Source organism: Zootoca vivipara, chromosome 11 (genome assembly GCF_963506605.1).
Source record: "Zootoca vivipara chromosome 11, rZooViv1.1, whole genome shotgun sequence".
NCBI classification, from domain to species: domain Eukaryota; kingdom Metazoa; phylum Chordata; class Lepidosauria; order Squamata; family Lacertidae; genus Zootoca; species Zootoca vivipara.
The window spans coordinates 45092709-45235851 of NC_083286.1; the positions used below are offsets into that span (position 1 = coordinate 45092709).

Genomic DNA, 143143 nt, shown 5'->3' on the forward strand with positions numbered 1-143143 from the left:
GATGTTAATGTGTTTTCTGTCCCACACATTTCTTTTCTAATATTGCCCCTGGGCTCTTGCTACCTGGGTGGCTGGGGCAAAAATATGATGATGATGATGATGATGATGATGACACAGCTTGGGTGGGCACACGCCATTTCCCCTGTATTGTTCACACAGTGCATTTGTTACTGTAGCTGATACTTCTTGCACTTGATTATATGTAACTCAGGCCCAGATGAGACTGTTTATTTACGATTTCTTTTCAGTGACAGTATGAATCACGAGAGCTATATACAGTGCGGTGGGTGTTTCTCTCTCTGAAACATGAAGTACACTTGGCAAGTATTTTCTTTTCTTTCATATTTGATGCTGTTAATTCAAATGGGGGGATTGAAGGTTTTATGGTCATATTTGCAGGGGGTTGAACTAGATGACCTATGGGGGTACCTTCCAACCCCACAATTCTATGGTTCTATGATATTTGGGGGAGGGGAGGTAATCCTGGCATTTCTTTTGCTCTTGGGAGCTTAGTTAGTTTCAGAATTGAGGATAAACTTCCAGAGTAAATCCAAAATGAGCATTCATACTTTACATTGTGGGTGCCCTTTGCGGGATCCCAGGGAGCTTAAACAGGGGGTGGAGCAGACAATAGCCAGGCAGTCAGTTCTGGAGCTTCACCATCCCTTTGTTTAATGTTTCTTGTTTGCAAGTTGACTTTTCCTTCCTGTTTAGCGGGTGCTGCTACGGTCTTTTGGCTGGTTGCTGTTGAAGGACCGGGAAGAAATTTTCCTGCATTGGCATGTTTTGTCTTCCCCATAGCAATTCGTCACAACTTTGGCGGTTATGGCCTTGGGTGGAATCCTTTAGTCTTTTCTTCCCTATATGGGGTGTGTGTGTATGAAGTGGTGATTCACACACCCACACCCCCGCGCGTCAGCGATTCCAGGGTCTCCCTATTAAAGGGCTATATTTTGGGTGTCACTGGCCATACACCGAAAGGTCGTCGGTGAACTACCCTGCGTGCAGGGATATGGGCTTGGCTGCCTGCTACAGTTATGTCTCGCAGAGCACCCCCATATCTCATTTACCCTGATGAGCCCTAGTTCTCCCCATCGGGGGGGGGGGGCTGGGAGGGTTACATGCCCAAGGCCTAAGCCAAGGTCTTTCTACATTCAGAAGTTTAATAAAGTTGTGGCCTAATTTTAATTCCATAAATGTTGTCAGTCTTTATTCTTTCCTTATGATCCCTGGGGGCTGGGGCTCTCGCCGCATGGTCACGCAATACATTTTGTTAAATGAGCCACCATAGCTGCTAGAGGGCCGTGAAATTTTGAGTGCCAGGCTTTTTAGACTCGTCTACACATGTACTATCTGAAACCAAAGTGGCACATTGGTTGCTAGATTTGAAAATTTCGGCATTATTTCCAGCTCTCCCACCCTACTATAGTATGTTGGATAGGCAGCAGGGCTTAAACTTCAGCCTCAAGCATTTGAAATGCATAGGAACTAAAATCAACACCAAAACATCTGCCTATTATATGTAGGAGGTTTATTACACACCAGTGAAGATGCAGTCTACATTAGGACGCGGGTGGGGCTGTGGGTTAAACCACAGAGCCTAGGGCTTGCTGGTCAGAAGGTCGGCGGTTCGAATCCCCTTGACAGGGTGAGCTCTCGTTGCTTGGTCCCTGCTTCTGTCAACCTAGCAGTTCGAAAGCACGTCAAAGTGCAAGTAGATAAATAGGTACCGCTCCGGCGGGAAGGTAAACGGCGTTTCCGTGCGCTACTCTGGTTCGCCAGAAGCGGCTTTGTCATGCTGGCCACATGACCTGGAAACTGTATGCCGGCTCCCTCGGTCAATAACGCAAGATGAGCACCACAACCACAGAGTCGGTCACGGCTGGACCTAATGGTCAGGGGTCCCTTTACCTTTACCTTTACACTAGGGCAATGGATTGCAGGAAGCATGTAACTTGCTGACATTCTAATTTACCAACAGATTTTACAACACAAATAAGCTTGGGAAAACCTCTTGCGAGGCAACATTTATTTAGTTGTGCAGATTTTGTCTGGCCAGAATTGTAACACTTTCCTCTGAACCAAATTCAACCCTTTAAGTTCTGCATGGTCCTAGTCTGCTGTACAATGTATGCATGTTTACTTGACAGCTAATCACACCAAATTCCAGGCAACATAGAATGAAATCCAATACAGGTCTACTTAAAAGTTTCTGATTTGATCCTGGAGTGTCCCACTTTTCCTTAGGACATCCCTATTTTCATCAGAGAAATGTTGGAGGGTGTAGAGTTATGCGAACCCCCCCCCCCGAACCAAGGAGATAAGTAACTATACAACCATTAAAGACATATGAAGGCCCTTGAAAGGCCATCTAACTCCAAGTAACTGACATCACCACAGTTTTGGAGAAGGCAAGAATAGGTACTTGCAATTCCATGTAATGCTTAGTGGCATTTGGTAGGCAACTAGTAAAACATTTATCTAGTGAGTTGTCGCTATAGCAATACAAAAATATTACTTTTGGACAGTTCCGTTCAATTTGGATTAAGCACACTAATAACAAAAGGAAGTGGATTCCACCCCCATCAATACTCCTGAGCAATTACATCTCTGCTTTTATTGAACATCAACCTTCTGTTTCTCATGCTGAGCGAAGGTAAACAAACCACTTCATTTTATTTTGTTCTTCCCAGTTAAATGAAAATGTGTTTACTTCCAAAAGGCTGAATTTAAGTAATTTGTGACTCCAGAACATTTTATTCCGAGTGTGATGGTGTCAAGCAGTTTCAGCACTCTAGACATTCTACCGCCCCCCCCCACGCAAAAAAAACACCCACACACCACTGAGTAAATAAATCATATATATGGACTAATCCAATCCCAGCAATTTTTTTCCTCTCTCTCTCTCTCTCCTTCCTCCAAACAAATACACTTTCTTACATATCAAAGACAAATGTCGCACTGCTAAAGTTCAGGATTATTTCTCTGTGGAGGACCAAAAAGGTCATAGCAAGCCTCGAAAGAATTAAACAAAAGGGAATTAACACAGCACTAGTTTACAAGAAAGTTTAAACAAGAGCAATACACAGAAGGTTATCGTGCCCCAAAGCCCACTCCACCACAATTGAAAAAGGATGAAAAACACAGCAGCAGCAAATCTAAATGAAAGCATCATTTAGCATGATTTTTTTTTGTGTGTGTGCCACCGCCTAGAGGGCTGTGGGGTTCCCCCCCCCACAAAGTTGATGTGCATTGCCATTCAAATGTTGTGCGTACAGTGCATCCTGTGATTGATTATGTGGGGCGGGACTTACCTAGGCCCTCACCAACAATTTGTATTTCAGTTGGTACCCAGGTCTGCTTGCGAGACAGATGCTCTACTGCTGAGCTATGTCCCTTCCAACCATTTTATGCAGGTCTCTCTGTGCTGAGGAAATGCTTTGCCTGCTGAATTTCTGCTGTTGAAGGCACAGGAGCTGTGCCCAAGAAAAATATCAAGCTGCTGCTTATGTTCCCCTCAATTTCAGAAGCAGGTGGCAGATGGTGTGTGTGTGGCCACTTAAGAATGGGGACAAAATAGACACTGGATGTTTTCAGAAGCTCTGAAAAGAAGCTAACTACAAGTTATTTTAATGACAAGATTAGCAACCACATGAGTTGCTAACTACAAAATGCCAGGTGTGCAGGGGGCGAGGGGGGAACTGCAGCACAGAGGGATGGTTTTAGTCTTCTATCAGCAACCACAATCTTGGTAAGAAACAAAAAACACCCCCCGTATGCTTTCCTTGGACATAAATCTGACATCAGGAATAAATCTGACATCAGGAATCATAAGACAGAGAAACCAGTAGGAGAACACTTCAGTCTCCCAGGACATTCTATACAAGATCTCAAAGTAGTTGTCTTATTACAGAAAAATTTCAGAAACAGACTGGAAAGAGAAGTTGCTGAATTGCAACTCATTATCAAGCTTAAAACCACGGAGAGACCTGGTCTGAATAAGGACACTGGATTCATGATAGAGCTTTCTTTAGCCATCTCACCCCTTGCTCTTTCCTGCAAGACCAATTGCAGTCGTTAACAGTCGTCAACAGGTTTACCACTCCTGTCAGCCAATCACCCATTCCCACCACCCTTCTGAGTAATACCCCTCCCCACCCTCTGACTATACATAAGGGTCTGGTGACTTCTGTTTCAGTGTATCTGAAGAAGTGTGCATACACACAAAAGCTCATACCTATGACAAACTTAGTTGGTCTCTAAGGTGCTACTGGAAGGAATTTTGTTTGTTTGTTTGTTTCGACTACGTCAGACCAACCCAGCTACTTACCTGCTTTCCTTGCTGTTATGGATTAGGGTGATGGCTCTGTTGCCCTTCCCTCCAGCCAGGGGGCTATCAATCAGCCCAGGAATATGGGGAAGAGGCAGAGCAAAGATGCATATGTTCTATTATTGGGGGGGCTTGTGGTCTGTGGCCATCCAGGTGTTGTTGAGCTTCAACTACCATCATCTCAAGCCAGCATGGCCAATGGTTGGGGATGTCCAACCTCATTTGGCTATATGCTGATCACACTTGCAGGTTAAACAGTATAGCACAGGCATAGGCAAACTCGGCCCTCAAGATGTTCCGGGACTACAACTCCCATCATCCCTAACTAACAGGACCAGTGGTCAGGGATGATGGGAGTTATAGTCCCAAAACCCCTGGAGCTTGCCTGTGCCTGGTATAGCAGATCCCTCCATGGAAGCCAGCGATGGGTGGCTCAAATGCAAAGATCTGAAGGGATTACAGTGGAACCTCGGTTTACGAACACCTCGGTTTATGAATTTTCGGTTACAAACGCCGCGGACCCATCTGGAACGGATTAATTCACTTTCCATTACTTTCAATGGGAAAGTTTGCTTCAGTTTATGAACGCTTCAGTTTATGAACAGACTTCTGGAACCAATTGTGTTCATAAACCAATTACACCCATGCTTCGGGTTAAGTACGCTTCAGGTTGAGTACTCTGCGGACCCGTCTGGAACAGATTAATCCACTTTCCATTACTTTCAATGGGAAAGCTCGCTTCAGTTTATGAACGCTTCAGTTTAAGTACTCCGCGGACCGTCTGGAACAGATTAATCCACTTTCCATTACTTTCAATGGGAAAGTTCGCTTCAGTTTATGAACGCTTCAGTTTATGAACAGACGTCCAGAACCAATTGTGTTCATAAACCGAGGTACCACTGTACTGGTCGTCCTGCAATTTCATTTTCAATTTCCACTGTTGATGAGGCATGCCATGGACTACGGGTATGAAATCTGTGACAATGGCTAGAGCACACCTTCCTGGTTTCTAGCTTTCGTTGTGCAGAGAAGGTTTTTATATGGACGAATTTTCAGCCCCGGGAGACCCTCGACTGCTGTCTGAAGAGAAACTGCTAAGGCAGTTCAGGAACAAAGAAGTACTGGGGTGGGCCGAATCCAAATGTTTCTGTCTGCCTGAGAATTGTACATTGAGTTTATTCATTTAGACAAGGCTGCGGCTTAATTTCGTATGAGAGGTTCAAGAACACTCTTCGTTGGTAACAGAGAAACTCCTCAAGGTCTTGACTAGTCTAATATGTAAGCAGTACAGTTCCTGAAGCATTTTACACAACTGCTGATCCCCCAATGCCTGCATGTTGATGCTTTCCATTATAATAATAGTGAGGTTGCTTTTTTTAAAAAAGGTGCTCCTATCCATTTACATTTTATTTTTTATAATAATACTGGCTTCTATTCACTTGGATCAGGGGTACCCAAACTAAGGCCCGGGGGCCGGATGCGGCCCAATCAATCAACTTCTAAATCCGGCCCACGGACGGTCCAGGAATCAGCATATTTTTACATGAGTAGAATGTGATCTTTAATTTAAAATGCATTTCTGGGTTATTTGTGGGGCCTGCCTGGTGTTTTTACATGAGTAGAATGTGTCCTTTTATTTAAAATGCATCTCTGGGTTATTTGTGGGGCATATGAATTCATTCATACTTTTTTTCAAAATATAGTCTGGCCCCCCACAAGGTCTGAGGGACAGTGGACCGGCCCCCTGCTGAAAAAGTTTGCTGACCCCTGACTTGGATGATTGTGCTTTGTTTGAATGCCTCACTAATTCTTTATCTTTGTCTTTCAAAAGTACATATATTGACCTTGCTCTAGAGATAATTGTGCAGCACAGATTTTTACTGCTAGATCTCTTCATCTTCCCCAGCTCCTCACCCCAGATCCTGCTGCCGCATTGGGAGTTTGGGTTCCCCAGATTCTGAATAGATCATAACCCCATGTTAGTGTTTCAGCCTCACCCACTTTTGACAATAGCCCCACCCACCATTGGTAAAGAGCCTGTCCCCACAATATATTACCCCACGGAAGGATTTCAATAGGTGCTGAAAAGGCAAAAGAGACAGTGTCTATCCAGTATTTAAGGGTAGGTGCCACAAGACTAAATATCCAATTCCTATATTGTGTGGAATAGACCTCTTGGTAAGATGGTTTCTGCAGGAGGTCCTCACCTGCAGGACAGGTGTGCATAATAGGTAAGGTGATCTTTCAGGTACCCTGTTCCAAAGATGTATAGGGCTTTATATAACCAAACTAGCACCTGGTACCTAAATGGCAGTCAGTACAGTTTTTTCAACAGCTGGATAACATGTTGGTACTATCCTACCCCAATGTGCCATCACATTTTGCACAAGTTGCAGCTTCCAGACCAATCTCTATGGCAGACTGCATTGCAGCAATCCAGCTTGGAAGTTACCCAGGATATCCTGGTTCAGAAACAGCTGTAGCTGTTGACCCAGCTGATGCTGGTAGAAGGCACTCCACTCCTAGTTCCTGAGGTTGCCTAGGCCAGTGTTTCCCAACCTTGTGCCTCCAGCTGTTTTCGGACTACAATTCCCATCATTCCTGACCACTGGTCTTGCTAGCTAGGGATGATGGGAGTTGTAGTCCCAAAACATCTGGAGGCACAAGGTTGGGAAATACTGGCCTAGGCATCTACCAACAAAGATGGATCCCAGATCACCCCCTGCAACTACAAACCTTTGGATGGGTGCATGGGTGCAGACTTGGGGACCATCCACCCACAGTGCCCCATCTCGCCAGGACTGAGTTTGTTGACTCTCATCCAGTCCGCCATGAAGTCCAGGCACTAGCCCAGGGCTTGCACAACCTCTCCTGGTTCAGACGTTACAGAGAAACAGAGCACTGATGACACCTCGCCACATCTCCTAATGACTGCTCCCAGAAACTTCAGATAGCTGTTAAACAGTATTTGGGGACAAGATGGAACCCTTAAGCACCTCACAGGTTAGCACAGCCAGAGGGCTGAAAGACAAGAGCCCAATGCTATTCCCTGAAACCAACCTTGGAGACAGGCTTAGAGGAACTGTAGAACAGTACTTCCAATACATTTTCTGTTTTACAGTTTAAAGTACTCATTTATACATCCTTAAGATAAAAATGACTTCCCTTCTTCTCTTCCCAAGGTTCGTTTTACGTATCATAAATCCCTGCATACAGTACTTTACAGAAACTATACCATTCAGTATTCCATTATTACATCCATCATAACTTATTTACACCGTTGAATTTATCTTAATGCTGCCAGCATTTTCAGCTGTACGCAGTTATTTCCCTTATATTCAATAAACGTTTTCCAATCTCCTCTAAACATATGTTCTTCTTGTTCTCTTGTTCTATATGTTAAACCATCCCACTAATTTGGCTCAGAAGGTTGCCATGGTCATTACTGTCCACAGAGAGATCAAATAAGAATAACAGAGTTGTACTTCTACTGACAAAAGCATTTATCATGAACATACAGTGGTACCTCTGGTTAAGAACTTAATTCGTTCCGGAGGTCCGTTCTTAACCTGAAACTGTTCTTAACCTGAAGCACCACTTTAGCTAATGGGGCCTCCTGCTGCCGCCGCGCCACCAGAGCATGAATTCTGTTCTCATCCTGAAGCAAAGTTCTTAACCTGAGGTACTATTTCTGGGTTAGCGGAGTTTGCAACCTGAAGCGTTTGTAACCCAAGGTACCACTGCGCTCTCTCTGTGTGTGTGTGTGTGTGTGTGTGTGTGCGTGCGTACGCGCGCGCGCACACACACACACACACACACACACACACACCATCTAAAAGGGCCCTGTGTCTCACACTCATTCTCTAACACTCCAGTATTCAAAGACACACACACACCCTCCACTCTTAGCTTCTCCCTCTCCTCCACTCCAGTGACTCAATTTCCCTCCCCCAAGTCTCTGATATAACTCAATTTTTCCAGAACTTTTGATTTTACTTCTGTGAAGCAGGAAGGAGCCATGCTGTAGGGCAGTGTTTCCCAACCAGTGTGCCTCCAGATGTTTTGGGACTACAACTCCCATCATTCCTGACCACTGGTCTTGTTAGCTAGGGATGATGGGAGTTGTAGTCCCAAAACATCTGGAGGCACACTGGTTGGGAAACACTGCTGTAGGGGACCCAGCGAGACACAAGTAAAGTGCTAAAAGCCCCACCAGCTTGTGCATAGCTATGACCACCCACATACCTATAGCACTGTGTGTAAATCTGCTTAATTCCTGGTTCTCTGCAGACTTCGGAGAAATATCATCTTGTTTACTTCACACTAGTCCCTGCTATATATTAGGTTTCTACATTTGTCTGTGCATACGCACGCAGACATACATTCCCTGGAAATTATCACTTCCTGAAATGAGATGAGAGAATCACACCAACCATCAACCATAATTACAGAAACCAAGTAATGTGTTTCCAATGCAATTTGCCATTTGCATTTGGTATGACTTTGTGTAGAGGCTGGAGCATGCCAGGTACGTTACGTGAGTGCTCTTACTGTCATTATGCACCTGGGTAATGATTTCCATGAACACAATTACCCTGCAGCTCGCTCAGGAATAGTTGTGTTTTTTATTTATTTAATTACATCTTTCCCTCTTCTATCTCATATAGGCAATACATTGTTTAACCAGAAGAACTCAAGGGCCAGGGTGGTAATATGGCACAAAATCTGGTGCCCTCCCAACAAATATTTCTTGTTGTCATAATAATTCCTTTTGGTGCAGTTGCATTTTTAATGGTTCTTCCCAGTAGGTACCCAAATAAATATAAATTTTAAAAATTACTATTATAACTTTGCACCCCCTCAGCTTAATGCCCTAAATCTAGTGTTGCTGAAGGGCCTACTTACTCCTCAAAACATAAATATGATTTACTAGTTCTATGATAAATTATTTGGCCTAAATCTTGTAGCCTCACACGCCAAATACAGTAGGTGGTGTTAACATTTAGCATTGTGTTTATGCTGATATAGGAGCCCTCTTCACATGCACACCTAGTAAACTTCTCTCTGTGTGAATTGGGAAACTGAGAGGAAGCTTCTTCGTCTGCCATGTTTGTTTGTTTTTTAATACTTAGACCACATTCACACCATACATTTAAACAGTGCTTTTCCCCTCTGGGGGTAAGCTGGGGTACGCATACCCCTAAACATTTTGTGAATCTAAGTTTATCCTCATTGAGGGGCAGTATTTCAATATGAGTAGGAAAATGAGAGTACGCCTAAACACTTTTTTAAGGAAAACAAGCACTGTGTTTAAAGCTCTATGAAACCAATTTAAATAGTCATGGCTTCCCCCAAAGAATTCTGGGGGCTGTAGTTTCTTACGGGTACTGAGTATTGTTAGGAATTCCCTGTTCCCCTGGCAGAGCTACAATTTCCATAGTACCCTGTGAAGTAGAATCGGTTGTTAAACCACTCTGCGAATGGTTAATTCTGTGGTTGTCTGTATAGGATAGGCATGGCCAATCCTATACTAGATGTTGTTGGCCTACAACTCCCATCATCCCTAGCTAACAGGACCAGTGGTCAGGGATGGTGGGAACTGTAGTCCCAAAACAGCTGGAGGGCCAAGTTTGCCATCACTGGCCTAGGGTGTGGTTGGTTGTCTTTGATTGGCTGTAGTGAAATTTGTTTTAATGTGTGAGTGGAGTGTGTATGTGTGAGTGTTTGGATCAGGTTAGCCAGATTGATTCAAATGATGTTGGTGGGTCCTTGTTGTTGTCTTGTTGGGCTATATATGTGAAAAAGGGGAACCATACCGGGGTGAAGAACATGCCCCTATGTCAGTTTCTTTTTCTAATAAGGCCATTCCCCATACTATTTGATACCATCGGTCTATGCTTACTCCTGACAGGTCTCTCCAGTGTCTGGCTATGATGCTTCTAGCTGCGGAGAGTACATATTCCAAACCCTTCCAGTCTGGATTCCCCTAGCCCTACTTTGCAAATGAGCCAGCAGACTTTTAAACAGGAACATCTCCAAGCTGCTATTCTCCCATGGGAAAATTCATCTTTGGGTTTGTTCCTCTAAACGGCTTCAATTTAGTTTGATGTTAGCACTCGTCAAGTAATATGCAAGCCCTTCCTTCCAGAGTTTCCAAACCTAATAGCACTTGTTTTGGTTCAGTTACCTCATATGCTAATTCAACTTTCAGCAAAAAAAAGCCCGCAGGAATAAACATTGGCAGTTTGATGCTGCTTCACAGACTTGCTAATGGTGCTTATTTAGAATATCGGTGTTACATTTGTTTGGTACGCTGATCCTTTAGGAGACTAAGTTGCGAGCAGAGGGAATCATCTGCTAGCAAAACAGCACATTGGAAGGTCTATTATTATTATTACAGCCTCTCTGGTAGGTTTGGTCTATGAGAGGGATAGTCATTCCCAGGGGTGCCAAATCTGGAAATAACAGATTCTGGTCCCTGGGCAGACCCATGGCCTAGTATGGGTCATGGGGCAAAGTCAACCCTGAAGAGATCTTGCAATGCTTTCAGAGAAGGGTTTATTGTGGGGTGGGTGCTCAGACAAGCGTTTCATCTTTTTTTTGGAGCATCCACATAAGTTAATGCAGAGTTATCTTTCTGGGGTAGGGTAGTGGTGGGAGGAATCCTGTAAGTTTTTTGTAAAAAAAAATAGACTGTTGCCAATGCCCCATTTTAAGATCTGAACGACACCTTACAATATGAAGCTCCCTTAGGATGGAGGCAGTCAGGACCTGACATTTTTTGGTTGGCCCAGAGGATGGAATCATAGAATCGTAGAGTTGGAAGAGACCACGAGGGCCATCCAGTCCAACCCCCTGCTGAGCAGGAAACACCATCAAAGCATTATTGACATATGCCTGTCAAGCCTCTGCTTAAAGACCTCCAAAGAAGGTCTTTTACTAAACAAGCCTGCTCAACTCCCTCTACTCTGCCCCTATTCTGAGTGCACTTTCCGTTTCTTCTTGGTTGCCGTTTCCTCAATCTTTCTTCTTTGTAGGGAATTCCACATGTTACATTCAGTGAGGGAACAATCTGCGTACCTATGTACACAGCTGAGCAGTACAGTCGTACCTTGGTTTTTGAACAGCTTAGTTCTCAAACGTTTTGGCTCCCGAACGCCGCAAACCTGGAAGTGATTGTTCTGGTTTGCGAACTATTTTTGGAAGCCGAATGTTCTGATGGGGCTTCCGCTTCCGCGGCTTTCTGCACCCAACCAGAAGCCGCACTTTGGTTTCCGAACGCTTTGGAAGTCGAACTCATAGTTATGCACAAGGTCAATGAGTCTACAGCAGGCATGTCAAACCTGCGGCCCTCCAGATGTTTTGGACTACAATTCCCATCTTCCCCAACCACTGGTCCTGCTAGCTAGCGATCATGGGAGTTGTAGGCCAAAACATCTGGAGGGCCGCAGGTTTGACATGCCTGGTCTACAGTATCCCCATACGCACACACACAACAGCTGAGCTACACTAGGGCTGCCAAATGTCCTGGACGTATACAGGATTTGGCCCCTCGAATTCGGCAAAACATATGGGAAAACCCGGACAAATGGCAACTCATTCCGAAATTGTTGGTTTTGCACAGGCATGCCCAACCTTCGGCCCTCCAGATGTTTTGGACTACAATTCCCATCATCCCTGACCACTGGTCTTGTTAGCTAGCGATCATGGGAGTTGTAGGCCAAAACATCTGGAGGGCCGCAGGTTGGGCATGCCTGTTTTTGCAGAAAAAGTGCTTTAAAACTTCAAATGTTTGCCCCACCCCCCAAAAAGCTCAACAACTCTTTCACAGAAACATAATCACACACACCTGAATGCAAAATGCAGATAGATAAGAAGGAACTAGATTCCCCCCCACCTCAAATTCTGTTCTTCACTCCTGTGTAACATAGGTGACATCTGGTGGCTGGGAAGGAGATACAATATGTAGTTTGAACACTTGCTTGCAGGTAAAGCCTGAACTGCATAGTAAACATACCTTCTGAGTAAACATAGAACTCCACAACAACTTAAGAGCAGGGCTTTCCGTGTGGCAGGGCTGGTTCCAGGGGGGAAGCATCCCTCCTGAGACACAGTAGGTGCCCACAGTTTGTACTTTTGAGACACAACTGAAGACATATTTGTTTCGACAGGTTTTTCCAGCTGGCCCAAAAGGTGTTCATTCTGTATGGTTTAAAAACCTAGCTTTATTTATCTCTCTCTTTGGTACTGTTTCATCGGGTTTTTTTTTTTACGTAAGACACCTTAGTCTTGAGGGGAAGGCGATCCATAAATTTTTATTTATTTATTTAACAAAACAGAATACTATAATTTGACCGTAGCAAAACCTTCAGGCAGTTTAAAAGTATTAGAATGATCAATTTAAAATCATTTAAAGACAATGAACAGTAAATTAAAACACGTCTGTATCTACAACTGTTACAAATGCCCCCCCCCCTTTCCTGTGTCCTGCTTTGTCTATTGCCCTCCACTAGTTGGGACAGTGAAGTCTACATTTTCGTTTTATGTAAATTTATTTTTTTTACATTTATACCACACGTTTCCGCTAAGATGCTCAAGAGTGGTGTCCATGCCTCCGCCAATCTCACTAGTCTTACACGGTAGGTTAAGGCGAGAGGCAGCCACTGGCCTAAGTGAGCCTCATGGCCGAGTCGGGATTCGAACTCTCATCTCCCAGGTCCTAATCCAGCATGCCAACCACTATTCCACACTGGCTCCAACTTCTGCAGGAAGACTTCCTACTTCAGGGGAATGGGCATAGCAATGCAAGGCGGTGGTAGAGCTTAGCTATATATATATATATATATATATATATATATATATATATATATATATGCATTAGGCTATAGATTATACTGTAGGCACGTACTCAAAAGAGTGGGGGAAGAAAGTGGATGGAGAAAGGTTGTTCTTTCATAATACTAACCAATGAAGCTGAATGCAGGCACATTTAGGACAAAAGAAAGCACTTATAATAATAAAAAATTATTTATACCCCGCCCATCTGGCTGGGTTTCCCCAGCCACTCTGGGTGGCTTCCAACAGAAAAATAAAATAAAATAATCTATTAAACATTAAAAGCCTCCCTAAACAGGGCTGCCTTCAGATGTCCTCTAAAAGTCTGATAGTTGTTTTTTTGACATCTGGTGGGAGGGTGCCACTACCGAGAAGGCCCTCTGCTTGGTTCCCTGTAACTTGGCTTCTCACAGCGAGGGAACCGCCAGAAGGCCCTCGACACTGGACCTCAGTGTCAGGGCAGAGTGATGGAGGTGGAGACGCTCCTTCAGGTATACTGGACTGAGGCCGTTTAGGGCTTTAGAGGTCAGCACCAACACTTTGAATTGTGCTCGGAAACGTACTGGGAGCCAATGCAGGTCTTTCAAGACCGGTGTTATGTGGTCTCGGCGGCTGCTCCCAGTTACCAGTCTAGCTGCCACATTCTGGATTAGTTGTAGTTTCCGGGTCACCTTCAAAGATAGCCCCACATAGAGCGTATTGCAGTAGTCCAAGCGAGAGATAACTAGAGCATGCACCACTCTGGTGAGACAGTCTGCGGGCAGGTAGGGTCTCAGCTTGCGTACCAGATGGAGCTGATAAACAGCTGCCCTGGATACAGAATTGATGCAATGCATAGTTAGAACTGTAGAATTCGCTTCCACAAGAGGTAGTAATGAACAGCATGTCTTTAAAAAACGGTTAAGACCAAGGTTTCCCAAACTTGAGTCTCCTGCTATTTTGGGACTACAATTCCCATCACCCCCAACCACTGGTCCTGCTAGATAGGGATGCTGGGAGTTGTAGTCTGTCACGGTCCGGTCGACGGGCGGTTGAAGCCCTGGCTGAGGACGTCAGGACCAGAGGCAAGATGGTGGTGTAGAAGCAGGAACAGGTGCAGGGCTGGGAGTCCAGCAGCAGGCAGTTGCAGGGTCAAGGAGCCGGGCGGAGGCGAAGGTCTGGGGGGTTGAGGAGCAAGGCGTTGGCAAGGCGAAGGTCCAAGGGTCTAGGAGCAAGGCGAAGGCAAGGCAAGGGTCCAAGGAGCAAGGCGTCGGCAAAGCAAAGGTCCAAAGGTCGAGGATCAAGGCGTCGGCAAGGCAAGGGTCCAAGAGTCGAGGATCAAGGCGTCGGCAAGGCAAGGGTCCAAGGAGCAAGGATCAAGAGGCCAGATGCAACCAGGCAGGGATAGCGTTGCTGTGGCCAAGAGCTGAAGGGAAATGCTGGGCTTTTATCCCTCCCAGCTCCTGCCACTAGGTGCAGTGAGGTATCAAGTGGCCTCACCTGGGTGGCCACTCCTTGCTTCTCCAGCACAAGCTGAGGCAGGCCCCAGTCCTGCAAAGCACTACAGGCCCCAAAGCCCGACTCCTGCCCAAACTCCTGACATAGTCTAAATAAACAGCTGAAGACCTAAGTTTGGGAAACCCTGGTTTAGACAAATGCATGGAGGATAAGGCTATTGATCACTGCTAGCCATGATGGCGATGCTCTTCCTCCACTGCTGGAGGCAGTATGTATTAACTACAGCTAACTTTTGGAGGAGTATTTTGAGTTTTTCTCCTTTGTTTTATTGTATCCGGTGCCACGCCTCCCTTGTTCTGTTTTTCATTTACCAACTGGCAGATTCTCACAGTAAACACGCATCACTGTGAGAAACAGTAGACACACATGAAGAACTTTATCCACCCAAAGACATGGTGAAATTCTCCTTGCCGCAAGTGGGCATGCAGTAATGCGTATGCGACTGAATGTGTTTCTAAAAAGAAAACCTTTTCTATAGTCGGCCAAACTCAATGACCTTCAAAATACCCCCTCTGTATAAGCGGACATTTAGTAGGGCATTCAACCTCATATGGCCAAAGGAAAAACCTCCATAGTATTTTTTTTCTTCCTGCAATGTTCCAACAAAAAGAGTAAACAGAAAGTGCTGTGATATCATTTTATTTGTCCACTTTCACTTTTCACCTTTTTCCTTCTGAGAAAGCAATATTTGTAGTTTCCAGTAGAACTGGGTTCAGAAAGGCATTGCATTACATTTCAAGTCATTGTGTTTGGTTTTTGTGCGAGTTAGAGAACAAGAGGTAAGGTTTGATTGGTTGTTCCCAGGGAATTTGACCAGAGCAAGTTTCTTTGTTGTGATGTTTTAAGTGGTTTTCTGAGACATACAATGAGAGAGAGAGAGAGCAAAAGAAAGAAAGAAAGAAAGATTTTGTATGGGTTTGACCACTGAAGAAGGAAAATCATTTTCGGAAACATGTTGGGCATTAACAATAAACTTGGGTGGGGGCACATGGCAAACTTTTCTCTTATGTGCACTTGATAAAATGGTCATTCATATTCTCCACTCCAAGAGGTCTCCACCAGTTACCCATCTATTGTACTGTTGCAGAGATTCCACTAAACATGTGCATTATGGTCCAGAATTACCTGATTAAAACCTTGACATTCCAACCTGCACCATAAACAGCCTAAAACAACTAGAATCCAGCAAGTTTGGCATCACCACGTGGCATCTTTGGGCAGCTGCCAGTCCCTGCCCCCCCCCTTACTTTTTAAATAAATAAATCTGGTGCTCAGGACTGAGTGCCTACCACCGTAAATCTCCGGTGCTGCTCCGGAGCAATGTTACATTGCAGCCAATGTGGGAAATTTAAATGGCAGCAGCCTGGCACCTCTCAGAGGAGATTTACTTTTGGTTAAGTCTGCCAATGGGGAGGGGCACTAGCATAAGAGGAGCGCCTCCGCTATGCCAGTGCCCCCCCTTGAGGTATAACCCCTCCCTTTTCTGTATTATCCAGTCGGCATTTTAAATAGCAACAGGCTTAAGGGCAGTGTTGGTCCATGTTAGGCACAAAAACCTCTTCTCAGCTCATTCCAAATTAGGGAGAAATTGTGCCCGCCTCAAGTCTTGCTTGTAAATAAGACATTTGTTTTCTTTTTCTTTTAAACCACACTGGCATTTGTAAACATGCCTGATTCACTGGGCATTTTTACATTCGGTTTGTTCCAGTAGCCACTGAATTCCATCTACCAGTCCATCCAACGTGGAAACTTCAGTATCCTGAACCTGTAAAAGCCAAGAAAGAAGCAAATGTCAGTATCTTACGCAAAGCTAAGGTGCTTGAGGTTTCAGCTTGATCAGCATGGAGCTTAAAGCCTGCTTTCTGCAGGCATTGCCTCTGTGAGCGAATTTCCTGTGGGGTGAACCGTTTTACACTGTTTATCTGGCCGGCATTGGCTCCACCAGTCACCAGCTAAAGCCTGCTTTCCCTTGGCAATGCACAACTCATGATGCATCTTAAGGCTGCCAATCGGCAGCTGCATCTCTGCCTGTCCCACACCTGATTATCACATATGACATCAGATGTGGGCAGGTGAGCACAGTGCAGGGAAAATGCCCTTGTGGGTTAAGTCTGGCCTGCAGGCTGCTATAGACATACAGCCGTACCTTGGAAGTCAAATGGAATCCGTTCCGGAAGTCTGTTAGACTTCCAAAACATTTGGAAAACAAAGCATAGCTTCTGATTGGCTGCAGGAAGCTCCTGCAGCCAATCAGAAGCTGCGGAAGCCCTATCGGACGTTCGGGTTTCAAAAGAACGTTCGTAAACCAGAACACTCCCTTCTGGGTTTGCGGCGTTTGGGAGCCAAAACATCCGAGTTCCAGGGTGTTCAGAATCCAATATATGACTGTAATCCTTTGTAAAAAGAGGGGGGGGAGCCATCTTGGTACAGTACAGGCAGTTCTGTAACCTACGGTTAAATTCTATACAGATCTACTCAGAAGTCAGTCACATTGGGTTTAACAGGGATTACTCCTGGGTTAAACCACAGAGCCTAGGGCTTGCCGATCAGAAGGTCGGCGGTTCGAATCCCCGCGACGGGGTGAGCTCCCATTGCTCGGTCCCAGCTCCTGCCAACGTAGCAGTTCAAAAGCACGTCAAAGTGCAAGTAGATAAATAGGGACCGCTACAGCGGGAAGGTAAACGGTGTTTCCGTGTGCTGCTCTGTACGCCGGCTCCCTCGGCCAATAACGCGAGATGAGCGCCGCAACCCCAGAGTCGGTCACGACTGGACCTAATGGTCAGGGGTCCCTTTACCTTTACTCCCATATAACTGAGAGCCTCAATTACACCAAGTGGAATAATAGCGCTTCCAGAATCCATTGTCAATCTGTTTCACAATTCCGAAAGTGGAATGCAGGCTGGGGCAGATACTTAAACAAAACAAACAAGGGAAAAAAATGCTACCATCCATGGCTGCGGGCCAAGCAGGTTCAGCTGCAGCTGATGCGCCATGTAAACACAAGGAATCCTCTCAATCTCAGCACAGGAAACGCAGGACAGGACAAGCAGAGGCCTATCTGTAGGGCCAAGGGCTGGGTCAAGCATTGCTGCCAGCCAGTCAAATTCAAGTTGACGGTTTTGTCCTGCAAAAAGAGAGTGAGGGAGATAAAGGATTTGCCACCCTCTGCCAGCTGTACCCTAAAAGCTATGCTGGCATCATTCAGAAGCTCTTACATTTATTTAGTTTGTAAAGGTTTTCATTGGTACAAAGCATATACACACAACAAACCATACAGGATACAACAGATCACCCAACAGATTGGGTGGTATAGCCACATAATTATTCCTTTTTGACCCGCATACCGCAAAGCTCCTTACTTTTATCTGCCTCGGCATCTGCAGCGTAGATGAACCCATCGATTTGTCTGCACATGTTTTTAACGTGCTCAGTCAGATTGTAATGCGTTTTCCCATCAACACTGGACTCCGCAGAGAACATCTTGTTGACAGGATCAGTGTCCTCTTCCTTCGCTCTGAGCCTTTCCTTGCTGGAAAGAGAGGAGAGAAACCAGTTTCTTCAGAAACTGTGCAGGCAGGCAGGCAGGCAGGCAGGCAGGCAGGCAGGCAGGCAGGCAGGGAGAAACTATGCAGAGTTGAAGTTGTTAAGGACTAGTGCAGGCATCCCCAAACTGTGGCCCTCCAGATGTTTTGGCCTACAACTACCATGATCCCTAGCTAACAGGACCAGTGGTCAGGGATTGTGGGAATTGTAGTCCAAAACATCTGGAGGGCCGAAGTTTGGGGATGCCTGGACTAGTGCCTTAAGAAAGAAGAGTGTAGTCTTTTGTACACATCTAGGCCAAGCTGTACAAGCAGACGAACAATTCACAGGTCTACTCTGGCTCTTGGAGATCCAAGTTCCCACATTCCTGCTGAGTGAACAGAGCAAATGAGGCCATGTCCCAGATTGTGGCCAAAGGTTTCCTTGGAAGAAACTTGCACAGAATGAGTACTTCTTGAAATGGGCTTGCTCTCCTCTTGAGACAATCCAATTGGTGTTTGAAAATTCCTGTGTGAATCTACATGATGATGGAATCTAGAATTTTCTTCTTTTGGGACAATCCTATCCCCATTGGAATACCGTTACTCGAGAAGAAAAAAGGAAGCAAGCAAAAAAGGAGCACCCCGGATAACAGCTTACCTGGTTTTTGTATACAATATCAGAATGACGAATTTCTGACCATTCAAACGAAATGTGACTCCTGAGCCTATTCCTGTTTGAAACAAAGAAAGAAGAAATGAAAGGTGAAGAATTTGAGACATGTTCAAATCTGGTAGGTTTTCAGAAGATCATTATTATTATTATTAATATTAATATTAATATTTTTATTATTTGAATCCTGTCCATCTTGAGGGCATCCTGAGCAAGTCTGCAGATGACACCAAATTGGGAGGGGTGGCTAATACCCCAGAGGACAGAATCACACTTCAGAATGACCTTAACAGATTAGACAACTGGGCCAAAGCAAACAAGATGAATTTTAACAAGGAGAAATGTAAAGTACTACACTTGGGCAAAAAAAATGAAAGGCAGAAATACAGGATAGGAGACACCTGGCTTGAGAGCAGTACATGTGAAAAGGATCTAGGAGTCCTGGTAGACCACAAACTTGACATGAGTCAACAGTGTGATGCAGCAGCTAAAAAAGCCAATGCAATTCTGGGCTGCATCAATAGGAGTATAGTGTCTAGATCGAGGGAAGTAATAGTACCACTGTATTCTGCTCTGGTCAGACCTCACCTGCAGTACTGTGTCCAGTTCTGGGCACCACAGTTCAAGAAGGATACTGACAAGCTGGAACGTGTCCAGAGGAGGGCAACCAAAATGGTCAAAGGCCTGGAAACAATGCCTTATGAGGAATGGTTTAGGGAGCTGGGTATGTTTAGCCTGGAGAAGAGAAGGTTAAGGGGTGATATGATAGCCATGTATATTAGAGAAGGGTGAAAGGTTGTTTTCTGCTGCTCCAGAGAAGCGGACACGGAGCAATGGATTCAAACTACAAGAAAGAAGATTCCACCTAAACATTAGGAAGAACTTCCTGACAGTAAGAGCTGTTCGACAGTGGAATTTGCTGCCAAGAAGTGTGGTGGAGTCTCCTTCTTTGGAGGTCTTTAAGCAGAGGCTTGACAGCCATATGTCAAGAATGCTTTGATGGTGTTTCCTGCTTGGCAGGGGGTTGGACTGGATGGCCCTTGTGGTCTCTTCCAAACTCTATGATTCTATGATTCATCTAACTGGGTTGCCCCAGGCACTCTGGGCAGGCAGCTTCCAATAAGTAAAAAAGCATAATAAAATATCAAACATTAAACATTAAAACAAAAACATTAAAAGGCTGCCTTCAGATGTATTCTAAAAGTTGTATAGTTATTTATTTCCTTGCCATCTGAAGGGAGGGCATTCCATTACAAAGAAGGCCCTCTGCCGGGTTCCCTCAGAGGCAGCCTAGTGTGTCATTTGAAAGCATGAACTGGAAATTCCCCAGATATAATAGATTGGCACTGATATTAGGCAAACTGAAGCAGCTGCTGTTTTAAGTGTCATGGACAACAGACTGGGTTTTTTTGTTTTGTTTTTAAATTGTGCAATTAATTATTTAGGCTCTGCTCCAGGGAGGGACAGAAGGGCTTAGGTAAATTTTCTAATTCAGGTGCTGAAATAACTTGACCAACCCTGGCTTTGGGCGTGTGGACAAATAGGCCAACTTGATCCTCTACTTTGTTGTTGTTGTTTAGTCGTTTAGTCGTGTCCGACTCTTCATGACCCCATGGACCAGAGCACGCCAGGCACTCCTGTCTTCCACTGCCTCCCGCAGTTTGGTCAAACTCATGTTCGTAGCTTCAAGAACACTGTCCAACCATCTCATCCTCTGTCATCCCCTTCTCCTAGTGCCCTCCATCTTTCCCAACATCAGGGTCTTTTCCAGGGAGTCTTCTCTTCTCACGAGGTGGCCAAAGTATTGGAGCCTCAGCTTCACGATCTGTCCTTCCAGTGAGCACTCAGGGCTGATTTCCTTCAGAATGGATAGGTTTGATCTTCTTGCAGTCCCCGGGACTCTTAAGAGTCTCCTCCAACACCATAATTCAAAAGCATCAATTCTTCGGCCATCAGCCTTCTTTATGGTCCAGCTCTCACTTCCATACAACACTACTGGGAAAACCATAGCTTTAACTATACGGACCTTTGTCGGCAAGGTGATGTCTCTGCTTTTTAAGATGCTGTCTAGGTTTGTCATTGCTTTTCTCCCAAGAAGCAGGCGTCTTTTAATTTCGTGACTGCTGTCACCATCTGCAGTGATCATAGAACTCAAGAAAGTAAAATCTCTCACTGCCTCCATTTCTTCCCCTTCTATTTGCCAGGAGGTGATGGGACCAGTGGCCATGATCTTGGTTTTTTTGATGCTGAGCTTCAGACCATATTTTGCGCTCTCCTCTTTCACCCTCATTAAAAGGTTCTTTAATTCCTCCTCACTTTCCGCCATCAAGGTTGTGTCATCAGCATATCTGAGGTTGTTGATATTTCTACTTTAGGCAGCAAAAAGCCACGGCTTGGTCCTGTCAAATATTAGTCCTCCATTAATTCACAGAAGCACCAACCTGGCCAGCATGCTTTAGGAGGGACAATAGGTCAGTGGCAGGACACAATACCTGGAACCTCCGTCAGGCCAGCCCAAGACATGCCGCTCCCTGAGACAGCAAGACAATCCACTGGGCCATCAGCTGAATCTTACATCAATACTGGTGATGGGAAAATATATTCAAAGGGTAGCTTGGTGTCTACAGGGGCAGGCTGCATAACACACACACACACACACACACACACACGTCTCCAGTTGAACTACATTCTGTAGCAGGGTCAACAAACATCCCCCTTCTTGAAGAAGGCTTCAAATGTTCACCATGGTCATTTTCGTTTGCTTGCTTAAAAGAAAAGAAAACTATGTTACCGTGCATTTGTCTAGAAGGTCTACCGGCCAGCGGCAAAATATGTGGGCTCGCCATCATTCTGTGCACCAAAGAGTCGTCCAGGTTTTCCAAGCCCGGCCCAAACATTGCAAAGCGAGGCTCTGCCTGCGTGGTCAGGGACTGGAGAAAGGAAGTGACGGGTCCGTAATAGGGCCGGCTGGCTTTTGGACATCTTTTACGCCTGGAGTAACACTTCTTGTACCTGTGTAAAAATTAATAATAATAATAATAATAATAATAATAATAATAATAATAAATTATTTATACCCCGCCCATCTGGCTGGGTTTCCCAGCCACTCTGGGCAGCTTTGACAGAACACCAAAATACAATAATCTATTAAACTTTAAAAGCTTCCCTAAACAGGGTTGCCTTCAGATGTCTTCTAAAAATCTGGTAGTTGTTTTTCTCTTTGACATCTGGTGGGAGGGCGTTCCACAAGGCGGGTGCCACTACTGAGAAGGCCCTCTGCCTGGTTCCCTGTAACTTGGTTTCTCCCAGTGAGGGAACTGCCAGAAGGCCCTCGGCACTGGACCTGAGAGTCAGGGCTGAATGATGGAGGTGGAGACGCTCTTTCAGGTATATTGGCCCAAGGCCGTTTAGGGCTTTAAAGGTCAGCACCAACACTTTGAATTGTGCTTGGAAATGTCCTGGGAGCCAACGTAGGTCTTTCAAGACTGGTGTTACGTGGTCTCGGCGGCCGCTCCCAGTCACCAGTCTAGCTGCCGCATTCTGGATTAATTGTAGTTTCCGCAACAACCCACCCCATAATAATGAAAACTGATTGCCAAATCTTAGGAGAAGTAAGGCAAGTCTCAGCATGCATTGAAGGGCCCCACAAAGAACACAAGAAAATGCTCAGTGCTGAGAACTCAGAGAGCCCAACAGAATTTAATGATATATTAATGGGCAAGCATATAATTGATGCCATGAGTTAAATAATGTTTACAAAAAGAGGCTTTAGCATGAAATTGTACCTTTAATTTACTTATTACTGAAGAGTGGCCCATTAATGTATGCTATCATAAATCCTTTTCCTTTTTTGTTTAAAAATAATATATATTCGGAGGCATTCAGCACAATCCTTCATATGCCTATAAAATGTATGTTACCTGTATGGAATTTTAGAGCATACTTACGCAGCCATGTAGTCACATGAGGCACTATTATGCAGCTCAAAAACGGATTTATTAAATATGTTTGCATCAGGGACTGACTTCCAATCAACAGAATGACAGGAAGGAAGATCGTGGATGAGAAAATAACGCCATAGCAAGGGATCCTGGATTGTTAGACTCCAGTAGCGATTGGTGCTTCCCAAATTACTCAGATCTTTGGGTGTGAGGAAGGACATGATGTATAACTTCACATCTATCTGGAAAATAAAATTTAAATATTTATACAGAAATCATTTAGGAAACATAAAAACTTAACAGCAGCTCCTGACAAAATTTCCCCTTTACATATATGTAAGAATGCATATTTTTAAAACAAGATTTACTGCAAAATATATGCCAGCGGTATCAGAACCAGGCAGATCTACACCATGTATATAGAACCCACAAAGTCCCTGAAAGAATCTTGGGAATGGTAGTTTCCCCCTAACAGAGCTATAACTCCCAGTACCCTGAACAAACAAGAGTTCCCAGGATTCTTTGGGGGAAGTCATAAGCTTTAAATGTATGGTGTGAATTTGCCCAGCAATGGACCTCCAAATAAAAATAATAATGGCATAATAATTATAGACAAATAAGTCCCTGGTCTACCTAATAATGTCTCATAACAGCCAGACCTCTTTAATCACTGGATCCAGCAAGTATTACAATTTAATCAAAGCTAGGGGTGCTAAACAGGGTGCCAGACATTTAATCCTTGGATCCAGCAAGTGTGAAAAGCACACCAAGCCAGGTAATCACCTGGGTGATTGGTCATTAAGAGAGCAAAGGTCACTATGCAAGATGCCAAATGGGTGGGGCCCTCCCCCAGCTCTCAGATAAGGACAAAAGCCTGCGTTTGGGAGCACCGTCCTAGAGGAAAAAGATGCAGTCTGGAAAGGCAGAGGAAAACCCACAGAAGATGTTTGCTGCAATCCAAGGCTGTGGGTATGGGGGAAACAAGACCCTTTTGGAGTGTAACAAACATAGGTGCCAAGTTTTCCCTTTTCTCGCGAGGAAGCCTATTCAGCATAAGGGAAAATCCCTTTAAAAAGGGGATAACTTGGCAGCTATGAACAAAGGGGTTCCCCTGACTTCATCAGCACCTGTAGATTGACTGGGATTAAAGACTGGTACACATTTAGGACATTTACCCAGGTTTACACTTTACATGCTAATTGCTGGTGCTCATAAATCCACAGATTCCAATACATCCAATGAGATGACATTCTCAAGATCCAGTCTTTACACCTCCACCTCTTTGCATATCTCCCTTTCTAATACATACGGAGTCTGTCTTATAACATATCCCAGTTGTAACACAGAATTTTTTACTTAAATCCTAATAGTCACTAAACCTAAACATTTAGCACTACAGATCTATTATAATATTAAAATAAAATAAAAATTGGAAAGTGCAACTGCGTAGCGTCAAAGGGGCGGAGCCGTGAAGGGACCAATGGGAAGCCGAGCGAACAGGAAGTTCCAACGGGGAACTTTTGTCAACACTGCTGGAAGCGGTGGCCCTTCGCCTCGCTGGGATGCGCCAGGCGGACTCGGGGGAGGCGCGCTTACCGGCAGGGCCTCCAAGGCGTTGGGTGTCGTCATTGTCTGCTTCTCCTCCTCCTCTTCCCCAGCGCGATCGTCGCTCTCCGGGAGCCTCCCCGGCTGCTGCTGCTGCTGCTGCCCCCACTTACTGCGCAGGACGCGGAGGCTGTCTCGCAGGAGCGTCTCCAAGCGCTTCCAGTCCCCGCCGCCCTGCGCCATCGCTCCGGGGCGCACCGGCGACTCTCCCCGTCTCTTACTTAGCTGCTTCTTACTTAGCTGCGGTTCAGCATCCACGGCACTACAGCAGCTTGAATCCTGCGCCCTTTGGCGTCGGAGCCCGGATTCCACCAGGAGGTGGGTCTCAGTAGGAGGAAAGCGGCGTTCGCGCAAAGACGAAGCGCGCTGTGGCTCTCTGCGGCTGCTACTTGCGCGCAAGTAAGAAGGGGAAGTCTGAAGAAGAAGCCGCGCCTCCCACCGGGATTCTGCCTCCAGTTTGTTCTGGAGGCGTGGAAGGCATTCCGGCCGCCTCCCCCGCAGTCCCGCTGGCAACTGTGAGCTGCTGCTCCGGATTCGTGGCCAGCGCCACATAGTCTCTTGTATTAGCGCGCGAGCATCGCAAAAGCGAAATAAAAATGCAATAAAAATACGCTCCAAAGTACGCATGAATAGTGGTCAGGGATGATGTGAGTTGTAGTCAGTAACACCCGCTGGTTGGCTACAGTGGACAAGCGGCAAGCTTGTTTTCTGCTGCTCTAAAGGGTAGGGCCCAAACCATTGGCTTAAAGTTGTAAGAAATGTGGTTTCAAGCTCCACTTTGGGCAGAGGGGGTTGGACTGGATCACCCTTGTCCTCCCTTCAAACTCTGCAGTATTCTATTGACATGGCAGGAGTCACCAGCACTTCCACAAATCCATTCCATTCATTATCTCCCATCTGTTTTCAAACACCCCATCCCATCCCCCCAGCTTTTTCCCCTTCCATTTTTTGCCTCCCATCAGCTCTGTTCCTCAGCCCCACCACCCTATGCAGCTCTCAATCTTAAAAAAGAACCAGCAGACTTGGCTTTGAACATTGTTTCAAAATGATACAGAAATGGTACCTGACCTAATTATGACTACAAAAATTACAATTGCAAAAAATAAAAAAACTGGAGCTTACCTCCTATTATTTTTGAATCACTCAAAAAGGTCTTGTCTGTTGTAACAATGGCTATATCAACCTACTATAGGAGAATGCAAACTGACCCACTAAATTTATGGAGAAAGGAGTATTCCTGATATACTGGAATAATACGGTAAGTACAATGACAATGTACAACCTTATGTTGTTTTTCATTTATTGAAATGTTATTGTGTTGGATTTTCTTTTGCAATGATACATTTTTATTTATACAAACTTAAAAAATAAATAAAAAGAAGCTTCCATTGCACACCAACTGTTTTTAAAAAGCCTTAAATGTTGCACGGAGAGAACAGTGATTTTCAAGGAGCTGTCCGCCCTGCTGTCATACCAAAGTCGTGCCAATTAGGCCCTTTATAAACCTTATGTAGGATACAAGCATATATTTGTTAGCCCTCCCCTGCGGCATGCAACAGTTCCAAGGTGGGAAGCTTATTCGGTTCTCTTCCACCTAATCCACGTAGAAGAGGGAAAGTATGAACAGGCAGCAAAATGCAAAAAGGGTTGTCAAAGAACAAAACATTGCCAGAGCAGCCCAGCAAGGACTGAGCGCGTTCAGTGGCCACATGATGCTGAGTGGCTGGGAGAATGAAATATTCTAGAAAAGGCAGACAACCCAGAAACAGAGCACTTTACTGAGACATTGCTGCAGTTTTCACTTTTCTTCTCTGCTGGGGAGCAGAAATTCAGCAACATCAAAGTAGCTCCAGACATGGTAGCAACCCTAGAACTCCTGCAAACATGGAAATGACATCTAATTTTTATTACGCATCCTTGTGTGCTGCTTATCTCTGTGCATGGGACTGATGCCAAACTAGGTTTCCTCCAAAGTCTTAGGTATGGGTAAAATAATAATAATAGCAATAATAATAATATATAATGTAACTGCAGCTACTTGGTAATCATTTTTAGTTATTTCTACGCAATTTCACACGTTTTATGTACCAAGCAAAACTAAATTATGTGGATTTTAACCAGAACATTTTTCTTTGGTGCTGCTAACACAGCAGTATGACTTCACTCCCCGCCCCGGCGCACTCCATTGTCTCTAGATGGATGCCAACAACTTAGGTTTACCTGAAACTCTACCTGGAGACCTATACTCTGTTGGCAACTGGAGTAGCTTCAGAAGGATTACTGTAAAGTAACTTGTATGGCAGTTTCGTAAACTACAGAAATTAAGTCAAGATATACTCTGAAATGTTGTGTATTTGTTTATAGGCACAAATTATACCTTCAGATTTGCAAGGAGCTATACAAGGTTGCCCCAGTTTTGTTCTGGGAAAGCACACCATCCGCTTAAATCAGGGACAAGGAGCTGCCAGCGTCTCTGCCAACCCCAGCCCATAGCACCTTTCTACCTGGCCTTGGGTGCCTCCACCTAGGTCCCAACCCCCTCCTCTGCAACTCCCCCCATCTCCTCTGCTGCAAGCCAGCTACCTGCTTCCCAGTCCCTCCCTCATTCCACTCAGCAAAAGCGATGGCTGCTGGGAGAAGGAGAGTTGGGAAGCTCTAGTTGCCATTCTTTGCGGTCAGGCCTCCAAGATCCCTGGTGGTTTTCTTGACTCTCAATTCTCTCCAGCAAAAGCGGAAGCTGCTGCAAGGAGAATGAGTCAGACAAGATACTGGGAATAGGGGAAGCGAAGGTGGTGGCGTGAGCATCCTTGGCACCTAACCCAACAAACATTCCTATCGCTTCAGAACTTCCAAGGCCAACCGTGGTTAAGTGAAGATTTGGGGGAAGGGGGAAAAGTAATTTGTGGGGAGAGGGGGGAAAAAGCAGTGCTCTAACCACCCGTGTCATGTGGTCCCCAATTGATTATTTGCAAGGGAATGTAGCCTCTAAAAGGAAAAATAATGGCCTCTCCCCCCCCCATTTTTCAGTGGCCTTCAAGTCAATTAGGCAGAAAACTGCTTGAAATAGTCCAGTATGAGCTTTGCATTTTTGGTATCCCAGTCATGCAGCCTCAACGGTCCTTCGCACACAGTTATGTATTTCAAGAGCACTTTCTCTCCCATCTCTCGATAGTCCAGAACTTCGCTCTGTGAGCTTCCGGGTTGCTCCCTGCTCGATCCTGCCTCTACGCTTCGACTTCGTTCCTTGACTTCTCTGCAGTACTTCAGTCCCCAGTAGCACATTTCCCCGCAGTACATCATAGCCAGCAGGTGGGTGTCGCTAAATATGCCTGCCAAAGGTAGGGAAGAGAAGCAGCTGAAGGCGAGCTGTGTTTCTGAATAGCTACAACTTCCATCTAATACAGGCATCCCCAAACTGCGGCCCTCCAGATGTTTTGGCCTACAACTCCCATGATTCCTAGCTAAGAGGACCAGTGGTCAGGGATGATGGGAATTGTAGTCCAAAACATCTGGAGGGCCGAAGTCTGGGGATGTCTGATCTAATAGCTACATTTCGCAAATGACAAGGCTGCAATTTGTGAGTGACAAACATACAAGAGAAATCCCTAAAACTGCACCAAAGGTAATTTTGTGTGTGTGTGTGTGTGCGCGCGCGCACACACACACACACACACATAAAACAAAAGTCAGCATTTAGTTGAATTATTCTGTCCCTCTTCACAGGTTCTGTAGTGTGCAGCATAAAGTTCCCAAGATGCTGGTCACAGATGGCTTATTCCAACTGGGATACCAATGTAGTCCTTGTGGAAAGGGGAGTGTGCAAGCCAGCGGCCCATGCATGGAACAATAAAGCCATGGTTTAGCATTGTGCCTGACCTGGGCTCAAGTGTGGGTGTAAGATTGTCTTTGATTTGTGGTTCTTTTAAACAACTCCTCTAAAAGAAAAGGAGACCAAAAAAGCACCATACGGAACATTTACCTTCATGTATTAATCTAGCCGTGTCTGTGTCTTGAAACACAAAGTCCTCAATGGGGTGATCGGAACATCTGAACTCAAGCATCTTCACCAAGTACTGTATTCCTTTGGTAAGAAACTGAAGGAGAAAATATAAGCACTGCATTTTATGTATTTAGTCTCAAACTTCCATTTCCTCATTCTGAAAGAATGTCCCCTCCCCCTTCTTCTAGTCACAAAGCTGAAAAAAACAGTAATAAATATATGACAAACAGGACTCAGTCATAGCATGACAGCCGTCGGGTGCAAAAGAACCGCTTAATTTACACAACTCCTAAAGAAGGCAAACACAAGCTGTTGCTTTAATACTGAGCCAGGCGACTGGACTTTACAGCTCAGTATTATCTACACTGATTGGCAGTAGCTGTTTGGTGTCTCAGGGCTGGGCAAGACTCCTGTCAATGGCAAAGATTGAACCTGGACCTTCTGAATGCAAAATACGGGGTCTACCACTGAGGTACATTCCTTTACCTACAGTCAGGTAACCTTTCAAACCTCTCTTGTATACTAAGGAAAAGAGACAAACATTGAATTGTAAATTAAATCTGGACGAAGACTGGCAGGATCTATGCAATCCCAAACATACTGGGCTTTATTTACCAAGTTAGTTGCATGACGTCAACTAACACAGCAATCCTAACCCCGGCAGGGCAGCAACAAAGCGTGATGGAGTGTTGTAGCCACGGCTGTATCCGCAGTCCTGCCACTCTGCTGGGCAAGACTGAAGGCAAAACCCTGCTCTCTCTACCGTTGTCTCCAAACAGACGGGTTCCAACAACAACTTCTTCAGCAGAAAGGGGTTTACCTTTTTAAACAAATCGGTCTTATTCATCAACCTCTCCTTCCTTCCTTTCACCGTGTGGCAAAACATGTAGAGTAAGGCTCCTCTCCTCCAGTAAAGGCATTCCAGCAATTCTACACCAAGCACTGCGAGTGGCTGGAAATGAATAAATAAATCTGATATCCACATTGATTAAGATGCCTAAACCTTGAATAAAAAGGGCAAACATAGCATATTTGGGAAAGAGTTGGTGGAATGAGTTTTGAGTTTAAAAAAATAGTGTTTCATATCTTTTAATATGAACGTCTCCCAACCGCATGAAACAAATCAGATTTGTATGCTGTATCCACACTCTCAGGGATTCAGATTTACAAGACACAGGAAACCCAACTGTTTGTAGAACTACATATATTGAACAGAGCTGACTGGGTGCACAACTAAAACTCTTCCACACGCAAAGCCTGTCTCAATTTATTTCCCCCCTGGGCTTCCCTCATTGCATTATCTCCATCATATTCAATTACAGTGGTACCTCGGGTTACAAACACCTTGGGTTACAAACACTTTGGGTTACAGACTCCGCTAACCCGGAAGTAGTACCTTGGGTTAAGAACTTTACCTCAGGGTGAGAACAGAAATCGTGCGGCGGCAGCAGGAGGCCCCATTAGCTAAAGTGGTACCTCAGGTTAAGAACAGTTTCATGTTAAGAACAGACCTCTGGGACGAATTAAGTTCGTAACCAGAGGTACCACTGTACTGCCTTAAAAGCAGCTGCACACATTTCACTCACGCTATTGGAAGCAGGTAACACACCAAACTTTTTTTTAAATTGTTTGTTCTTTTTGCAAAGTATAAGTGTCATTCCCTGGCTTATCCACAAATATTAGTTTCATAAATAACATTTAAAGAGAAGCAGTTGCTTGAGATCACACCCTTTCCACTAACGAAGGAACTCACATCTCATCTAATTAATCTTCAGGAGTTACTTTTGCATCGGCCTTCCTGCAGCAGCTTCCCTAGGTCAAAGATGAGAAATCTGCGCCTGTCCAGATGTAGCAGAACTACAGCTCCCATTATCTCTACCCATTGTCCATACCAGCTGGGGCTGATGGGAATTATAATCAAACCACATCTGGAGGAATGCCAGTTCCACATCCCTTCAACTCCTGCTGCCCTATTCAACAGATGGGAGGTTAGGCCAGAACTCGAGGGCGTATCAGTGTGAAGTGACATCTCTCTCCTTCATGGATATTTGAGACCCTGTTCCTGAATTTAGTTTTCATTTAAAGAGAGAAAAGGTCATTGGCCTTTTACTGTGGCAAAATAAAACAAAACAAGCAGGCAGGGTCCTATCAGAATGGGTGCAATCCAATGTACCCTTGAGCAAATCTTACTACAGTGAAACTTTCTTCTGCATGGAATATGCATAGGATTTGTGTCACACTGCCTTCCAGTAATCTAGCTAATGAGTAGAAATGCACTGAGGTAAAATGATGAGCAATATGTGCTTATTTTAAATATATAATTTCTTTTTCTTTTATTAAAATTCAATCTTAAAGCAACTCAGTGGGTGGTATTTAACTAAGTTTTACTCAGAGTAGAGCCACTGAAATTCATGAACACAACCAGGCGAGTTCCATTAATTTCAGCAGGAAATTACTCGGAATAAAACTTAGTTAAATAGCACCCAATAACTTTAAATTATGTTATGTTGCCTTTATTTAGATGCAGGCCACTGTATTGCATTATCCTCACACATCTTAGGGACCCCACCACCAACACAAAAATTCTGGCTTGAGGCCTGACAACAGTGAATTTCCCAAAATAAAAGTTAACACAGTTCAACACAACCATCAGGTGTCAAGTTAGTACTTATCGCTGACAATACCACTGAATGTTACAGGCTGAAAAATTTAAAACAAAGAAAATGGGAATACAATCTGAGCAGAGATACCGAAGGTAAGAGGGCTTAGAGGTTATTTTGTGTGTTACAAGAAATTTAAAGAAATATAAGCAAATGAGACTAACAGTACTCACTTCTTGAGATGTGCCACTTTCATCGATCAAGATCTCTGGCTCTGAAAGTGCGTTGATTAGATCCTCAACTTTCTGCAAAGAGGACTCCTCTGGAAAGTCCTCATCGACAAGCTGGTTCTCCTCAAAATATGTGATATCTAGGATGGCCTTTAAAAAGGTGGAAGAATATCAGCACCAAGGTCTGCAACCTGTTCTGTCCTTCCTAGTTGACTGTTCACCTTGTCAAAGTAAGCTCTGAGTAGTACTAAGTTAAGGCAACTTTCTAGGAAGGGGATTTAAAGCAAGTCTCTTCTACACTTCCCCATTCCTCTCCTGATCAGGCTGCAAGGATTTCTAAACCAGAAGTTTACAAACCACAGTGCAAAGGATGGATTTGCTAATGCCAGCATTGGGCTGGATTCAACCTGTACAGTGGTGCCTCGCTTAACAAACGCCCCGTAAGACAAAATTTTCGCTTAAAGAAAGGATTTTTCTAGCGGAGGTTGCCTCGCTAGACAAATTCGTTTTACGAAAAATTCGTCTAGCGAATCGTGGTTTCCCATAGGAATGCATTGAAATTCAATTAATGCGTTCCTATGGGCAAATTTTTTTAAAAAAAAAATTCAATGCAGTCCTATGGGATTCGCTAGACAAATTTTTCGTTATAAGAATAGACCCGTGGAATGAATTAAATTCGTCTAGTGAGGCACCACTGTACAAGTATTTTCGTTGCTGTATCCTGGAATCCCTTTCCCAAGATCAGGATAGCATGTTAGAATATATAAATTGGGGGGGGGGGGGGACATGCATCACTGATCACTGCAAGACCACATTTACCTTCAACACTTCCAGGTCACCAATACATACTGTAACCTCAGAATTTGAAAATTAAACATCCTGCGGTGGATATTAACATAATAGGTCTGCTATTCTGTGCCTTGACAAATATACTGATGCAATGAATCAGCTCAGCACCTCAGTTTTAAGGCTGTTCTGGAAGGGCTCAACTTCAGTGGTATAAGACATGTTTTACAAGCAGAAGGTCCCAGCTTCAATCTTTGGCATTTCCAGTTAAAAAGGAATTAGGTTCTAGGTGGTAAGAAAGACCTTGCAATGTTGCTGCCAATCAGAGTGGGCAAAACTTGACTTTATCAATAAAAGCCTGATAAGGCAGTTTCCTATGTGCCTGCTCTACGCTGGCAAGAATTTGTGCTAGCAAGTATTGCTGTGTTTATCAACCACTGTCTTAAGTCATTTCACTTATATCTGGGGCAAGCAGTCTTAGCAAATCTAAGAACAGTGAAAGTCAGAAGTTATCATGTTATGGTTATATAACCATACCCAGTGCTTTTTTTCTATAAAAAATGTTTAGGGGTACTCTCTTTTTGACTCAAGAAAATCACCATTTTATAGTTCAAATTGGGAAAAATAAATACAGTAAATGGACAAAAGTGCAAAGATTCACAAAATGTTTAGGGGTATGCGTCCCCCTAGAAAAAAAGCACTGACCGTATCAAACCCTCTTAATTTCTTTAAAATAAAATTAAAAAATGAAACAGAAACAGTAACAGTAACTAAAATATATAACTACTCTACAGTTTAAGCCACAGAAAGATCAAGGCAGAAAACTGCATTTAAGCCAATTTAATAAGTCAATGGAATCACAAACATAAGCTCCTCTTAATCACCATTAAGCTAGTTTTTTATTTGTGTCACTGAAATTTGACAACAGCACCTCAGTTTATACATACAAGATAGGGTAAATAAAAATAATAATGTTTATACCATGCCCATAAACTAGTTCATGGACTGCACTGTCTGTTCCTTTAAAGTTAAACATACAAATCTAACATGTATTCACAGTGCTATTAATTTGAACCCCATTCCAGTTAAACCACAAACAAAGCATTTATTTCATAATGACTCTTTCACTGGGAAATTCTCTTATTCGCCCGTACGAACCATATTATAGTTCACATACTATGAATCCTATTGTCCAAGCATGCTCGAAATTGCAGCCTAAAAAGCTGAAAATTCATCACTGCACAGTACCTGCGTATAAAGTTGCAAGAGTTTAGAAAGTGTGCCATTTTCTCCAGGTTGGTTACAAAGGTCCGTCAAGTTTTCCAGTGTAGCAGAAGCTTGCATTAAGAAGGGATCTATTGATGAAAAGAGATAAAGACCTCATCAAAACACAATCCACATAAAACACTATTTCCCCACAAACATCATTGAGATCTCAAAGTATTCAGAACCTGTAAAACATTAGCGGCTCATGCAAAAGCTCCTGCACCACATGGGTGCAAAAGTTTTCATGTGACCCAGAGTTGTGTAGGGTTCAGGTAAAATCATACAGTGAGAAGGGACCACATGGGTCATCTAATCCAACCTCCTGCAATGCAGGAATCTCTTTCCCCAACATGGGGCTCCGAAGGAACTGTCTCATACTGAGCTACAAAGGTGCCACAAAACACTTGCCTGACTAGTACAACAATCCATTAGATTTTTTAACCCTTTCTGGATCCATGACCCCCAAGAAATTAGATGGGGCTCAAGTGTGATACAGAACCCCACCCCCCACCCCAAACCCTCACAACACAGATAATGAATTAGAAACCCTTTACAAATCCAGTATAAGGGCATCTGCTCTCAGCGGCAGAGCACCTCCTTTGCATGCCAAGACCTCAGGCTCATCCAGGTAGGGCTGGCAAGGTGCCTTCGACTGAATCCATCAGAGAGCCGCTGCCAGCCAGTGTTGGCAGCAACAAACCATATGCGCCCATGGTGTGGATCAGGCAGTTTCCTACGTCCTTAGATTTGCGATCCTATGCAGACCTAGACCTCTAAGCTGGGGAGAAGGCCATGCTTCTGGTTGCACAGCCATGGGCACATGCCTTAAAAAAGCCGCCGCCGGCGAAAAAACCCCCAAGAAATGGGAGGCTTTTAATTAAGAAAAAACAAACCCTAAAACCAAGGACCGCCCAGTTAAGCTAAAGGGGAGAGGGGGAGGTTCAATGCAAACAGGAAGCGCTTCTACCCCGCAGCGGTTTTCGCAGTTTTAACCACCCCGCTCTTACCCTCGAAGGCTTCTTCGCTTTGGCTCGAGCGCTGCAGCCTTCCTTTGAGCGCCGCAAGCCGCAGCCGCAGCTCAGCAGCGAAACCGGCCCCGGCCATATGAAACGCGCGGAGGTCGCTTCCTCCCAGGTCCGGGCTCGGAGCTGCTACGCAGACCACGCCTCTTTCTTTCTTTTCCTCGTCACGTGATATGCTCCAGCCCAAAGGAGGAGGAGGAGGATCGCCCCGCCGGGGAGGCTTTGTAGCCACGAGAGATAGGAAAAGGATAGAGGAGGGCCACTTGCCTGGATTCCTGGGTTTTAAACACCACCACCCCCAGCCATCGATACTGTAGGTCTTGGTCCAGATTTAATTCACAGTGGAGCATTTGTCTCTTTTTCTTTACAAGATCGGTTTGAAAGGTGACCTGACTGTGGGCCTAAAAAGGACTATACCGCCTGTTTTTTGGGGGGGGAGAAGAGTTGTTGTAAAGTCAACATCAGCTCTTTTTTGAGTTTTGAGTTTGGAAGTAAGAAAAAACAAACTTGAACGCTCTTTCAGAATGGGGGAGTGACGTTCTCAGCCTAAATATATAATATGCGTAGCACTTAATTCCACCCCCCTTCGGTTTCTTGAAGATGCTTGAGTTCAGTCTCACCACCCCATTGAGGACTTCTTGTTACAGACACAGACAAGGCTAGATTAATGATGAAGATAAACATTTCCTTCCTCTCCTTTTCTTTCAGAGGAGTTGTTTAGATTAAGAACCATAAACCAAAGCTATCTTGGATATATACTAGCTTAAGCCACCCATTATCTCTGCCTCCATAGGCCCCATCTATAATTTTGATCATTTTTTTGCCTACCTTATGAGGTGGGTGGCTAAGTAGGAAGGAAGCATTCTGGACTAATTAAGAAATCAAATACCGGTAGGAACAAGTTAAGGACGTGTATTTCTACCTGTGTCTTGCCATCTTCTAGATTAAATGACCCTCACAGGAAAGCAATAGTTGATAGGGCAATAATCATCAAAAGTAAAAACATAACCAATAAAATTTCTAGGGGATTTGATTTGTACAGTATTTTGGAGCAGGGGGTGAGAACCGTATGTTTATTACACCACGACTTATGGAACTTCCACGCGGCCGCGACTGCACCACCCATTGTGGGGAATTTGCCTTCTGCAATGCGCGCATGCGCTCGCTAACCCAACACTACGCCACGCTTGGTCACGAATCAAGAGGCGGAGTTACCGGGGGAGGCGGAGTCCCAAGGGCAAGGGAAGAGCAGGCCCGCCCTCGCGCCGCTTTGAATTGACTTTTGAATTCAAAGCCGCGCTCGGAACGCTGCCCCTCCCTCCGCTCAGCAACCGTCACTTTCCTGCTGTTAGCGGGCGCGGTATACCTTTTGGCCGCCCTCTGCCCCGCTCGCCGCGTCCTGTCAGGGCGAGGGAAAGGAGGCCTGGCGGGTCCTTGTCCCAGACTAGCCCCGGCGCTGAGTGAGGCAAAGCTAGGGCGAGCGGGCAAAGGATGTCGCCGCCGCCGCCGCCACAGCAGCAGCCACCCCGGCGGCTCCCGCTGCCTCTGCCCTCCTCCTGCTCCGGGTGTCGCGGCCAACAGACCAGAATAACTGATCTGTGCCGGTGGCAGAGCATGATCTTTGTCGAGGGGACATTCGCGCCGGCTGCAAGGTGACCGGCGTCCCCCTGAACTGCAAGGCTGCCGACGGAGGAAATGGGAGGCCCACGGCATTGCCAGCTTTGTCGCCGCCCTGGGGTACAATACCCGCCTCACCCGCGTGTCGGATTTCGACGCCTGGATTCAGGAAACCAGATGGCTAACTCTCCACGATGACCTGAGCTGCCTTTTGCGGGACCCCCTCCCTCTTTTGCTAGGATCCTTCTTAGTCCCAGAATAAAGCAGCTGAGAAAGAAGAGGAAGAAAAGGCGCCACCCCAAGCCGCAGCAGCGATGCCCTGCGTGCCCAAACCTTGTGAGAGTTCGTTGCCGACAGTGACAAAACCAAACCAACAACTGGATGCTTTGCCAAATTCTAAAAATCCGCCTGGTCACCGTTTTTAACAATGAAAAAGAGGAGGGGGCCGGTCACTCAGCCTTACCTACCTCACAAGGCTGTTGTGGGGATAAGATGGGGAGGAGGAGAAGTACGTTTGCCGCCTTAACTCTCTGGAGGAAGGGAGGAAGATACTGTAAATGGGATGGGTAGGTAGGTGGATAGGAAGACAGGTTAATACCCCTCCCGTTTCAAATAACTCGCTGACATTCTCTGGATACAGTTGTGGTGGCTCACGGGACCCTCAGGATCAGCCAGCTCAGCAGCATATTGTATTACTTGGAGCAGCCATGAACTCAGCTAGGTGGCCTTTGACTCCAAAGCCAACTGAAGGCATTCTGGAATTTCCCTGTCCATGCATGGCCCCCTTTGTGAGTTCACCAGCCCAGGGTTCTCTAGAACTCCCATTGGTTGATCTTCTGGAGTAGAAGATGCCCTGGGCAACTAAGGCAGTGGCATAGAGAGCCCTAGTGGCCGCATCTGCCTGCCACCTCCCCCTCAGCTGGCCTCCAGCAGAAGGGTGGAGGGACGCAGTGGCTCAGGTCCCCCGCACGCCCCCGCACTGGCGGCAAAAGCAGCATGCGGGGGGGGGCGTGACCGAGCCACTACGTCCCTCCTAGGCACCCTCCACCTGGAGGCAGCTGAGGGGGAGGCAGCGGGTGGATGCCAGCCTTGATGCACACACACCCCAGAAAAAACTGCCCAGGGCAATGCCCCCCATGCTATGCCCCTGAGTAGATAGGAAGACAAGTAGGTTCCTCTCATCTTCTAAAGAATTTCATGCCTCCGCTTTCCAGTCCCTGGCTGCACCAGTCCTTCATGTAGGTAATGGAGGGCAAAAAAACCCCAAAAGGCAAGTGGCACAGATGGAACTTAGCACAGCCATTATGATGGAGAAAGGTGCCACCCTGATGCCTTCCTCAGAGACACTGCGTGGTTCACAGGCCTCAGGATTGTGTGCTGCTGGAGCTGTGTGCCTCCTATGTTGCCCGCAAAGAAGCGTGGGACTTGCGCCCGAGCTGCTGCATCCCTCCCAGGCGCCCTCTGAGGGGAGGCGGTAGGCGGATGCCAGCCTTGCACTGCTTTTTCAGGCAGTGCAGGACCTGCAAGGCACCCAATCCGCCATGTCACTGGAGAGCCAGCCACAGCTAGCCTCAGTGACACTCTGGGAGGGGCATGCTGGCGAGACTAGGAATATCCCCCCCACCCAGTTTAGGATAGTCCACCATTCTACAGCAGAGTTTCTTTTCTTTTAGCAATTTGTTCAATTCAAGAACTATATGTCAAACAAAGCTTTAATAATAAAGAAAATTGTAACATAATAACATACTGTCTGAGAGAAACTAAACAGCATCATGAGGCAAGAATGACAGTTGGCCTGTCCGGATTCTTCTTGTTGTTGTTGTTTAGTCGTGTCCGACTCTTCGTGACCCCATGGACCACAGCACGGCAGGCACTCCTGTCTTGCACTGCCTCCCGCAGTTTGGTCAAACTCATGTTCGTAGCTTCGAGAACACTGTCCAACCATCTCGTCCTCTGTAGTCCCCTTCTCCTAGTGCCCTCAATCTTTCCCAACATCAGAGTCTTTTCCAAGGATTCTTCTCTTCCCATGAGGTGGCCAAAGTCCGGATTCTAGAGCACAACATGAAAGCCCTGCCCACCTGATGCCAGACATCCTAGTACTGTAAATGCCACAAATGTTACAATCTCCTCACTGTGCCTAATTTGAATCAATCAAATTTAATTTAGCAGGTAACTTCTCAAAACTTCCTTTCATTTCAACAAAGGCCCCATTTTACAACCAGTGCTACTAACATTCACATTGCAGAACGGGACATTCCGGTATATCTGCTTTTGCAAATTAAATGAAAGAATGAATTTCAGCCAATAAACACAAATCTGATAAACTGAAAGCTGATGCCACAATTTATTGACTAATAGTATTTAAGGTGTTTGGGTTTTTTTAAAAAAATTGAGGCTGAAGTTTTAAACGAATTACTAGAGAGTAAGACCATTTGAACATACAGGGGACTTGCATCAAAGTAAACCTTAAGAGGCGCATACCTTGAGATGTTTGTAGGAAGGAAGCATTCTCAACTGATTAAGAAACCAAAGCGGAACACGTAAAGGATGTGTATGTCTAGCTGGGTCTTATCATCTTATACATTATATGATCCTAACAGAAAAGCAAAGGAATATAGTTGATATGACAATAACCGTAAAAAATAGAAATATAATAAAATTTCTAAAAGGTTTTATGTGTACTGTATTTTGGAGCGGGATGTGGGGACCATATTTTTATTGCACCACGACTTCTGGAACTTCCAGAAGAATGCTTAATCGCTGGGGTTTGGCTTTTGCGATGCTCGCGCTCTAACACAGGACTAGAATCCGGAGCAGCAGCGCGCAGTTGCCAGCGGGACTGCGGGGGAGGCGGCCGGAATGCCTCCCACGCCTCCGGAACAAACTGGAGGCGGAATCCCGGTGGGGGGCGCAGCTTCTTCAGACTTCCCCTTCTTACTTGCGCGCAAGTAGCGGCCGCAAAGAGCCACAGCGCGCTTCGTCTTTGCGCGAACGCCGCTTTCCTCCTACTGAGAGTCTGGGACCCACCTCCTGGTGGGATCCGGGCTCCGACGCCAAGGGGCGCAGGATTCCAGCTGCTGCAGTGCCGGGGATGCTGAATCGCAGCTAAGTAAGAAGCCTCTAAGTAAGAGAGGGGGAGGGTTGCCGGTGCGTCCCAAAGCGATGGCGCAGGGCGGCGGAGACTGGCAGCGCTTGGACTCGCAGACGCTCCTGCGAAGCAGCCTCCGCGTCCTGCGCGGTAAGTGGGAGCAGCAGCAGCAGCCGGGGATGCTCCCGGAGAGCGACGATCGCGCTGGGGAAGAGGCGGAGGAGGAGAAGCAGACAATGACGACGCCCAGCGCCTTGGAGGCCCTGCCGGTAAGCGCGGCGCCCCCCAGCCCGCCTGGCGCATCCCATCGAGGAGAACGGCCGCGGCTTCTTCCAGCAGTGTTGACAAAAAGTTCTCCGTTGGAATTTCCACTTCGCTCGGCTTCCCATTGGTCCCTTCACGGCCCCGCCCCTTTGACGCTAGGCACTCTATTTTATTTTACAATTTTATTTTAATATATTGCTGTGCGCCACCCCCATTTCAGGGGTTTCAGGCACTTACCAGGGTCTGTGTTTCCTTTTGGCAAGAAGGCACAGTTGAAACTTATTCAAGGATTCAGGGATTAGAAGTCTGGCACCTAGTTTTAACACCACAATCCTTGTTTAAATTCTAGCACTTGTTGGATCCAGGGATTAAAGAGGTCTGGCACCCACAAACTCACAACACTAAGTTTATTCATTTTTAAGAATACCACCTGCAAAAAGTCAACAAGATGCACAAATTGATCGCATGAAAACAAAAATATATATATGTGACTCTGTTAGGCTGTTTGGGACAAGGCTCCAGGCCATTGCTGGAGCATTTCTTAGAAGCATAGAATGGTAAATTTGTAAGGGACTCCAAAGGTCATTGTTATATATGTGAAGGGGGAATTTTGATAGGGGCTGCTGTTATGTTTTTATGCTTCTTAAATGATTCATTCATAACTATTTAAACTTTTTTTCAGATAGATGTGAAATTATACATTATGTCCTTCCTCACACCCAAAGATCTGAGTAATTTGGGAAACACCAATCGCTACTGGAGTCTAACAATCCAGGATCCCTTACTATGGCGTTATTTTCTCATTCGCAATCTTCCTTCCTGTCATTCTATTGATTGGGAGTCAGTCCCTGATGCAAACATATTTAATAAATCCTTTTCTGATAGTGCCTCATGTGACTACATGGCTGCGTAAGTATCCTCTAAAATTCCATATAGGTAATGTACATCTTTATAGACATACAAAAATTGCTGCTGTATGTCTCCTAATCTTCTTTTTAACCAAAAACATAACAGGATTTAAAATAGCATAAACTGATGAACAACTATAAACATTCAGTACTGTAATACTAAAACCTGGTTCTACAATTACTCCTCTTTTTGTAACGATTATATAACATTTGGCATCAATAATACACTTTCCACTAATATATCATTAAATTTTATGCCACCCCAGATTTACTTTGTGTGTTAGCAGATTGCCTTCAACAGTTTATGCCATAATATTACTTCCATTGTTTACAACACAGCTTTTGCTTAAAGGTTCTTTGTTGCTTCCCTCTTGACCATAGATGGCGATGTTTTGATGGCATAAGGAGCCACACTCAGAGAACTGAGTTTGCTATTAGCTTAGTTGGTCTTTAAGGTGCTGCTGGAAGGAATTTTTTTATTTTGTTTCGTATATTCAAAGTGTTGGTTTTAGCCAGTGCTTTTAATTATTATTAGAAAAATAGGTGCTGGTACTCACCATGAAGTTGTTAATAGTAAGTGTCACAGTAATTCTGAGTACTTTCAAATCTAATAAATGTGCACCACACTCTTCCTTGGAAAGCTCTGAGCAGCTTCCTTTGGGCTCGTAGAATTGTCCCACCTGGTTAGCTTCAGCTATGTTAACAGTGTTGAGCATTTGTTGTTGTTGTTTTTCTTGTTGTCGTTGTTGCTGCTGCTGCTGTTTCAGCTCATGCTGAGAAACTTGTCTTACCCCTTTTAAGGTTTTATAATCAGTTTTCATTATTATGGGGTGTGTGTGTATGTATGTGTGTTTTTCTGTGTACACACACACACACACACATTTTATATACACACAGGTACAAAAAGTGTTGCTCCTGGCGTAAAAGATGTCCAAAACCCAGCCAGCCCATTTCCGGATCTGTCACTTCCATGTTACAGTCGCTGATCACACAGACAGAGCCTCGCTTTGCAATGTTTGGGCCGGTGTTGGAAGAGCTGGACGACTATTTGCTGTACAGAATGGCGGCGTGTCCAGAGATTTGGCCGCTGGCTGGTTTTCCTTCTGGACAATTGCATGGTAACATGATTTCTTTATCTTAAGCGAGCAAACAGAAAGGGCAATGGTGAACATTTGAAGCCTCCTTATTCTGAGTGAGATGTTTTCTAACCCTGCTACAGGACGTAGTTTTAACTGGAGGCAAAGTGGGGCCAGCCCTACCATTAGACAGGAAGAGGCCATGGCCTTAGGTGGCAAGTGCTAGTAGGCAGGTATTGATTGGAGGGGTGGGTGTGGGTATGTGGATGTGATGCAGCCTGATCCTGTTGATCCCAAGCCACCCTTTGGGGTACAGTGAAAGAAGCTGTTCTGTCACCAGTATTGAAGTAAGATACCATGGCAGGATGTGGGACGGGGTGGCGCTGGGGGTTAAACCACAGAGCCTAGGGCTTGATGATCAGAAGGTCGGCGGTTCGAATCCCCATGGCGGGGTGAGCTCCCGTTGCTCGGTCCCTGCTCCTGCCAACCTAGCAGTTCGAAAGCATATCAAAGTGCAAGTAGATAAATAAGTACCGCTCCGGCGGGAAGGTAAATGGTGTTTCCGTGCACTGCTCTGGTTTTGCCAGATGCGGCTTAGTCATGCTGGCCACATGACCCAGAAAAACTGTCTGCGGACAAATGTCGGCTCCCTTGGCCAGTAAAGCGAGATGAGCGCTGCAACCCCAGAGTCATTCGCAACTGGACTTAACTGTCAGGGGTCCTTTACCTTTTTAAGAACTTAGCAGTTTTAAGCAGGTCTTAAATTCTTCACCTTTCTTTTCTTCTTTCTTTGTCTCAAACAGGGATAGAATCAGGAGTCACATATCATTTGAATGGCCAGAAATTCAATATTACACTATGTACAGAAACCATGTAAGTGTTATCTGAGGTGTTGCTATTTGCTTGCTTGCTTCCCCACCCCTTCAAGTAACAGTATTTCAACAGTGATAGTATTGTCCCAAAATAAGAAAATTCTAGATCTCCATCATAATGCTGATGCATATGGGAATTTTCTAATAGTAATAGGATTGTCTGAAGAGGAGAGCAAGCCCATTTCAAGAAGTGCTCATTCTGTGCATGTTTCTTTCAATGAAACCTTTGGCCACAGTCTGGGACATGGCCTCATTTGCTCAGTTCACTCAAGAATTGGGGGACTTAGATTACTAGGAGTCAGAGTAGACATGTGAATTGTTCGTTTGCTTGAACTGCCTGGCCTAGATGTGTACAAAAGACCACACTGTTCTTTGTTAAGGCACTAGTCCTCAACATATTCAGTTCTGCATTGTTTCTCCCTTCCTTACTGCACTGTCTGAAAAAACAACAACTGGTTTCTCTCCTCTCTTTCCAGTGAGGAAAGTCTCGGAGCAAAGGAAGAGGATACCAAGGTGTTCTCTGCGGAGCCCAGGGTTGATAGGAAAATGCATTACAGTCTGAACAAACATTTAAAAACCGTGTGCAGACTAATTGATGGGTTCATCTATGTTGCATATGCTGACACTCGTGAAAGTAAGGACCTTTGCGCCATATGGGTCAAAAAGGAATAATTATGTGGCTATACAACCCAGTAGGGTCTAAGAATGGGGGATATGTTGTATTTTCTATTGTTTGCTGTGTACATGTGCTTTGTACCAACAAATACCTTTAAAAATTAAAATACTGTAAATAAATGTAAGGGCTTCTGAGTGATGCCAACATAGCTTTTAGCGTACAGCTGGCAGAGGGTGGCAAATCCTTTATCTCCCTCACTCTCTTTTTGCAGGACACCACCGTCAACTTGAATTTGACTGGCTGGTGGCAATGCTTGACCCAGCCCTTGGCCCTACAGATAGGCCTCTGCTTGTCCTGTCCTGCGTTTCCTGTGCTGCGATTGAGAGGATTCCTTGTGTTTACATGGCGCATCAGCTGCAGCTGAACCTGCTTGGCCCGCAGCCATGGATGGTAGCATTCCCCCCCTTTCATTTGTTTAAGTATCTGGGATCATGAAACTGATTGACAACAAGCTCTAGAAGCACCATTTCACATCATGTAATTGAGGCTGCCATCCTATTCTCAGTTATATGGGAGTAATGCTTGTTAAACCAATGGGACTGCCTTCTGAGTATACATGTGTAGAATTTCACTATAGGTTGCAGAACTGGCCTATACCTTTGATCCTTTTTCTTTTTTTAACGGTTGGTCCAATTCATTGAGATTATGTCTGTAGCAGCCCACAGGCCAGATTTGGCCCACAAGGCCATTTTCCCTACACCGGGCTCACCTGCCCACACCTGACGCCATCAGGAACAGGTAGAGGTGCAGCTACCAGCACACAATTGGGAGCCGTAAGCTGCACCACCATTGCCAAGAGAAAGCGGGCTTCCAACACTTGATGGATCAGCAGTGTGAACCCGTTCACCCCACAGGAAATTCGCTCATAGAGGCAATGCTTGCAGAAAGCAGGCCGTCATCTCTTTGCCGATCAAGCCGAAGCCTCAAGCACTTTTGTTTTGTGAAGGATGCTAACATTTGCTTCTTTCCTGCATTTCACAGGTTCAGGACACCGAAATTTCCACCTTGGATGGACTGGTAGATGGAATTCAGTGGCTACTGGAACAAACCAAATGTAAAAATGCCCAGTAACCAGCCTTGTTTACATTCAGTCGCATATACATTACTGCATACCCACTTGTGGCAAGGAGAATGTCTCTATGTCCTTGGGTACGGATGGGTGAATAAATTTCTCCCTGGCACACGTGTGTCCACAGTTTCTCCCACTGATGTTTGTCTACTCTGATAAGTTACCACTTGGTAAATGAATACTCAGACCTAATACTAAGACATAAGAATCCCCCACTACAACAACTCTGTCTAATTGGGATTCAACTTCACTTTACTGGCCCCCATACAGTCCACCATAGCTTCCAGGTCCAACACCGTCGCAGGCCGAAAAGCACACCCAGTTCAGATGGAATGGGAAAACAGAGCCGTGTGTCATCAACATATTGATAATATAGTGACAATATTTTTATAACACTATGCTGTTTCAAAATTCGTAAACAGAAGACATATAATATGTGCATGGAGTCACAAACGAATAAGAATCAAATATATGTTCCATGAACAGGAATGGTAGGAGTGGTAAGTCACTGTCAAAGATGACTGAAATGGAGGCAGAATGCCTTTCCACAGTCAACATCCTACAAACGCGAGATGATGGGTGCTCCAAATGTCGCAACAGGGTGCTCCAAGCACAGCAGCAGACAGTACAGTTCTTCCAGGATAATGAACTGCTTCAATGATAACAGCTAACAATAATATGGAATGAAAACCATTACATTCAATTACAGTCCAGTGAAAGAAATGACAGGCCTGCATGTTAACCAACCAATAATAAACACATACCAAATTAATAGTCCCCAAAGGTACATCAGATGGCCATGGATCAGCTATCACTAAAAAGTGTAGTAAGCTGATAATGAAACAGACTGAAAAGAGTCTTGATCATCTGCTTTCTCCAGGGGCACCTACAAGTCAGCCCCAGACCCTCCTGCCTGTCTCTAGTTGAGGTCTGTGTTTAGATGTACCTCGATCCAACCAGCCTAATCATTCACATATAGCAGCTCCTTTGCCAGTCGAGCTCTTGATTGATGCCAGGAGAACAAGGCTGGGAACACAACTGTTGAAGGCTTTAGAACTGGCGAAAGGTTTTGCGACTGCAGTTATACTACTGCAATGTGTTCAGCAAATCTAGAGTTTGTTGCACAGATATGCCTGTATTGAGCAAGGCAGGGTTGGATCAAGGCATTTTTCTGCCTGAAGCACTTTCCTGCCTTTTCCTGAGAATCCTTAAGGACAATATCATCACGCAGCTTATACAGAAGAGTGTAACGCGTAACAGTGTGTTACATGGAACAGAGTAGAATAATCCTTTGAATATTGTATTACAGTCAAGAAAATCCTGTTCGTTTTGTCAGACATGAATTGACATGCTGGTTGTCAGCTGTTAAGAGGATTCTGGTTATAACAGTGCTACTGTCTTAGTAGCTTCAATCTCATCATCTTGTTATGTATTCTTCATGTAGCGATTTCCCCTGTTAATAGTAAAGAAACCAGGGGTTATCAGATATGGCTGTTGTCACAGATCATCTGTGACTAGCACTGCAAGAAGCAGAGTGCAGTGGTACCTTGGTTTAAGAACAGCTTACTGTATTTTCCTGTGTATAAGACTAGGTCCCCCCCCCAAAATAATGTCAAAAATTAGGGGGCATCTTATACATCGATACATCTCTCCCCAGGGGCGTACCCAGGATCAAACCTAGGGGGGCAAGGGGCGGGGCCACAAAGTGGGAACGTGGGCGGGCTCAAGCCCATGCATGTGTTCCTCCTCAGTGGTTGCCGTGGGAGGACTGCACAGCTGCAGGATGGGTGTCTAACTCCTCTCCAAGCCCCCACCCCCAGGTCACAGCAGACCACCAAGTTAAGGGCCATGGAAACAGTAGACAGCTGCTCTCGATTTCAGCTGGTGCAGAGGGGGGCGGACCCACCCCCTCCCAAAAGCACCCCCCTCCCCAAAGCCCACTCACGCCGCTGCCGCCGCCTCATCTTTGGCAGTGCTGGCGTCCTCTGTCTCGGTGGGGCGCAGAGCCCATGCTGCTGGTCTGGGCGGCGGAGGCAGTCTCCATGCTGCTGCCGCTTCCTTCCCACTCTCGCCCGCTTCCTCCCGCTCGGCCACCTCAGCGGGAAGGAAGGGGCGGCTCCCAGAGGTGCCCGCAGCTTCTGATTGGCTGCAGGATCTTCCTGCAGCCAATCAGAAGCCGTGCTGCATCACACGGCCCCAGGAAGACATGCGCAGCAGCGGCAGCCTCAGAGGAGGATCGCCTCCCGTGTCCTCCTCCCCACAGCGGCTCTGGTAGCCAGGTGCCCTGGCGCCACCCAGCCCGGGTGGCGGGGCAGGCTGGCCAGCGGCCCTGCTTCTAGGGGGGGGCAACTTCCCCCCTGCCTACGCCCATGTCTCTCCCCATTTTCTTAAATCGGAGTCCCCCAAAATAGGGGGTGTCTTATACATGGGGGCATCTTATAGATGGAAAAATACGGCAGTTTATGAACAACTTGGATTAAGAACTCTGGAAACCTGGAAGTAGATGTTTTGGTTTGTGAGCTTTGCCTTGGAAGCAGAACATGTTCCGCTTCTTGTTGAGTCTGCTCCATTTGTAAATTGAGTCCCCCGCTGCTTTGGGAAACCACGCCTTGGTTTAAGAACGCTTTGGTTTAAGAACGGACTTTTGGAACGGATTAAGTTCGTAAACCAAGGTACCACTGTAGTTATATTAATATCCTGGCTGTCCTTAAAGGAGCATTCTATGGACTTTTGTGCATATTCTTTGGTTCGAAGGCTGCGTCACAAAACTGGGATAAATAAGAGTTTCAAAGGATAGCTGTGTTTCGGTTCAAGAAGTGCAGATCAGCTAGCTTCTTATTAAAAAACAAACAAAATCAATTTATTCCTCCTACTCTACTCTTTTGAGCCGTGATTCTCCATGGGTGACCTTATGTAACTAATGATTTCTTTGCCTAGGCAACCAAACTGGATGGTGGCGGTGGTTCAAATAAAATGAATTGAACACACACTGCAATTCATCCTTGCAACATGGCAGGAAAAGAAAAGTAGGGATAAAAATAAAATGTGTACTCCATCCGAGGAGATGAATTCAGGAAAGTTCTCACGACTATTCATTCCTCTAACACCATGTTTTCCTTGGATCGTTTCCAACACTGCTCTGACCAAGTTAGCGTTCTAATGGTTTTGATTAAGGTTTAAGAAAATTAAGACTAGTGTCTGTAATGATTAATGTATAACAGGTTAACTTCGTTCCTTCCATCACATTAACTCTGGCAAATTATCCCTGTTCAGCATAAGGCATTGCAAACTCCAGCTACTGTTCCCTGCAAAATGTATGATTTTTGGTTTGTTTTTGCTGACCAGTGTTACAATAAAACTCAAAATGGTAGTGGAAAATCCACATCAAACATACTGTACATTCAGGAATGGCAAGGATGGGAGTATGTGTGTTCAGTACAGTATTCACTTAATTTTTAAAAGGAAAGTATGATATCTACATCTACCGGAAATTTAATTTGCAGTTGTATGTAGAAAAAGAGAACTAGAAAAATAGATTAATTTGTTCATCATATATATCCCAATTCCTTTTATATCATTGTGTATTCATTCTCCATATCTTTGATTCCTACTTTTCTTCCAATGTATTGCATCACTTAATCTCCACTGCCAGCAAACATTAAGAACATAGGTGGGTAGATAGGGTATTTACACAGATAATAAACTAGGAAGAAGTTCAAAAATGTTAGAATATAGGATCAAATTTATAAACAATATCAGTCTACAAAGATGGTCAGACCAGCACAGAAACAGATCTGTGAGTGGGTAACTATGCAGTCAACTATAAGGAAGATTTTTAATTCATAACAAGGTCCACTGTGTAACATGCTCAAGGTTCTTATGTTACATTAGCTAGTTGTAATCCTAGAATCATAGGACTGGAAGGGACCTTGAGGATCATCTAGTCCAACCCCCTGCGGTGCAGGAATATACAGCTATCTCTTGTGGGCATCAAACCTGCAACCTTGATGTTACCAGCACCACGCTCTTAACCAAGTGAGCCACCCCCAGCTTAGGTATATTCATTTGCCCCGTGTTTCAGAGTTACAATATCCATACTGCCCACCTCTAATCAGTGGCGGAGCAAGCTGATTAGGCACCCGGGGCAGCCCGTGTGTCCTGTGCCATGGGGCGGGACCAGCCGGGGCAGGACGCTCTGCGGGGCCTCCAAGGAGTCTGCCTGCCTCCTCCCACTCAGCCACCCTACAGCTGGGGGGGGAGGCAGCGGGTGAACTGTTTGGGCAGAAGGGAGCCTGCGCATGCCCAAGCCACCGCGTCACTCCCAGGAGAGACGCGTGGGTCAGGCGCGCTGCAGGCCCTGTGGTGAGTGCCACCCGGCATTTTGTCACCCCCCTCAGTAGTGACACCCGGGGCGGCCCACCCCCACTGCACCGCCCTTCCTTCGCCCCTGCCTCCCAATAGCCATGCTGAAGCTGAAAAAGAGGGGCTTGCTAAGGAAATGAATGCCAGAGGCTGAATTCAAACCAGGGGCTTCCTGATTCATAACTCTTAGCCGCTAAACTGCACTGATCTGACTAATAAAACTGAAAGGTGCCGCAACTATGGCATGCCTGATGTTTGGGAAACAGTTTTATCAGCCAATGTGGATGCTTGCTCTCATGTTTCAATTGTGCGTATTGTTGTTTAGCCATAAAAAGTACCATTAGAAGGAGCCATGCAATGACTATGCATAATGTGCATTAATTCAATTGCTTCGTTGCACTGGCATATTTAAACTCTGAAACCCGAACCCTAATACTCATCTGACTCCTGCTTTTCCTGAAAAATGACACCATGGCACATGACTGCAGGGTTCAAATGCTAACTTCAGGCTGTCATATGTCTGTTGCTGACTTAGAAGCTGAATGCTCTAAGCCGGCGATGGACACATCCTTTATCTTTGGGCCCTGCTCTGTTCTGCAGACAGTAGCCTGAGTGACAGAAGGGTATTGTGCTGCAAAGCTGATCGGACTCTGTGATAAAACATGTGCTCCCCAGCTGTAGGGGTGCTTCACAGTGATGGAGCACATTTATTTGGACATAGCAGGGTCATTAAACACAGAGAAATCCAGTGTAAAACTGCACAAAAGAGGTCTTTTGCACATACAACTTCTGGCAGGCCAAGACTTCAAGATTTTGGAGATTCTCAGAGGAAAGACTAGGACTAGGTTCCTTTAATGAGCAAGGGGTGAAACACCTACCCCCAAAGGGAGAATAGACCCTAAGGGGCAGGGATTGTTACAATACTCTGAGAATTGTAGCTATGTGAGGGGAATAAGGGTCTCCCTATAACCTTCAGCATCCTGAACAAACTACAGTTCCTAGAATTCTGGGGAGCAGAGACTCTTAAAGTGGTACCATAGTGCTTTCAATGCATGGTGCAAAAGGAGGCAGGTTCTTATTTCACAACCTCCCTAGGAAGCATATTCCAGGGCAGAATATGCAAAGGTCTGATTTCTTTGTTGTTTTAATGCAGATTTCTTTGTTGTTTTAATGCAATCTGCAGGAACAAATAGAAGTTATGATTTCTGAGAGCAGATTTTGTTGTGTTTGTATGACAAAGCCGAACAGCGTTGCCAACTGTACAGGAAAAGCCAAAAACCACACTGCTTTTAGCTGAGGTTTGATATGCAGAAATCAGGAGTAAATTTTTTCATAGCATGCAGGTAAAATGAAAACCTGCTTATTTCTGCGGAAATAAAACAGCTGCTACAGGGAGCAGCCACAGGGGCCAGTTCACAAGCAGGCAACCCAAAACAACAACAAGAAGAAAAACCCACAAGGATCCATTAAAATCCACTCCTTAATTTTGTATTTGAATCACTTTACAACCAATTTACCCAGAAATCAGCGCGACCTTACACCCCAGTCATTGCAGTGTGTACTCGGAAGTCTTATTGAGCCCAATATGACTTACTCCCTCGCAAGTAAACTATGTCTAACCTTTTGCATCCCTAGTCCTTAGCCTGCTTTATTGAGTGAAAGCTCCATTCGTTTTTGCTCTGTAGTATTTTGTTCCAAAAGCCGCTTTGGGAGCAGCTCCTTGTGGAAAAGCGGCAGATAAGTCAAATCAACCTAAGCAACCAAAACATTCGGCTCGGTCTGTGGCATAATTACCGTAGTACAATTGTATTTATTAAATTTGTATATCATCCTTCGTCCGAAGATCTCAGAATAAAACCATAAAGTACATAACGAAAACAAGAGCCAAACCAAACCAAACTAAACACCCCCCCCTACATCCTAGAAACACGTTTAAAAGGACACAGTCTGCTAATCTGTAAGGACGCCACGGAACACAGAGCGCGCCCTCACTGTTGCATCTCCAACTCCCAGGCCAAGAGGCGCCTCTGCGCCTCCTCCAAACAGCCGGTGCATTTCTCCAGCCGTCACCCGCTTCCTCCTGCTTGGTCTGTCTTGCAAGGGGTTAAAGACGACGTCAGACGCCGAGCCCCCTAACCCTCCCCCGGCTTCGCATCCCATTTGACAGGCGCGCCCTGTTCTCTCTTTTTTTCCGGCAGCCTCGCGCCGAGGGGGTTGGGCATCGGTCGCCTCCTCCTCCTCTTCTCCTTCTCCAAGGCCGCTGCTCGCCCCGGCTCCTTCCTGCACGCCTTGCACGCCGCGAAGCGCTCGAAGATGGCGGCTCAGAGCCTCCTGGCCAGCTTTGCTCGCTGCCTCCCCGGCTCTGGCACGGCGCAGCTTCTTCGCCGAGCCCCGGCCAAGGTAAGCAAGCGCGCGGCGATGGTTGCAGAGGACCCTTGTGCGGCGGCTTTGTCCTCTGGTGCGCGCTTACTCGCAAGGAAGCCTTGCAGCCTGGATCTTGCAGCCTCTGCAACTTAGACCGGCTCGCCGGCGCAGCTTGAGCCTTAGCAAGAGATCAGGTTTCGCTCCATGTGATGCAAAAATCATCCCATACCAAGGCGCAAGAGCAGGCCAGGCTGCTTCTTTCCGCCACCTGCCCCACTTATCTTTTCTTTTTTCTCCTGGCCACTGGGCAACCTTTCGCCCCCTTCCCCCCAAACAGCAACGCGTCCCACTGACATTCCCATGCCCTTTTGCTCTCTAATCCGCTCGCCGGCCTCTTGGCTACCTTCCCTTTGGCCCCTGGCCGTCTCTGAACCGTGGATGAGCCTCCTGCTCGCCTTTCCCTTCAAGGCTCGTTGCGCGCGAAGGTTTCCTTGCAGAGGCGGAAAGATCCCCCGCGACGCGCGGCAGGAGGAGCGGCGCGCCTCTCTCCTTGCGCCTCTCCTGACCAGGCCGGAGGGCATCCCTACCTGCTGAGCGCGCGTCCTTCAGCGGAACAGAGGCGCCTGTTTGTTTACTGACCTTGAGGAAGAAGGAAGGGAGCGAGCTTGGCTTGCAGGCCCGCTCCCTGTCCCTTTCTGTCCCCATCCCCAGGGGCCGGGCTGGTTAAGTGACTTAGGATAGGAGCAGGCTGGCTGGCGGTAAAACAGGCCTAGCCAGAGATCTTGCACCATTCATTCGTTCCCTTACGCCTCTTGGAAGATGTGGAAACACAGAAACAGGTAAGTTCCAAATAGAACTGGTATAGTAAGGTGGGGCCAGGGGCGCAGCCAGGATTTATGTTGGGGGGCGGCGGCAGCAGGACACCCACCTGTCATCATCCTCTTGTCTGACTGCCTAGCCGAATGGGAAGGAAATGTCTCAACAACAGTTGTTTTAAAATACTTTCTTTTGACCCCAAGTGCTCATGAAAAAGACACCTGCCAAAACCTTTCTACAATTTTTACTTTTAGTTAAGTATTATTATTTTTTACTTGATTACCTTAGCTATGCCCGTGACTGCGATTGCACATTGTGATTATTTCTCCCCTCCCTCCACACCCTTCAAGAAAAGTCCCCCCAGACGGAATTTAAAAAGTTTTAAAGAAAGCAGTGAAAAATCTAAACTATATTTTTTAGAATGTTTCCTCCCCAGGCTTGATGGGAATCCAAGTCCTAAACATTCGTTTATTTGTTGCGTTTATATCTTTCCTTTTCTCCAAGGTGCTCAAGGTGGTGTATATGGTACTCTCTCCTCATTTGTTGTTGTTGTTTAGTCGTTTAGTCGTGTCCGACTCTTCGTGACCCCATGGACCATAGCACGCCAGGCACTCCTGTCTCCCACTGCCTCCCGCAGTTTGGTCAAACACATGTTCGTAGCTTGAAGAACACTGTCCAACCATCTCATCCTCTGTCATCCCCTCTGTCATGCCCTCAATCTTTCCCAACATCAGGGTCTTTTACAGGAAGTCTTCTCTTCTTACGAGGTGGCCAAAATATTGGAGCCTCAGCTTCAGGATCTGTCCTTCCAGTGAGCACTCAGGGCTGATTTCCTTCAGAATGGATAGGTTTGATCTTCTTGCAGATCTTCTCCTCATTTAACCTCCCCCCCAGGGAATCTGGAGAGGGGGCCTGGTTGGTAAAGGCTGGTCTAGGCTGGCCGGCCGTGTTTCTGGTCTGGAGTGTGCCAGCCCTACCTAGAGACTGAATCTGGTACTTTTTGCATGCAAAACAGATGCTACCTTTTGAATAAGAACATAAGACAAGCCTGCTGGATCAGGCCAGTGGCCCATTCAGTCCAGCATCCTCTTCTCACAGCAGGTGACCAGATGCCTGTGGGACATGAGTGCAACAAGTGGTATTCAGAGGCCTGATTCCTCTCGCAGCAGAGGCAGAACAAAGGATAGCCTTGACTTGTCTAACCAGTGCCGGAATTAGTGGGATGTAGGTAGTTCCCCTGCCCAGGGTGCCAAGCTGAGGGGGCGCAAAACAACAACTACCCTATATTTATAGGGGTACCTACTGAGAAGATCCATAAGGAAGCAACTGTACTAAAGAAATTATTGTGAAAAATAAACAATGCTTTTTTGGGGGTGGCGGCAAATTTTGTTCTTGCTCAAGGCACCATATTACCAACGTCCGCCCCCGGTCTAATCCTCTTCTAAAGCCATCCAAGTTGGTAGCTGCCATTGCCTCTTATGGGAGCAAGTTCCATGGCTCTGCTTCTAGTCTCCTACTTTGAGAAGGAAGATGGGGTGTGTCACTGGGGAGGGAAGCAATAGCATAGGCTACGCTCTGTTGTGCCATAGACTTAGACCCCCTGGGCTCTAATGCTCTTGTCTAGGAGTGCCACAACTTTCAGCTGTCTGCGCTGGAGGTTGGCCATCCCTGTTCTGCAAGTGAGCATGTAATCCTGTGCTGCTACCTAGCAATCTCTTGTTTACTGGGACATTGCTTCAGGTGTTCTGGCCTGTTCTAGATTTCCTGACAAGGCAATGGAAACCTTGTAGGCCAGATTTAATATCACACCAGTAGATGCCACGGAATCCCCCTCCCTCCCTCCTCATTCTGCTCTTGGGGGATTCCCCAGAGGAAGGTTAAGCAGAAGTCCTTCATTGGATGCCACAATTCAGTGTCACCCAGTGTTTTTAACATGCCAGACACAACTTTTCTCAATCTGTATAATAATATTGTCTCACAAAGTTTCCATATGCAGAAATTTGGACTGCTGCGCTGCAGTATAAATTGGAGACTAGCTGTAGCTCTGTGTCAAAGGATAAATGACTTTGACCTAGTCGGCACACTTTGACTGGCTGCGAGATGTGTCCTTGTTGGAGAAAGGGGATGAACTGGTTGCTTGGGGTTTCTGTTGTTGTGCCAGTGTTGATGAAGCATAGCATGTGACTTTCCATGCCTGGGAGAATAGTTGGCTGGTTCTTCTTAAAGTATCTTGTGCAGAAGGCAGCCAGAAGCTTCTGGTTAAGAAATCCTGAGTGCTCCATTGCTCATTATTTCTGGGCTTTAACAGTAAGGAAAATGAGTTCCTCCCCCCCTCCTGTTTCCTGTTCTATATCTGCTTAATAATCTGGTTACAAATATGGAATATTTTTACATATTTGGTCAGGCCGGGAGACATCTCAGAATTTTGTAAATAGGTAAAGAGTAGTGTAGATGTCATAGGATTACATGGAGGATGTGTTGTTGTTGACCAAACTTACTCCTAGGTAAGTGGGTATACCGTATAGTATACGCTACAAAACAGGATTGAACCCTCTAGGCCAACCACTACTGGCAGGGAAGTAACATGTAGAGCCAAGCCAAGTCCTGCCAATCAGTTGATGTCACTTGACAAGTCACTTGACAAGTGACCATGGTTTTAGAAAAATGGCCTCAGAGCCCAAAATGGAACCCCTGTTGGGCCACTGGCCCGTGGATTGGAAGTTCCCCACCTTGCTGTATCAGAATACAGCCAAATACAGATCATTTATTAGGGAGTACTGTATGTTTCATAGAATTCAGTAGAACTTGCTGCTGACTAAATATACTTGCACTGCCAGGAATCTGGTTTATTAAGAGGTTTACCTGCCTTTGCCATTTAGAAACACCCACAAGGTGACTTGACACATAGTTGAAATTCCAATAGAAAGGGAATAGAACCAACATTTTACTGTGTTGTCCTACTCAGAAGTAAGTCCTGTTGAATTAAATGGGGCTTACCTCCAGGTAAGTAGGGTTATGATTGCAGCCTTAGAATCTTTGATAACTTAAGACTTTGTGTTGTTTGCTCAGATGGCAAAACATTAAAAAAAATGTAAGTAAGTTTTAAATAGTTTAAAGTATAAAGGGAAAACTTGGAATTTCAGGCACATAACTCGATTGCATGCCATTTTACAATGCAGTTTATGTTTGCATGACTAGACAGATCCTTGTTTATTAAAATTTATTTATATACTGTTTTTTATAAGATATACCACAATAGTTTTACTATTTAAAATAAAACACTCAGCCTTGAAGTTCACTGGGTCACCTTGGGCCAGTCGCTAACTTACCCCCCAGAGTTGTTATTCTATGAGGATAAAATGGGAGGAAGAAAACAATGTATGACACCTTGAGCTACTTGGAGGAAAGATGGTATATGAATGCAATTTTAAAAATAAAATAAAATACGACCCTAAGCATTCTTCCACATTGATCATATGTATCCATGTCTGCAGAATCAGAATGAAATTTCATGGCTTCAATGGAATTTACTTCCTACAGGATTATAGCCTGTAAGCCAGGGGTCAACAAACTTTTTCAGCAGGGGGCCGGTCCACTGTCCCTCAGACCTTGTTGGGGGCCGGACTATATTTTTTTGGGGGAAATGAACGAATTCCTATGCCCCACAAATAACCCAGAGATGCATTTTAAATAAAAGGACACATTCTACTCATGTAAAAACATGCTGATTCCCAGACCGTCAGCGGGCCGGATTTAGAAGGCAATTGGGCCGCATCCGGCCCACAGGCCTTAGTTTGGGGACCCTGCTGTAAGCCAACATGCAATCTGTGGCAATTGTTGCTAAGTTAGTCTTTTTGGGGATTGGAGCATAAAGTTTCTTAACTCTGATTCTGCAAACTTGTGAAGCTCAAGCAGTTTGTTGAAACCTGAAATATACTCACCCTTGCCCTAGTTGCGTGTCTAGAGAAAAGATATTTCCTAGGAGTTGCTTAAGATGTAGTACAGTCTGTTCAGATACTGTTTTCTTTAATTAAAAATGTGACCAGACATATCAAGGACAGACCCCATGAATGTGGTTTTGGAAATTGAAGTTTACAGAATTTAAATCTTTCCCCTACTGTCCTTCGCCTAAATATTTGCTAAAATGATTCAGAGCTCATATTATGCAGAGCATGGAAACCCTGCCTTGTGCCTGGCTGGAATTGCATTTCCTTCTGATGCTTCAGGGTGCATTGCCTGAAAACTTTCAAGCACAGTGGCTAGAAATTTGCTCTTTTAAAAAGGAAGGAAAGCAAGCAAGCAGAGATTATTGGGAAGTTCAGCATCACATTTATTTTATTCGTCTGGTTGTATAAAATGGCAGCACACATGACATTTTAACCATAGTGACATACACGCTTCAAATCCAGTGTTGCCCATTAGCCTCTAGCATGCATTCTTTGCACTTTTTGATCAGCACAAATTCCCTGTGCATGTATTTTCTAAAAAACTGCTGGCCGGATATACTTTGTTATGGTGAATGAGCACCTAAGGTTGTACGTTGACGCTTTCTCCCCTTTCTTTCTTCTACTCTTTCTAGAGCTGTGGCTGCTATTTTTCAACAAGCAACCACCACAACACACAGTTTTATAATGATCCGGTGGAAGCAGTAAAAGACATACCCAATGGGGCCACTCTCCTCGTTGGTGGTAAGTACTTAGGAATCTACTTGCTCTTTGTCAAATGAATTACTTGGTCAGTTTTATAAACTGGAAACATTTCTGCCACTCCTTGAACATAAATGACAGGCTTTAGGTTTTAAATACTTCAGACAAAGCATAATACAGTGGTACCTTGGTTCCCAAACTCAATCCGTTCTGGAAGTCCGTTTGACTACCAAAACATTCGCAAACCAAGGTGTGGCTTCTGATTGGCTGATTGGCGCCGGAAACAATGCCGACAGCCGAAATGGACATTTGGCTTCCAAAAAACGTTCGCAAACCGGAACACTTACTTCCGGGTTTACGATGTTCGGGAGCCGATTTGTTTGGGAGCCAGGCCATTTGGGAACCAAGGTACCACTCTAAAAGATTTCTAGGCAGTTGGTAAAATGGGGGAAAGGCTGGAGGTCAGTGGTAGAACAGCTGGTTTGCATGCAGAAATCCAAGGTTCATACCTTGGAGAGCCTCTGCCAGTCAGTGCAGGTAATACCATACAGCTTCCTATGTTCCTGTGTGATTGGATTTAACCTGACTCCCTTTTCCTTGCATTCTTCTATAGAAGCCTTCTCCAACTTTGGGTCCCCACAAATTGGTTGGACTGCAATCCTCAACATCCCTAGCCAGATTGGCCAAGGATGATTGGAGTTCAACAACCATCTGGGCACTCAAGGTTGGACAAGGCTGTTCTACAGGTTTGTTCATACTTCCTCTGCATGCAGGGAGCGAGGAGTAGAGCTGGGCTTACCATTCTTGACCTTTGGGTGCCTTGGGGTTCTGCCCCATATGTATTTTGCCGAAGGTCTAGAAGGAACCTCTGCGTACATAGGTTCTCTGCACAACTTGGAATCCAGATTAAACCGGGTTCCGACCTTGTGGAGTGGCTACATGCCTACACCTGTGTGTCAGCAGAGGCCCTTTTCAGACCTCCTGCCAATTGTGTGAAGGTCATGGGGTGGAGACAGTGGGTGTGGACCTGCTTCCCCTCCACGCATTCAATATGCACGTGATTTAGAAGATGAGAAAAAGGGCTTCCACTTTTATTGGACCAGGAAGTTGGGCTTCTGCCTCTGAACAGGAGCTGCTACCATTGTTGGCTTCAAGGAACCAGCCTAGGAGACAAACCTAGTCTTTAGAGCAGGCGTTGGCAATTTTTTCTGCCTGTGGGCCGGAGGATTCCCACGGACTATCGTCTGTGGGCTGGACATGGGCCGCACAGGCGCGGAAGTGATTTCCGGTGCTGGCTGCCCATTTCCAAAATGTCCGCAGCGCCAGAAATCACTTCTGCGGCTGCGTAGAGGCGATTTCTGGCGCTGCTCGGCAAGTCCCTGTGCTGTGCTGCGCTGGTTTACCGCAGCACGCGGGGGACTTGCCGAGCGGGCGGCTTGGTTCACGGGCCTCCCGTGGGCCGGATAAATGGCCTCCATGGGTCGTATCTGGCCCATGGGCCGGAGGTTGCTGATGCCTGCTTTAGAGCTGCAAAAACACCTACGCCTATTCAGACTTATTGTCTTCAGTGGGTCTGTGTATCTATGGGCTTTTCAGGGATGGTGTTAAAATGATGGGAAAACAAGCATAAAACACTTTTTACGAGTAACGTTTCTAGGGCAGGGTGAGGGCTTCAGGATGCAGAGTTCTCACGTCAGGGCATTAAAAATACTTAAAGTTGAGAGCTCTTAAGACTATAAAGGGCTGTGGTTTGGTCTCTGCTGACTTCAGAACTGTACCTTTATCACCAAGAGAATTGCTCTAGAAGTTGAACAGCCCAGGGCAATAGAAAGATAAGTAGAGTAAGCATTGTGTACATTATTTTATTGTTGTGGAGGGAGAGGCGTTATATAGGCCAGTAATTTCACAAAGGGGAGACCAGTGCAGAGTTCAGTTAAGAAGGAAGCTGTGTTGGTCCTGCCCATCTGGCAAAATTTGCCCATGGAGGTGAGGGAGAATTGAACTGCTTTCTGCAGGGTTTGAGTGTTTCTACCCATGATTTCAGGTGCTAGTTGGGTTTTTTGCTGCTTGACAAACCACATCATTTGATCACAACACTTATATTTAATAGGATCCGTGTGTTTTGGATCGGCTTACTAGTGGGCTGTAATTTGTGGTCTCCATTGGCCCTTCCCATTCCCCATATCTTCTGGGTATGCAAACAAAAAAGAGGGGGTTGTGTTGGCTTTGAAGACCAGCATAATATGGGAGAGACCCCTTCTTCTGGGTTGGAAGGCGGGGTCCACCATGTGCTGCTGAAGAAGGTCCCTGCTTGAGGTGAACGAATGGTTGATGGTGGGTCATTTTTGCAATGGAGATGTTCACTGTTGAATAATTTGTGTTGCATAGGTTTTGGGCTCTGTGGCATCCCTGAGAACCTCATAGGAGCACTGTTGAAGACTGGTGTAAAAGGGATAACCGCTGTCAGTAACAATGCAGGGTACGTGTGCATCTGTTCTTGGAATAGATTTTGTACAAAATCTAATTGGGATTCTCTCTACGCTACTGGTCATGAACCCCTAGCCCGTGTATGTGTGAGGAAGCACCCTGGCTTTCCCTCTGGAGGAACCCACCGTTTCAAAATAGAAGACTTTTTTGGGATAAAGTGATATATACATTTATAATTACAGTGGTCCCTCGACTTACGAATTACTCGACATCCGTAGGTTTCGACTTATGAACGGGACAAATGGCCACACACTTACGAATTTTTCTACATCCGAACGGAAACGGTTGGCGGCTTTAAATGCGGTTTCCTCGACTTATGAATTTTTACATGCGGTTTTTTCGACTTACAAATTTTTCCAAATATGTTTTTTCCTATGGGAAACCGCGTTTCGACTTCCAAACTTTTTGACCTACAAATGTGCATTCGGAATGGATTAAGTTTGTAAGTCGAGGGATCACTGTAATAATAACGTGAAACGATGAGGCTGGTACTACGCTAAATGCATTATATACAAGTGCAATGACGGCTGAGCTGCCGGCGGCCGTGCCTGGTTACATTCACATAAGCAGAGCACCGAGACCTGCATTTGCATTTAAATTAACTTTGTCCCATGTTATCAGTGTTAACGAGTGTTTACAAAACACCAGAGGGGTTTGGCTGCTTGGTGTAAAAGACCTGAATCTGGTTAAACATTAATTAATAAATAAGGTTTCCCCTGATACTGCTATTTACAGTGTAGCTAAATGATAAGATCATGCTGATTTCCTCTATAATCAAAACACTTTTAGTCTTTCTTCATTACCCAATTTGAATGACATTGCTGGACATAGTACTTGGAATACATGAAATGCTCAAGTTTTTGTGTGTGTGATGCTGAAGAATATATATACACAAGATATACGTAATTCTGTATATCTATAGCTATGCACACCGTCCAGAGAACTTTTTGTTATGGGATGTCATGCAAATTGTGGAAACAAAGCAAATTATGCTTGTTGCACCCAGTGTTAATCTTCTGCAGTCCTTTACATATTCCCCCAGTTGTGTGTCAGAGCTATTACAGTGGTACCTCTACTTACAAATTTAATGCGTTCCAAACGCACATTTGTAAGTAGAAACAAATTGTAAGTCGAATCCCATAGGAATGCATTGGGAGAAAAAATTCGTAAGTAGAAAAAATCCTATCTAAAAATTCGTAAGTAGAAAAAATCCTATCTAAACCGCATCCAAGATGGCGGATGGAGCTCCATTCGTAAGTAGAAACATTCGTAAGTAGAGTTATTCGTAAGTAGAGGTACCACTACTTTTCTTTTGACTTCAGTCATATATTTTCTCAATGTGTGTCAAAAGGGGACAAAGGGTATATGGGGTCACAATGACCAATATTGGCTAAGTTCCTGGGCGACCTATTTTAAATTCTGCATCCCTTGGTGCTGGCACCAGTTTCAGCATTCCCGAGTGCCTGGCTCAACCAGTTGCTCTGCTTCCCTACACTTCACCTGTGAAGAAGCCCACTGAGCATTTCCCCAGGGCTTGGGTTCATGCTTTTTGTACGGGGGTTCTTGTTGTTGTTAGTCAAATTTGTATACCGGTTGGCAACTTCTTTGGGCTTGTGGGCACATTTGCAAATGAGTGAAATCAGAAAGTGCAAGTGCTGCAACCACACACACAATCTCCCCCCCCTCCTTCCTCCTTCCCCCCACCTCCAAAAAATAAGGCTGCATGTTGGGTTGCATAGCTGCCAAGTCTCCCGTATTCCCCGGGAAACCCCCGTTTTTCCAGCCGTTTCCCGCTGGCAGCCTGGATTTTAAAAAACCCCCGTAAATCCCCCGGATTCTTACCGGCCCGGGGAGGCTCCTTCTGCGCATGTCTGGAGTCTCTGGACATGCGCAGAAGCGATTTCTGGCGCTGCGGCCATTTTGGAAATGGGCAGAGCATGCGTAGAAGTGACTTCCGGTGCTGCTCTGCCCAGTTCCAAAATGGCCGCAGTGCGACTTCCGCTGCCGTGCTGCAGCCGATCCCGGATTTTTCAATCTGGGAGTTGGCACCTATGTTGGGTTGCAGCCTCTTTCTATGCAACACTGGATTGCCTGTGGATTTGTTTGCTTTCATTTCAGCTCACAACGGCATCCGATTCGCACCTTGAAATAAATGGAAATACATATTCAAACCAGCCCAACTGCTCCTAAATTATTTTAGCATATTTCACCAGATGTTAAGTGTGTTTATTTTTGAACTGACTGTGTCAACCCTACACACTTCAGAACAGCACTTTCTTTTTATAGGGGGAAGGTTACTTCAGCCTTCTGGCAGGTCAGACAGTCCCGGTAATAATTCCTAACATACGGAGGCTCTGAATATTCACACACTGTCAACAAGGTTGTTTGCTATTCAGGTGGCAAACGAGGAATGGACATGGGAGGTTTTCCAAGCCTGAAGTCAGCCACTGCATTAGAACAGCCTGTCATGCAGGAGAGACAAAAAGATTAACCTCGGCTTCCAGCCCCTATTAGATGTCACTAAAAATAATAATAATAAATTATTTATTTATTTATTTATTTGGTTTTTCAAATTACAGTTTTACAATCACATATCCAGCATGCAACATAGAAGTAAGATTCCAAAGAATCTCCTGGACTTCCCTCCTCCTCTTTGTGGGTCCTATTGTTAGCCATTTCTTCCTGAATCTTTTATAGTAACCCATCTCCATCAAATCCAAAATTCACCATTAAACTACAAGTGTCATTTCAATCCTACTAACAATTTTAACTGTTTACAATGGTTTTTTTAAAAAAGATAAATGATAAATTTCCCCCATTCTTTATTAAAATTTTGGTCTTCCTGATTTCTGATTCTTCCGGTCATTTTTGCCATTTCGGCATAATCTATCAATTTAGTCTGCCAATCTTCTCTGGTCGGGACTTTTATCTTCTTTCCAGCCCCTATTAGATGTCATTTGCTAGGCTTGTGTTGTGAGTATTGTGACTGACTGCATGATATCCGTAATGTATAACATCAAGGAGGGGGCCCCTAAAAACTTGAGGTTTCCTTTTCGGTTGTGCTTCTGTTTCCTTCACCCTCAGAGTGACCAAGAAACAGAAGCTGCTCTAGGAAAAAGAGAGCACACAAATGAACTGAATCAAGCTGGGGTGGAGAACCAGTTGTGGTTGGTCTTCAACTCCCAAGAGAGCCCCAGCCAGCATGGTGGTGGCCAGGCAACATCTGGAATGCCGCAGGGTCCCCATCCTTGGCCCAGAGCAGGGTTTTCCAAACTTGGTAGAGCATAGCTGCCAAGTTTCCCATTTTCCCCGGGAAACCCCTGTTTTTCCAGCTGTCCCCAGCCGAAAAAACAGATTTTTTTTATTTTTCCCCGGTTTATTCTGGTGCGGCGGCCATTTTGGAACTGGGTGGAGCATGCTCAGAAGCGACTTTTGATGCTGCTCTGCCCAGTTCCAAAATGGCTGCAGCGCGACTTCTGGTGTGGCGGCCATTTTGGAACTGGGCACAGCAGCATCAAAAGTCACTTCTGAGCATGCGCCGCCCAGTTCCAAAATGGCCGCCACGCTACTTCCGGTATGCTACTTCCGGTCCGGTCCCTTATTTTTCAGAGAGGAGCTTGGCAGGTATCTTGGTAGAGACAATTCTACCAACATCCATAGCTAGCAGCCAGTGGTCTGGGACAATGGAAACTGTAGTCCCACAACATCCATAGCTAGCAGCCAGTGGTCTGGGACAATTGGAACTGTAGTCCAAAAAAACAGCTGGAAACTCAAGTTTGGGAAACCCTGGCCTAGAGCACTGGTCTTCAACTGGGTGCTCAGGACCCACTTCTGATCCCACTTGGGTCTCAACAGAAGCACTCCCAGCATGCAAGTACTGTATTATAAGGCCAGGACCAGGCAACCTAGGGGCTAAATGCGTCCCCTGCCAGACCTTTCCACCTGGCCCTTGGGACTCTCTCCAGGCTGCATCCTTCACCAGCCCTGCTCTGCACCCGCTTTTGAGTGCTCTTTGCCTGGCAGGAATGTGTCCTTGAACTGTGGCGATGCTTCTTGCTTCTCTGTATGGAGATATATGTGTACAAATACCAACAAAAATACCACCGGCTTCCTCTGCGTGGCTGGAATGCACGAAAGGTTAGAGGCACATCTGTTGCTCCTCCCATTTTTGCCTCTGGCCCCACCTACTCTTGGCCCCCGGCCCCCAAAAGGTTGTGTGCAAGGGAACATGGCCCTCGGCTAATACTGAACAAAGCATGTATTTGTGACCCTACAGCAGCATTGCAGGGAGTTTTAACACCCCTGTGATGTGCAGATGCCAAAGTTACAGCTGTATTGTGTGCTGCAGTAGAATCTACTATAATTATCCTTACTGCTGTTTGCTGCTATTTCCATCTGTATATCTGAATTAGTGATGCTGAGATCAAAGTAAGTAATGCAGGCTGTTCGCTCTTGCTCCCTGCCTGTGAGTTAAAGTGGTTCATCTCTCTCTGTGTGTGTTTCTGTGGATGGAGGCATGGCTTTGCTTAGGGACACTGACAACTCTTTAAGAGTGCTCAGCTTTGCAGCGTTGTCTAATGACCCCTTCCAGCCCCATTTCCTACCTGATAATTACTGGATGATAAAGGGAGATGTATTTCCCTGTAGTTCACATCCGGCAGTTTAAAAGCCATGGGGCAGCATCAGATCTTGCCTAAGCTACCCACTCCTGTTCCTGTCATCGTTTGCCAAGTCTGTTTCATGATGGATTGTGGACAGTTGTCCCAGCTGGCCAGAAAGCAAGTGGCTTATGGTGACTTTTATGATTTCATGGCTTGGAAGGAGCAGGAGTTAGGCATGCGGGAGCCAGCCTTGCAGAATATTTTGCCAGATGGGGCGGTCTTATAACCTAGCAATTCGAAAGCACGTCAAAGTGCATGTAGATAAATAGGTACCACTCTGGCGGGAAGGTAAACGGCGTTTCCATGCGCTGCTCTGGATCACCAGAAGCGGCTTTGTCATGCTGGCCACATGACCTGGAAGCTGTATGCCGGCTCCCTCGGCCAATAATGCGAGTTGAGCGCCGCAACCCCAGAGTCGGTCACGACTGGACCCAATGGTCAGGGGTCCCTTTTACCATAACCTAGGAAGAGCAAGCGATCAAACTGAAAAAATCCATATACGGTAATTATTGAATTCTGAATTACAGTGTGTCCTCTATCCAATTTTTGTCCTAACACTGAAGGAGATAATACACTCTAAATTTCCATTCCTGACATCCCCAGATTTAGGTGGGGGAAATAATGGCAGTTAGTGTAGACTAGTGTTTCCCAAACTTGGGCATCCAGCTTTTTTTTTTGAACTACAATTCCCATCATCCTTGACCACTGGTCCTGCTAGCTATGGATGATGGGAGTTGTAGTCCAAAAATGGTTGGGGACCCAAGTTTGGGAAACACTGGTATAGACCAAAACTAAGGAGCCTGGGGACTGGGGTAGGATGGTGGAGAATGATGATTACATTCACTCTCCACCCGCTGTTGACCCTGGTGCTGGCCATCTCTGGCATGTGGCATGGAGGTTGTAAGAAGGGGAGGAGGCAAAAAATCGTCCCCACACTCCTAGTACAGTTGTACTATCAGGGATGTGGGTGGCACTGTGGTCTACACCACTGAGCCTCTTGGGCTTGCCAATCAGAAAGTTGGCGGTTCAAATCTGCACAACGGGGTGAACTCCTGTTGCTCTGTCCCAGCTCCTGCCAACCTAGCAGTTTGAAAAGCAGGCCACTGCTAGTAGATAAATAGGTACCACTGTGGTGGGAAGGTAAACAGTGTTTCTGTGTGCTCCAGTTTCTGTCAGGGTGTTCCATTGCGCCAGAAGCGGTTTAGTCCTTCTGGCCACATGACCTGGAAAGCTGTCTGTGGACAAACGCCGGCTCCCTCGGCTTGAAAGCGAGATGAGCACCACAACCCCATAATTGCCTTTGACTGGACTTAACTGCCCAGGGGTCCTTTACCTTTTACCTTTACAATCGTACCTTGGTTTTCAAACTGCTTAGTTCTTGAACGTTTTGGCTCCCAAATGCTGCAAACCCGGAAGTGAGTGTTCTGGTTTGCGAACTATTTTTGGAAGCCAAATGTCCGACAGGGCTTCCGATTGGCTGTAGGAGCTTCGTGCAGCCAATCAGAAGCCATGCTTTGGTTTCTGAACTTTTTGGAAGTTGAACCGACTTCTGGAAGGGATTGTATGACTGTATAGACAAATGAATTAGGTTGGACTTCCTCAAACTCGGCCCTCCAGATGTTTTTAGCCTACAACTCCCATGATCCCTAGCTAGCAGGACCAGTGGTCAGGGTGATGATGGGAATTGTAGTCTCAAAACATCTGGAGGGCCAAGTTTGAGGAAGCCTGAATGGTCTGTAAGCTTCCTTTTTTTACTGGCAAGTTGTAAGCACAAACTGATTGCCAGCTGTGCAATACAATTAGTGTCACCTAGTGATGGGCCTTTGCGATTCTAGCACAGAGGCACTTGTGCAGCTTATTACATACAAAACTCAAAGGGTGGTGCCAAGTATGGCAAATCTTAATTTCCCTTTTGGAAGGAGGGGGCCCGAGTGTGAAATTTCATGATATTCTGTGGCATTCGTTTTGTTGTAACCTTCGCCCAACAACTTTCTCTGTGCAGGGTAGACAATTTTGGACTGGGACTCTTACTCCAGACGAAGCAAATCAAACGCATGGTGTCGTCCTATGTTGGGGAGAATGCAGAGTTTGAGCGGCAGTATTTATCTGGAGAACTGGAGGTTGAGCTTACGCCACAGGTAGAACACCTTTCTTAAGGGGCTAAATATTTTTTAAGAGAATGTGTTTCATTATTTAGCTAATGAATTTATAGATACGCACACAACACACACACACACACACACATGCACACACATATGTAAACAAAAATGGAATACGAAAACAAGACACTGAGCAGTGCCATCTAAAAATTAACGACAGGAAATGGCCGAACAAATAAATACATTTTTAACAGGCCTGTAGAACACATCGCAGCTGACTCCTCTTGGATTTGGCAGGAGAAGGTGTTCCAGAAAATCGCTGCTTTGGAAAGAGACCTGCTAGTTGTGACCTTTTAAAACAGTTATACCTAATAGAGTGAACCTTGGCTTCTTGGCCTGTTCTGGGTGGGGTTAGACTCCCTTGGAAGGAGCAGGTCTGTAGCTTGAGGTTTATCCTGGATCCAACACTTTCACCAGAGGCTCAGGTGGCCTTGGCTCGGAACATCTGTTTTCAGATCCTGCTTGTTCACCTGCTAAGGCCCCTTTTGGACAGAAATGAGTTGGCCACCGTACTACTCCAGACTAGATTATTCAATGTGTTTCATGTGTGGCTGCCCTTGAAGACAACTTGGAACTTCCACCTGGCCCAACACGTGGCTTCCAAGGAACTTATGGGAGCTCCTCTTGGAACTTGCATAGCCCCTGCTCCAAAATAGCTGTGTAGGTTTCCAGTTCATTTCCAGGCCCAACATCAGTGTTTGAAGCCCTGACTGACTTAGGCTTGTGAAACATGGACCACTTATAAAGACCATCTCCTACTCATCGAAAGATTCCATCAATGGTGTCTCAAAATTTTTACACATCACTTGGGAAGACAGGCGAACTAATGCCAGTGTACTGGAAGAAGCAGAGATCACAAGCGTCGAAGCAATGATTCTTCAGCATCAACTTTGTTGGACTGGTCGTGTTGTTTGGATGCCTGATTATCGTCTTCCAAAGCAACTACTCTATTCCAAATTTTAAAATTGAAAGTGCAATGCTGGTGGTCAACAAAAGAGGTTTAGAGACTCTCAAGGCAAATCTTTAAAAATGTAGTATAAACACCGAAAGCGAGAAACATGCTAAGAGGAAGGCACGCTTGGCAAACCCTCATCATGATCAACTCCCGCCCGGAAACCTATGTCCCCACTGTGGAAGGATGTGTGGATCCAGAATTGGCCTCCACAGCCATTTATGGACTCACTGTTAAAACCGTGTTTATGGAAGACAATCTTACTTGGCTATGAGTTATCACCAAAGAAGAAGGCTTAGGCCATCATATCTGAAAGACCACCTTCTTCCCCACAGACCCTCGTAGGAGTTGAGGTTGACAGAAGTGTTCCACCACCCTTGGAGACTCAGAGTTAGCAGAGCATGAGAGTTAGCTCAGTTAGCAGAGCATGAGACTCTTCATCTCAGGGTCATGGGTTTGAGCCCTACATTGGGCAAAAGATTCCTGCATTGCAGGGGGTTGGACTGGATGACCCTCGTGGTCCCTTCCAGTTCTATGATTCTAAGCCCAAACCTGGCGCCTTTTCCCCAGCTCAGTCTTATTTGTGGGAGTTCTTAGGGCTGACAGTTCTAACTGGCTGGACAGAAATGTTACAGCCACTTGCAGGTGTTTTTGGAAGAGTCAGATGTTCAAAACTAACCATGAGGAAAGTTACAGTAAATAGAGAGCAGATAGTCCAAAAGGCAGACTTTTACCAATAGGTATTAGGTGGGTAGATAAGAATTGTCAGAGACAGGTTTTTAAAGTACAGATGCTGCCATCTTGTGGATATAACTTAAGTATGGAATGAATTTGTTCAGGCCTTACTGTTTGTTGTTTAGTCATTCAGTCGTGTCCGACTCTTTGTGACCCCATGGACCAGAGCACGCCAGGCACTCCTGTCTTCCACTGCCTCCCGCAGTTTGGTCAGACTCATGTTGGTACCTTCGAGAACACTGTCCAACCATCTCGTCCTCTGTCGTCCCCTTCTCCTAGTGCCCTCAATCTTTCCCAACATCAGGATCTTTTCCAGGGAGTCTTCTCTTCTCATGAGGTGGCCAAAGTATTGGAGCCTTAGCTTCATGACCTGTCCTTCCAGTGAGCACTCAGGGCTGATTTCCTTCAGAATGGATAGGTTTGATCATCTTGCAGTTGATGGGACTCTCAAGAGTCTCCTCCAGCACCATAATTCAAAAGCATCAATTCTTCGGCGATCAGCCTTCTTTATGGTCCAGCTCTCACTTCCATACATCACTACTGGGAAAACCATAGCTTTACTGAGGCCTTACTGAGATCAAACAAATTTTTTTGTAAGGTTTGCTGGCATGTTGAATTTCCTAGCAGCAAAAAGTACTGTATCCTATCCATAAAACAGGCCACTGATGCAAAGGTGGAATAAAGCAGGTTCCAGCCACATTAGCAGTTGTCTGTCGCTCTGGCAGGATGTTCTCCCATAAAATATTTTCAAGGACCCTTCTGCCTCTCTCTGTTGTCTTTGGATGATCAGCTTTCATGTCACCGTGACATGAAGCAGAGTGCTGAGAGAGCCTGTGACATCAGAGCAGGCCAGCCAATGAGATTCAAAATCCTAAGGCCCATGTTATTAAATCCCTTAATAAGCGCTGTTCTGCATACCATACTTTTGCATTCAGATGCCGTTTGAGGGAAATAGGAGCTGTTTGGTGGAAAGCAGGCAGAAGAAGAAGAAGAGAAGAGTTTGGATCATAGCTGCCAAGTTATCCCTTTTTTAAAGGGATTTTCCCTTATGCTGAATAGGCTTCCTCGCGAGAAAAGGGAAAACTTGGCAGCTATGGTTTGGATTTGATATCTCGCTTTATCACTACCTGAAGGAGTCTCAAAGTGGCTAACATTCTCCTTTCCCTTCCTTCCCCACAACAAACACTCTGAGGTGAGTGGGGCTGAGAGACTTCAGAGAAGTGCGACTAGCCCAAGGTCACCCAGCAGCTGCATGTGGAGGAGCAGGGAATCAAACCCGGTTCACCAAATTATGAGTCTACCACTCTTAACCGCTACACCACACTGGCTCTCAAGTCAAAGGAGAGAAAGCAGGAGAAGTAGGGAGTTTGAGAACAGGATGCTGGACTAGAAGGGCCATTAGCCTGATCCTGCTGACTCTACTCATGTCCTGAACAACCCGGTAATCTCTCTTGTTATCGGTCTCTGTATTTAACAGTTTCTTTCCTTCCAGGGCACCCTAGCTGAGCGCATTCGAGCAGGAGGAGCGGGCATCCCAGCTTTCTTCACCAGCACAGGGTACGGGACTTTAGTGCAAGAAGGAGGGGCTCCAATCAAATACAACACAGATGGTACTGTTGCCCTTGCCAGCGAGCCCAGAGAGGTAAAAGATCATGCACGTGTGTTTTAATGGTGGAAATAGGGCAGCTGTGGCTTAAACCACAGAGCCTAGGGCTTGCTGATCAGAAGGTCGGCGGTTCAAATCCCTGCGATGGGGTGAGCTCCCATTGTTCGGTCCCAGCTCCTGCCAACCTAGCAGTTTGAAAGCACGTCAAAGTGCAAGTAGATAAATAGGTAGTGCTCTGGCGAGAAGGTAAACGGCGTTTCCATGTGCTGCTCTGGTTCGCCAGAAGCGGCTTTGTCATGCTGGCCACATGACCCGGAAGCTGTATGCCGACTCCCTCTACCAATAACGCAAGATGAGCGCCGCAACCCCAGAGTCTGTCATGACTGGACCTAATGGTCAGGGGTCCCTTTACCTTTACCTTTATGGCAGCAGTAGTGACCCATGGTTCTTGGGAAGGGAGAGTCCAGAAAAAAATGTGAGGCTTTTGACCAGCTAGCACCAGCCATGCCCCCATCTCTATTGCTTGACATTCTGCAAAGGAAAAATTTAAAATGTCAACATGGGAGGGAACCATGTTCAAGATGAATAACTTTTCAAATATTTCCTCCCGACTTCTCACAGGTGAGGGAGTTTGATGGGCGACACTATATTATGGAAAAGTCGATAACAGGGGATTTTGCGCTAGTGAAGGCGTGGAAATCTGATCGCGCCGGGAACATTATCTTCAGGTACGGTATTGCACACAGAGCAGATGTGCTTCTCTCCAAAGCAGCAGTTTTCAAAGGGTTCACCAGGAAATCTTGGACTTCCTTTGGAGTATCCTGAACGAGAAGATCAGTAATGTTGGACAAAGCTGACCCATCAGTGTGCAAATGTTCTTCCCCTCTAATACGCAGCTTCAATGGGCTTTTTCTTCTTCTTCTTGTGTTGTACCTGCAGCTCACATGGGGCACGTGATGCCTGCTTGACTTGTATAATAATTTAAATTTAATTTAAAAGTTGTTTAGCCCACTCTTCAGAGTAGGGTTTTTTTTTGTTATGTTTAGCTGTTGAGTGTGTTAAGAGGGACCAGTGGCCTGACTCTGTTTTGTATGACCTGTGAAAAGTGGAGATTTAGGAAACATAAGCATTAAATAGATGGAGAATGCATATATAATGCTATAAAAACAAATAGGGTGGATCTGAATTTTTTTTAAAAAGAAACCTGCATTTCTTGTATCTCTTCTTGGTCCATGCAACTCTAAACACCCAAATTAGGGGACCGCAGGGACTCATTTAGCATTTAATAAAGCAAAAGTTTCCAGGAGGGGGCAGTAGAAGCCCAAACATTTTTTTATGTTGTATGATAAACTCAGGATGGAGAGAAATATCTAGAAAATAGGATCCTTTCACTCAGTTTTGAGGCTGCTCTACCAAGGCTTAGAGTCTGTGCCTTAGACAATCATTTGAGTCCACATTATCAGAAAAACTTGAATCCTGTATAACTATGGAATTGACCCTGTTTGCTCTGCTCACCCCCCCCCCCCGCATTCCCTTCCCCTTCTTCCTCCATGCACAACACATGCAAACAAAGACAGCTAATTTCTAGGAAGGGAGAGTATCTCTTGCACTCAGATCCTGCTTGCTGGTTTCCCACATGCATCTTGTCGGCCACTGTGAGAACAGGATGCTGGACTAGATGGGCCATTGGCCTGATCCAGCAGGCTCTTCTTATGTTTTTATATTCTTAAGCATATGTCTGGTTGTTATATAACCCCAAGCACACACCCCCCCCAAATATTGTGTTTGCCATCGGCCTTGGTTTGCTAGTGGAAATCTTCTGGGTAGAAGGCAATGAAGTATCTCTGCACTTTGTAAGTCTTGCTCTTCCCCCATTCAATGGTCAAATAGGTGTCACAAATTATGTGTAACGTGGATAATCTCCTTTCTCCCCTCCACGTTGCAAAATGTGCCCTGGATGTGCATCCTGTTGCCCATTTTATTTAGCTGGGAGTAAACACTGCTGACGCGGTTGGCGCTGTGGTCTAAACCACAGAGCCTAGGGTTTGCCGATCAGAAAGTCGCCGGTTCGAATCCCCATGACGGGGTGAGCTCCCATTGTTCGGTCCCTGCTCCTGCCAACCTAGCAGTTCGAAAGCATGTAAAAGTGCAAGTAGATAAATAGGTACCGCTCAGGCGGGAAGGTAAATGGCTTTTCCGTGCACTGCTCTGGTTCGCCAGAGGTAGCTTAGTCATGCTGGCCACATGACCCAGAAGCTGTACGCCGGCTCTCTCAGCCAATAAAGCGAGATGAGCGCCACAACCCCAGAGTCGTCCGCGACTGGGTCCCTGTATCTTTACCTTTAAACACTGCTGAACTCAGTGGAACCTATTTCCTAGTTGACACTTAGAAGGAGCGCATTGCAAAGCCCCCCTTCTTTAAACAGTAGCACACATGCACACAAACACACACTGCATGGTAAACAAGCCTGCAATTTTAAATGTGTTCTTAAACATATCCTAGGTATGCAAAGGTCTATATGTTACCACCTTACTGCTATCTTCTCCCTAATTCCTTTAAATTTAGGTTGGCCCAGTGCTTTCCCTGATATTACAGTAATATAGCAGTCTGAATGTGAGCAGAAAATAATCAATCTTTTGCTTTCAGTTAACTTTACCTTCCCCCTTTCTGTGCCTCAAATAGGAAAACTGCAAGAAACTTTAACCAGCCCATGTGTAAAGCTGCCAAAACAACGGTAGTAGAGGTAAAGTCAAACAATTTATTTTTACTTGTACTTCAAATCTTGCAAGGATTCTTTGCAGATCTTTGCCTATTGCTCAGATGAGTTGACAGATGCTGTATAGATGCAAAACTGAAACCAGACGTGAAGATGATATGCCTTTACCTGCAGCAGGGATGGAAGAGGGCAGGATTTTAGAGAAGCCCAAAGGATGACAAGCTGCGGTATCATTTGCGTAAATGTAAAACCTGAACCACCTGTTTCCGGTAAACAACTACGAAAGGCCTAGCACTCACCTGAGGCCTGCAGGCTGACGGTAGAGACCCCCAAGATTTAATGTTCCTCCACCTACTAAACTAAACTAAACTAAACTAAACTATATTATATTATATTATATTATATATTATATTATATTATATTATATTAAAATCCCATCACATAGAAAGCATTATCAGCAGGGAGGGTCCCAGTCCTCAGAGTGGTTTAACAGTCTGTCCCTCTTCCCAGGGAACTATGGGAATTGTAGTTCTGTGAGGGGGAATAGGGGCCTCCTCACAACTCTCAGTACCCTCAGCACACTACATTTCCCAGGATTCTTTGGGGGAAGCCATGACTGTTTCAAAACAGCATCATACCACTTTCGGGTATAGTGCAGATGAGATCTTCAGCAGCTGTATGCTGGCATACCAGTCTTCCCGTGATTGTGCTTATGTAGCCAAAATCTCACTGACGCTCAAGGGAAGAAATACCCAGCAGACTTGAGGTAATAATTATACGCAGGCAGAAAAGCAAATCTGTAGCTAAAATATAACCCAGAGGGTGGGGAAGCAGCCACACAAAAATTAAATGTTGTAGAATACTGACAGACTGAAAAATGGGGAAACGGGGAAATGGAGAACTAGGCAGCAGAAGGGAATAGAATAGATTGGGCGGAACAGGCCTACCCAAATATATAGATCAGGCATCCCCAAACTGCCGCCCTCCAGATGTTTTGGCCTACAACTCCCATGATCCCTAGCTAAGAGGACCAGTGGTCAGGGATGATGGGAATTGTAGTCCAAAACATCTGGAGGGCTGAAGTTTGGGGATGCCTGATATAGAATATATAGAGAGCTATATGATTGTAGAACCATCTTGTTTTCTGGATAGGTCGGTTCCTGGTTCACACTGAGAAGCTATTTTTGGACTCCCTGCTTATTGAGCTTTTGCCCCGATCTGCTTGTCCAAAGCTTACACAGAGGTTATTTTATTTATAAAATTTGTTTCTCACCCTTTCTCCCAAATGAGCCCAGGGTGGTATATGTCCATTTTTTTTTTACTTGAGCTTTCAATCCGATTTGTTTGCAGGGGAGATTTATGACTGTCAGCATTCATCCTGATTGAATTACTCGGTGATGGAGTATGACTGTGTTGGACACTATGACTCCACACCTTCCCTTTAACTATTCATTCGCCTCACCCGTTTCAGTGTGTTTCCTCGTTACTCTCCTAGCCCCAAAAGACTCTGTGGTCATGGTGGTGGTGGTTTTTTAAAACAGATTTGTTGAGCCAGGGCAAACATAGCAACTTTGAGGCACTTTTAATTTCACAAACCTAAGTTTCCAGTGTGCGCTTGTTAACCCTCCTGAAAAACGATGCGTGTTCTGAAGGCCGTAATTATTTGATAGTCCCCAGGGATGGAAGAGGGAGCTGCCCTTACGCATCTAGAGAGAAGTTAAAGAATTTAGTGTAGCTAGGATTGGGAACAAGTATACCCACCCCGTCTCAAACGAAGAGACAAACCCCAATACAGGATATAAACAGCAAGTGGGGATAAAAATTCCGGCGCAGTCCGGCGAAGATTGAGCATGCTGTTTTCACATGCAATCATTTTCTTTTTGAATCCCATTTGTAGAACACTTTGTAAATGAAATGGTTCCTTACCAAAGGGAAAAACAAAGGCTTGGATAACAGAAGCCTAGTTTTCCTCCTGATTTTTGAGATCCTCATTTATTATGGAATAATTGGGAGACTGGAAGATGAGGTTTAATTTAGAAAGGAAGAGGAACAAAGGGGTGGGGGGTTGGGGCTCAGATCTGAGTGCAGAGATGTCCTTTCACCCACAACTAATTAAGGAAATGTAATTAAAAACCCTGCAATGCATCTTTGGTTACTTAGCAACGCCATCCGAATGCTGCTATCGCAGGTACAATGGACTTTCATTACATTGTGGGACAGGAATGAATAGCTCCATTAGTCACCTAAAATTGTGGTGTTGCTTTCATTGTTAACGCTGAGACGCTGAGAAATGGCCATGCTTATAAATGCACACTCTTATATTGCCGATAAAGTCCTAGCTCTTGCGTCCCAGTAACTCTGCTTAATTCTAATTCTGCCTCACAAATTTGAATTCCGAGATGCGCCACACTGACGACGCTTTAGCCAGGAAGCTGCAATAGTGGCTTTGGCCTACCAGTGAGTCTCTTCAAACACAATTCAAAGTGTTGGTGCTGACCTTTAAAGCCCTAAATGGCTTCGGCCCAGTATACCTGAAGGAACGTCTCCACTCCCATCGTTCAGCCTGGACACTGAGGTCCAGCTCTGAGGGCCTTCTGGCGGTTCCCTCACTGTAAGAAGTGAGGTTACAGTGAACCGGGCAGAGGGCCTTCTCGGTGGTGACGCCTGCCCTGTGGAATGCCCTCCCATCAGATGTCAAGGAAATAAGCAACTATCTGGCTTTTAGAAGACACCTGAAGGCAGCCCTGTTTAGGGAAGTTTTTAATGACTGATGTTTTATCGTGTTTTTAATATTCTGTTGAAAGCCGCCCAGAGTGGCTGGGGAAACACACCCAGATGAGCGGGGTATAAATAATAAATTATTACAATATTATTATTATCTCACCCCTTTTTTCTAATTCAGGGGTAGCTAACCTAAGACCCTCCAGATGGTGTTGAAATCCATCTCCTATTAGCCATAGGCAGCATGGCCAAAGGTTGGGAACGATGGGAGCTGGAGTCCAACAACATCTGGAGGGTCAAGGTTTGCTTCCTGGATCGTGTCCAAGCTTCCACACAATCACTTTTCCGCATCAAACATTACAGCGTTGGCCACTCAAAAATGCTTTTATATACTGGTGTAAGAGATGAATTTGCACCCGCTAATTTGTGAATTCGGGCATCTGTCTTTAGCGGCTTCCCAGCTCCAAGGACACAAGAATTAGCCTTTTGTGTCCAGGAAGTTCCTGTGGTAATTGTCACTAGCAGTGAATTGGGACCTTTGCACGCTTTCTTGCCAAGAGCAAAGGTTTGTCCCCAGGATTCCCAGATGCACAAGGCTGCAGTGCTTCATGCAACTTGGAAGAATGGTAGGATATCAAGACATACATACATACGACAACGACGTATTTGGCCATGATGCCATGTTGGTCTTCCACATTTCAGCCTTAGGAATCCACCTAGTTACTGTTTTTAGAGCTCTGGTTCTGTTTTTCCTCTTTCATAGTTTAAGGTGGGGGGTAGAATTAATGCTTTGAAAGGTTTATTAGAAGGCTGAGAATAGAAAGACATTTTTCCTTTGGTGTTCTGCTGGGTACCTACTGCTGTTTTTGCGAAGCAAGGCAGGATGGAGAGAGGCTTGGCTTTTTGCTTGCTTCTGTCAAATTGGAAATTGGTGCATTTTGTTGCTCCCTCACCCCCACGGTGCTCCTCAATCCTATTTGGAGTTTCTGTGGGGAAGAGGCTTGCTGTGCTTAGGCTATTATTTTGCAATGTGCATCTTGATTTATGATGAGTTTCTCCAACTGGGATTTCAAAATGCTTATTCTTTTATAAGCCCATGGGGGACAACCCACCTGCTTAAATAAATGTGTTTGGTGTTCTTAGCACATGGGGTGGCAACATGTGCATTCTGCACATGTTATAAATTGAAGTGTCCCAAACAGTACGCTCAGAATAAATGCGTGCTCATATTTTTTTGCTTTGTAAAATGCTCCTTGCTTCCAAGAAGTAAAGTGAAAGATCATGGCTATACGAAGAGAGAGAAAATAGTGTCTGCTCAAATATTTTCCTCTTGGAAAGGCGTCGTATGGAGAGAAGCCTCCTAGTGACTGTAGTAGCTGCTGGTTCTCAAAGCAGCTACAGGCACAGTTGAACCTTCTGATCACACTTCTAAGCTGACCTTGCACTGCTGAGAGTGTGAGTAGGCAGCCGAGGCAGCTTTCTCCTCTAGCATAAACATGCAAACCTTACCTGCTTGGCTTCAGGATCTTTTATTCTATAATATTCAGTGTGGAAGCTTTGGTAGGGTGTCAGGAGTCAGTGTAGTATAGTGTTTGGCATGCTATACTGGGGCAGGAGAGACTGGATTTTAACTCCCTACTCTGCAGTGAAGCTCAACAGGTCATCTTGGGACAGCAAATTAGCTTGGAGAATGGGTGGCATAAAGTATTTTGCCATGCTTGTTCTTGGGAACCACCTGATGCTCTTGACTTAAAAGCATGCTGTGCACATGGCACTCAGTGTGTATAGACACAATCTGTGCAAACGCTTACTTGCAGAACCAGGAAGTGGGTAGTAGGGAAAGTCAGCCTTCCAGTTAAAGGATCGAAGAAGAAGAAGAAGAAGAAGAAGAAGAAGAGGAGGAGGAGGAAGAAGAGTTTGGACTTGATATCCCGCCTTTCACTCCCCTTAAGGAGTCTCAAAGCGGCTAACATTCTCCTTTCCCTTCCTCCCCCACAACAAACACTCTGTGAGGTCAGGAATCACAAGACAGAGAAACCAGTAGGAGAACACTTCAGTCTCTCAGGACATTCTATACAAGATCTCAAAGTAGCTGTCTTATTACAGGAAAATTTCAGAAACTGACTGGAAAGAGAAGTTGCTGAATTGCAACTCATTACCAAGCTTAAAACCATGGAGAGACCTGGTTTGAATAAAGACATTGGATTCTTATCTCATTATACATGATAAGCTTTCTTTAGCCATCTCACCCCTTGCTTTTTCCTGCAAGACCAAATGCAGTCGTTAACAGTCGTCAACAGGTTTACCACTCCTATCAGCCAATCACCCATTCCCACCACCCTTCTGAGTAATATCGCTCCCCACCCTCTGACTTCACATAAGGGTCTGGTGACTTCTGTTTCAGTGTATCTAAAGAAGTGTGCATGACAAACTTAATTGGTCTCTGAGGTGCTACTGGAAGGAATTCCCCCCCCCCCCGTCTGTGAGGTGAGTGAGGCTGAGAGACTTCAGAGAAGTGTGACTAGCCCAAGGTCACCCAGCAGCTGCATGTGGAGGAGCGGAGACGTGAACCTGGTCCCCCAGATTACGAGTCCACCGCTCTTAAGCAATACACCACACTCACTCTCCCAAGCCCAAGTCCTCACCTCACTTCATAAATTGAGAGAGCTTGGAGCTATGTAACTCATTGTCGCTTCAAAAAAGGACCCGGGGACTTAACTCTTCAAAAGGATCTGAAGGGCCCTGCATGTTGCCATCTGCTAATCTCTCTGTACTGTGTGCACCCTCTGATTTTTACCCTTTTTGCTTTTCACATCTGCTCAGGTAGAAGAAATTGTGGACGTTGGTTCCTTTGCCCCAGAAGATATTCATGTCCCCAAGATCTACGTCCATCGTCTCATCAAAGGGGGAAAGTATGAAAAAAGAATTGAGGTAAGTTTTAACGGGGTTTGGGGCCATCCTATGTGTTTACCCATGCGGCATGGGGACATTTGTATTGCTGCTCTTATTTTGCATAATTGCGGGTTTCGCTAGTTACATGGTCAAGGAGTGATGTCTCCCAAGCATCACTCCTTGACCATGTAACTCGCGAAACCCATAATTACTGCTTAGCCACCTCTCCGACTTCTAAAAAAATTCAACACACACACACACACTTCCAACATATCTTCATCCTAAGGGGCTGGGAACTTGTTTTTTCCTCTCTTTTTTTTTTGAAAAAAGCAAAAGCTGATAATCTCATCGGAGCTTGAATGTGTAAGCAATAAAACATTTTTGTGCCTCTGTGGACCTCAGCAGACACCACGCCGTTTCCATATCCAATTATAAATGAAGGTTGAATCCCAATGCGACCCACTTAACAGAACGCATCCTCAGCACTTCATTAATCACATCTGAAGTTCCCTAAATAGCCTCCCCCCCCCCAACTGCAGCTGTGTCAAACATCCTTTGGTGAGAATTGGTGGATGACTTTTGAGCTCATGTTTAGGATCTGGTTATTCCCATATTTCTGCATTGGCAAGAAACCTGAGCTGCCACCCTAGGATCTGGGGCTGCGAAGACGCTTGGCTGGCATGTTGTGTGTGGGCATGTGTGCCCAAGCATCCCTCAGCCTTTTAGCTTGGCTTACTTAAGCCAGCTAGAGCTCTTGTCTCTGCAAGTTCACGCTTCTCTGGAGAATAGGTGTCGTTTGAATGACCTTGGTGGGGATAGCCAACTTCAGTTGCGCCCAGCCAGCATGACGAATGGTCAGGAATGACTGGATACTTTGAAGGGTACCATCCTGACTGCCTCATGCCAAGAGGGGATCCTTTGGAAGTCTGTTGAGCAGATAATTGTGTTTCATGTTGCTGGCGGTAGGGCTAGGCGGCTTTCATTTCTTATGATTCTGTTGACTTATTATTAGAAGTGGTGTTCGTAGCTTTTAATGTTTAACAGACCCTTGTATTTTAATATTTTGTTGGAAGCCGCCGAGTGGCTGGGGAAACCTAGCCAGATGGGCGGGGTATAAATAATAAATTGTTGTTCTTGTTGTTATTATTATTATTATTATTATTATTATGCGAGGAATGCTGAGTTTAGGGAAGAGCAGCGATTCAGAGCTACGGTAGTGCTCATGATTTACATGCAAAAAGGTTCAGTCCTTGGCAATCCCCAGCAAATGTAGAGAGAGAGACCGCTGGTGAAACTCTGGAAAGCTCCTGCCAGGAAAAAGCTCCTGGAAAGCTCCTGTGTTTTGGAGGTTTAATTTATGTTTAAAATTTTGCACAGTGTTTATTTTTATTTTTATTATTGGAAGCCGCTTTGAGACCTACCTGGTGGAAATAACTAAAGTAAAATAATAAATAAATAAACAGACCCGTGTTGTGACTCTCTGTATAAGGCAGCTCCATGGATAGTTTTCAGAGGCAAGGAAAAACTTGAATGGGGAAGGAACACCAAGGTAGTGTCTTTTAGCATTTGTCGCCAGGGGCAGTTGTGAGACTGCCCAGAGCTAGGAGAAAGCCTTGTGCAGATATGCCCGGCTACTATTGAGTCCAGGGGGTGCAAATATCTGTGGTTGCTCTCGGCTTGAAAAACAACACACACAGGAAAGCCATTGTATAAGGCTAAACTATTTTATTACCTTGCCAACAAAGGTCTGTATAGTTAAAGCTATGGTTTTCCCAGTAGTGATGTATGGAAGTGAGAGCTGGACCATAAAGAAGGCTGATCGCCAAAGAATTGATGCTTTTGAATTATGGTGCTGGAGGAGACTCTTGAGAGTCCCATGGACTGCAAGAAGATCAAACCTATCCATTCTTAAGGAAATCAGCCCTGAGTGCTCACTGGAAGGACAGATCCTGAAGCAGAGGCTCCAATACTTTGGCCACCTCATGAGAAGAGAAGACTCCCTGGAAAAGACCCTGATGTTGTGAAAGATGGAGGGCACAAGGAGAAGGGGACGACAGAGGAGGGATGGTTGGACTGTGTTCTTGAAGCTACCAACATGAGTCTGACCAAGCTGCGGGAGGCAGTGGAAGACAGGAGTGCCTGGCGTGCTCTGGTCCATGGGGTCAAGAAGAGTCGGACACGACTAAATGACTAAACAACAACATTTTATTGTTGCAAAATGCAGAGTCTGTCTCTGTTTGCCCAGGTCAGACATTCAGGGCTGTTTAGCATGGCTGCCTCTCTCTAGCATAGCAGGCAGCAAAGAGAGAGCAAAAGAAACAACAGTTCCACTTCAGGAACAACAGTAAGACAAACATCCTGTCTACGTCACTTCCACTCTGTGGGCACAAAACGCATACAGTCATATGATAAACAATAGTCCTATGACTGCAGGACAGGGAATGAATCTCAACAGTGTCTTGCATCAATCTTCGCACCCTCTGTAACCTGCCCCAGAACTCTTTGCAGAGCACAAAGGGGTCTGTAGCAGATACAGGATCGTTCCTCATCAGGCATATCCATAGGGAAAGTTTTGCCCGAACATAGAAAACCTGAAAAACCGCCTTGTGTGATAAAACCCTTGTTTTAGTGCTTTGGTCCCAAGGCAAGATCCCAAGGGCACACGACACAGCCACCTTGCCGAAGGTAAGCAGATCAGGGTCTGATCAGTACCTGGACAGGAGACTTTGGGACCTCCATATACAGTATGTCACCTTGAGTTCCAGGAAGGAAGGAAGGAAGGAAGGAAGGAAGGAAGGAAGGAAGGAAGGAAGAGATAATAAATAATTAAATGCATCTTACATGTGCTGAATGATAGCACTCCTTACATTTTCCTTTTTCCTTTTTCGGCTAATCATCAGATATTATTCCTGTTTCTTCTTCAGCCCGATAGAAGGCTGGGCATAGATCTTCATTATTGCACAGCCAAACCATGATTGTTTTCAGTTTCTCCTGTTCTCCAGCCTGGCTTCTCCCCTCCCTCCCTTTGATGCCACTCCCCCCCCCACCTTGTTTTTAAATGTTTTATATTGTCTAGACCAAAGTTACAGCAGGGATTAATTTTGGTCTGCTGAGTTTTGTAATCCTGCTAGGGATCTGCCTTGTCAAAACAGGCAATGAAACTGCAAGCTCCTCTGTTTACTGTCTTAAGAGTGAGAGTGCCTATAAAAATTGCGTCTACCTTGGAGGCTCTGGGCTCGCTTCTTCAAGTGAAAATCGGTCTTGGACGGAATGCGGTTATCCACCCGAGTGCTGAGTGAGGGTTCCAGTATAAAGCAGATTTAGCTTAGAGTGCCTGGAAAAGGAAGATAGTTTATCATATTAGGAGAGAAATAATTATGGCTGTAATATCTGGTCTGGCTCTGGCTGGGAGAGCAAAACGTCCCAAGGGAAGCCTAATTCCAATTTAAGCTGTTATTAAACATATATTCACATTTTCTTTGTGCCTCCGTTTCAAAAGTGAGAAGAAGCAGAGACTTGGGCCAAGATGCAGGTCAGAGTTTTAGACTCGGAAGCTCTGGTGCTTTGAATGCATGGATACCTTGGTTCTTGAACACCTTGCGACTCGAACGTTTTGCCTCCCGAACGCCGCAAACCCGGAAGTAAGTGTTCTGGTTTGCAAACTTTTTTGGGAAGCCGGACGTCCGACGTGGCTTCCACGGCTTCTGATTGAGCGCAGGAAGCTCCTGCAGCCAATCGGAAGCTGCGTCTTGGTTTTCAAACGTTTTTGGAAGTCAAACGGACTTCCGGAACGGATTCTGTTTGAGAACCAAGGTAGGACTGTATAGGCATCCTGGTAGCAGTCTTGCTCCTTCCAGGCTTCCACTTCCAGTTCTGAGATGCATGCAGGAGTGCCCTTGACCAAGGTCTGCAGGATTCTTGTCTTCCTGGCGGGAGAATGTAAAGATGCGCAATTTCTTCCTGTCTCTCTCGGAAATCTGTTCTGCCAAATAAAAACCATGTGCTTGGAAAGTGTAACAGGGCAAGCGTTTATTTAAGCAACGTAGATAAATGGAAAATTCCCAAGGGTTTTTAAAACCCACTGGTCCTAAGTGGAAGCACTTCAAATGTACCGATTCCCCACAGATGTTGGGGAGCTTATGCCGATTGCAATTGAAGTACTGAGCTCTGCTTATTGGGCCAATTCACACCTTTCCAAGCCAAGTCCATTTTTGGCTTGGGAGCTGCTGAATGTAAACTTCCTTTGAATTCGTGCAAATGTGTACCGCCAGAGGCGCTATCTTCAGAATAAGACGAAATCAGTGGCATTGCTGATTATTTATTATTAATTTTAATAAAGCATTGCTGCTGTTGCTACTTAGCATTCATTCTCTGTCTGATTCATTGTTTTTCTTGGTTCATTTTTCCCCCTTACTGAGCTTTGAATTTTTAACTTTTACTGCCTCTCTTCCTCGTTCTGCCTCATTTTCACCCTGTTTTTTAAATTAAATAATTTTTATTAATTTTACAATTTTATATTCATTACAATCACCATTATCACAAAGGAAAAACACACACATATACTGTATTTTTCCGTGTATTGGACAAGGTTTTTTGACTCAAATATCAAGTCAAATAAACTGGGGTTGTCCAATACATGGATAGTGGCATGGTGGTTGGGGTGGGGAGAAGCGGCATGCCGCCAGCCAGCTCATTGCCGGGAGTGCGGCTTCCCTCGATGCCGCAGCGAGCCGGGAGCGATCTGGGGGTGTTTCCTGCCCACAGCTGCGTGGGGGGAGAGGCTCAACAACTTTGGGCCATCTCCCCTCATTTTCCTAAAATTGAGTCCGCAAAAATGGGGGGGGCCTTATACATGGGGGCGTCCTATAGGCGGAAAAATATGGTAATTCCCAATCTCCCCCACCCCCCCTCCCATGACTTCCCTCAACTTTTTCTTCTGGTACTGTAAATATTTGCTTCTCCTGCTTATTTTATTCTGCCTTAATATTGTAATCTTTAAATTAAATGTTATATTCTTATCATTTTTACACCATAATTCTTTTCACATTACATCTTACACTTTGTTATGTTTCCAATTATTGCATCTTCGCTTCTGTGTTTGTTTTCTCAATTGTGTTTACTCAGACCCTGTTAGTGAGTCCACTTCTTTACAATGTTTCTGTAAATACAACATAAACGGTTCCCAGTCTTATTTGGAATCTCTATTGTCCTTGTCTCTTTAAGTTTTCCAGTTGTCTTCGCAATTTCAGCATATTCAATCAGTTTTTCTTGCCATTCTTCTTTCGTTGGTATCTTGTCGTCTTTCCATTTTTGGCCTAGTAATGTCCTAGCCGCTGTTGTAGCGTACATAAATAGTTTTTTCTGCTCTTTTGGCAAGTCTGCTTCAGTTTCACTCTGGAAAAGGCTTCTTGGGCATGTGTCTTACCTTCCCTGATCCGCTACTGATAATGTGTTGTTTTTTAATGTCAGTCCTTCATTGGGTTAGGGAGGAGTTGGCATGCTGTATGAAACGGTAACAGCAGATGGCAACCTGGAGCAGCACTTGGGTTTTGAAGCAGAACCTGGAAGAGACTTTTCCTTGGTGAAATGGGCTTCTGTTGCTCAGGCATAACCTGAGGAAGGACCAGGCAAGCGTATTGTTCACTCACCCAAAGGCTGTGTTCACAACTGTTGGTTTGGGGAGGGTCCTTATAGCTCAGTGTTTTTCCATAACTTGGAAAGTTTTCCTAAAAGGTAGAGTATAAATTCATCATGTGAGCCAGTGGCAGGCACTAAGGAATGGAAGAGGAGTTTGATCTTGTTGGCATTCTAATGAGAAGCTAATTTGCGTTTCTTGAAGGGTTAGGCAAACGAAAATGCCGCTAGCCTATGAACTTTGCACTTTTTGCGATGCAAAATTAAGATATTGGTGAAAACAACGTGCAAAAAATACAGTTAAGTTAGGGAAGATGGCTTTGCCTAAATGTGTGTACAGTATTGAGTCAGGACTACATACAAACAGAACATTTGCTAGCAGAAATAAGCAGTGAATGCTGGTGAAACTTTCATGAGGATTTTTTTTTAAAGAACAACGCACAAATTGTTGCGGAAATGTGGAAAACTGAGTTTAAGACTGAGGGAAAAGGGGAAACTTGGAGAATTGAAAATGACAGATTTGTACATGCCTAAGTAGGCACTTGTTTGTAACTAGAAGGTGTTTCTCAAATCCCAGTCTCAGGGGCAAGCCTGCGGCCATTGCCCTAACTTCATGTGTGTGGTGGAAGACTGGGCGGAAACTGAGTGGGATGTCTGTACCAAAATGGGTGAAATTCTGACCAGAACAAGATGTCCCTCCTCTAGCAACCTTGCATGATGGGGAGGAAATGGAGAAAGGGAATGAAAACAAGGTTGCCCTGTTCTCTTTTTTTTTTTACTCTGGCTCCACCCACCCCTGGGCCAGAGGGACAAATCATTTGACCTGGTATAAGGTCGTTTCTTTACATGACCTGCTGGGTGAAGTTTGGGGAGAAGTATAGACTCAGAAAGGTGGTGAGCTGAGTTAGCATTGGCTGTAGGGGGAAACAGAACAGCAATGGCTGTCTTTCTGGGCACGGGAAACACATGATTGTTCACAGTAAGTGATAGTTTGGTTTACGCCATGTGCAAATCAGGCCAGTGTTTAGCATAAACCAACCCAGGGTATCTTAAATGTATTTCTTGCTGCTTCAGGGTGCCTTTACCGACTGTGATACAATATATGCTGGTCCTTAATGTTCCATGAAAGAGCGCAGTTGTCACCACCCTCTTCACTCTGCTTGTTTTTCTAGAGGTTGTCGTTACGCAAAGCTGAAGACAGCAAAGGCAAGCAGAAGAAAGATAGCGATAACGTAAGAGAGAGGATCATCAGGAGAGCGGCCCTTGAATTTGAGGATGGCATGTATGGTATCCTTTGGCTGTGTGGAATGCAATTGCTTTTAAAAAAAATCGATGTGCATTTGAATTAAATAAATTCATGTACAGAACGAAGAACTTGGATCCGTTTAACCTTGACCGATCTGTCTAAGCTAACCTGGGTATTGGAATCCCACTGCTTGCCAGCAACTTCATCAGTCCAGATATAACTGTTCATCTACAGAGTGAAAATGGAGTCCTTGGCTTGGTAAGAATGGAACACAGGCAACGGGAATCCATACACAACACAACACAACTGTTGGACTGGAAATTTAATGCAAGTGTTTGCTTTGTGTTTTAACTAGGGACCTTACCCATCTGAAAATGAAGTTGACCCTGATCTCATCAATGCAGGTTAAACCCGATTTTTGTCCTTCTTCCACATATTTATACTGTCCTTCCTTCAAGAAGTTAATGGGGAGGTGGGAGAGGAAAGCAGAGAAACAGAACCATGGACAGCTTCAGATAGAGCCAGGCGGAATTCAAGTTTGTTGCAGGCGTCCAAGAGCAACAATCTCCTTTCTCAACCTTGGGTTGGACTACCACTCCCATCATTCCTGACCGCTGCCCCTGCTGGCTATGGATGATGGGACTTGTGTTGTTGTTGTTTAGTCGTTTAGTCGTGTCCGACTCTTCGTGACCCCATGGACCATAGCACGCCAGGCACTCCTGTCTTGCACTGCCTCCCGCAATTTGGTCAAACTCATGTTGGTAGCTTCGAGAACACTGTCCAACCATCTTGTCCTCTGTCGTCCCCTTCTCCTAGTGCCCTCAATCTTTCCCAACATCAGGGTCTTTTCCAAGGATTCTTCTCTTCTCATGAGGTGGCCAAAGTATTGGAGCCTGAGCTTCACGATCTGTCCTTCCAGGGAGCACTCAGGGCTGATTTCCTTAAGAATGGATAGGTTTGATCTTCTTGCAGTCCATGGGACTCTCAAGAGTCTCCTCCAGCACCATAATTCAAAAGCATCAATTCTTCGGCGATCAGCCTTCTTTATGGTCCAGCTCTCACTTCCATACATCACTACTGGGAAAACCATAGCTTTAACTATACGGACCTTTGTCGGCAAGGTGATGTCTCTGCTTTTTAAGATGCTGTCTAGGTTTGCCATTGCTTTTCTCCCAAGAAGCAGGCGTCTTTTAATTTCGTGACTGCTGTCACCATCTGCAGTGATCAAGGAGCCCAAGAAAGTAAAATCTCTCACTGCCTCCATTTCTTCCCCTTCTATTTGCCAGGAGGTGATGGGACCAGTGGCCATGATCTTGTTTTTTTTGATGTTGAGCTTCAGACCATATTTTGCGCTCTCCTCTTTCACCCTCATTAAAAGGTTCTTTAATTCCTCCTCGCTTTCTGCCATCAAGGTTGTGTCATCTGCATATCTGAGGTTGTTGATATTTCTTCCGGCAATCTTAATTCCGGCTTGGGATTCATCTAGTCCAGCCTTTCGCATGATGAATTCTGCATATAAGTTAAATAAGCAGGGAGACAATATACAACCTTGTCGTACTCCTTTCCCAATTTTGAACCACTCAGTTGTTCCATATCCAGTTCTAACTGTAGCTTCTTGTCCCACATAGGACAGATGAGGTGATCAGGCACTCCCATTTCTTTAAGAACTTGCCATAGTTTGCTGTGGTCGACACAGTCAAAGGCTTTTGCATAGTCAATGAAGCAGAAGTAGACGTTTTTCTGGAACTCTCTAGCTTTCTCCATAATCCAGCGCATGTTTGCTATTTGGTCTCTGGTTCCTCTGCCCTTTCGAAATCCAGCTTGCACTTCTGGGAGTTCTCGGTCCACATACTGCCTAAGCCTGCCTTGTAGAATTTTAAGCATAACCTTGCTAGCGTGTGAAATGAGCGCAATTGTGCGGTAGTTGGAGCATTCTTTGGCACTGCCCTTCTTTGGGATTGGGATGTAGACTGATCTTCTCCAATCCTCTGGCCATTGCTGAGTTTTCCAAACTTGCTGGCATATTGGGTGTAGCACCTTAACAGCATCATCTTTTAAAATTTTAAATAGTTCAGCTGGAATATCATCACTTCCACTGGCCTTGTTATTAGCAGTGCTTTCTAAGGCCCATTTGACTTCACTCTCCAAGATGTCTGGCTCAAGGTCAGCAACCACACTACCTGGGGTGTACGAGACCTCCATATCTTTCTGGTATAATTCCTCTGTGTATTCTTGCCACCTCTTCTTGATGTCTTCTGCTTCTGTTAGGTCCTTACCACTTTTGTCCTTGATTATGGTAATCTTTGTACGAAATGTTCCTTTCATATCTCCAATTTTCTTGAACAGATCTCTGGTTTTCCCCATTCTATTGTTTTCCTCTATTTCTTTGCATTGCTCATTTAAGAAGACCCTCTTGTCTCTCCTTGCTGTTTTTTGGAAATCTGCATTCAGTTTCCTGTATCTTTCCCTATCTCCCTTGCATTTTGCTTGCCTCCTCTCCTCCGCTATTTGTAAGGCCTCGTTGGACAGCCATTTTGCTTTCTTGCATTTCCTTTTCCTTGGGATGGTTTTCGTTGCTGCCTCCTGTATAATGTTACGAGCCTCCATCCATAGTTCTTCAGGCACTCTGTCCACCAAATCTAAATCCTTAAACCTGTTCCTCACTTCCACTGTGTATTCATAAGGGATTTGATTCAGATTGTATCTTACTGGCCCAGTGGTTTTTCCTACTTTCTTCAGTTTAAGCTGGAATTTTGCTATAAGAAGCTGATGATCTGAGTTACAGTCAGCTCCAGGTCTTGTTTTTGCTGACTGTATAGAGCTTCTCCATCTTTGGCTGCAGAGAATATAATCAATCTGATTTCGATGCTGCCCATTTGGTGATATCCATGTGTAGAGTCGTCTCTTGTGTTGTTGGAAGAGAGTGTTTGTGATGACCAGCTTGTTCTCTTGACAGAACTCTATTAGCCTTTGCCCTGCTTCATTTTGAACTCCCAGGCCAAACTTGCCAGTTGTTCCTTTTATCTCTTGATTCCCTACTTTAGCATTCCAATCCCCTGTAATGAGAAGAACATCCTTCTTTGGTGTCATTTCTAGAAGGTGTTGTAGGTCTTCATAGAATTGGTCAATTTCACTTTCTTCAGCACCGGTAGTTGGTGCATAAACTTGGATTACTGTGATGTTAAAAGGTCTGCCTTGGATTCGTATCGAGATCATTCTGTCATTTTTGAGATTGCATCCCATTACAGCTTTTGCCACTCTTTTGTTGACTATGAGGGCCACTCCATTTCTACTACGGGATTCTTGCCCACAGTAGTAGATATGATAGTCATCCGAACTGAATTCGCCCATTCCCTTCCATTTTAGTTCACTGATGCCCAGGATGTCGATATTTATTCTTGCCATCTCATTTTTGACCACATCCAGCTTACCTCCATTCATGGTTCTTACATTCCAGGTTCCTATGCAATATTTTTCTTTACAGCATCGGACTTTCCTTTCGCTTTCAGGCATATCCGCAACTGAGCGTCCTTTCGGCTTTGGCCCAGCCGCTTCATCAGCTCTGAATCTACTTGTACTTGTCCTCCGCTCTTCCTCAGTAGCATGTTGGACGCCTTCCGACCTGAGGGGCTCATCTTCCAGCGTCATAACTTTTATATGCCTGTTGTCTTTGTCCATGGAGTTTTCTTGGCAGGGTTACTGGAGTGGCTTGCCAGTTCCTTCTCCAGGTGGATCACGTTTAGTCAAAACTCTCCACTATGACCTGTCCATCTTGGGTGGCCCTGCATGGCATAGCTCATAGCTTCTCTGAGTTATTCAAGCCCCTTCGCCACGACAAGGCATTGATCCATGAAGGGGATGGGACTTGTAGTCCAACAATATATGGGAACTCGAGGCTGAGAAAGGCTGGCCTGGGATGTTCCTCCAGCAAAGGTCTGGAGCCAACTGAGGGTTTAAGCAAGTATGCAGGTAGGTTAGGGTTTCTTGCCCAGGCCTTTCTGGGAAAGCTATCAGTGTCTCAAAGGGGACATGCCATGTACAGTTTTCTCCTTTATCTTCTCAACAACCCCCAGAGGTAGGTAGAACGAGTGCCCCATGGTCATTCAGCAAGCTTGATTTCCTGATACAATTCAAATACAGTGGCACCTTGGTTCCCGAACGGCCTAGTTGTCGAACAAATCAGCTCCCGAACGCCACAAACCCGGAAGTAAGTGTTCTGGTTTGCGAAGTTTTTTCAGAAGCCAAACGTTCGATGAGTGCAGGAAGCTCCTGCAGCCAATCGGAAGCCGCGCCTTGGCTTTTGAACAGTTTTGGGAGTCGAACGGACTCCCAGAACGGATTAAGTTTGAGAACCAAGGTAGCACTGTACAGCATTTGAACGTCTATGGCACGCTGGCTTTTAGGCAAGCTTTAATTTCTCTGCAACCTTTTAATATATAAAGGTCTGGAAGGGTCTACTTGAAGTTTGGAGGGACTCTTGTCATTTGTGTTTTATTGCTTTTGCCTTTGTGTTTTCCTCACCTCCCCACCCCCACCCCCCAAAAGAGTAGAAGCTTTGTGAAGCCTTGTTGTGTGACACAGACAACATCGATTCCCAGCACCACCCTGGGATTTTTGCCTGTTGGCCATAGCAAACTTAACACCGAGTTCCTTCTGCAGGCAAAGAGACCGTCACCGTGCTTCCAGGGGCTTCCTACTTCTCTAGCGACGAATCTTTTGCAATGATTCGAGGGTAGGTAACGAAAAAAACTAATTTGCTAAATGTCAAGAGCACAGGCCCAGCTGGTACCTGAACTTATTAGTAACCCACACCAAAGTGACTATCCATCAGTCTTCTGTGAAACAGCAAAATAATTAGTAGCTGGGTATTGGAACTCAATAGATTTAGCAGCTGGATATCGAACTCAAAATAGTCATCTCGGCTGGTGCTGTCGGTTGTCAGGCCAACACTTTTTTTGTACTAATCTTTTGTGTTGTATGAACAGAGTATTAAGGGCGATCTTGTGGCACAGGCTGTGCAGTGTCGCTTTGTTGTTAGCGTTGGTGTGTTGTTTAGCGAATGCCGAGTGGTCCCAAGTTTGACATGTAGATAATTAGCCCAGGCCTCTGAGTTCGGTGGGACATAATCCCAGGTAACGACACTACCCTTATACCTGCCTTAGAAGTAAGTTCCATAGACTTCAATGGAGCTTACTCCTAGGTAACTGGGTATAAGATGGCAGCCTCAATGTGCATGGGATTTTATTCTCGCAGCTACCCAGCAGTGCTTGATTTTAAAGTTATTTTTCTGCCACTGCTTTTATAGAGGGGTACCGTTCAGGAATGGTTAGTGGGTTTGTAGATGGAACAAACAAAAATTGTGCCAGGATTTCTGATGCCAAAAGCGTGCTCGTTTCTTTCTTTGTTGTTTTTAACAGGGGGCATGTTGACCTGACAATGCTTGGAGCGATGCAGGTGTCTAAATATGGTGATCTAGCCAACTGGATGATTCCTGTAAGTAGATGGAGAAGGGTCCTTATTATATATTTGCATTTTATTCGAAGCATTTAGAAGCGTCTTTTCATTGTGACCCAGTGTGGTGTAGTGGTTAAGAGCGGTAGACTCGTAATCTGGTGAACCGGGTTCACGTCTCTGCTCCTCCACATGCAGCTGCTGGGTGACCTTGGGCTAGTCACACTTCTCTGAAGTCTCTCAGCCCCACTCACCTCACAGAGTGTTTGTTGTGGGGGAGGAAGGGAAAGGAGAATGTTAGCCGCTTTGAGACTCCTTCGGGTAGCGATAAAGTGGGCTATCAAATCCAAACACTCCTCCTCCTCCTCCTCCTCCTCCTCCTCCTCCTCCTCCTCCTCCTCCTCCTCCTCCTCCCACTGAAATGATGTGTTCTCAACAATAGTAAAAATGACTCCTTTTGGATGCATGCAGTGATCCTAACACTTTGCTAACACTTTGCTAACACTTTGTTTTTGTTTTGTAATTGAAGAACTTCTCTTTTTTTACATATAAAAAAATTCACCACTAGTTCATAAGTTCTCGCAAGAGCAGGGTGGGTGCTCACGACTCCTTCTAACAAAACATGTTATTGTGTAATCAAAGTAGAGAACGGGCTAGTAATCTTCACCTACCAATTGAGCCTTGGAGGCTGCCTTATAACTGGCCCATTTAGCTCAGTATTGTCTAAATTGACTGGCAGTAGTTCTTCCTGATTTCAGGTGGCCTTACCTGGAGGGGCCGGGGATCAAACCTGAGACCTTTTGCACGCAAGGCAGACGCTTCACTGTTAAGCCACAGCCCTTCCCTAAGCATCTTTGGTTCTCCACTTGGTAATCTAGTCATTCCTAGACACGTTGGCTTTTTCAACAAGGAATCCAGCTGTCCATAGAGAAATTGGCAAAAGCCTTAAATGTAGGTTACAGAAGGAATTAAATCAGGTTCCAGAAGTAAACACACATGTAATGCAGTCATCACCATCACAATAATATGGGCTTTAAAAAAAAAACCTCCCCTCCCCCAATTATTGCAAGGATTTCCTTTTCTTAGTGTGTATGACTGTAGTTCAGAGTCTATCCACCTCCCACTGAGAACTTGCAACTTGTGATATTTCACTCTCAGCAGTTAAGCCTTTTTATGCAGCCTCGCCTAACACCAATTTAGGGATCCTGGAAAAAATAGTCTGGTTCCCTCTTGACTTGAGGCTTGAGCAACGAAAGATGAATCTAACGTAATATTTAGGCCCTCTTTGCTTTTCTTGGAATCCGAAAGAGCAATGGCTTCTTAGAGTTAACCTATCCTTTGAATGTGCTCAGATATTTGTTGGGAGTCCAACTCCTATCAGCCCCAGCAAGCATGGCCAGTGGTCAGAGATGATTAGACTTGGAGTCCAGCAAGATCTGAATGGCCATCATTTCCTCCTGCTCTAAACCTGCTGTTAGTGTTTAAGATCCTCACTATAGTCTAGTTTCTTAAAAGAAAGTCTGCCTTGGGCTGGAGTCCTATGCACAATTGCACAACCTCTGGGAGTATGTCCCATTGAACTCAGTGATGCTTACTTCTGACTAAGCATGTAGGTATGAATGAAATTATTCTTTTCATACTCTACTAAGCTCCATGTGAACAGTGGGGGTATCATTTTTGAAAGAATGGGGGGGACCCCCAGCCTACTCCTATACCCTCACCCCCCAGATTTGAAGCACAGCAGCACCCAGGAGCTCTCTTTTCAGATGAGATACACCTTCATTTGAAATAGGAGGAAAATAATACGTTCTGACATAGACCATGCACAAGTCATTATTTTTACGATTTGCAGGAGGTGTTGCCAACCCTGTAGTATGTCCATTTTGAAAAGACTAGCAATTTTTCCTTAATAGTATTTGAAGCCCTGCCGTATTTTCCGGCGTATAAGACGACTGGGCATATAAGACGACCCCCAACTTTTCCAGTTAAAATATAGAGTTTGGGATATACTCGTCGTATAAGACTACCCCTCTTCCTACAATCGTCCGTGGGCCAGACATGCCTGCGCTGCCCATTTCCAAAATGTCTGCAGCGCCAGAAATCGCTTCTGCGCATGTCCGGAAGCCAAAAATCGTGTCTGGATGCACTGAAGCGATTTCCGGCGCCGCGCTGCCCATTTCCAAAATGTCTGCAGCGCCAGAAATCGCTTCTTTGGCTGCGTATAAGACGACCCCCAACTTTTGAGAAAATTTTCCTGGGTTAAAAAGTAGTCTTATACGCAGGAAAATACAGAATTACTGTGGATTAAATTTTTTGGTTTTAGCTGGTTCTATCTTGTAAAAAACAAACACAAAGCGCAATTTTAAACTGGTTCTTTTGTGATGAGTTATCTGGAATGGTTGCATCAAGAAGTACATTTTGCGATGAGTTACGTTGCTCTTCTGGGTGGAAAACCCCCCTCCCCCGACAGAAGCGTTGAATATGAGGCTGTAGTTTCTTTGACTAATGATGCTTTTATATTGGTAAAATAGCCCCGAGCCGTTGAAGATCACACTTTAAGAGCAATGGGGTAGGAGTTGGAGAAGAGATTAAAAGTGATGGATGAGGTCTCCTAGGGATTTATTAATATTAATACCATAAATACTGGTGCTGCTGATCTGATGCAACAGCAAATAAACCGCTGAACCAGTGACAGATGCCCTGAGGCTAACTGTTGACGAATCCTGAAGAATAAATTTGGGGAAAGTTCTACAGTCGGCATGCAAATGCTTCAAAACTTTCTGCCAACTTTTGCCAGCTCGCTTTGTATTCAGAAAGGGGTTCCTGTGAAATGCCTGCTCCTGGCAGCTGTGTCTCCTGGGCAAAACCATATTACTGAAGATGCCTTATGACGAGGCTACCTACCATGGCGGCAGGCCCCCCAGGGAATCAGGCAGAACCCTTTCTAGCCTCCTTGAATGCTTCTTTGTCGTGCTTATCTGCAAAGGGCCTTAAAGTTGCTCTCCTGTTTATCTCCACAGCAACCCCATGGGGCAGTAAGTATTGCAGGGTGGGTGGGTGGGGGGAAAGTCACCTCATCGTGACTCTTCCACTTCAGAAATGGTAGACTAACGTATGACTCCCAAGTAACCAGGAATAGGATTACTTTATGCTTGGTATTTTTCAGGCGTTGAGAGCCTCCCATGTGTGTGGGGTGGGTACAGTGAAGGAAGTCATATTCCAGTACCATCTGAAAGATACCACATTGGCTACCCTAAAGGGAGAGGAAGAGGGTATCAGGAACTCTCTTAAAGATTACTTATCTTAAGAGTTATTATAAGAGCAATAAGAAAGAATGCATGGTGTGGCTTACCACACTTATTGTATTTTATTTTTCTGTTGGAAGCCACCCAGAGTGGCTGGGGAAACCCAGCCAGATGGGCGGGGTATAAATAATAAATTATTATTATTATTATTATTATTATTATTATTATTATTATTATTATTATACCAGAAAAAACACAGATGTGGTCCAAAATGTTGCCCCTTTCCAGGGTGTGTATTTGCATTTGGTTTTCCATAGATGCCACAAGACAAGCAAAGTCAGGTACATTAATGAATGCAGCAATTTATTATCTTTAGAGGTCAGTGTAAGTCAAGATCCTAAATAGGGGGTAGGAGAGCTGAAAAGAATTTCACATCTGCCAATCAATGTGCCCCTTTGGTTTCTGGTAGTACATGGGGAGAAGAGTCTAAAAAGCCCAGGACACAAATTTCTACTCTAGCAGCTAAGGTGGCTCACTTACCAGAAGTGATGTGTTTAGATTTAACTCTGGAAGTATATACCCAATTCTGACCAAACTAGGCCTCCTATCTATATTTTGCTCTAGGAGGCTTAGTTTGGTCACAATCTAGTATACACTTCCAGAGTTAACACTAAATACATTGCTTCTGGTAAATGGGCCAGCAGAGGGCCGTGAAAATTTGTGTTCCAGGTTTGTTAGACTCGTCTCCCCATGTACTCTCTGAAACCCTAGGGGCGCATGGTTTGCCAGATGTGAAATATATTGGCATTATTTTCAGCTCTCCTACCAGACTATAGAGCTTTAAGGAGGAATTAATTTCCCAAATTGGGATGAAAGAAAGAGCAATTCCGCAGTGGAACCAATTACCTAGAAGGGATGCACTCTCTCTCTCTCTCTCTCTCTCTCTCTCTCTCTCTCTCTCTCTCTCTCTCTCTGTGTGTGTGTGTGTGTGTGTGTGTGTGTGTGTGTGTGTGTTTTGGAGGGAGGAGGCATTACTGTTTTGTTTGCTATTACGTTATGCATTTGTGTGGTTCTATACTGTAAACAGCCTTGTGATCCTTGGATGAAGATCGGCGTATACATTTAATAACTAGAAAATAAACAAATGTTCTACACTTCGTAATGGGGAGGTCCTCAAGCAGAGCCTGGCTCTATTGGGATGTGCTAGGTCTCATGCTTCACCAACTGAGCTATCACGGAAGGAAAAGCTACATGCATCCAAAAGTGACCCCCTATGGATCATTTGAGGTTTCCCCACTGATCCAGCAGATAATTTCTTCTAAATGAAGGCTTTTTAAGACCGGACTGTGGCTTGCCTCTTTGCCCATGGGAACATGGGTGTCAGAAAGGTCCAAGCGAGCCTGCCATTTTCATATGCACAAGTGCCATTCAGTTCTGGGGTCTGTGATGTATGTCAAGAGTGGCAAATGGCATGAACCTTATATGTTTGCCTCTGTAAATAACTGTTGGTTCAAAAGCAGGATTGCTCAGACAGCATTGGGACAAAGGGAGGGAAGTGTCGCAATGTGGATATATACCCATCTTTTGGAAGCTTTGAGCATGCATGTGCTCAGATTGGCGTTTGTATAGCTTTCTCAGGGGGGTCTCCTTACGGAGAGCCCCCAACCATCATTTTCACCAGCCCATCACCCAGCGTCAGCACGAACAGCAAGCCAGAGGAGAGGAATGAGGAAGTGAGCAGAGTGGAGAGATGGCTCTCTTATGCTACAGAGCCATTGCACCGCTCTGAGGGAGAGCTAGGGGAGGGGGAGCTGAGACAGCCATCGGACACAGGGCGTCCGTTTCCCCCCCCCCCCCGACGCCTGAATTGAGGCGTGCCAGCACCCATAGGGCAGGGGGGTGGCGTTTTGGGGTCCCCAGGCTCTTATGCTGGGCGAAGACCAGGAAGAAGCCATTGCGAGGTTCTGATACGGACCGAGCAGTCATGTTTCCCCGACAATCTTGCACTGTAAATAGCATGCACAATAAAACCTTGAAAGAAAGGACGGAGTGGAGCGTCTTTACTCATGAGTAGCCACAACCTTCTCTGACACACTTGAAGGATTTTTGAACCAGCTTTATGCTTTTATTCCTTGTACTGCGGGGGGGGGGGTGTCAGCATAGTAATTTCCTTGCATTACTTGGTAAAGTCCACTGGGCTCTTCAAATATATTTCAGGGCAATTCATCTTTGGCTCTGTCCAGTCATGTACTTTTTTATTGAGGAAATGGGAAAACAAAGTACTCAAGCACTAGGGGATTGCATAACTCAAGCTGTGGTAGCAGGTAGTGGATATTAATATTGTTTACATTTTACACAAAGTACTTTACATACTGTGAGGGACAGGGGATATCGCGAAGTCCCTCCCCTCCTGAGTTCAAGCCCGTCCCCGAGCAAAGGGGAAAGCAGGGAGAGTTCCGATTCCAGTGGGGAAGCAGGAAGTCGTGTCCGAGGCTCAGGCAAGGTAGAGGAGCCAGGGTCCCAGGTGGGACAGGAAGGGGCAAGTAAGGGGGGAAGACCCATCCCCCCAACTCCAGAATTACGCAGGAAGAGGAGGGGCAAGAGGATGGGTCTGCCAAAGCTTTTGTGTTGGAGAAAGACGCGCCAAAAGCCATTAGGAGGTTCTGAAACCGACTGACAACATCGCTCCGTGTAAATAGCAATGACTTGAGCACTGTAAATACGCAGCACCAATAAAAGAATAAAATGCAGAGCTGCGTAGCGTCGTTACTCTGAAGTAGTCCACTCCGGCCACTGTGACAGCAACCTCCTAATCATTTTTGGGCTACTTTGGAGTTGCCGGGATGAGCGTGTCAGAGGCGGAGAAGTGGCGGCAGATCGCTGAGCAAGCCCAGCTAGAACTGCAACAGCTGTCGCTGCAGGCGCAGGGAGAATTGAAGGCAGCTAAAGAGGAGACTAAGAAGGTCCAGGACGACCGGCTACAACTTGCGGAACAGGTGAGAGAGCTCCAGGAAAAAGAGCAGCATTTAAGGGCGGTGGCGGTAGACCTCCAAAACAAGCTGGATGCAGAGAAAAACAAGGCGGGAGGGGCACCCCAAGTCCAAGTGCTGCCAGGAAGGAGAGCCGGGACCCTAGTAAGCAAGTTCAATGGAGACCCGAAGGAGTTTCAGGGCTTTGAGACTGAGATTGTGTATGCTCTTGAGCTGCACCACGATGAGTTCCCTGATGATGAGCACAGAGTAGCGTTTATTGTGGAGCACCTTACAGGGGCGGCCAGGGAGTGGCTAAGACCGTTAATTGCAACAAGGAATCCTTGCATGAAGAATGTCAAACTATTTCTAGAAGGTTTGAAAACGATGTATTCGTCCGATAGTCATATGGACCAGACTAAGGAGGAACTTCATAATTTACGCCAAGGAAATATGACAGTTCGCGCGTATTGGGCGAAATTCACCATGCTGGTGCACAGATTGGGGTGGGATCTGGAGTCTGCCCCAATGCAAGCGGCGTTTTACTTGGGGTTGCATGAGGAGGTGAAGGATGAGCTCTCGAGAGGTCCAAAGCCCAGTAATATGGATCAACTGAGCAAAGCGGCTCTGGCGGTGGGGGTGAGGCAGGAATCCAGATGGAGCGACAAGCAAGCAACGCGCGCAAAGCGGGCTTGGTTCCCACGGTCGCAGGAGAAGCCACTCCCTCAACAACCCTTTCAAGCCACGCCTGGGGCCAGTCAGGACCAGGAACCCATGCAGATTGATAGCGCGCGCGCGCGCGCGGGCTTTTCAAACCCCAGCGGCGCCAAGACGCAAGGAGGGAAGGGGTGGGAATTGCTTTCTCTGCAACTCCCCCCAGCATCTCGTCAGAGACTGCCCACATCGCAGGGAGTGGCAAGGAAAGGCGGGAACGGTTGTGCCCTCCCCCACTGACGCAGCACCACAGCAGGGAAACGGGAAAGCCTGGCTGCAGGAGACAAGGGGCGGCAGCCAGGCACAGTCAGCAGACAACAGCCCCAGCCCACCCACCCGCACAGAGAGGAGCAGAGCCAGCCCACCCCTCCCAGAGCAGGAGTGGTTCTAGAAGTGACGCTCACGCTCCCAAATGGCTATCCATTGACGGTCCTCGCCCTAATTGACAGTGGTGCCTCAGCCAACTTCTTCTCGAGAAACTTTGCAGAAGAGCACCAGATCCAGCTTCTGCAGCTGGATTTTCCTCTGCACGTGGCAACCATTGACGGCAGAGAGCTGCTGGGAGGGGCCATCACTCATCAAACCCCCCCCATGAGAATGACGGTTGGAAGGCACTCAGAGACACTGGCATTCAACGTCACCACCATCTCAGACCCCCCAATCGTTTTGGGCATGAGCTGGCTGGCGCGCCACGACCCCTCCATAAGTTGGCATCAGAGATGCATCACTTTTGGATCGGACTTTTGCCTGGAACATTGCATGCAGCACCAACCAGGGGAGGGGCCTCCGATAGCCACGGTGGCCACCATGCACGTCAAAGGGGGTGAGGCGATACCCAAACCATACTGGGACCTGCAGGAGGTCTTCAGTGAAGCGGAGTCCGACCACCTGCCCCCACACAGGCCTTTTGACTGCCAGATCAACCTGGTGCCTGGGGCAACTATACCCCCAGCCAAGCTGTACGCCATGTCAGACCAGGAACTGGAGGATCTGCGCGCTTTTATCGACAAGAACCTCAAGCGGGGGTTCATCAGAGAAAGCAAGGCAGCAGGGGGCAGCCCGGTCTTCTGGGTGGACAAGAAAGACACGCAACAGCGCCGCCTGGTGGTGGATTTTAGACGGCTGAATTCGGTGACAGAGCCAGTGGCTTTCCCCATGCCCAGAGTGGATGATCTCCTGACAGCGGCACGCAGAGGCAAGATTTTCACCAAGCTAGACCTGAGGGGGGCGTACAACTTGATCAGGATCCGGGAAGGCGATGAGTGGAAAACCACGATGTTCACGCCTCTGGGCTCTTTTGAATATCTGGTGATGCCCTTCGGGTTGCAAGGGGGCTCAGCATGCTTCCAGGCCTTCATGCACCACGTCCTGGGGTCCCTACTCTTCAGGAAATGCTTGGTCTTTCTGGATGACATCCTTATTTACTCCAACGACCCAGTGCAGCACGTGAAGGACGTCAGGGAGGTGTTACAGCGCCTGAAGGAGAACCACCTGTATGTGAAGCTGGAGAAGTGCAAGTTTCACACCAAGGAGGTGGACTTCCTGGGCTACAAGCTGTCAGACAAGGGGCTGGCAATGGACAAGGACAAGGTGCAGACCATCCTGGACTGGCACAGCCCCAGGACGCGCAAAGATGCCCAACGCCTACTAGGCTTTGCCAACTTCTACAGGAAGTTCATCAAGAACTTCTCTCGAGTTACGGCTCCCATCACTGACTGCCTGAGAGGCAAGCAGAAGTTCAGGTGGACACCGGAGGCGCAAGCAGCGTTCGAAAGCCTCAAGAGGGTGTTCGCCTCAGACCAGAACCTGTTCCACGTGGTTCAGGACGCGCCCCTACGCATTGAAACAGATGCTTCTGATAAGGCTGTGGGCGCCATTTTGTTGCAACTGGACGCCAACAGAGAGTGGAGACCCTGTGCCTTCTTCTCCAGGAAGTTGACCCAGCCCGAGCGAAACTACACAGTTTTTGATCGGGAACTTCTTGCGATCCACGCGGCGTTCCAGCACTGGAGACACTTCCTGGTGGGCGCCAAGCACCCCATCCAGGTGTGCACAGACCACAAGAACCTGGAGTTCTGGAGAACTGCCAGGGTGCTCAACCAGCGGCAGATACGGTGGGCGGAGTTCTTCTCGAACTTCAACTTCTCCATACACTACATCCCAGGAGAGCAGAATGTCAGGGCGGATGCCCTCTCCCGCAAGCCAGAGTACATGGAGGAGGAGGCGCCACCAGCCCCAAGGCACATTTTCCCCCCGTCGGCATGGTCCTGCGGAGCAGCAGTGGTGAGCGAGGCAGAACTCACAGCACTGACGGCAGCGGATGAATTTGCCAACCGCATCTTCAGAGAACTGAGAGGGGGGAGGGAGCAGGCAAAAGACTTTGCAGAACGCAGAGGGCTGCTTTTCTACAAGGGTGCGCTGTACCTACCCACCACCCAGCTTCGACGTACGGTCCTCAAGCAGATGCACGACAACCCTACAGCGGGGCATTTTGGAAGGGACAAGACCACTCACCTAGTCATGAGACACTTCTGGTGGCCAGGGGTGAGGGAAGATGTTCGAGACTATGTAAGGGGCTGTACCACCTGCCAGCGGGCGAAGGTGGTCAGAGCAGCGCCACCAGGGTTGCTGGAGCCCTTAGCCACACCACACAGGCCGTGGGAAGTGGTGTCCATGGACTTCATCACAGATCTGCCTTCGTCCAGGGGTAAGACTGCAGTGTTGGTGGTGGTGGACCTCATGTCCAAAATGTGTCACTTTATACCGTGTGCCAGGGCAGTCTCGGCAGAAGAGACAGCCAAACTGTTTGTTGATCACATTTTCAGACTGCATGGATTACCTTTAAGGGTTATTTCGGATCGTGGCCGCCAATTTGTTTCCAGGTTCTGGCGGCGGCTCATGAACCTCCTGCAGGTGGAGGTCAGCTTGTCGACGGCTAGACACCCGCAGACCAACGGACAAGCGGAGAGGGTCAACGCCATTCTGCAGCAGTACCTGAGATGCTACGTCAGCCAGCGGCAAACGGACTGGGTGGATCGCTTGCCACTAGCAGAATTTGCCTACAACAATGCAGTGCACGTCTCCACAGGGGTGTCGCCCTTTAAGGCCAATTACGGGCGCGACCTCAGATCTTTCCCAGAGAGGGAGAGGGAGGAGGAGGAGGAGGGCCCACAGGCTGAGGATTGGGCAGAGGAACTGGAGACGGTGCACCAGCAGCTCAGAGAACACTTGGAGAGGGCCAAGGAAGCGTACAAAAAGGGGGCAGATCGCCACAGGCGACAAGGGGAGGTCATCAGGGTGGGGGACAAGGTGTGGTTGTCCTCGGAGGGCCTTCCCACCAGAGGGAGGTGCAAAAAGCTGGCACCCAAATGGCTGGGCCCCTTCACGGTCACGCAACAGGTCAACCCGGTGGCATACAGGCTGGCACTGCCAGAGGACATGAGGGTGCATCCAGTGTTTCATAGATCGCTGCTGTCGCCGTACAGGGAAAACAGCAGGCTCAGAGACAGCGAACAAACCCCCGAGGGAGGGGGGGAGAGGGAAAGCAGGGAGCAACTCAATGAGGCCACGGCCATCCTGGATTCAAGGTGGGGGGTGGGGGGCCTGGAGTACCTCATGGCATGGGAGGATGCTCCACCGTCCCAGAATGAATGGGTTCCCGCCACTCAGATACAGGAGGAATTCTTGGTGGAAGAATTTCACGCCCTCTTTCCCCACAGACCCAAGCCCTGGCACATGGAAAGGGAGGGGGAGGAGGAGGAGGCACGGGAGAACAGCTCACCATGGCGCTGGGAAGCGGAGTTTGAGGAACCAGAGGATGAGGTATGGGTGTCGCCAAGATCCACCCAGTCAGAGGAAGGAGCAGATTGGCAAAACATTTTTACCCCCACCAGCTCTGACGCCACGGACTTTTTGGGATTCCCGTCCTCCCAGGCGGAAGGGGGGGGCTCGCAGGACTGGGGGGAGGTGTTCACACCAACGGGCTCGGAGAGCACCGAGTTTTTAGGCTTCCAGTCGTCACCGACACATGGGGGGGGCCTGGGGAGGGGTGAAGGAGAGCTTGGGAGGGGGGTGGATGTGAGGGACAGGGGATATCGCGAAGTCCCTCCCCTCCTGAGTTCAAGCCCGTCCCCGAGCAAAGGGGAAAGCAGGGAGAGTTCCGATTCCAGTGGGGAAGCAGGAAGTCGTGTCCGAGGCTCAGGCAAGGTAGAGGAGCCAGGGTCCCAGGTGGGACAGGAAGGGGCAAGTAAGGGGGGAAGACCCATCCCCCCAACTCCAGAATTACGCAGGAAGAGGAGGGGCAAGAGGATGGGTCTGCCAAAGCTTTTGTGTTGGAGAAAGACGCGCCAAAAGCCATTAGGAGGTTCTGAAACCGACTGACAACATCGCTCCGTGTAAATAGCAATGACTTGAGCACTGTAAATACGCAGCACCAATAAAAGAATAAAATGCAGAGCTGCGTAGCGTCGTTACTCTGAAGTAGTCCACTCCGGCCACTGTGACACATACAATACCAAAAAAATTTAAAAATTTGAACATACTGACTTGAGGAAGAAGGAAACTTTGTTCAAGGCGTCCTTATGGTTAGTTTTTCATGAAAGTCAATGATTTCTAAAACTGCAAAAATAACATATTGCCAAACACTTGGTTTTGTGCTGCTATTTTTAAATCTTTGCAATTTCTTCCGCGGAAGGAGAGTATGAGTAGAATCTCACTTTAACACCTTACCCCAGTGGTTTTCAACCAGTGTGCCGTGGCTCTGTCCCTCTTTCCTTCCTTCCCTCCTTCCTACACCAGCGTGATGTAGTGGTTAAGTAATCTGGTGAACCGGGTTCGATTCCCCGCTCCTCCACATGCAGCTGCTGGGTGACCTTGGGCTACTCACACTTCTTTGAAGTCTCTCAGCCCCACTCACCTCACAGAGTGTTTGTTGTGGGGGAGGAAGGGAAAGGAGAATGTTAGCTGTTTTGAGACTCCTTCAGGTAGTGATAAAGCGAGATATCAAATCCAAACTCCTCCTCCTCCTCCTCTTCTCCTTCCTTCCTTCCTTCCTTCCTTCCTTCCTTCCTTCCTTCCTTCCTTCCTTCCTTCCTTCCTTCCTTCCTTCCCTCCTTCCTTCCTTCCCTCCTTCCCTCCCTCCCTCCTTCCTTCCCTCCTTCCCTCCTTCCCTCCCTCCCTCCTTCCTTCCTTCCCTCCTTCCTCTTATGCCCTCTTGCGTCTCTGCCTCCCAAAGGCTTGCACAGCTGTTTGCTGCAGCAGCTCTGGTTGCAAGCTCCGCAGGCGAATGGTGCCTCTGGGGCTAGCCAGGGGTACTTCCCAGGCCCCTGTGGGGTAGTGGGAGGAGGCACCTCTCTTTGGGGCGGGGGGGGGGGGAAGCTCAGAGACCAGAGGCTACAGCAGTGGCTTCCCAGAGGACTTCCAAGGAGAGGGGAGAGGAGGCTGAGGGAACTCTCCAAAAGGGAGGGTGTTCAAAAAGAGGTGAGGGGCTGCCAGCTCCGGAGGCAAGGAGTGACATTACTGGGCTCCTGAGCCCCACAGGGGTGCTGCAGAAAGAATGTAGCTGGTCAAGGGAGCCGTGGACTCAAAAAGGCTGAAAACCTCTGCCTTATACAAAGCAGAGCCAGCTCTGGTTAGGTGCTGCCTCAGTTCTAAACAGGTTTATTTGGGTGCGGACCTGTTAGTTGGGGAAGAGTCTTGGCTCAGTGGTAGTGCATCTACTTGCATGAACAAGGTTCAGTCCCTAGTATCTCCAGGTAGGACTGGGAGAGATCTCTGCCACAAACCTTGGAGAGCTGCTGCCAGTCAGGTTAGACAGCACTGAGCTTGATGGACCAATGCTGATCTTGTCCCTGCAGAACTTTCACACAATTGGGCCATTCCAAAAGACCAGCTGTTTAGATACGTCAAGGCAGTCACACGAGGCTTGCTTGGCAGTCTTCTGCGTCACATAAAACAAATGGGAATTACCCTTCAAGTAAATGTGTGGGATTGTCACCTACATGTTGGGAAAACACCCAGCCCTTCCTCCTGAAGGATCCTGGGAAATAAAGTGGATTAAATTAAATTCGAGTTTGCCATTTTGAAATGACTGTATTCCCCAAACAACCAGGCACACTAAGTGGTTGCTGCCAGGTTTGCAACTAAATTCAGCCTTTCAATGGCCTAGCAATATAATCCAAAACTTTTGGTCACACAACCCATGTGTGCTGAAGAATTATAGTTATTTGGAGACAAGATGCAGTTCCCCGTTTTGCCCATCAATCTCCTTTCCCCATAAATAATATGGGAACACGCTCAAAATGGAATGTTTGTGATACGTAGAGGCTTGGAGAGGTTATGAAGAATCATTTATTCTGAGAGGAACTAAAGGGACCGTTGGCTTAATTTTGCATTTTGTCTGATGCTTGATTTCCAGATTCTGTAGATTAAATGCATCAAAGCAAAGAGTGTTGGCATATTGAGCTGTGCTGTTGACACCTGATTCTTCTGTTTCCTTTTTGTGTGAAATCTTGTGTTTTTAGGGTAAGATGGTGAAAGGCATGGGAGGTGCCATGGACTTGGTGTCCAGCTCAAGAACTAAAGTGGTCGTCACTATGGAGCACTCTGCAAAGGTAAACTTTTTATAAATATTCTCTTCTGTGGATTTCTCCTTAGACTGAAAAACATACCCTGGGTTCTGTCCAATGCTGTGTGCACAGAGATCCAGTCACAAAATGGGGCTTCTTCCTCTCCTCTTGTGATTTCCTCCAACTTTCTGGAGCAGGTTTTCAGGGTGCATGGGTTGTGGGGAGGAGGGGAAAGTTTTGTTGCACGAGTGGAAGAGCAGATTTAAAAGCCATGATGGCTGTGCTCTGCCTCTACAGTCAAAAGGGACACGGGTGGCGCTGTGGTCTAAACCACTGAGCCTCTTGGGCTTGCTGATTGGAAGGTCGGCGGTTCGAATCCCCTTGACGGGTTGAGCTCCCGTTGCCCTGTCCCAGCTCCTGCCAACCTAGCAGTTCGAAAGCATGCCAGTGCAAGTAGATAAATAGGTACCGCTGTGGCAGGAAGGTAAATGGCATTTCCGTGTGCTTCGGCACTCGTCACAGTCCTCTGTGCACCAGTAGCGGTTTAGTCATGCTGGCCACATGACCTGGAAAACTGTCTGTTGACAAGCGCTGGCTCCCTCGGCCTGAAAGCAAGATGAGCACCACAACCATAGCCTTTGACTGGACTTAACCATCCAGGGGTCCTTTAGTCAAGAGGCAGCAATTGTTTCTGAATACCCATTGTTGGAAGCCACAGGAGGGGGAGAGTGGCCTTGTGCTCTGGTCCCGCTTGCAGGCTCCCCATAGGCATCTGATTGGCCATTATGAGAACAGGATGCTGAACTAGATGGGCCACTGGCCTGATCCAACAGGCTCTTCTCATGTTCTTACGGCTTCCGTAAGAATCACGGGAACTGTAGTTTGTTAAGGGTGCTAGAAACCATAGCTCTTTAAGTGGGAAACTACAGGTCCCAGGATTCTCTTGGGCAAATCATGTGCTTTAAACGTTTGTTGAATATCAGTGGGTGGTGTGGATCTGCCCAATTTCTGCCGTCCTAGTGAACAGCAGCATTAAATGTGGCCCATTGTTTCTGCACGAGGTTGTCCATTGCCTGCTTTCTTTGGCTTTCTTGCAGACTCCTGTCTCTGCGTTTAACACTTTGCCAGATGTGGAGGCCCTATGACCCTCCAGGTGTTGCTGAACTATAACTACCACCACCCCTGGCCATTGACCATGTTTGCTGGGATTAATGGGAGTTGTAGTTCAGCCACATCTGGACAGGTAAAGTTCCCCACACTTCTGCTGTGTTGTTTCTGTCGTGGAACAGATGTCCTCTCTCTTCATCTCACTAATTCCCTTGTACCTTAAAACAACAACAACAACAGCACACAAGCTTGCCTTCCTAACCACATTTCTGAAACCTTCTAAAGTCCCATTATTATTATTATTATTATTATTATTATTATTATTATTATTATTTACCCATCTGGCTGGGTTTCCCAATTTTTCTGCTTCTTCACTTGCCACCATAAGCAATCCATATGCTTCTTTCCAGTCTCCGGCCTCCTTAGCTACTGTTTGCAGCAGCCATTCCCCACCAGTGAGCTCCCTTGGAATGGTGTTTGCATGGTGGTGTAATGTCGATCCATTGGGGGGGGGGGAAATGCCAGAAATAAAATGGGCACTGGTAGGCTTTACGCTCTCTTGTCTACCCCACCCCCAAACCAATCCCTGGAAAATGACTAAATATTGTCCTGAAGGTGGGTGAGGAGAGAAGGGAGCCATTTTGGGACAGGCTTGAATTAAAACCACACCACCTCCCAAAACAGATAGACCTGATTTAGAGAATAGTATGCTTCACAGTTGAGGGGTGTGTTGTGCAAATGGACCAATGGGAATACGCTGCCGAATGGGACCGTGTAATACACATTTTAGAAATAATAACGCTTTGACCCTTGACCTTCAACCTTTTGGCTAAGCATGAGTCTTCCCTTATTAATTGCTTGTGGGGAGATTTGATAGGACGATGTTAGCTAGGCGTTGGCCGATATCTCTGTTCTTCCATTCCCATTCTGGCGGCCTTTTTTTTTCTGTAGAAAGGTTTTAACCAGTTAAGCAAGATCATATTTAACTGCAGCATTCTGCAATGCTTGGGGTCACAGCGGGTGCCTGGAAAGCAGTCTTCTTTCCTCAAGCCTGAGCATTTCAATCTCCCCGGGATGCTTAGAAGGAGATATTGCATGACCTTAAAGGTATACCTGATGGGTTGATGAACACTTTTCTATAAAAATAGCACAGATGAATTGTTCCTTTGCCGGGAACAGAACTTGGAAGGTCCTTGAATTAAGCATTGTCATTTCCCCTTAAATACCTGTCAGTTTCACTCAGGGGGGGCTAGCTGCCTTGAATGCAGAAACAGATGTTAACTGGTAGGAATTGGAGTGAAGCAATTGTTCCCTGACATAAAGTGGGGAGGGGGGGAGAATAAATTAAAAACCCATTTTGGTAGGTAGAGTCGACACCACTGTAAAATTCGTAAAATCATCACAGTTTAAAGAGATGATGCTTGACTACCCAGAAAAGCCGTTTTATTTTTTTGCAATTGGGGCAACCTGCAAGGAGTTGGAGAGGGCTCGATTTTGTGAAAAACATTATAGGCAACAGTTTTTTTTAGTTTTTTTTAAATGTGCCAATCATAGGAGAACAATAGGGCGAGAGTAGGAAATATTTTAAGATAATCCCAGATACCCCTGTCCTTGACACCGTTGCCTGTCCCTGCATAAAGGAGGACATGCCATTGCAACAGTATATTGGGACAATTTTTAAAATTGTTATCACAAAATATGAGCAGAGAATAGCTGTGTATCGTTCTAGGCAATGCTACAAGAAAACTTCAATATTCCTGGGGGGAATGCGATTTTTACTCATAAAGTGAAGCGGCATTAACAGAGTTATTTTAGAAATATACCGATAGTATTAGAACCTGCTTCTGTGTGGGAAATCCCAGAATGCATCAATAATTTCTGCCCAGGCAGCCAACATGATTCCTTTTAACACCAATGTTGCTGTCTGCTCCCTCCCCTCAGAAGGGACATCACAAGCATGGAAAGGAACTATGTGGTCTAGCTGTGATTCTTGCATTGCTGGAGGCTGGACTAGATGACCCTCTGGGTCCCTTCCAACTCTGTAATTCTTTGATCCATGTGATCTGCTGATCCATGTGGTTCCTAGGTCTATGTTTCATTTTGCCATATAATTTTTATTTCCATTGCCATATAATTTATTGCCATATAATTTAAATAAAATATTTATTTTATTTATTTCCCAAAAGTAGACAACAACCATTATATATTACCATTACATAACCATTGTTATATCATTTGCTCTGCCGAGCTTTGACTTCCCTCCGTCCCACTTCTGGCTTCTTTCTGCTTTCATCTTATTTTGCACATTTATAACATCTCCATCCTGCCGTGTTTCTCCGAAAATAAGATATTGTCTTATATTTATTTTTCCTCAAAAACACACACACTATGGCTTATTTTCAGGGGATGTCTTATTTTTTTATTAAGTATGGTTCAGTTTAACCTTGTAGGCTATCACTATGGCTTATTTTGGGGGTATGGCTTATATTCCTTGAATGCTTAAAAATCCTGCTATGGCTTATTTCATGGCTACGTCTTATTTTCGGAGAAACGGGGTATATTTAACCTAACTTTTCACAACATTTACTTTCGTCCCTATTAGAACGTTAATTTCCTTCACCTAGTGAGTTTTATCTCAGTCCTGCTAGTGATTTTTATATGTACATAATAAGTCTCTAAATATGTTACAAATTTACACCATTCTTCCTGGAACACCTGGTCACCCTCGTTCTGGATCTATGTTTCATGGTGTCCTGGAAGTGAGCAGGAACAGGGAGTGCAGAAGTTATTATCGTATTGCTATTTTTTATTTATAAAATTTGCATCCCGCCCTTCATCCGTAACTCTCAGGACAGTTCACAGCATAAAAATACAAGACAAAAACACAAAATGCACAAGGAAAAAAAAGAACAAAAGCAAAACAAACCAATAACCCCCACCCTGCCACCCTCTTCCACAAACACATTTGAAAGGATATAGGATGTTCGTTCGCCAAAGGCCTGGTTGAAGAGGAACATTTCCCCCTGGCACTTAAAGATGTTCAGGTGAACTTTTAGGCACATGATTGACTTGAGTGTATGCCAGTCCTGTTGTGTATGCCTTGTTGAGTAAGCCATCGCTACCCATGTCACGAAGGTCCTCAGAATATTTCAGCAATGAATTCGTGAGTCTTCCGCAACAGGTCCGCAAACACAGTGGAAGCTTCTGAGCTGAAGGTAGCATATATTTGTCTCAGTCTGAAGTTGCTGACTGCGAGTCCTTTTGAATTTCAAGCCACTGGTTTTCTCTGACAAGCTGATCATTCATTTGTATGCGTGTTCACTGTAGGGCAACGCCCACAAGATTTTGGAGAAATGCACTTTGCCAATTACGGGAAAACAGTGTGTGAACCGCATCATAACAGAAAAGGTAGGTTATCTTACTTTCATTGCACTTCTGATCCATCATTTTTTGCTGAGCAGCTTGGGAGGGGCATTTTTATCTTCTGGATAATCCTGTAATGAGGGTTTGAGTTGCCCATGACTTAACACTTGAATTTTAATATCCTAGCTCCCTTGATGAGAAGGGGTGTTGCCAACCTGGCCCAGGAAGAAGATGCAATTGTCTCTCACACGCTATCAGCTCTTGTAACTGTGCAGCAGTCAAGCCATCTTTCCCAAATACTACAGTTTGCATAACAATCTTGCGTCCTTGCTTTATTTAAGGCATTCATAACCCCATCCAGCCAAAAGTGCTCCCCAAAATCAGTGCTAAGGTGGAGGGAATTGTTATTTATCAACTTGAAGCATTGACTTCATTCAGCTAGCAAGGCTCCCTTCCTTTCCTTTCCTTAGACTGAAACAATTTGCATTTCTTTCCAATCCTGCAGGCTGTGTTTGATGTCGATAAGAAAAAGGGACTGACACTGATTGAAATCTGGGAAGGGCTGTCCGTGGATGACATCAAGAAAAGCACCGGTGCTGAGTTCACAGTAAGTCATTGTCTGGCTAACATTGCAGTTGCGTTTCTTGGCTCCGAGGGAGCTTGGTAAGCAAGCAAAGAACAGCCCAAATGAAGGTTTATTTCCGCGGTTTGTCCATGCTGCGGGTGCAAAAGACTGCTGCAAGAGTTTGTTCTGGAGAGGTTTCTGGTGCCTTGGAGAGGGAAGTATGAAGAAAGGTTCAAACACACACACACACACACACACACACACACACACACACACACACACACACACTACGGCAGGCACCCCCAAACTTTGACCCTCCAGATGTTTTGGACTACAATTCCCACCATCCCTGACCACTGGTCCTGTTAGCTAGGGATCATGGGAGTTGTAGGCCAAAACATCTGGAGGGCCGCAGTTTGGGGATGCCTGCTCTACAGGTTCCAATTTTTTGGTAGGATTTTATTTCTTAGATCTGAACAGAGAATTGAAAGTGGGTGGAGCAGTGAGTGTAATTTTTACCTTTCTTAGTTTTTTCACACACTCACATATCCTAACTGATTCTTGCATGAGTGGATGGAATTTGAGGACACGTTCCATCCAGCCAAAAACACCCAGGATGCAAAACTCAGTTCCAGTGAGGACTGTGGCCTGGGAAAAGTTCAGAGTGGGTACCACATTTAGCACCTGAGCTACATTTACTTTTCTACTGCTACTGCTCTGTGTATATCTGTATTCACGCATAGATTGAAAGTGGAATGAAATGAATATCTTGCTTTAAGCTGGGAGCGTTCGGTTCCCAACTAGCAATTTGCTCACTTCAGGAACTGCTTCAAAGAGAGAAGCCTCAGGGAAGTCCTGGAAACTTTAGCTTACTGCTAGAACCCTGTGAAACTTAATTTATATGTCTTCTTTTAAGCAGGGCTTGTACATTTTGCACGAAAATGGCTCCCCCCCCCCAAAAAAAGAGAGAAGAGAAACCACACAGCAGCATTGTGGCTTCTTTGGAAGGCTGTGACTTAACTTTCCGATTTTCACAGCTTTATTAGAAAGAGCATCCTCTAGGCGACATGCACAGCAGCCTCATAACAAGGGAGGAGTGATTTACAGCCTCCTGTCTTTTTTATGAAGCTGATATTATAAGCAGCCCGCTCGGGATTTTGTTGGGCCCCAAAGACAAAACTTTGACTTTCCCTGTGCCCTTAAATCAGATCTGCTACAGCTTGGCTTCAAGACAGATTGTCCCACAAGGATGATTTTCGTTTGTACGTGTCAAATTTATCATCTGAATTACAACGGCACCATGGGGGGGAAAATCGACAGGAATGGAAAGCTGTACCTGGATGAATTGGATAGATTTTGTTTGTTTTTAAAGCAAGCAAGTCCACAAACAGCAAGATTCAACTCCTTTATCTTCCCGTGGAAGCTTGGCCCTCTGTCAGGGGACACAAAAAGACATTAAGGCTGCAGGCCTATACTCACTTCATGGGAGCAGTCCCCATTGACCTCAGTGGGGCTTACTCCCGAGTAGGTGTATAGGACTGCGCTGCAAGGCCAAATAGACTGGCTTCCAACACATAGATGGAGAAGTTTGGTGTGTGCAGTAGAATCCTTAGTTTATCCAGCTGTTCTCTTTCTCATGTAATCATCACATTCTTGTTTGCAATTGCTAGCATCGATCGTCTTTCATTAGCGCACCTGTGGCTCATAGATCAGCCATAGCAGGAGACAGAAAAGATGCTTATTTCAGAGAGTTGGAAATGGCTTTTGACATGGCTACATCGATGTTGGGGCAAAATGGCAAATGGAAGCTGAAGCTGTAAAAAAAAAGAAAAGTCTTTCTCACCCCTGGTACAAATCAAAAGTGGCAGGACGGAACCTAGGAAGATGCCTTATACCGAGTCAGGAAAATGGTCCAACTAGCAGGTGGGTGGCGCTGTGGTCTAAACCACTGAGCCTCTTGGACTTGCCGATCAGAAGGTCGGCGGTTCAAATCCCCGCGACGGGGTGAGTTCCTGCTGCTCTTTCCCAGCTCCTGCCAACCTAGCAGTTCGAAATCATGCCAGTGTAAGTAGATAAATAGGTACTACTGCAGCGGGAAGATAAATGGCATTTCCGTGCACTCTGGCTTCCCTCACGGTGTTCCTTTGAGCCAGAAGCGGTTTAGTCATGCTGGCCACATGACCTGGAAAGCTGTCTGGACAAATGCCGGCTCCCTCGCCCTGAAAGCCAAATGAGTGCCGCAACCCCATAGTCACCTTTGACTGGACTTATAACCATCCAAAGGTCCTTTACCTTTACCTTTTTTGCACTGTCTGGCAACTGGATTTCAGCCTGGAGACACCAGGGCTTGAACCTGTGATCTTCTATGTGAATGTTCTCTGTGGACATAGGATGTCCTGTTGTCCAATCCTGAGCTCACTGTGAGACCACAAAGTGTGCATGGATTTCTCCTGTAAATCATTATACATGAGTATTCTGGTAGACATAAGTGATGTATGGTATTAATCAGGAGACAGGGAACCATCTCATTCCAGATCTTGATGGCCTTCAGCTTCCATCAACTTCACCCAGCATGGTCTCTCCTTGGTTTCTGCATAGTCGTTGCTGAAGGACTTGGGAAGCTGTCCAGCAACATCTGGAAATAACATATTCACCATTCCTGCCCTTAATACTCTTGAGATCTCATTGGGAACAGGGATCATGGCGCTGTCAAATTCAGCATCTATATAAATGGACAATTGCCAAGAAAATCCAGCATGGTCACATTTTGATTTTGAAAGAAGAAACTTCCAAAAAGGAGGGGAATGATTAAAAAGGAAGCTGAAAAGCGAAATGGAGAGGGTCATATCTCTCCAAAATACATTCTAGAAGCTCAGCTAGAAGGTATACTGCATAAGGCACCAAGGCTGCATTATTCGTCTGTTGATTTTCCTTTCCTTTCATCACTAGGTTTCGCCAAAGCTCTCGCCAATGAAGCAGATTTCGACTTGAAAAGTAGACCGGGCTTAACGTCCACACGTCCAGTGAAGGGGAATCAAATGTCTGTTTTGCAATTATGCATTTTAAAGAGGTCTTTGTAAAGTAGTTTCTTTGGTAGTTAGCGTTCAGGCTGACTATGTAACTAGAACTATGTAAATGTTTATTCGCAAGCAACAGTGCAGTTTCCAAAAATAAATCCTACCTGGTACCTAGATATTTATAATTACCGCACTGCAGGTTTGACTGCAAATAAACGCTGGCAAGAGACAATAGCCTGTTTTGGATGATCCTATCTTGGTTTATGAAGCCGAGAAACACATGAGCCTTTTCTTGGAGCATGAGACTCCTTTGTTCCAACCTTAGAACAAGCCACAAATCACCCAGAAAGTCTTTAGTTAGCTAAAGTTTCCTTTGTGTTGGTGTGAGCAAGCCAGGATCTTCAGCCACAGCAGGCACCCCCAAACTGTGGCCCTCCAGATGTTTGGACCTACAACTCCCATGATCCCTAGCTAACAGGACCAATGGTCGGGGAAGATGGGAATTGTAGTCCAAAACATCTGGAGGGCCGAAGTTTGGGGGTGCCTGAGCCACAGCATGGCTTGAGATCTTGAGTTGTTCCAAAGCTAGTAACCATAGTTTCCTGGTTTGGATGAAACAGGTGACTGTGGTTCAATAGAAGCTCCATGCTTTGCTGTGCAAATGGGCTGCAGGTGTGGGCAACAGGCTCATGCATGTCTCTGCTTAAGCCGAGATAGGATCAAACACATTCAATCCCTTGTAGATGTGAACGTTAATACTGTAACTCTGTATGGAGGCAGAGGTCACTTCCACGCACAGAACATGCTAATTTGCAAGTGCCTGTATGGTAGGCTGCAACTGCGCACACACAAGGAAAGAGGTACAGGACAGGTTGTTGGTTTTCAAACATGTAAATAATCAGATGTTTGGATATTCAGGAGTTTTACTTACAGAAGTTTGCATAGCTAAAAACCTGGACAGGGGGAGATATTTATATTCTGTAATCGAAAGTCCGTGTTTTGTTGAACCACCACCTTTCTGGTCTTCAGGCTGCAAAGACAGGCTTGAAAGTCTGTGGGCTCCACTTGCTGAAACCTCAGAAACCAAGGAGAGACATTTGGCTTTTGAGATTTCCAGCAGTAAGGGAATTGGGTTTTGTGCTCTGCGTTAACTCCTTCCCCTTCTTCATAAAGAGCACTTAGAACACTTTTGTGTTGAATTTTCAGCGTAGGAGTAAATGAAATGCTAGCAGAATGAGGTATGCAAAATAAACAGGGGGGTGCAAATTTAATTTGCATAAATTATGCAGGCCACAGAATGCAGCTGTACTTTATACAAAATTTGGGTTACCTCGGCATAGGATTTTCCTGATTTAAGCCCTAGGTTGCATAGGAAACATACAGGGAGTTGATAAGATTACAGATAATGGAGGTTTGTTGAAATAGAGGCCGTTGTCCTGCTCTCATGGTTATTTTTTTTTAAAAAAAAAACCTGACTTCTTAATAAATGCATACAGAGTTGCATATGTACAGTTAGTGTCTGGATTCTGCCTTTCCTTTGAAATCAACAGTCAACAGATCATTCGCACAAATATCTAGCGACACAGCGGGAGCAAGGTAGGGCCTTTTTACGGCAGTTGCTGTGCCGTTTATCTGTTTGTATAGTATCTACGCCACCCGAAAGTGGACCTTTCCCTCCATACTTTAGCAGGTCACATTTCTCTCTTTTTGCCCTTAGCAGTTCCAAAAGGCTGTAACTTCTCCCACTCCGAAGATGGTGGAAATGTACGAATTGGATTGTAAAGATCTTATCTAATACTTGATTAATAAAGATTCCTAAAAGAAAAAAGAAATTACTGGATGAAAGCTACATATTAGAACTGGGGAAACGGAGAACCAATGTGGCATAGCAGGCATAGGCAAACTCGGCCCTCCAGATGTTTGGGACTACAACTCATAGAATCATAGAATCATAGAGTTGGAAGAGACCACAAGGGCCATCCAGTCCAACCCCCTGCCAAGCAGGAAACACCATCAAAGCATTCTTGACATATGCCTGTCAAGCCTCTGCTTAAAGACCTCCAAAGAAGGAGACTCCACCACACTCCTTGGTAGCAAATTCCACTGCCGAATAGCTCTTACTGTCAGGAAGTTCTTCCTAATGTTTAGGTGGAATCTTCTTTCTTGTAGCTTGAATCCATTGCTCCGTGTCCGCTTCTCTGGAGCAGCAGAAAACAACCTTTCTCCCTCCTCTATATGACATCCTTTCATATATTTGAACATGACTATCATATCATCCCTTAACCTTCTCTTCTCCAGGCTAAACATACCGAGCTCCCTAAAGCCGTCCCTCATGGAAGTCTGAACTCAACTCCCATGATCCCTAGCTAACAGGACCAGTGGTCGGGGATGATGGGAGTTGTAGTCCCAAGACTTCTGGAGGGCCGAGTTTGCCCATGCCTGTGGTATAGTTTTCAACGTGGAATACTTAGTTTCAAGTCCCTGTTTAGCCATTAAGCTCAGTGGGTGGCCTTGGGCAAGAGATTCTCAGCTTAACCTACCTTAAGGGTGGCTGTGGGCTAAAGTGCCATTCCTGAGTAGTTTGGAAGAACATTGATGGGGCTCTGATGTGCTGATTTTTGGCTCCATCTCTGAGGATGTTGTGTTATGACACAGACACACAGACACAGACACACACACACACACACACACACACACACACGTGTTTCCTCAGTAAGGCTCAACCACCACCCTGTCTCATCTTGCCCAAACTTTGGCAGTGGTGGGGAATTTATTAATGTCGTTTATTAATGGTCCCCTCCTTTTTTTCTCATAAAGGTTACATCAAGCACGATGGTGTACTAACTCCCTAAGTTTCCTGCATGAGTTCAGACTTCCATGCCTTGATCCATGTCAACCTCCCACCTTCCCCAATATCCAGTGGTCCCCCCCCCAAAAAAAAACTCATTTTGACTCAAGAAAATCACCGGGGAAGGAAATGAAGCTGCCATCGGAGGTGGTAACAACGAAAATGACAAATCACTGTGCTAGATTCCAACTTCTACTTCACACATTAAACACTCACTTCCGTCTGAGACTCAGGAAACACAGCAACAGGAAATGAGGCCACCATCGGGGGTAGCAAAGGAACTGATGATTCACCGTGCTAGAGAAGAAACGAAATTTTTTAATTTTTTTAGTTGTTTCTTCCGTTAGATTAACAAAATGTTTAGGGGTATTCATACCCCTGTTTGCCCCCAGAAAAAAATGGCATTGCCAATATCTAATCACCATTGCCAGAAGCCACCACTTCTTCCAGAATCAACATCCTAGGGCTTTGCAATCCTACAGAGGTTGGGCTTTCAATATTATTCTTTTGGGGCAAATACCTAACTGCTGTACTATTCCTCAGGAGCCTAAGGATGGATATTGTATTATTATTATTATTATTATTATTATTATTATTATTATTGATTCAATTTTTATACCGCCCTTTATAAAAAAAACCCCAGGGTGATGTACGACCTTAAAAACACATTACAGAGCACCAATAATAATACTGACCTGCTTTCACCAATGCTGGATGACCCAAGATCATATTAGCATGTGACCATGCAGTGCTATCATTTTGTGCGACTATCAGGGGAAATGAATCAACTTTACTTCTTGATAGCTGATGCCTCCTTTTATGGATGATGGGATGCATGTATGGCAGTGCTTCACTCGTGATCCCAAAAGCACTTGCAATTTTCTTAAAGTATAAAGGGACGCAGGTGGCGCTGTGGGTTAAACCACTGAGCCCAGGGCTTGCTGATCAGAAGGTCGGCGGTTCGAATCCCCGCGATGGGGTGAGCTCCTGTTGCTCGGTCCCAGCTCCTGCCAACCTAGCAGTTCAAAAGCACGTCAAGTGCAAGTAGATAAATAGGTATCGCTCCAGCGGGAAGGTAAACGGCGTTTCCATGTGCTGCTCTGGATCACCAGAAGCGGCTTAGTCATGCTGGCCACATGACCCGGAAGCTGTACGCTGGCTCCCTTGGCCAATAACGCGAGATGAGCGCGCAACCCCAGAGTCGGTCACGACTGGACCTAATGGTCAGGGGTCCCTTTACCTTTATACAGTTATGGTAGTGGTCATGACAGGCTTTGGGAGGGCTGTAGTTCAGTGATAGGGCATCTGTTTTTCATGCAGGAGGCCCCGGGTTCATTCCCCAGCACCTTCAGTTGGAGCTGGGAAATCTGAAATCCTGTAGTGCTGTGGGCAGGACTGAACTAAGTGGACTTTTGAGGCAATGGCCTATGTTCCTGTGAAAAAAGCGAGAACTAGAATTTTTCATTTGTCCTTCACAGCATGGGAATTGCTAAATAGTTAAATGAGATGCAGGCCCATGACACACATTTGCAGGTCCTAGTATACAGATGCCCCTGGACAGCTTAAGTTGGTAGGTGTCAGGCTTTGGGGACTCGACTTCCTCCCCCACTTTGGCTGTAGATAAGCAGGACAAAGTGAAAAGAGTCCCTTAACAATATAATTATCACAACAAAACAATTAAGGATTCCACCCACCTTCCCCCTAGTCACTTCCATCTTGCAACAACCCTGCTTTTTGTGTCACCGCTTTATCTGCTCTATGTGACCTTGGACTGATAGACTGAATACAGTACTTTTCAGAGAGAGAGAGTCTGTTTGCTCTCTTCCTGTTCTTCACTTTGCTAGTCACCCCCAGTTCTTCCCAACTTCGATCTTCTGAACCATGCCCATCTGCAAACCACTGTTCCAAATCTATACTGCTATACTGCTCCACTGCTTCTGGTCAGCTGGTCAGAGGGAGGAGGCGGCTCCTACCATCGTCAGTCACCTCAGACAGTAGGTGACTGAACTCCCAACAACCCTGCGCTTTCCAATGTGCCCAACTGCCCTAAAAGCTAATAGTTTATTTAGAATCATGTTTAAATGGAAAGAAAGAGGCAGGAGAACCAGGGGCCAGTGGGCACACCTGGGATGTTGAGAAAGTGTTGTGGTAATAGTAATTTATTATTTATACCCCACCCATCTGCCCCCCCCCCCGCCACTCTGGGCGGCTTCCAACACACATTAAAATATATTAAAATATCACAGATTAAAAACTTCCCTAAACAGGGCTGCCTTTAGGTATTTTCTAAATGTCAGGTAGTTGTTTATCTCTCTGACCTCTGATGGGAGGGTGTTGGACAGGGTGGGTGCCACTACCGAAAAGGCCCTCTGCCTGGTTCCCTGTAACTTCGCTTCTCGCAGTGAGGGAACCGGCAGAAGGCCCTCGGCGCTGGACCTCAGTGTCCGGGCTGAACGATGGGGGTGGAGACACTCCTTCAGGTATACTGGACCGAGACCGTTTAGGGCTTTAAAGGTCAGTACCAACACTTTGAATTGTGCTCGGAAACGTACTGGGTGCCAGTCACAAAATGGCTGCTGTGGGAGTGCGGCATGGCACAAAATGGCTGCTGGGAGAAGCAAACAGGAACCGAGTCCTGCATTGTGGATCATTGAGAAAATATCTACTGAAACCTTTCTCTGGGGCCAAAGGTACTGGCAGGCTACTGGCACATACTGTGGGTGACGCCATGTTGGTGACCCTAAAGTCAATTGCTTTCTGAAAGAAAATGGTTACATTCAAAGAACTGAAGGCATCCTGCTTGGTCCGTGGTGCTTTCCTGCCACTGTCCCACTGCAGAACCTCACACAAGACACTCGACCAATTCTTGAGGATTTGTGGGTACTCTCCTGGAATAGAATATGATGCAGGATGAGATGGGAGAGGAAATAGGCAAACGCCCCCCCCCCCCCCGCTTCCCCGCTTATGTGTACAGAAATGCCTTTTGGTGGCCTTGCACAAGGGGCTCATTTGGATCCAAGTAAAATAAAAAAATTCCTTCAGTAGCACCTTAAAGACCAACTAAGTTTTTATTTTGGTATGAGCTTTCGTGTGCATGCACACTTCTTCAGATAAGATTTGGATCCAAGTTACTGAGTGTAAAAAGAACTGGTGACACACCAGAAAGATCCTTGGGAACAAGACATTTCGTGAGGCATAAAAGTTAGCAATTTTCAGTTCCAATAGCTCCCTGGTAGAGGTTTTTCATTCAACACTACAGAGCCATTCCAGCTACAAGCAGACGCCTAATAGAAAATCGCTGAGAGAAATACGGCTGTTCTCTAAATACACACAGAAAGGCTATACAGCAGATATACCTCTTTCCAGAGGAAAGAGGTACCAAGCGGACTCGTGGCAACAAGAAAGACAAATGCCTTGTTGCTATCAGTATTAATAGATCTGTACTGGGTGTGTGTGGATGGGGAGGACTCTCCTATCCTGTTGAAAGGACTGAGAGCAATTTTATGCCTGGGTATCTGTGTGAAGATAGGAAGTCTATCTTGCCAAGTCAGTGAGAACTGTGAAGAACTTATTTTTACAGACACCATTTCTCTTGTTCTACCAAACAATTGATCCCTGCCATTATCACATTTTTAAAAAGCCCATTTTGCATTATTCTCCTGTGATTGTGCGACTTGGATTGGGTGATTTAGAAATCCTTTTTTAAAAAACAAAAGGGCACAAAATGCCTGAGGTGAGACAGGCAGAAAGTGCGTTTCATTGCTTTGAACTTAATGTCACTTCACTTACCTAAGAGCAGTCCAAGGGAGATGCTATTGTCTCCAAAGATACTACAGTGGAACCTCGGTTTATGAACACCTCGGTTTATGAATTTTCGGTTTATGAACGCTGCAGACCCATCTGGAACGGATTAATTCACTTTCCATTACTTTTAATGGGAAAGTTCGCTTCAGTTTATGAACGCTTCAGTTTATGAACAGACTTCCGGAACCAATTACACCCATGTTTCAGTTTATGAACGCTTCAGTTTAAGTACTTCACGGACCCGTCTGGAACGGATTAATCCACTTTCCATTACTTTCAATGGAAAAGTTCGCTTCAGTTTATGAACGGTTACTCCGCGGACTGTCTGGAACGGATTAATCCACTTTCCATTACTTTCAATGGGAAAGTTCGCTTCAGTTTATGAACGCTTCAGTTTATGAACAGACTTCCGGAACCATTGTGTTCATAAACCGAGGTACCACTGTATTTAACATCTCCATAAGCCCAGGATACCCAGCGTCAGTGCTTCTGTATTTTTAACTGTCTTGTATTCCGTCGTTGTATGTATGCTCCTTCTTACTCCAGCCCGACAATTTGGCAACTGTCAAAATTCTTCCTGATCAACACAGTTATCAAAGGACAGCAGCCTGTGAGGATCCAGTGAGTTGCGATGCAATTCTGTGCATTTCCATGCAGTAAGTTCAATGGTACTCACTTTCAGATGAGGGTGCATTATCAGTCACCGGACACCTGTGCTTGGCAATGCTACAACAGTTGAATTTATGTTGCTGGAAATGCAGGTACAAGGTGGCTTTTTCCATCTCTGAACAGCCCTAACCTATCCGTCAGCCCATATTTTTATATTTTGGTTAAGGATTGTAGGGTCACAGCCACACTATGCATTTAAAGCAATACAACAACACTTTAAACAGTCATGACTTTCCCCCAAATAATCCTGGGAGCTGTAGTTTATGAAGAGCACTGGGAGTTAGAATCATAGAGTTGGAAGAGACCACAAGGGCCATCCAGTCCAACCCCCTGCCAAGCAGGAAACATCATCAAAGCATTCTTGACATATGCCTGTCAAGCCTCTGCTTAAAGACCTCCAAAGAAGGAGACTCCACCACGCCCCTTGGTAGCAAATTCCACTGCCGAACAGCTCTTACTGTCAGGAAGTTCTTCCTAATGTTTAGGTGGAATCTTCTTTCTTGAAGTTTGAATCCATTGCTCTGTGTCCGCTTCTCTGGAGCAGCAGAAAACAACCTTTCACCCTCCTCTATATGACATCCTTTTATATATTTGGACATGGCTATCATATCACCCCTTAACCTTCTCTTCTCCAGGCTAAACATACCCAGCTCCCTAAGGTGTTCCTCATAAGGCATCGTTTCCAGGCCTTTGACCATTTTGGTTGCCCTCCTCTGGACACGTTCCAGCTTGTCAGTATCCTTCTTGAACTGTGGTGCCCAGAACTGGACACAGTACTCCAGGTGAGGTCTGACCAGAGCAAAATACAGTGGTACTATTACTTCCCTTGATCTAGATGCTATAGTTTTTAGGAGACTCCTATCTCCTTCAAAGAGCTACAGTTCCCATAGTGGTTTAACAACACCTCTTCCTAGGAAAGTGGGAATTGTAGCTTTGAGTGGCACAGGGATCTCCTAACAACCCTAAGCACCCTTCAAAAGCTACAGTTCCCAGGATTCTTTGCGGGGAAGCCATGACTGTTAAAATCATAATGCTTACAGGGTGGTATTCCATCAACTCATGGCAATAGCACAATGATTACCACTAGGACAGCGTTTCCCAAACTTGGGTCTCCAGCTGTTGTTGGACTACAACTCCCATCATCCCAGACCACTGGTCCTGCAGGCTTGGGACGATGGGATTTGTAGTCCCAACAATAGCTGGAGACCCAAGTTTTGGAAACACTGCATTAGGGCAACAGGGTCTCCCCAAATCTGGTATGGAAGGTTGGGGGAACCCGTAGAACAGGCATCCCCCAACTTCAGCCCTCCAGATGTTTTGGACTACAGTTCCCATCATCCCTGACCACTGGTCCTCTTAGCTAGGGATCATGGGAGTTGTAGGCCAAAACATATGGAGGGCCACAGTTTGGGGATGCCTGCCGTAGAACATATTTAGGGGGATAAGTCCGATTTCACTAACAGAACCCTTAGTGCTACTTTGAATACAACCCATAGTGTGAATGTGGTCTAGGAAAAATGCAGCACTCCCTCCAGGGATCCGCTGCCGTGGTTCCTCCCTGTACTCTTCCAGGCGACCCATGATGTTGCTGAAGAACCCCTTCCTTTTCCTGTGTTTATATATTATTCTAGTAGGTTCTGCGGCTGATCCTCTTCTCCCTTTGCCCTCTGTTTACTCAAGCAGGTGAAATTTGTGGTAGAATGTGCTCAAGGCTTGTAATCCGGGGAGATGAATTCAGACCGCAATAAAAACGAAAGGGCTACCATGAGGGAGAATCTTTGTCAAGCGATAATGCTAAAGGAACCGTTGTTTCACTGCGCTATTGATCATCATGTCAACGTGTAATCCATGCTTTGTGAGCAATCATGAAACACTTTGTATTTTGTTATCGTCCTGCTTCACATTTCACAACGCAGATGATTTCACAACACAGCTTCATTTTTCTCTAAATCTCCATAAGGATGTGGAGTGCCATTTTTTTGGGGGGGGGTGGTTTATAGAGAAAAACAAGTGATATGAGTTCTTTCTTTAAAAAAACAAACAAAAACGCAGACAGTTCTACCGCCAGCAGAGTTTGACACTTCAAATAAGGGGGGAAATGAAGATTTCTAACACCTTCTGCTTGGAATACAGAGCAGTAAAAAAAAAATAGAAACAGAATTGCCGTGAGGTGAGGGTTAATATTAGGAGACGGAGCCACCTGCTTCCTAGTGGAATGTAGGAAAGCTTGAAAGTGGCTATTTGAGTTAGTAAAGGTAAAGGGACCCCTGACCATTAGGTCCAGTCGTGACCGACTCTGGGGTTGCGCGCTCATCTCGCATTATTGGCCAACTTCCAGGTCATGTGACCAGCATGACAAAAGCCGCTTCTGGCGAACCAGAGCAGCACACGGAAACGCCGTTTACCTTCCTGCTATAGCGGTTCCTGTTTATCTACTTGCACTTTGACGTGCTTTCGAACTGCTAGGCTGGCAGGAGCTGGGACCGAGCAATGGGAGCTCACCCCGTCGCAGGGATTTGAACCGCCGACCTTCTGATCAGCAAGCCCCAGGCCCACCTGCATCCCTATTTGAGTTAGTAAGAGGTATCTAATGCACTTGTTCCATTAGTGCAAGGATTTACGCTTGAGCAATGGTACTTTCCCAGTGCGCCTCCCTGCGCTCCCCAAATTGGCTCTGGAGAGTTGTGTGAACCCCCCTAACAAATGTCGGGGGAAGGGTGTACATGCTTGCACTAATGGAACAAGTTACTAAGCACTGTATTGTCTACCACCCCCTGAAAATGAAAGGCTTGGTAGTGTTAATATCAAAAATAAGCAGTTGGCTGCCTTCATAGGTAAGCTGGTGTCTTGGGTGGAAGCTATGTAGAGAACGGCTCTAAAATGTTACAAGGAGAAATTGTGGTGGTTGTTATAGAAATTGCAGCCTCTCCCTCTGTAACAGGGCTGTGAAACCTGTGCTTCTTGCTAGACTCACAACAGCCTCTACCCAACAGTGATCAGAGGTGATGCACCACCTTCCCCACACACCCCAGTGTAGAAATAGGGAGCCAGGAGAACCCACATTTAATCCAACTTGGATCTCAGGGAAAAAACTTAGTCAGACCATTGTCCACCTAGGCCAGTGTTGCCCACACCAGGAAAAGGCCAACATGGTGCCCTCTGCTTGTTAGAGCACAGCTCTCATCTTCCCTAAGCGTTGGCCGTATTTGGTAGGCACTGATGGGGACTCCATGGGGACTAATCACAGCCGAAGGGAGTCTGAGCAAACTGTAAGATAGACCTAATCCAAGTCAGTGGGTGGAAGCTGCTTGTTGCTGCTTGCCTGCCATTGCAAGCATAGGGCGAGGGAGGTAGTGCTGAGTGTCTTCGACTGTTAGGCTGCAGTTGCCTTGATGGCAAGCAAATTAAGAGCATATTCTGTTGGCCCATCTAGCTCAGTACTGTATACAAGGAGAAGCAGTGGCTCTCTGTGGTTTCAGATTAAGATCTCTTCCAGTCCTACTTGGAGATGATGGGGCCTGAACCTGGGCAAGGCAGATGCTCTACCACCGAACTAAGGGGCAGCCTGGCAACTGCTGCGGATACAGCGAGGGAAAAGGCAATTCTGCCCTCAAAATTCTGCTTTCTTGCCCGTGTTTCCGATGCCTGCAGGTAACAACCGTGCCTCTCTAGCAAGTAAAAACAGAAAACAGTTTCCTTTTACCGTCTGCCTCATTTTAGCATTCAGCACCATTTGTAGCTTGCTTTGGCTGCCTCTAGTTTGAGTAGCTCTCAAGCAGTTCAGAACGCAGCCCCATCTGCATAATTACCAGGAGCCTGATGATGCAAGTGCGGATTCTCAAACGCACGCTGCTCAGCAAGCTGTGAACACACAGACATGAATACTGGTTGATTTTCATTGGGAAAACTCAGCCAGCAAGGTGAGGAATGATAAGGCACAAAGAGGCATGTTTCCTGTAGCTTACCTCAACTGCTAATCACATTGTTATGTATTATTTCTGTTGCAAAAGCATCCAGAGGATTCCATTGGACTCAGCACTGTACCCAAACTCTTTATAGTTTAATATTTGTGAGCAGGAACATCTACTGAAACACTATTCTTGTGTGTGTGTGTGTTTCTGAGTTTGGTGCGGGGGAGGAAGTAGGCTGTGTGCAAGATTCTTCTAGCTTCCTATGTTGAGGCGATAGCCTGGGCGATGGGCCATTAAGGGAAACAAAGGAAAGGGGCTCTGTGCGAGATGGCAAATGGGTAGTTAATTAGAAGGACAAAGCCAGAGTTTGGAGCTGAGTTTCATTGATGTGACCTAGAGATGGAAAGAGTCTGGAATTGAACCTGGAACCTTTCCCAAGCTGTGACCTTTCCCTAAATAAGAACGTTGCGTTCCAAGAGTACAGTATGCATGCATGTACTATTAGCAAGTTGTAGGATTGCCTGTGTCTCTCTTGAACAAATCGGCAATTTAATTTCTAACCCAGTAATGCGAATGAGTAATTTTGTATCATTCAATTCACTTGCCATTATCTTGCAGCGGTCAATAGTGACCTTAACAAACTTTGACGAAAAGGCAGCAGGCTGAAATACAATCCACAATCCAGCAGTTTCTTAGCAGATCTAAGCTTTGGTTACAAGCGTTTGATATCAAATGCAAATTTTGTTACCTTACTTGGCAGCTCTCCACCTATACTAGGCAGTGTTTCTAGCACCAGACATTTAAATATGGCGCCATTCTGCTGTGTTGTTGTTTTTTGTAGTTGTAGACCGAGAGCCAAAGACCCTTTTAAGATATGCCCATGCCCTTGCTGTTGCTTGGTGGAATGTGACATTTTCTTGTAGTCTGTCACACCCCAGGGCTACGTTGTAATTGGCTCTGAAACACCTCTCGTTTCCAAAGAGATTTGCTGTATAGCAACCATATACATAGAGATGTCACCTTGCTGACAAAGGTCCATATAGTTAAAGCTATGGTTTCCCCAGTAGTGATGTATGGAAGTGAGAGCTGGACCATAAAGAAGACTGATCGCCGAAGAATTGATGCTTTTGAATTATGGTGCTGGAGGCATAGCTGCCAAGTTATCCCTTTTTTAAAGGGATTTTCCCTTATGCTGAATAGGCTTCCTCGTGAGAAAAGGGAAAACTTGGCAGCTATGGCTGGAGGAGATGACTCTTGAGAGTCCCATGGACAGCAAGAAGATCAAACCTATCCATTCTGAAGGAAATCAGCCCTGAGTGCTCACTGGAAGGACAGATCCTGAAGCTGAGGCTCCAATACTTTGAACAACTCATGCGAAGAGAAGACTCCCTGGAAAAGGCCCTGATGTTGGGAAAGATTGAGGGCACTAGGAGAAGGGGATGACAGAGGATGAGATGGTTGGACAGTGTTCTCAAAGCTACAAACATGAGTTTGACCAAGCTGCGGGAGGCAGTGGAAGACAGGAATGCCTGGCGTGCTATGGTCCATGGGGTCACGAAGAGTTGGACATGACTAAACAACTAAACAACAACAACGTATACATACTAGTGCCCTTCAGATGCTGTTGACTATGGACCATGCTGGCTGGAGCTGCTGGAAGTTGCATTTCTAAAATACCTGGATGATGCCATGCTGGGGGAGATTGCTATGTTGCATATTTCAGGGGTGGGGAAAATCTGCCACTCTCAATATGTTGTTGTACCACAACTCCCTGCAGCTCCAGTTAGCATGGCTAATGGTCAGGAATGAAGGGTAAGGGATGAAGCCAATTACAACATAGCCCCGGGGCGTGACAGACTACAAGAAAATGTCATTTTCCACCAAGCACAACATCTGGAGGGCTACTAGAAGCTGCTCTTTGAGAAGCAAGTCTGATGTTCTTCGGGAGTTTGGATCTAAATCCTAATACTTTATTCCTGTTTGGGGTAACTAGTGTCTGCTTTGGGTCATTAACACACCCTCTGTGGGGAATTGTTTCCTTAATAATATCATTCAAAGTAATTTTCCAAAAGGCTCTTGAGTACAAATAAAATGTCACCCTGTGCTCCTTTGTCCATTATGTTGCTATTACTATTTTTTTAATGGATTAATCATAATGGGTTTTTCCCCCTTCCAGAAGTGATTATTACATTGCAATCCTGAATTCATTTGCATCATACAAAGAACCCAGACCACTGAACTCCATTACCCGAATGAGAAAATGACAGGAAAAGGGCTTGTAGTATTATTTAAACACCCTCACATCTGATGGGAGTTGTTATGTTGGATAAATTTAAAAGGGGGTTCATAGACTGGAGGTATCCCTCCCTTAAACTCAAAAGGAAACCATAGTCCCAATTCCCCTTTCCTACATATATAGAAGAAACACATGTTTGAATGGGTTCGCCTTGTTGCTTGTTTAGGTCACTTTCATATTTTTATCTGCTCTTTTGTACTCTCTCCACTCGAGAGCTACAGTATATCTCCACCCCACCCAAAAAGGGGTATTTTGATTATGAGCATGTGTTAGGTGCAAATAGATGTTTCTTGTGTTCTCCGATAGATGTGTGTTGCAAGAAATGTGGCACTCCGTATCTGGAGCGCAGATTGTCAGATTGTCCTCGTATCAACTTTCTGGAATACAAGAATCCAATTCGAGCTGCTATAATTGCGAGAGCATAAGGTTTCCAGGAATAGCAGCTGCTGGACTTAACCGTTGACAGGCATCTTACTTATGAATTATTGCATCTTTTGCAATACCCACTTTGGTGCATTTTAACCAAGCAGGCTGTTCTCCCTATTGGCCGGATTCTCACAGCTCAGACGGAGCTTTGGCAGTTGTCTCATAACTTGCACCCCTTTTACTTGCAACTTTACCGGCAATTATGCATGGTGTGTTCCTTCATTGTTTTATTAGGATAATTTGTGTCCCTCCCATATATCATAAAGACACCACAGTCTACACTGTGCCTTATTTTCCAAAAGGAAACACAGACCCTGGGTAAGTGTGCCTGGAACCCCTGGAATCTTGCACCGCTGTAGAGATTGGGGTGACGTACCTACATATTTATGGCGGTAGATTCAATAAGTAAAGGAGATTGCAATGGGCAAGTCAGGCCAATGACAGCATGATTCACATAGTTTAATGGAATCGATATAAACAAAACTGCATTCATCTGGGAGCACACAATTGACTCTGATATGGGCAGTCCACTCCGATAATAAAGTCCAGGATGTTTATTGATAAATCATTTAGCCCACTCAAATGTTCTTATGTTGTTATGGACTCCCTACATCAAAGAAGTGAGACATTCCAAGGGAGGGTTAGGGAAACTGTGGCTAAGGATGGTCAAATCAGTTTCTCTCAATTTTTCATTTATCCAATCTTAAACTCAGTTCTGTACATTTCCAAGCCAGTCTGCAAAGGTTTTCTTAAAGTCCTCCTGAAAATTCACCGGCATTTTTGTTGCATTTATCCTAATATACATATTTGCGTGGACAGGCGGAGTCCCCCAAACCCGCAGGCGACCCCCCCCGAGCGGAATAAATAAACGGACAACGTGCTATGGGATTCAAATTGGCCACAACTTTATTCAAATTCAGATGTAGGGAGACCTTGGCTTCAGGCATTGGGCGTTATCCTTCCCAGTCCCCAGCCGGGGTTCTGGGAGGCTTCGGGGTCATCCACATGTATGGGGGTTGGAGCTGGCTCTGGAGAACATATGTTCAAGCAGAGAGAGCCCCCCCCCCCCCGTTCACCGCCGCTGGAACGGGGAAGCAATGGCACCTATTGGCATGGTCAAGGCTTCCCCCAATACCCCGATCTTGTTGCCCCAAGGGATTGAGGTCTCCGCCTCACACCCCTCCCTCTAGGAAAATCGCCAAAGAATTCCGCCCAAGGCCTGACACCGCCAAGTTGTGACATATTGCTACGGGAAAGGCGAAACCTGCCAATGCAGGGAAATTCCTTTCCGACCCTTCAACAGCGGCCTTGACGTAGCAGAACCTGTAAGAGCTTAACCTGCAAAAGAACATGAATGAAGGGTGTGGAGGCTGGGAGAAGCTCTGGAACCAACTGGTGCTTGGAAGTAAGATTCAAATGCTATTGTCCGAGCCGGTTTGTCCCTCCCCTTACCTGGCCACCCCCTGGCAACACCTCCCCAGGCAGGATTGGATGCTGGGCTTGGGTAGGCGGAGACCCCTGGCATCCTACCTGGGAAGGCGGTGCCAGTCCTGAACTTCCAGGGAGCCGCCCTCTGGGATCAGGGGGCTGCGCGCGTCCACGCAAAAAGCGCCCCCCATTGATGTGTGGAGTGGTCATTTTATGCAATTTTGCCTAATAGAAGCCTTTTGCTAGGCAGAATGCATATTTTGTATGTTATTGTCATCACACCAGTGTGGTGTAATGGTTAGAGTGTTAGACCAGGACCTGGGAGACCAGTGTTCATAATCCCCACTCAGGCATGTAGCTCACTAGGTGACGTTCAACTGCCTCTCAACCTAGCCTACCTCATAGACTTGTTGTGGGGATAAAGTCAGGAGGGTAGAATCATGCATGCTACCTTCAGCTCCTTGGAGAAAAAAGCTGGGATATAAATGCAATAAATTATATAAATATATAGTATATAGACCCTTGCCTATACCGCTTTGATGGAGAACTGTGCTGTAAAATTGGGGAAAGATTGCATTTTGATTCCTCCAGAGAAGCGGACACGGAGCAATGGATTCAAACTACAAGACAGAAGATTCCACCTAAACATTAGGAAGAACTTCATGACAGTAAGAGCTGTTCGGCAGTGGAATTTGCTGCCAAGGAGTGTGGTGGAGTCTCCTTCTTTGGAGGTCTTTAAGCAGAGGCTTGATGGCCATATGTCAGGAATGCTTTGATGGTGTTTCCTGCTTGGCAGGGGGTTGGACTGGATGGCCCTTGTGGTCTCTTCCAACTCTATGATTCTATGATTTAGTAAAGTGTGAATTAGAAAGATTTTCCTTTAAGTGCAAACTGAATCAAATTTCTTGCACAACCCCACCTCGTTGTTCCTCATCGTTGGACTTCCGACTTCCATACACTTCGTCTATCAGCCAATACTGATATCAGAGTAATAAATTCCAAAGAAAACTTCCAATAACACCCTGGTAGCAGCATTATGCACTAGCTATAATTGCCAAATGCACTTCAAAGACAGCCCCGTGTGGAGCATGTCTCAATGCTTTATCTTGGATGTGTCCAAGCCATGTGTCCAATTGGCCTTCTATAGGAAGGGCCACATCTAGAACAATAGCCAAAGCAGTATGCCTTAGCATTCCTGGGCACAGCCACAACCTGGCTGCCATAACATCCACACTGGACCTGCCATTTTGCTGCTCATGCATTGCAGAGGTGCAACATCACAACCAGAGATGGCATATTGTGTAAATAATAAAGCATATATCATAAAGACACCACAGTCTCTGCTGTGCCTCATTCCAAAACCTGGAACCCCTGGATTCTCGCACTGCTCGAGATTAGGGTGGCATGCAACATAAGCATGGCACATCTCATCTATAAAAGGAAATGCTTGCAAGATAAACTCACCACATTGTGCTCTGCTGGAAATATTTTGTTGCGAGGACTGAATGTCATGAAAGTCTAGAGTAAAGAAAGGAAGAGTTGGCTATCACCTTTCAGAGATCGTTGATGTTTTTCCAAGTCAAATGATGATTTCAGATATAGAATCAATTATCTGCTATTTAAAATAACACGTTCTCCACATTTAACCCACGTGACGCACATCACTTCCCCCAGATGATATGATCTTCCATAATATGAATATTTGATATAGCGTAGTTTAAGCAAGATGGATGGGGAACCCTTGACCCTTCACATGATGTTGGACCTCAATCCCCCTCAGTCACAGCCAGCATGGGCAATTGTCAGGACGATGGCTATAAGTTCCCCATCGCCGGTTTAAAATTTTGTAGCGAAATAATGTCAAGAGAAGGAAATGCATATATTCAAAGACCAAAGTGAGAGAGAAAAGGAAGCAAGATGGGTTTACAGCCATGGTTCCCAACATGGGGCACACGCCCCACAGGGGGAAAATTTGATTTTTAAGGGGTGCAATTCGAGAATGAATTATTAACAGTGAATGGCCTTTTAGGCTTCCTCCACATGGATAGGAGTTTGCTTTTTGAATAATAAGAATTATATGTCACTGGGGGGGGGGGCCTGCGGCGGCATCAGGATTTTAGAGATGCTTAGGTGGGGCATGGCCAAACAAAGGTTGGGAACCACTGGTCTAGAGGAAGTTGTGTGGTTTCTACATGAGAAGAAGAAGAAGAAGAAGAAGAAGAAGAAGAAGAAGAAGAAGAAGAAGAAGAAGAAGAAGAAGAAGAAGAAGAGGAGGAGGAGGAGGAGGAGGAGGAAGAAGAAGAAGAAGAAGAGGAGGAGGAGGAGGAGGAGGAGGAAGAAGAAGAAGAAGAAGAAGAAGAAGAAGAAGAAGAAGAAGAAGAAGAAGAAGAAGAAGAAGAAGAAGAAGAGGAGGAGGAGGAGGAGGGGGAGGAAGAAGAAGAGGAGGAGGAAGAAGAGGAAGAAGAAGAAGAGGAGGAAGAAGAAGAAGAAGAAGAAGAAGAAGAAGAAGAAGAAGAAGAAGAAGAAGAGGAGGAGGAGGAGGAGGAGGAGGAGGAGGAGGAGGAGGAAGAAGAAGAAGAAGAAGAAGAAGAAGAAGAAGAAGAAGAAGAGAAGAAGAAGAAGAAGAAGAAGAAGAAGAAGAAGAAGATACTGAGATGGTTAGAACAGATGCATTGATCTTTAAGTGACGAGAAGTGGCATGACAACCAGCCCTGAGCATGACATGCATACGTAAAATGTATAATCACGTGGGAGGAGCTAGGTGTTCTCAGCCAAATTTCAGTCAAGTCCAAATCTAAAGATGCTCCGTTGTCAGACATCATGCAAGATTTCTTTACATGCACTGCACGATCAAGGTTGCCAATCACAGGGAGAACCTGTTTGCATTCAGCCCCCAATGTGGACAGTGAGGTGGGCAGGACTGGCAAGGGATATAATGGAGGGGAGCAGCCTGGATGCATAACCCTATTCCCTCTCATTGCAGTCCTAAGGATGTGGAGAGAATCCTGCCCTAACAAGGCTATAGTCTGGATGGATTGCAGCAGGGGCGAGGAACCTCAAACCCAGGGAGCAAATGTGGCCCTCAAAGCTCCTCTATCTGGCCCTCAGAACTCCCCACAGCTACACCTCTCATCAGCCCTACTTCATATCCTCCTTGAGTGTTTTGGCCTGGCTGGAGTATGTCCTTGAATTCTTGGTTGCCTGGGGGGAGGATAGAAAGGGGTGTGTGACTGTGTACAGCCTACTGTACAAAGGGGGAAAAAATTCCTTTTTTTGAGTCATTCACTTTTGCTTCTAGCGCTACCCACTTGCAGACGACCCCTGGGAGGCTGCCCAGAAGGGAATGCCCTTAGTCTGAAAAAGGGACTGCAAGTTTCTTCCCAGGGCAAGGAGCAACAGAGATCGTGACTCATTATAACTGTCACGTATCAGTTGCCTTTTTTCCTGATACCAGAGTCCCTTAGCCACATGGTGGCATTTGCATCGATGTCTGTCGCTTGATATATCGAAAAATAAAGGCACCCATGTCAGTGTGTGATGCTCCTCATAACTGCCTTGCCATTTACACACAGCACCCGGGGAGACAAAAACTTGCGCAAGAGTTTCATTGCCTTGGCATTCTCTGACCTCATTAAACCTCTCCTTACCTTCTGCAATGTTCTGCAGACACAGCTGTCATGTTAACTCGGTCTCTGATCCTATTAAGCTGTCGTTCTGGAGGTGGCAACAGACATTACCCCCATAGCAGCCTTCGCTAACCCCCCACCCCAGATGTACAGGCTGGGGCTGATGAGGCTGGAATCCAAAATGTCTAGACAGCACTATGTCGGCAAAGGTTGTTCTTGGACTACAACTCCCATCAGGGCCAGGGCCTTTTCAGTATTGGCCCCAACTTGGTGGAACGCTCTCTCACAGGAGACCAGGGCCCTGCGGGATTTGACATCTTTCCGCAGGGCCTGCAAGGCGGAGCTTGCATTTTAAAACAATTTTTAAATCTAATTTGTATTTTAATCTGAATTTTAATCAATTGTTTTTCTTTCTTTTACATTTTATTGTAATTTTATTGATGTCAGCCGCCCTGAGCCTGGCTCTCACTGGGGAGAGTGGGGTATAATTAAAAAATTATTATTATTATTATTATTATTATTATTATTATTATTATTGTTATGACCCCCAGCCAGCTTAGCCAGTGGCTAAGGATAATGGGAGTTTTGTAGTCTAACAGCATTTGGGAACCTCAGGTTGAAAAACACTGGACACTAATTGGCAGCACCTATCCAGAGGGACGCAGGTGGCACTGTGGGTTAAACCACAGAGCCTAGGGCTTGCTGATCAGAAGGTCAGCGGTTCGAATCACTGCGACGGGGCGAGCTCCCGTTGCTCAGTCCCAGCTCCTGCCAACCTAGCAGTTCGAAAGCACGTCAAAGTGCAAGTAGATAAATAGGTACCACTACAGCGGGAAGGTAAACGGCGTTTCCGTGTGCTGCTCTGGTTCACCAGAAGCGGCTTTGTCATGCTGGCCACATGACCTGGAAGCTGTACGCCGGCTCCCTCGGCTAATAATGCGAGATGAGCGCGCAACCCCAGAGTTGGTCACGACTGGACCTAATGGTCAGGGGGTCCCTTTACCTTTATCCAGGATTTCAGCCCGGGGGTCCATTTTATGATAAGACCAGCGCTTCCTAGGAAACAGGCCAAGTTTGACAGCTCACTTTGTGGAAAACTCCAGCTTACTCTGCAGGACCTGATTTCTTTCCGCAGGGCCTGTAAGACAGAGTTGTGTTCCGCCTGGCATTTGGCCTGGAGCCAACCTGATCCCCTCCCCCGTTTCCCCCTTTTCCTTCCGTATGAGGCTGCATTTTAATGTATTTAATCTTGTTCTTAAGTTGTATTTTAATCAGTTGTTTTATATCTAGTGTTAGCTGCCCTGAGCCCAACCTTGGCTGGGGAGGGCGGGGTATAAATAAAATTTATTATTATTATTTATTATTACTCATGAACTGCAGCAAGATATATAGATATCTCAGTCATAACTTACTTGAAAACTTAGGAGCAGGGGAAAAAGGGGGTAGAAGAGAATACTTTTTCAATTTCCTCAAAGAGCATGCGAGCAAGAGTGATTGAAAATATAGCCAAGGAGGCCTGACATTATGTGTCAGTGCAAAATAAATTTAGTAATAACCTGTCAAATGTTCTTCCCACTGCGCAGTAAGCATTCTGACTCTATCATGATCACTAATGTACACAACACCTGGTTTTTTTTGATTGGCAGCGGGTTTAAGCAATCTTACGGGGGTGGGGAGACATTGGCAAGGAGAGGAAATTTGTAAAGATCCATTGAAGTTAAGGAATTGCCAAAGCAAACCCACATTCTGGATTTCTAAAAGAAAAGCAAAGAGGCTGAATGGTTTCTTTTCCTATCTCAGCAATTTGATTATGTTGCATCTGGAGCTCAACAAGAACTGTCTTAATTCATGCCAGGAAACAAACAATTTGTGGACCACAATGATCAGCACGGATGTCAGGGAATGGCAGGACGCTGACGAGTGTGGACTCGGGGAAGGGGGGCTGGAGTCTGACTTGGGAGAGGGGGCCACTGAGTTGTGGGGGAACGATACCAGCCAGGAGGCCAGAGGCAGGGGAAGCTTCAGAGATGGAGGATGGATGAAGAGGCAGGTTGAGCCAGTGAAGGGATGGGTGCTTCCTTACCCTCTCCGGCACCACTGTCTCCTAGTACCAGGAGGGAGTTGAAGAGGGATGAGCAAAGGAAGTTTCCACGCAGGCAAAGTCTCTGGCTTCATGTGTACAGCCTGTTGGGGGAGGTACATAATTGGTGGAGTAGCTCCCTGTCGCTGCAACCTGCTCCATAGAGCACAGACCTAGGAACAGCTGCCTAGACTGGTGTGGGGAGGTATTCAGAGCCATAGAAATGACTGTGTCACTGTGAGGGACAGGGGATATCGCGAAGTCCCTCCCCTCCTGAGTTCAAGCCCGTCCCCGAGCAAAGGGGAAAGCAGGGAGAGTTCCGATTCCAGTGGGGAAGCAGGAAGTCGTGTCCGAGGCTCAGGCAAGGTAGAGGAGCCAGGGTACCAGGTGGGACAGGAAGGGGCAAGCAAGGGGGGAAGACCCATCCCCCCAACTCCAGAATTACGCAGGAAAAGGAGGGGCAAGAGGATGGGTCTGCCAAAGCTTTTGTGTTGGAGAAAGACGCGCCAAAAGCCATTAGGAGGTTCTGAAACCGACTGACCACATCACTCCGTGTAAATAGGAATGACTTGAGCACTGTAAATACGCAGCACCAATAAAAGAATAAAATGCAGAGCTGCGTGGCGTCGTTACTCTGAAGTAGTCCACTCCGGCCACCGTGACAGCAACCTCCTAAACATTTTTGGGCTACTTTGGAGTTGCCGGGATGAGCGTGTCAGAGGCGGAGAAGTGGCGGCAGATCGCGGAGCAAGCCCAGCTAGAACTGCAGCAGCTGTCGCTGCAGGCGCAGGGAGAATTGAAGGCAGCTAAAGAGGAGACTAAGAAGGTCCAGGACGACCGGCTACAACTTGCGGAACAGGTGAGAGAGCTTCAGGAAAAAGAGCAGCAATTAAGGGCGGTGGCGGTAGACCTCCAAAACAAGCTGGATGCAGAGAAAAACAAGGCGGGAGGGGCACCCCAAGTCCAAGTGCTGCCAGGAAGGAGAGCTGGGACCCTAGTTAGCAAGTTCAATGGAGACCCGAAGGAATTTCAAGGCTTTGAGACTGAGATTGTGTATGCTCTTGAGCTGCACCACGATGAGTTCCCTGATGATGAGCACAGAGTAGCGTTTATTGTGGAGCACCTTACCGGGGCAGCCAGGGAGTGGCTAAGACCGTTAATTGCAACAAGGAATCCTTGCATGAAGAATGTCAAACTATTTCTAGAAGGTTTGAAAACGATGTATTCGTCCGATAGTCATATGGACCAGACTAAGGAGGAACTTCATAATTTACGCCAAGGAAATATGACAGTTCGCGCGTATTGGGCGAAATTCACCATGCTGGTGCACAGATTGGGGTGGGAACTGGGGTCCCCCCCAATGCAAGCGGCGTTCTACTTGGGGTTGCATGAGGAGGTGAAGGATGAGCTCTCGAGAGGTCCAAAGCCCAGTGATATGGATCAGCTGAGCAAAGCGGCTCTGGCGGTGGGGGTGAGACAGGAATCCCGGTGGAGCGACAAACAAGCAACGCGCGCAAAGCGGGCTTGGTTCCCACGGTCGCAGGAGAAACCACTCCCCCAACAACCCTTTCAAGCCACGCCTGGGGCCAGCCAGGACCAGGAACCCATGCAGATTGATAGCGCGCGCGCGAGGGCTTTTCAAACCCCAGCGGCGCCAAGACGCAAGGAGGGAAAGGGCGGGAATTGCTTTCTCTGCAACTCCCCCCAGCATCTCGTCAGAGACTGCCCACATCGCAGGGAGTGGCAAGGAAGGGCGGGAACGGTGGTGCCCTCCCCCACTGACGCAGCACCACAGCAGGGAAACGGGAAAGCCTGGCTGCAGGAGACAAGGGGCAGCAGCCAGGCACAGTCAGCAGACAACAGCCCCAGCCCACCCACCCGCACAGAGAGGAGCAGAGCCAGCCCACCCCTCCCAGAGCAGGAGTGGTTCTAGAAGTCACGCTAACGCTCCCAAATGGCTATCCCCTGACAGTCCTTGCCTTAATTGACAGTGGTGCCTCAGCGAACTTCTTCTCGAGAAACTTTGCAGAAGAGCACCAGATCCAGCTTCTGCAGCTGGATTTTCCCCTTCACGTGGCAACCATTGACGGCAGAGAGCTGCTGGGGGGGGCCATCACTCATCAAACCCCCCCCATGAGAATGACGGTGGGAAGGCACTCAGAGACACTGGCATTCAACGTCACCACCATCTCAGACCCCCCCATCGTCTTGGGCATGAGCTGGCTGGCGCGCCACGACCGCTCCATCAGTTGGCACCAGAGATGCATCACTTTTGGATCGGACTTTTGCCTGGAACATTGCATGCAGCACCAACCAGGGGAGGGGCCTCCGATAGCCACGGTGGCCACCATGCACGTCAAAGGGGGTGAGGCGATACCCAAGCCGTACTGGGACCTGCAGGAGGTCTTCAGCGAAGCGGAGTCCGACCACCTACCCCCACACAGGCCTTTTGACTGCCAGATCAACCTGGTGCCAGGGGCAACTATACCCCCAGCCAAGCAGTACGCCATGTCAGACCAGGAACTGGAGGATCTGCGCGCTTTCATCGACAAGAACCTCAAGCGGGGGTTCATCAGAGAAAGCAAGGCAGCAGGGGGCAGCCCGGTCTTCTGGGTGGACAAGAAAGACACGCAACAGCGCCGCCTGGTGGTGGATTTTAGACGGCTGAATTCGGTGACAGAGCCAGTGGCTTTCCCCATGCCCAGAGTGGATGATCTCCTGACAGCAGCACGCAGGGGCAAGATTTTCACCAAGCTAGACCTGAGGGGGGCGTACAACTTGATCAGGATCCGGGAAGGCGATGAATGGAAGACCACGATGTTCACGCCTCTGGGCTCTTTTGAATATCTGGTGATGCCCTTCGGGTTGCAAGGGGGCTCAGCCTGCTTCCAGGCCTTCATGCACCACGTCCTGGGGTCCCTCCTCTTCAAGAACTGCCTGGTCTTTCTGGATGACATCCTTATCTATTCCAATGACCCAGTGCAGCATGTGAAAGATGTCAGGGAAGTGTTGCAGCGCCTGAAGGAGAACCACCTGTATGTGAAGCTGGAGAAGTGCAAGTTTCACACCAAGGAGGTGGACTTCCTGGGCTACAAGCTGTCAGACAAGGGGCTGGCGATGGACAAGGACAAGGTGCAGGCCATCCTGGACTGGCACAGCCCCAGGACGCGCAAAGATGCCCAACGCCTACTAGGCTTCGCCAACTTCTACAGGAAGTTCATCAAGAACTTCTCTCGCGTTACGGCTCCCATCACGGACTGCCTGAGAGGCAAGCAGAAGTTCAGGTGGACACCAGAGGCGCAAGCAGCGTTCGAAAGCCTCAAGAGGGTGTTCGCCTCGGACCAGAACCTGTTCCATGTGGTCCAGGACGCGCCCCTACGCATTGAGACAGATGCTTCTGAGAAAGCTGTGGGCGCCATTTTGTTGCAACTGGACGCCAACAGGGAGTGGAGACCCTGTGCCTTCTTCTCCAGGAAGTTGACACAGCCCGAGCGCAACTACACCGTGTTTGACAAAGAACTTCTTGCGATCCACGCTGCGTTCAAACATTGGAGACACTTCCTGGTGGGCGCCAAGCACCCCATCCAGGTGTGCACAGACCACAAGAACCTGGAGTTCTGGAGAACTGCCAGGGTGCTCAACCAGCGGCAGATACGGTGGGCAGAGTTCTTCTCGAACTTCAACTTCTCCATACACTACATCCCGGGAGAGCAGAACGTCAGGGCGGATGCCCTCTCCCGCAAGCCAGAGTACATGGAGGAGGAGGAGCCACCAGCCCCAAGGCACATTTTCCCCCCATCGGCATGGTCCTGCGGAGCAGCAGTGGTGAGCGAGGCAGAACTCACAGCACTGACGGCAGCGGATGACTTTGCCAACCGCATCTTCAGAGAACTGAGAGGGGGGAGGGAGCAGGCAAAAGACTTTGCAGAACGCAGAGGGCTGCTTTTCTACAAGGGGGCACTGTACCTGCCCACCACCCAGCTCAGACGTACGGTCCTCAAACAGATGCACGACAACCCAACGGCGGGGCATTTTGGAAGGGACAAGACCACTCACCTAGTCATGAGACACTTCTGGTGGCCAGGGGTGAGGGAAGATGTTCGAGACTATGTACGGGGCTGTGACACCTGCCAGCGGGCAAAGGTGGTCAGAGCAGCGCCACCAGGGTTGCTGGAGCCCTTAGCCACGCCACACAGGCCGTGGGAAGTGCTGTCCATGGACTTCATCACAGATCTGCCTTCTTCCCGGGGTAAGACCGCAGTGTTGGTGGTGGTGGACCTCATGTCCAAAATGTGCCACTTTATACCGTGTGCCAGGGCAGTCTCTGCAGAAGAGACAGCCAAACTGTTTGTTGATCACGTTTTCAGACTGCATGGATTACCTTTAAGGGTTATTTCGGATCGTGGCCGCCAATTTGTTTCCAGGTTCTGGCGGCGGCTCATGAACCTCCTGCAGGTGGAGGTCAGCTTGTCGACGGCTAGACACCCGCAGACCAACGGACAAGCGGAGAGGGTCAACGCCATTCTGCAGCAGTACCTGAGATGCTACGTCAGCCAGAGGCAAACGGACTGGGTGGATCGCCTGCCACTAGCAGAATTTGCCTACAACAATGCAGTGCACGTCTCCACAGGGGTGTCGCCCTTTAAGGCCAATTACGGGCGCGACCTCAGATCTTTCCCAGAGAGGGAGGGGGAGGAGGAGGAGGAGGGCCCACAGGCTGAGGATTGGGCAGAGGAACTGGAGACGGTGCACCAGCAGCTCAGAGAACACTTGGAGAGGGCCAAGGAAGCGTACAAAAAGGGGGCAGATCGCCACAGGCGACTAGGGGAGGTCATCAGGGTGGGGGACAAGGTGTGGTTGTCCTCGGAGGGCCTTCCCACCAGAGGGAGGTGCAAAAAGCTGGCACCCAAAAGGCTGGGCCCCTTCACGGTCACGCAACAGGTCAACCCGGTGGCATACAGGCTGGCACTGCCAGAGGACATGAGGGTGCATCCAGTGTTTCATAGATCGCTGCTGTCGCCGTACAGGGAAAGCAGCAGGCTCCGAGACAGCGAACAAACCCCCGAGGGAGGGGGGGAGAGGGAAGGCAGGGAGCAACTCAATGAGGCCACGGCCATCCTGGATTCAAGGTGGGGGGTGGGGGGACTGGAGTACCTCATGGCATGGGAGGATGCTCCACCGTCCCAGAATGAATGGGTCCCAGCCACTCAGATACAGGAGGAATTCTTGGTGGAAGAATTTCACGCCCTCTTTCCCCACAGACCCAAGCCCTGGCACATGGAAAGGGAGGGGGAGGAGGAGGAGGCACGGGAGAGCAGCTCACCATGGCGCTGGGAAGCGGAGTTTGAGGAACCAGAGGATGAGGTATGGGTGTCACCGAGATCCACCCAGTCAGAGGAAGGAGCAGATTGGCAGAACGTTTTAACCCCCACCAGCTCTGACGCCACGGACTTTTTGGGATTCCCGTCCGCCCAGGCGGAAGGGGGGGGCTCGCAGGACTGGGGGGAGGTATTCACACCAACGGGCTCGGAGAGCACTGAGTTCTTAGGCTTCCAGTCGTCACCGACACATGGGGGGGGGCCTGGGGAGGGGTGAAGGAGAGCTTGGGAGGGGGGTGGATGTGAGGGACAGGGGATATCGCGAAGTCCCTCCCCTCCTGAGTTCAAGCCCGTCCCCGAGCAAAGGGGAAAGCAGGGAGAGTTCCGATTCCAGTGGGGAAGCAGGAAGTCGTGTCCGAGGCTCAGGCAAGGTAGAGGAGCCAGGGTACCAGGTGGGACAGGAAGGGGCAAGCAAGGGGGGAAGACCCATCCCCCCAACTCCAGAATTACGCAGGAAAAGGAGGGGCAAGAGGATGGGTCTGCCAAAGCTTTTGTGTTGGAGAAAGACGCGCCAAAAGCCATTAGGAGGTTCTGAAACCGACTGACCACATCACTCCGTGTAAATAGGAATGACTTGAGCACTGTAAATACGCAGCACCAATAAAAGAATAAAATGCAGAGCTGCGTGGCGTCGTTACTCTGAAGTAGTCCACTCCGGCCACCGTGACAGTCACCTTTGACAATAAAGCGTTAACTACCTGCTGTGTGCTAGGGAGTGCCCTTGACAATGGATTACTTCCACTTAAGCCAGCTTGCTCTCATTAGAACCAAGATCTTGTTTCTGGTGAGCTCCACTTAAGGCAGCAGCTCACAGGATCCGATGCAGGAGCAGATGCATTTAGTGCAGGCATAGGCAATGGTTGGGACTACAATTCCCATCACCCTTAGCTAACAGGACCAGTGGCCAGGGATGATGGGAATTGTAGTCCCAAACACCTGGAGGGCCGGAGTTTGCCTATTCCTGATTTAGTGGTTTCACTTGTGTTTTGGACTGCAACTCCAATCAGCCCCAGCCAGCATATGGCTGATGGGAGTTGTAGTCCAAAACATCCGAAGGGCACCACCACCACGTTGGTGAAGGCTGGTGCAGTGTGTTATTTCTCAAATTTGGGCCTCCAGATGTTGTTGGACTACAACTCCCACCATCCCTAGCAGGACCAGTGGTCAGGGATGATGGGAGTTGTAGTCCAACAATGGCTGCCGACCCCATCAGGCTGCAGATACTCCCATCAGCCCCCAGCCAGTATTGTCAGAAGTTGAAGTTCAGCGCCACCCGGAGGGCTTCTGTTTCCCCCTTCCTGCTCCAGGAGATGCTTAGGGCAACGGCTAATTATTTTGCAAAGATCAAATGTGGATTCTTCTATAAAAGCCTCATTTGGTCCTTTCATTGTCCACCAGGCGCTCTTGTCTTGATATTCACCACTTGATCTTTTGAAACAATAAACAGCAGTGACAAAACGAATGTATGTCCAAGAGCTGCATCAGATACGAGAGGGAGGAGGGGGGCGAGACATGCCCGCAAGTGAGTGCTCTTTTCATTATTCTGCTCTGCTACCCTCCCTTGGAAGCTGGGGCGCTCAGATCTCACAGCTCCTATTTAAAATGATAAATCAGAAGCATTAAGCACAACGGATCTCACGCGCAACGGACAGCATGAAACCGAGCCTGCTCAGCTGCCCAAGCAACCTTTCGGAAATGTCAGCGCCGGCAGAGTTGGAAGAGAGGGGGGCATGCGATAGCAATGGACTGAACTCCAGAGCCGCGGAGTTTCGGATGCTCCATCATTTGACACCCTTCAGTGCTGAGCTCTTGTCTAATCATGACAGAGGGCTGCTTGGCATGCTCCTTGCCACCAATGCCCGCCCTCTCGGAGAAACGGATTCCTCTCTCTTTTTCTCTGCAAATCAGGGGCAAGGGAATCTCAAACCGAGGGGACAACTGCAGCCCTGGGATAGCTCAGCTGGCACAGCATGAGACTCTTCATCTCAGGGTTGTGGGTTCGAACCCCACGTGTGGCAAAAGATTCCTGCATAGCAGGGGGTTGGACTAGATGACCCTTGTGGTCCCTTCTGACTCTACAATTCCGTGTTTTTCTAGGCTTCCCTTGGGACCCTCTCCCTGGCCCTGATTCTCACCTGGAGCATTTCTGCGTAGCTGGAATGTGTCCCTGAACTTGGATATAGTGCCTCTTACTTGTCTGCATGAAGGACACAGAGGGGTGTAGAAACTCGCTCGCTGTACAAGTGTAAAATGCGCATTGATTTGTCCAGCCACGTTTGCCTTTGCCCCTGCTTCCTTATGGCATGTGGCTCTCAGAAGGGAATGTGGCCCTCAGCTGAAAAAGGCTCCCAACCCCTGCTCAAAAGCATACCTTCCTATAGGACCTCTCACCTATCTTGGTGGGTGGCATTGCGGCCGGGCATCCATGCCCTTGTGATGACCTGGCTCGGGGGCGTGGGATTGACGCCCCCTTCTGCTCTTGACCCAAGGGTGCCATCTGTGACACTTTGGGAGAAGATGACTAGGCGAGACAGACAGCAAGCCTTGTCCTACAACAGGCATCCCCAAACTGCGGCCCTCCAGATGTTTTGGCCTACAACTCCCATGATCCCTAGCTAACAGGACCAGTAGTCAGGGATGATGGGAATTGTAGTCCAAAACTTCTGGAGGGCCCGAAGTTTGGGGATGCCTGTCCTACAACAAGAAAGCCTCACTCCAACCTCAGGAGAATGGGTGTAGCTGCGGAGCCTCATGGGGAATGGCTGGAGACGATGAATGGTTCAAAGCCAACCACTATCACCTCCCAGCATCAGCTGCCGGAAATGGCCACCTCATTCTCTACCTAATGATAGGGCTGGCCCTGCAAATGAACCAGCGACGTTTTGCTCACAAAGCTCCCGTTCTCGTCCTGTTCTGCGGCAAGAGGCTTCGTCCTTTTAAAAGATGTTTTTCGGTCACACACCAACTGCTGGCAAAAACACTGAAGTATTTTGCAGTAAATGGTTCGTACAACCACAGGCCAAAGCTTCAGTCTCAAACCTATTTATGCAGAATAAACAGCCAGGGCAAAAAGGGGCTTTTAGCAATAGGTTCAGCCTTGAAACAATCATCAGAAATGTACACACTTGCAAGTCTAAAAATAAGCTTGGCTCGATCCCAGTTTGCATGGTTCTTAATGGATTGAAAGCTAGACACTTTAGGGACTATGCTACCTCTACAGACTGTTCAAAAATAATCCTGCACTTTCGGATAATCTAGCTGTGGTATAGATTTTTTAGCTGTTGGGAACGCCGTGTTTCTCACTGCAGAACCTCCACCACGGAGGTCTTTGCTGGAAAAGATACCCTCCATGGAGCAATATCCACGGAACAACAGTATACCTGCATTCAAAATCTTCAAGGCTATCAGGACCAAACAACACATTGAGGAGGGATATGAATTGCATTCAACCCTTTGCCTCTGCATAGTGATGTCACAATGGAAATCACCTTCATTCCATTTTGTTATTATAATTTTTAAATTAAAATTTCAACAAAAATAACAAAAATAAAAAACAAACAACCACAACAACCACCACAAACAAAAGAAATTATACACAACAACAATATCAAATCCATAAAATGGGATTCTCTGAATCCCGTGACTCCCCCCTTCCTTAAATTCCCTTTTCAACTGCATGTCATTTCTGTTCCAAATTATTCTTTCTACCTCAAATTTCCTATATGAATTCTGAAATTACAAGTGTTCTTAAAATCCTGCCAATGTATTAACCTGTTTACAATACTTTTGCAAATACATAATAAACATTTCCTATTCTTTTTAAAAACTTCTTATCATCTTGATTTCTGAGCTTTCCAGTTAGTTTCAGCATAGTCCAGTAACTTGGTTTGCCAGTCTTCTTTGGTCAGGACAGCTTCCTCTTTCCATCTCATTCCAAATCGCCTTCATTCCTTAGCCGCTGTGTTTTCAGCTGTACAGGCCAGTTGCCTCTCTTCTTCTTCTTCTTCTTCTTCTTCTTCTTCTTCTTCTTCTTCTTCTTCTTCTTCTTCTTCTTCTTCTTCTTCATTAATTAATCCCTTCAGTGAGCTCTCCAGTGGGATTTCTGTCATCCGCCTCTCGGCAAGGTAGGTTAAGCAAAGAGGCAGTGCTAAAGGTCACCCAGTGAGCTTCATGGATGAGTGGGGATTCAAACCCTGGTCTCCCAGGTCATAGCCCAACACTCTAACCACTACACCACACTGCCCCTGGGACTGTTTTTTGGGAGAAAAATATATCCCTAGGTCTCTGCAGTTTGCCCTTCAGTTTTCTGCCTGCTCGTGCTAACACATTCTGCAAAATCTATGTGGATTTTATGTTCTGACACACATTATTTTTCACACAGAATCACAGAACTGTAGAGCTGGAAGGGATCCCAAGGGCCATCTAGTCCAACCCCCTACAATGCACAAATCACAGCTGACAAGTTGCCATCCAGCTTTTCAGAAGCACTCCGTTTAGAATCCCAACCGATGGAGTCTTTTTTTTTTTTTGCCTGCGGCTGGCAATAAGAACGTGTCTTTTGCTCCTCATTTACTCCATGGAGGAAAAAAACGATGGTGTTGAAACGAGCTGTTAAGAATGAACAACACTGAAAAAGAATAGATGGTGCGCACGGATGAAATATAAAGCAATATTGTAGCAAAAGAGCTATTGTGCGGAATAATAAAGTAAAGAGGGACCATTATTTGCCTTTTTGATTGCTTTCTAATGGGCAATGGCCTTTTTGATTGCTTTCTGATGGTCAGTTGATGTTCCTCAAAATAGCTAAGGCCCCTTCTTCAGTGGTTTTTCCTTGTTTGAAGACGAGCTTTTAATGAGCCTTGGTCATTTCTGGTTATGACAAACCCCTATGTTTCCTGGAAAGGATGTAGTGAGAAATAGTTGTGAGGAAGGAAGTAGCCCAGGGATCAGCAACCTTTTTCAGCTGTGGGCTGGTCCATTGTCCCTCAGACCGGGCCGGACTATATATTTTTTTTGGGGGGGGGGATGAACGCATTCCTATGCCCCACAAATACCCCAGAGATGCATTTTAAATAAAAGCACACATTCTACTCATATAAAAACACCAGGCAGGCCCCACAAATAACCCAGAGATGCATTTTAAATAAAAGGACACATTCTACTCATTAAAAAACACGCTGATTCCCGGACTGTCCGTGGGCCGCATTGATGAGGCAATTGAGCCGCATCCGGCCCACGGGCCTTAGGTTGCCTACCCCTGAAGTAGCTAGTGATGGAGACCAGAAATCTGATTTTGATCAGGCTGGGTGCATGATGAGGCACTCATCCATGTACTGAACAAGTTATTGATCAATTGCATTTTGACACAAAACTGGTATCCACCTGTGTACAGTATATCAAACAAGACACAGCTTTCAATGAGATGAAAAGACTCGTACTCACACATAGCCTAACTTTAGCTTATTTTTTTTTGTAATTGATTCCATCTTTTATTGTTAATGGTGGTTTCATGTGTATTTGTTTTTAATTGGCTGGTGGATTTTAGTCATGTTTTATGTAAAGGTAAAGGTAAAGGGACCCCTGACCATTAGGTCCAGTCGTGACCGACTCTGGGGTTGCACGCTCATCTCGCATTATTGGCCGAGGGAGCCGGCGTATAGCTTCCAGGTCATGTGGCCAGCATGACAAAGCCGCTTCTAGCAAACCAGAGCAGCACATGGAAATGCCGTTTACCTTCCCGCTGTAGCGGTTCCTATTTATCTACTTGCATTTTGACGTGCTTTCGAACTGCTAGGTTGGCAGGAGC

General features: G+C 46.3%; 4 protein-coding genes across 4 annotated transcripts; 2 read left to right on the forward strand and 2 right to left on the reverse strand.

Annotated features, from left to right (window-relative positions):
• Positions 1-14527: 14527 nt before the first annotated feature.
• Positions 14528-25051, reverse strand: LOC118077220 (F-box only protein 4). Its single transcript, XM_035100719.2, has 7 exons — positions 24394-25051; positions 22804-23039; positions 21648-21868; positions 18845-18917; positions 18022-18191; positions 17608-17786; positions 14528-16427 (listed from the first exon to the last, which is right to left on the reverse strand). Exons 1-7 carry the CDS (start codon positions 25027-25029, stop codon positions 16338-16340), a joined length of 1605 nt encoding a protein of 534 aa, XP_034956610.2. The 5' UTR covers positions 25030-25051; the 3' UTR covers positions 14528-16337.
• A 456-nt stretch (positions 25052-25507) lies between these two features.
• RIMOC1 (RAB7A interacting MON1-CCZ1 complex subunit 1) lies at positions 25508-34455 on the reverse strand. Its single transcript, XM_035100718.2, has 6 exons — positions 34292-34455; positions 33267-33373; positions 31236-31382; positions 29223-29354; positions 28382-28496; positions 25508-27731 (listed from the first exon to the last, which is right to left on the reverse strand). The coding sequence occupies exons 1-6, from the start codon at positions 34386-34388 to the stop codon at positions 27445-27447; spliced, it is 885 nt and encodes a 294-aa protein (XP_034956609.1). The 5' UTR covers positions 34389-34455; the 3' UTR covers positions 25508-27444.
• Positions 34456-38717: 4262 nt separating this feature from the next.
• On the forward strand, positions 38718-45093 carry LOC118077177 (F-box only protein 4-like). Its single transcript, XM_035100643.2, has 7 exons — positions 38718-39280; positions 39958-40184; positions 41081-41301; positions 42063-42132; positions 42608-42765; positions 43019-43197; positions 43789-45093. Exons 1-7 carry the CDS (start codon positions 39086-39088, stop codon positions 43876-43878), a joined length of 1140 nt encoding a protein of 379 aa, XP_034956534.1. The 5' UTR covers positions 38718-39085; the 3' UTR covers positions 43879-45093.
• Positions 45094-50444: 5351 nt separating this feature from the next.
• On the forward strand, positions 50445-112380 carry OXCT1 (3-oxoacid CoA-transferase 1). The gene is made up of 17 exons (XM_035100569.2): positions 50445-50638; positions 55998-56106; positions 58453-58543; positions 65215-65350; positions 68551-68700; positions 69286-69392; positions 71348-71408; positions 76926-77033; positions 83801-83915; positions 84038-84132; positions 84230-84278; positions 88534-88606; positions 89292-89367; positions 102775-102864; positions 107254-107334; positions 107795-107896; positions 110804-112380. Exons 1-17 carry the CDS (start codon positions 50552-50554, stop codon positions 110843-110845), a joined length of 1572 nt encoding a protein of 523 aa, XP_034956460.1. The 5' UTR covers positions 50445-50551; the 3' UTR covers positions 110846-112380.
• Positions 112381-143143: the final 30763 nt, after the last annotated feature.

Excerpts from the sequence above, each read along its gene's own strand:
- LOC118077220 (XM_035100719.2), bottom strand. The coding sequence starts at position 25,029 with ATGCGTACTTTGGAGCGTATTTTTATTGCATTTTTATTTCGCTTTTGC. Across the intron at positions 18,918-21,647 it reads ACCTTCTAGACAAATGCACG|GAATAGGCTCAGGAGTCACA; the intron begins GTAACATAGTTT and ends TGTTTCAAACAG. Across the intron at positions 18,192-18,844 it reads ATATTGTATACAAAAACCAG|CAAGGAAAGGCTCAGAGCGA; the intron begins GTAAGCTGTTAT and ends CTCTCTTTCCAG.
- RIMOC1 (XM_035100718.2), bottom strand. The coding sequence starts at position 34,388 with ATGGCCGGGGCCGGTTTCGCTGCTGAGCTGCGGCTGCGGCTTGCGGCG. Across the intron at positions 33,374-34,291 it reads AAGCGAAGAAGCCTTCGAGG|ATCCCTTCTTAATGCAAGCT; the intron begins GTAAGAGCGGGG and ends TTTCATCAATAG. Across the intron at positions 31,383-33,266 it reads TCTTGCAACTTTATACGCAG|GCCATCCTAGATATCACATA; the intron begins GTACTGTGCAGT and ends ACCTTTTTAAAG.
- LOC118077177 (XM_035100643.2), top strand. The coding sequence starts at position 39,086 with ATGGCGCAGGGCGGCGGAGACTGGCAGCGCTTGGACTCGCAGACGCTC. Across the intron at positions 41,302-42,062 it reads TCCTTCTGGACAATTGCATG|GGATAGAATCAGGAGTCACA; the intron begins GTAACATGATTT and ends TGTCTCAAACAG. Across the intron at positions 42,766-43,018 it reads ATATGCTGACACTCGTGAAA|GACACCACCGTCAACTTGAA; the intron begins GTAAGGACCTTT and ends CTCTTTTTGCAG.
- OXCT1 (XM_035100569.2), top strand. The coding sequence starts at position 50,552 with ATGGCGGCTCAGAGCCTCCTGGCCAGCTTTGCTCGCTGCCTCCCCGGC. Across the intron at positions 50,639-55,997 it reads TTCGCCGAGCCCCGGCCAAG|AGCTGTGGCTGCTATTTTTC; the intron begins GTAAGCAAGCGC and ends TACTCTTTCTAG. Across the intron at positions 68,701-69,285 it reads TTGCCAGCGAGCCCAGAGAG|GTGAGGGAGTTTGATGGGCG; the intron begins GTAAAAGATCAT and ends GACTTCTCACAG.